The sequence below is a fragment of the Aedes albopictus genome, chromosome 2 (assembly GCF_035046485.1).
Source record: "Aedes albopictus strain Foshan chromosome 2, AalbF5, whole genome shotgun sequence".
Classification (NCBI taxonomy): Eukaryota; Metazoa; Arthropoda; class Insecta; order Diptera; family Culicidae; genus Aedes; species Aedes albopictus.
The window spans coordinates 298,659,073-298,803,251 of NC_085137.1; the positions used below are offsets into that span (position 1 = coordinate 298,659,073).

Consider the following 144,179-nt stretch of genomic DNA (forward strand, 5'->3'; position numbering starts at 1 on the left):
TTTTTTGAAAAAGTTTCTTTTAAATCATGTTCAAAGTTTCTTTGACTTATTATCTTTTGAATGAAACCTAGGGTTTTGAAATCGGACGCAAATTGGCGGAGATATGGGCCTAAAAAAATGACATGTTTTTGAGGGGGTGACCCCAAACTTTTGAACGGGAGTGTACCTATATCATTAGTACAAGAAATTCTTAAACTTCGACTTCAAAGTGTCTTACTAGTCGCTCCCCGCAGGGATATTTCGTTCAAATGCTCGTTTAAGTATGTTGAATTGATTAACGAAAAACGCAGCTGCCAAGAGCTGCCAAAATATTAGCGCCCTGTGTATAGCCAAATTGTTTAAAAAACAGCCAGTTTGTTTGGATTTCGTTCGAGGCACTCTAAGGGTGCCGTTATAGTTACGCGTGAGAGCGGGAGTGCGCGTGTGCGAAGCCGCAAAGAAGAACAACAACAACAGCAAATCCACGAAAATCCTTTGGACGCGCACTCTCACTCTCACTTTGAAGCGGCACTATGGCAGCGCCGTAAGGATTCTTTACGCTGCCACCTCCCAGAGAATCACAGTTTGTCACTGAGTCAAATAAACAAATAAACAAAAAAATTCTACTTACTTGTTTTAGGTTTGCTATTTCATTTTTTATAAATACAATATTATAAAATGTTGGGCAAGCCCAAGCAAGCTTTATCGTATACCGTTTTTTCACTAACTATGAGTACTTCGACGGCCACTCACTAGTAGAAGATATTTGCAAAAGGGTTGCCTCAGAATAGCCCATTTAACGAGCCAATTTAATATCAATGTCAGCACTGTTGTCGTTTCGTAAAACGGCGCAAACGTATGTTTTCAAGTTTTCCATCACAGGGAACTGCACGCTGCTGTTGCTTGCTAAGGTAAATTCTTCTAACAACTTTCTACCCAAGCAACACACATGGTTACAAAACAGTGACGGCAGCATATGTAAGGGTTGCACAGAAGTCACTGTGACTTACTGCGCAACCCTTGAATACGCCTCCGTCACTGTTTTGTAACCATGTGTGTTGCTAGGGTATGGGTGGTTTGATTGAGCTCAAAATGTGGGATTCGCGTGCGTAAAGTTGGCTGATTTCGGGATTGTTTCTAGAACTTTTTCCGGAATTCCTCCGGGAATTCATTCAGGGATTAATCCAAGTACCTGCTCCGGTATTCTTTCGGGATCTTCTATTCTAATTAAATCCATTCTAGATTCCTTAAGAAACTCGTTCAGGGATTCCTTTGGGAACACCTTCTGGAAAATGTCCTTTCAGAAATCCTTCAAAACCTTCTACCGATATTTTTCCAAGTACTTTTCGGGATATCTTCAGGAACTACCTCCGGGATATTCCTCCAAGGACTACTTCCTGGTTTGCTGCAAGAACTCCCTTCAGTGACTCTTTCGGGAATTTCTTCTTTTGAGATTCCTTAAAGAACACCTTTTAGGATTCCTCCAGGAACTTCTTTCAGGAACTCCCTCCGGGATCATCAAATAACTTCTTCCGGAATTTTCAAAAGAATTTCTTCGGAAATTCTCCAGGCACTTTTTATGGGAGGCTTTCGCTACCTGCTTCCGATATTTTTTCTGGCGATCCATAAAGGATTCCTCTAGAAACGCTTCTTGGATTCCTCCTGGCTTTTATGCAGATTCTTTTGGCACTTCTCCGGAAACGATCAAGATGGGAAAGGAACCAGCTGATTCAATTTAACCATCAATATATTGTGCACCTGACGTTGACCAAACGTATCCTTTCGACTTCACCCTTCCACTAGCAACACCTAAATTCCTTTGACACCTAGTCCTGAGAGATGGTAGAGCTGCCTACATCTTTCTTGGGTATCCAACTAACCATCCTTTCCCATCCCGTAGCTGTCGCAAGGACGTGACTAGGGCAACAATCAACGGTTGGAGGATTGTGTCAATCTTGTCTAAAAGTCAGAGATTAGAACCAAATCTTCTTTGGTAACGGACGGGAAGGAGGTAACCCTCTTAACAGCTGTCCAGGCTTGCACTACCAACGAATTTGCGCGACTTGCTTAACCCTCTAAAGCCGGAATTTTGCCAAGCGTTATTATAGAGTGTTTTCTACATATTTTTTGTGGTTTTGGTGCTCAACAGCAAAGAAAGGGTAGAATATGAGGAAGAATATTATTTCTGGATACCCTAGGTCATTCAAACACTGAGTTTAAATCCTAAAGTCTACGGATGTAACGGTAACTTCTTTCATTATATAAAGCTACGGTTTATATTATATCATGTCTAGTAAGTTCATGAATGTTCAGAAGAAAGTAGGTCATCCAAATTATTCTTGAGCTTAGCTCCTGAAGTCTACGCGTGTAACAGAAACTTCTTTCATTATACAAAGCTACAATTTGTAATCTATCATCACCGACGAACCGACGGGACAGTGGTGTTTCAAAACTGTCCTCCCTCAATTTAAAGGTCAGCAAGCAAAGCGAGCGAACCTTTCTGTCAAATCAGCGCAGACGCAAACCTCTTCCTATATGAATACACGGGGGCTTGTGGTAAAGCTAGTAAATCATCGCGAACCGTTATAGAGGTGGCGACAGTGTTCGGCTATTTTACATCATGGCGTCGCGGACAACAAATTTGAATTTGTTTGCTCTAGCACGTGCTCTAGCGACGTGACGGTTCGTCGGTGCAATCATGTCCAGTAAGTCATCTGAAAGCTCAGAATACCGTATTAGATCAGTCAAGATATTCTAGGTCATCCAAACAGTTCTTATATAACTGCGGTATATAATTCGTGCATGGTGGCCTCACAATTGGATCTCCAACGTGGAGCTCCATCGTCGATGTCATCAAAAGCGGATAGTGGCAGATATTCGGGAGCGAAAATGGAGGTGGGTCGGCCACACTCTACGCAGGGGCGGAAACGAAATCTGCAAACAAGCGTTACATAGACTGGAACCCAGCAGGACATCGCAGCAGAGGCAGACCAAGAGGCTCATGGCGGCGCAGCCTCAACAAAGAATTGAAGCAAGTCGACAGAATTTTGACCTGGGCACAGGCGGTAGCTGGCAATCGCCCAGTGTGGAAATTTTTAATTCGGTCCTCTGCACCACCGTGGGTGCACTGGACTGAAAGTAAGTAAGTATCCAAACTGTTCTAGACTTCAGATCCGGAAGTCTACGGATGTAACAGTAACTTCTTTCATTATACAAAGCAACGATTTTCTATCATACCCAGCAAGTATTCTGAAAGTTCAACAGACAGTATCAGAACAGTCGGAATATCCTAGGTCATTCATACTGTTAACTCAATAAGATTCTAAAGTCTACATGTAAGAGTAACTTCTTTCATTCACGATATGGTATCTTTCATGTCCAGTAAATCTTCCGAATGTTCAATGGACATCATCAGATCAGCTGGGGTCATCCAAACCTAGGAAAAATCCAAACTATTATGATGTTTAAAATCCAGTATCTACAGCAAAAGTTAGCTAAACCAGCAAGTAGGATGTCAAAAAAATGGAACGTAGAAAATAAAAACATATTTTTTATAGCTTGCGAAAACCAGAGACAGGGATTTAGTCACTGTGCATAACACACGCCACCTACGATACAGTGTGCACCACAATTATTGCGAATCTTTTCTGAAATCCGCATACTGGCTAACAACTTGTGCGCTAACAGCCCATGCGCCGGGTTGTGCGCCATACAAAATGTAAATAAACAAGTGTCAAAGTGGTTCGCGCCAAGAGCTCTATCTCTCTTAGGGTTCGGATCCATCTTTTGTCTAAAACATTAAACTTCCTAATGTCTGGAAATGATGTACAACAAAGATATTATTGACGGTAACAACGCTTTTACTTCATTGAACCACTGATTAATAGTGATTTGGCTAGTGAAAAACTTGGCGCACAGGCAATCGGCGCGCAAATTGTGCGCTGGTGTGTGGATTTGAATTAATCGTCGCAAAGTGCCCAACACACATCATACCCTGTCGCACAACCTAGAGGTCGAAGAGAAACTTGTGGAAATGCTAAAAATTCTCGAGAAGCCAATGTGAGCGCCATTTTAAATCCAGTGTAGACCTGAAGTTTTGAATTCGAAGATAGTTTGGCTGACCTGCAATATTCCCATAGTGTCTCTAAATGGCATTTGCGATTTCAAAAGCTTCACGGATCTCTGCAGATTATGCTATGCTATTATTTAAGGCGAAAACACAAAGTTTTTTTTTGCAGATTTGAAAGATTTCCTTATCCAACAGTTTGGACGACCCTGAATGTCCCAAAGGTTTATAATAAACAAGTAGACTTCAGATTGGTCCAGTAACGACGGATAAATATGCAACGTTACTCAGTATAGCAGTTATAGCTGTTGCCACGAGTGTAGACCTGAAGTTCTGAACTCCAAGGTAGTTTGGCTGACCTGGAATATCTCTATAGTGCCTCTAAATAACATTTGAGATTTCAAGATCTTGCAAGAGCTTCACGGATCGCAGCAGATTAGGCGAAAACACATAAAGTTATACTTGTAGATTTGCAGGACTTCATTATAGAACAGTTTGGACGACCCTGAATGTCCCAAAGGTTTATATTCATGTTAGGTGTAGATCCCTCCGGTTCATTCTGAAAATTAACCCAGAAGTTCTTATGATGGAACTTCTCCAGGAGTGTGTTAAGAAATTCCTCCTGGAGCCAGAAACCAAGAATTTTTGTGGCATTATTTATGACATTACTCAAGAAGGTCCTTATGTAGTTCCTACACGAGTTTCATGAGAAATTCCTCCAACAATTTCTTAAGCAATTCTTTCAGCAGCTATGTAAGGAACTCCCTCTCAAGTTTCCTTCAATAGCTCTATCTGGGACTTCATATTTTCAGGAATTTCATCTAGGGAACTGAACTTCAGAGAAATTCCTGATCGCAATTTAACAATAATCATTGAAGAATTTTTAAGTGGAATCTCCGAAGAAACTTCTGAAGGAATCCCTGAAGAATTTTCTGAAGGAATCCCTGATAGATCTACTAGAAGCATCAAGAAAATCCTTCAGGAAGAATATATGAAGAAACTTCTGACGATATGTGAATGATGAATGAAATTTAATGAAAAATGAAACAAATAGTTTCAAGAGTTCTGAATTCAAATGGAAAACCTGGAATCATATTTGAATTTCTTCAGAAGTTCTTTACAGTAAGTAAGTAAGTAAGTAAGTAAGTAAGTAAGTAAGTAAGTAAGTAAGTAAGTAAGTAAGTAAGTAAGTAAGTAAGTAAGTAAGTAAGTAAGTAAGTAAGTAAGTAAGTAAGTAAGTAAGTAAGTAAGTAAGTAAGTAAGTAAGTAAGTAAGTAAGTAAGTAAGTAAGTAAGTAAGTAAGTAAGTAAGTAAGTAAGTAAGTAAGTAAGTAAGTAAGTAAGTAAGTAAGTAAGTAAGTAAGTAAGTAAGTAAGTAAGTAAGTAAGTAAGTAAGTAAGTAAGTAAGTAAGTAAGTAAGTAAGTAAGTAAGTAAGTAAGTAAGTAAGTAAGTAAGTAAGTAAGTAAGTAAGTAAGTAAGTAAGTAAGTAAGTAAGTAAGTAAGTAAGTAAGTAAGTAAGTAAGTAAGTAAGTAAGTAAGTAAGTAAGTAAGTAAGTAAGTAAGTAAGTAAGTAAGTAAGTAAGTAAGTAAGTAAGTAAGTAAGTAAGTAAGTAAGTAAGTAAGTAAGTAAGTAAGTAAGTAAGTAAGTAAGTAAGTAAGTAAGTAAGTAAGTAAGTAAGTAAGTAAGTAAGTAAGTAAGTAAGTAAGTAAGTAAGTAAGTAAGTAAGTAAGTAAGTAAGTAAGTAAGTAAGTAAGTAAGTAAGTAAGTAAGTAAGTAAGTAAGTAAGTAAGTAAGTAAGTAAGTAAGTAAGTAAGTAAGTAAGTAAGTAAGTAAGTAAGTAAGTAAGTAAGTAAGTAAGTAAGTAAGTAAGTAAGTAAGTAAGTAAGTAAGTAAGTAAGTAAGTAAGTAAGTAAGTAAGTAAGTAAGTAAGTAAGTAAGTAAGTAAGTAAGTAAGTAAGTAAGTAAGTAAGTAAGTAAGTAAGTAAGTAAGTAAGTAAGTAAGTAAGTAAGTAAGTAAGTAAGTAAGTAAGTAAGTAAGTAAGTAAGTAAGTAAGTAAGTAAGTAAGTAAGTAAGTAAGTAAGTAAGTAAGTAAGTAAGTAAGTAAGTAAGTAAGTAAGTAAGTAAGTAAGTAAGTAAGTAAGTAAGTAAGTAAGTAAGTAAGTAAGTAAGTAAGTAAGTAAGTAAGTAAGTAAGTAAGTAAGTAAGTAAGTAAGTAAGTAAGTAAGTAAGTAAGTAAGTAAGTAAGTAAGTAAGTAAGTAAGTAAGTAAGTAAGTAAGTAAGTAAGTAAGTAAGTAAGTAAGTAAGTAAGTAAGTAAGTAAGTAAGTAAGTAAGTAAGTAAGTAAGTAAGTAAGTAAGTAAGTAAGTAAGTAAGTAAGTAAGTAAGTAAGTAAGTAAGTAAGTAAGTAAGTAAGTAAGTAAGTAAGTAAGTAAGTAAGTAAGTAAGTAAGTAAGTAAGTAAGTAAGTAAGTAAGTAAGTAAGTAAGTAAGTAAGTAAGTAAGTAAGTAAGTAAGTAAGTAAGTAAGTAAGTAAGTAAGTAAGTAAGTAAGTAAGTAAGTAAGTAAGTAAGTAAGTAAGTAAGTAAGTAAGTAAGTAAGTAAGTAAGTAAGTAAGTAAGTAAGTAAGTAAGTAAGTAAGTAAGTAAGTAAGTAAGTAAGTAAGTAAGTAAGTAAGTAAGTAAGTAAGTAAGTAAGTAAGTAAGTAAGTAAGTAAGTAAGTAAGTAAGTAAGTAAGTAAGTAAGTAAGTAAGTAAGTAAGTAAGTAAGTAAGTAAGTAAGTAAGTAAGTAAGTAAGTAAGTAAGTAAGTAAGTAAGTAAGTAAGTAAGTAAGTAAGTAAGTAAGTAAGTAAGTAAGTAAGTAAGTAAGTAAGTAAGTAAGTAAGTAAGTAAGTAAGTAAGTAAGTAAGTAAGTAAGTAAGTAAGTAAGTAAGTAAGTAAGTAAGTAAGTAAGTAAGTAAGTAAGTAAGTAAGTAAGTAAGTAAGTAAGTAAGTAAGTAAGTAAGTAAGTAAGTAAGTAAGTAAGTAAGTAAGTAAGTAAGTAAGTAAGTAAGTAAGTAAGTAAGTAAGTAAGTAAGTAAGTAAGTAAGTAAGTAAGTAAGTAAGTAAGTAAGTAAGTAAGTAAGTAAGTAAGTAAGTAAGTAAGTAAGTAAGTAAGTAAGTAAGTAAGTAAGTAAGTAAGTAAGTAAGTAAGTAAGTAAGTAAGTAAGTAAGTAAGTAAGTAAGTAAGTAAGTAAGTAAGTAAGTAAGTAAGTAAGTAAGTAAGTAAGTAAGTAAGTAAGTAAGTAAGTAAGTAAGTAAGTAAGTAAGTAAGTAAGTAAGTAAGTAAGTAAGTAAGTAAGTAAGTAAGTAAGTAAGTAAGTAAGTAAGTAAGTAAGTAAGTAAGTAAGTAAGTAAGTAAGTAAGTAAGTAAGTAAGTAAGTAAGTAAGTAAGTAAGTAAGTAAGTAAGTAAGTAAGTAAGTAAGTAAGTAAGTAAGTAAGTAAGTAAGTAAGTAAGTAAGTAAGTAAGTAAGTAAGTAAGTAAGTAAGTAAGTAAGTAAGTAAGTAAGTAAGTAAGTAAGTAAGTAAGTAAGTAAGTAAGTAAGTAAGTAAGTAAGTAAGTAAGTAAGTAAGTAAGTAAGTAAGTAAGTAAGTAAGTAAGTAAGTAAGTAAGTAAGTAAGTAAGTAAGTAAGTAAGTAAGTAAGTAAGTAAGTAAGTAAGTAAATAAGTAAGTAAGTAAGTAAGTAAGTAAGTAAGTAAGTAAGTAAGTAAGTAAGTAAGTAAGTAAGTAAGTAAGTAAGTAAATAAGTAAGTAAGTAAGTAAGTAAGTAAGTAAGTAAGTAAGTAAGTAAGTAAGTAAGTAAGTAAGTAAGTAAGTAAGTAAGTAAGTAAGTAAGTAAGTAAGTATTTGTGTGAGTGTTTTTGTACAAATAATCTCTCACAAAATAATCGGTATATTCTTATCCCTAATATAATTCTCATTTATAAATAAAAGTAACCTAAAAATATTAAATAGGGCATTTTGCTTCAGTTTCCTCTCTTTCCCATTATTCACTCACCATTCTTATCTATCTCTCGTGTATCGTTGTGCTATAAAATATTTCATAGATAAACATCGAATGCAGTTGCAAAATGTTCTAGCAGTATTGGTGGTATCAAGCACAAACGAGCGAGTAGGCGGGGCTAACGTGTGAATAGTAGATGAAAAGGAAAGCCAAGTCACACTAACACAAATGAGATTTCTTTTGCATAACACTCTGCAGGGGGTGGAAGATGCATACACCACCTCCCATCGTGTATAGCGACTATCAAGCGAATGCTCTTGATCCGTTTCATGCCTGTTCTTTCGATGATTTTCTTTCGTTGATCCACGCGGCGTTTCCCTAGGTTGATTTGTGGAGCACGATTTTCCCCTTCCGATGGGGCGCACAGACTTGGCGTTCAGCTTCGAGCGGTCCAGCAGCATCCCAGCCAGCGTGTAAGTACGCCTCTTACTTCGGTCGGACGTGATTTGTGCTGGCGAGTGTGGAGGATTTGGATTTTTTCGGAATTTTCCTTTTGTAGCTTTGAGAGATCAAAACCTTCATCTTTCATTTGAGTTGGCGCCAAAGACGGCCGGTTCCTTCCTATTCGGGTTCGGCGCGATATTTTAACGGATTGTTCGCGTCTTTAGGCGTAACTTATTGTCGGGCTGCGGTGTCATCTTCTTTTTGAAGATTTATTGGCGAAATCTGTTTAGTGAGTGGTACGTTGTGCACCGGAATCGGTTGACCGAGCAGGCAAGAAGACACGGATACCTACGGGGATACTCGCGAGTGGTGAAGAACCTTAGGCACATTTGAAGGGGGAGCGGATTAACGAAACATAATTAGGATTAGACGACGGCAGCTTAGCAAAATATACTAATCTGTAACTGTGCAAGAGTGAAGAATTGTGAATCCGTCAAATTGTGAATCCGTCAATGTATCGTCGCGGCACGAAGAACTGGGACGTTGGCCCGGAACAGTGACAGTTACATTCTGAGGATTCAGGCCAACCCCATTACGTAACCATGATTGATCAACAGCAGCAGCTTGGTTTCTGTAAGTTATTTAGTGTTTCGATCTAATAACACAAGTTTACAAAATAAAACGAAAGTCGTGAACTTTTGTGAACTACCAAAATTTTTGAAGCACAATTTAGTGCTAATTTCGAAACCGACCTTCAAAAAATTTTATGTAGAACAGTTTTTGAGTTTTAGCTCAATATCGAGTTTTACAACTTTTCAAAATATGTAATTTACTAAAATTCAAATATATTGCGTTTTGTTCAACCAATTTTAAATCTTTTTTCATCAATTGAAAGCTGAATACAATACCATTCGACCATCTGAATACAGGTTTTGCGTCAGATTGATGAAATTCAAGATATTGGCGAGCTTTAGGGACGGTCTTCTTAAATTTTAGCCAAATTCCCAATAATTTTTGAAGAGATAAAACTGATAATCTTCTTCTTCTTCTTGGCGTAACGTCCTCACTGGGACAAAGCCTGCTTCTCAGCTTAGTGTTCTATAAGCACTTCCACAGTTTTTAACTGAGAGCTTCCTCTGCCAATGACCATTTTTGCATGTGTATATCGTGTGGCAGGCACGAAGATACTCTATGCCCAAGGAAGTCAAGGAAATTTCCTTTACGAAAAGATCCTGGACCGACCGGGAATCGAACCCGTCACCCTCAGCATGGTCATGCTGAATACCCGTGCGTTTACCGCCTCGGCTTTATGGGCCCTGATAATACATATTCAAATATTGTTGAAGTTATTTCTTTTAGAAGGTTATTTGATATGAAGATACATTATGCCCTTTCAAATCGAAAAGAAAAAGTTATCCTCCATAACGATTCTTGAATGGATCGGGAACACAGAGGTCCAATTCTGAAAAAAGCTGGCAGAAACTCAATTTTTGAACATATCTTATATGGGATACAGTACATTGAGCATTCATCCATAATATCCAATATCCAATATCCAAAATCGTTCAAATTATATAAGATACGTGTTTTTATGAAAAAGTTGAGTAAACCACAATGGATTTTCAATCTCTAGGGCTCAACCGCTTTATATGGATCACATCTACTATTATGGGTGCTAAATTGAACCGATCACTAAGCCAAAAACCTGAACCTCGGTGGTTTTGTAGGGTGCATCCTTGAAAATCGTTCAAATTATATGAAATACGTGTTTTTGTGAAAAAGTTGAGTAAACTACAATGGATTTTCAATCTCTAGGGCTCAATCGTTTCATATGGATCCCATCTACCATTGTGGGTGCTAAATTGAACCGATCACTAAGCCAAAACCTGAACCCCGGTGGTTTTGTAGGGTGCACCCTTGAAAATCGTTCAAATTATATGAAATACGCGTTTTTTGTGAAAAAGTTGAGTAAACCAGGGCTCAATCGCTTCAGATGGATCCCATCTACCATTGTGGGTGCTAAATTGAACCGATCACTAAGCCAAAACCTGAACCTCGGTGGTTTTGTAGGGTGCATCCTTGAAAATCGTTCAAATTATATAAGATACGTGTTTTTATGAAAAAGTTGAGTAAACCACAATGGACTTTCAATCTCTAGGGCTCAATCGCTTCATATGGATCCCATCTACCATTGTGGGTGCTAAATTGAACCGATCACTAAGCCAAAAACGTGAACCTCGGTGGTTTTGTAGGGTGCATCCTTGAAAATCGTTCAAATTATATGAAATACGTGTTTTTGTGAAAAAGTTGAGTATACCACAATGGATTTTCAATCTCTAGGGCTCAATCGTTTCATATGGATCCCATCTACCATTGTGGGTGCTAAATTGAACCGATCACTAAGCCAAAACCTGAACCTCGGTGGTTTTGTAGGGTGCACCCTTGAAAATCGTTCAAATTATATGAAATACGCGTTTTTTGTGAAAAAGTTGAGTAAACCAGGGCTCAATCGCTTCAGATGGATCCCATCTACCATTGTGGGTGCTAAATTGAACCGATCACTAAGCCAAAACCTGAACCTCGGTGGTTTTGTAGGGTGCATCCTTGAAAATCGGTCAAATTATATAAAATACGTGTTTTTATGAAAAAGTTGAGTATACCACAATGGATTTCAATCTCTAGGGCTCAATCGCTTCATATGGATCCCATCTACCATTGTGGGTGCTAAATTGAACCGATCACTAAGCCAAAACCTGAACACCGGTGGTTTTGAAGGATACATCCTTGAAAATCGTTCAAATTATATGAAATACAGGGGATAAACAAAATGACCGGGACAGGCAAAATTTTCGTTTCTCAAAAAAATAAATCAAATAGCTGTAACTTTTTGAAAAGTGCATCAAATATTCTCAATTTTTTACTGTAAGTTGATCAACTAGTTGTGCATCAGTGAACAAAATTTGGAAAATATCGGACTATTTTGCAAGAAGTTATATAGATTCTAGAAAAAGGTGTGTTTATCCGATAGCCAACTTTGAGCTGTTATATCTCCGGATTCAATGAACCGAATGTAATAAAATTTTGACCATTTATGACTAATATAATGAGCTTTGAAAAACTTTTGACTTAACTTGAAATTCTTAACGTGGAAGAAAATTATAACGATTAGATTATTTTTCTAATAAAACACCAAATTTTCTTAAATTTTAACATCGTTTCAAAATTCAAGATGCTTGTTATAGTTCATTCAAATTCTCTCTAATTGTCTTGAATACAGAGATGTTTTGAAAGAAAGTATCAATATGGTCGGCAATTCATTGAAAAAGTAATAGGATGCATACTAAAAATAGACTAATTTACTACTCAAAAATCATAATATTAACTAAATCGCTATAACTTTTTCTCTTGTTGATAATTTCAAGTTAAGTCAAACGTTTTTAGAGCTCATTATATAAGTCATAAATGGACAAAATTTCATTGCATTCGGTTCATTGGATCCGGAGATATAACAGCTCAAAGTTGGCTATCGAATAAATATACCATTTTCTAGAATCTATATAACTTCTTGCAGAATAGTCCGATATTTTCCAAATTTTGTTCACTGATGCACAACTAGTTGATCAACTTACAGTAAAAAATTGAGAATATTTGATGCATTTTTCAAAAAGTTACAGCTATTTGAAATCTTTTTGGGAAGTGAAAATTTTGCCTGTCCCGATCATTTTGTCTATCCCCTGTACGTGTTTTTGTGAAAAAGTTGAGTATACCACAATGGATTTTCAATCTCTAGGGCTCTATCGCTTCATATGGATCCCATCTACCATTGTGGGTGCTAAATTGAACCGATCACTAAGCCAAAACCTGAGCCTCGGTGATTTTGTGCCCCTTATTCTGGGTTTAGTTAAGTGAGCCTCGAAACTTGCATGCAAGTTTATATGGTCAAGTTTGTTTTTGCTTTTTGTTTGACAATTTTATGTGAAAATTTGAAGTTATTATATGTTTTTCGCTTGGAAATAATCTTTTCTTTCTTATGCAGTGCTGTATTTTCCGATGGAACGCACCCAATCTTCAGCCTCGGTCGATTTGTAGTTAGCCTCGAAAAGTGCATCTGAAGGCGCACCTGCAAATCTGTCTCGCTCGTAAAATGGCGATTACTGGAACAAACCTACAAGTTTTTATAGGTATTCCACTTGGAAATTACGAAATCTCTCTAATACGGCGATCGGTTTTTTGATAGAAGGCACTAAAACGTCAGCCTCGATTGATTTGTAGTTAGCCTCGGAAAGTGCATCGGTGGTTTCATGCGAGTTGCTATGGGGAAATTTGTTTTTGCTCTAGAAATGGCAATTAAAGGGCAAATGCAAAAGTTTTTTTTGGAGTATTCCGCTTGGAAATCAAGCGATCTTTCCGATGCGACAACCGTTTTTTCGATAGAAGGCATCAAAACCTTAGCCTCGGTCGATTTGTAGTTAGCCTCGAAAAACCCTACAACAGCAAATTAAAAACCGAGGCTAACTACAAATCGCTGAAAATTTCACCAGAGCATCTTGGCGTCATAAAGAACGAAATAAGATGGGGGCCCATCGAACTTTTCAACATGGGGTTTTTCCATACAAGCTTGAGCCACCCTACTTGGTATTCATGGTTATGCTGTAAAAAGGACAAAAATGATATATCTACTATGTCAATCAAATGTCCAATCCTTATAATTTTATAGTGTTCTACTAGGATGTTGTAGCTTTTTTTTGGTGCTAAGAGAACCCAAATCGGTTAAAAGACGGCTAAGATATTTAATAGGATACACTTTGTCAAAAATTACAAAAAGTTTAGTTGTATAACTTTTAAGTACTCTTCGAAAGATATCTCAGTAACCAAATATTCAATCGAAACAAAATTTCAGAACGTTCTACTAGGATGTTAAAGCTTTAATTTGATGTCAAGACCCAAATCGATTGACAGACGGCTTAGATATTTACTATGATACAATTAGTCAGAAATTTCAAAAAGTTTAGTTGTACAACTCCTAAGTACCCTTCGAAAGATAACTCGCCCAAGTAACCACAAGCATTATATCATTGCAGGAATTAGACTGAATATCAACATTTGCAATGCGAAATGCAGTAATTCCACACTTGTCATGCAATAATCCTTTAGATTGGCATTATCAATGTAATGATGCATTGCATTTTTCTTTACATAAGGGTTCATTAAAAGGTGATATAAGATAATTCAATAATTCAACACTGCAAAAACTGAATAAATGCAATGTACAAACTAGCAAAGGTTGCTCTAACAATACATCTATAAAAGCATGACTCTAATGGTAAACAAATCAAATCAAGAAGATTGAACAACTTTACGGTCAACTCCATCAGTATTCAACATTTCTGGTTCGACTCCCGACCAACTTAATCCCCATTTGAGCCATCGATCGACGACAGCAAAACCTTTTTAGAGATGACCTTTTCTCTTTTCTGTAGGCTGCTATCATATGCCAATAATGATGGAAATCACAATTAGCATATGAGCAGTGTGCGAAGAGTGTTTTAATCGTCGTTTTAGTTTTCTTATATTGATTAAATATCTTCTAAAATGCATTATTTATTTATCAGAATGTAATGAATTACTGTATTCTATTACATATGACATAGTCGTTTTGCCTTCTACTGCAATGATTGAGACAGAAGATCAGTTTCCTTTTAGTTAATGAAAAATCTGTTGTTATCACTGCAGCAGAAACGGTCCAAGGCACCAGCGCGATGGATCTCATCTAGCGGTCTTCAACACTTCTGGTTCGACTCCCGACCCGGCGACAAAAAAAATAATGGTTAAAACAGTCATGTGTGGGTCGATAACAAAACGGTGCTAAAAATAGATTTTTGTTTTGGTTTTTCGTGTTGCACGTATTAAGCATGTGCAAATGCAAATATACAGCACATGCATTTATGTTACTTTAGCAATGGCTGTCAGCGTGCTGCAATATGTGGCACTTATTTGATTTTAATGGGGCCCTTTTCGACTTTAATATTGCTTTAATGAGGGGTTTAAAGCAATGCAGCATTATATTCACAATTTTAAATATAAATATATGACAAAATTGATGCACTTATATACGGCTTCGTGGTTACTTGGGCGGTAACCAAATGTCCAATCGTAATAAATCTTGATAGGGTTCTACAAGGATGCTGTAGTTTTCATTTGATGCTTAGAGAACCCAAATCGGTTGACAGACGGCTGAGATATTTAATATGATACACTTAGTTAAAAATCTCAAAAAGTTTAGTTGTATAACTCCTAAGTATTCTTCGAAAGATATCTCGGTAACCAAATGTCCAATCATAATAAAACTTAATAGGGTTCTACTAGGATGTTGTAGCTTGCATTTGATGATTAGAGAATCCAAATCGGATATCAGACGGCTGAGAAACGTGCGTGACTTTTTTTTGTAACATACGCCTGAGTTGATAAGAACATGAGGCTCGGCCCTGCGGGCCTCGGATCGAAAGTCTCCTTATGGGTGCAAGAAGGGTGAAAAAGAAAGGTTGAAAATCCTTGGTGTGTAAAAACATGAACTCATTTTCTTAAAAAAAAAAATTAAAACTAATTTCGAGAAAGTTATTTTCTTCGATGCAACGTAACGAAAATAAAATTGCAGGTATGTTATTTCTAGGTGGAGGTATGACTGCATGGGACAGAAATTTACGCGTTCCTTTCCAACTGTGTTGAATGGCTGTATACACTACTTACACCAATCGCGAAAAGGGTGCCCTAATGCCGCCTACCGTGACAGAGCAGACACCACGTGGTTTCTGTCCTTTTTGTCAGGAAGATGTGATTATCATAAAAATAACACGATTTAATCAATATGTGCATGCATAATTGTGCGTGTTTTCCCTCTGCTGCACGTTAGGTACATAGATCTTATTCCTGCCGAGCGAGTCCAGCATCAAAGAAGCAAAGTTCATCCCGTGTATCTTTGTCCCAACGATGATCCACATTCGAGGGCTGCTTCCGTCGTTTGTCACTAGGGGTGTGTATTGGAGGGTGCAGCACCGGACCTCGGCACCACCAGCAGTGAAAGCGAAATCTGATTATGATTGATTAGTTGCGCTACCGAGAGAGGTGCTGCTGAGGACGAACACGTCGCGTCGGGACTGTGACGAAAGACTTTAAATGGCAGTAATCGGATAAAGCATATCGGGAGCATATTTTCAACACGTGGATAGTGTTGGCGTTGAAGGATTAGGCATCGACTGTTTGTAAACAATTGGCGTGACAAGTGTATGAAAACAGGTTTATCGGCAAATTGTGTCCATATGACTGTTCTGACAGCCCCTATAATCGGGAAAGAACGTTTATCTCAACAACCTGCGCAATACCTTCTTGAGAAAACGCGATATCCTTGTGTAATCCTGCGACGGTCTTCTTTAACTCGATGAACTTATTCGGCTCTGACTTTGGCTTGGTTGCCATCTTCACTTTACTATTACTTTAGAGTCTGAAGTGAGATATGGTTTTTATTTTTTTTTTTGTTAACTTGAACTTGAAATAATAAACTAAATGAATTCGTTACAAAGAGCATATTCCAAATAGTGATTGTACTGCCAATTATATCACAATGCCATTACTGCCTCTTATCTCAGCCCATTATGATGCTAATTTCTAGTATTTAATTGCAAAACTAAACTATTTGCTTCGGCAGGATTCCGAACGGGACGTTTCTACTGTTGCAACCACACTAGCTGAAGTGCACGAGCCGGTTAACAGTGGAATTATAAAGGCTATGGTAGCAGGAATGCCTTGCGAATTCTTGATCGATTCAGGAGCACACGTAAACACTGTTACACAGCAGATGTTTGAAAAGTTGATCGCAAATGAGGAGTACTGCAAAGGATTACACAACATTCAACCGGGCAGTGATCGAACACTGAAAGCGTACGCTACATCGGACGGTATACAGGTGTTATGTATATTCGAGGCCTTGCTACAGATCTCGGATGACCGTCCAGTATTGTTGGAAACATTTTATGTCGTCAGAGAAATGCGTGCATTACTGAGCAGGTCCACATCAAACAGATACAGCATCCTGCTCCTCGGCTTGAAGGTTCCTCATACTGATTGTAATCTCGGATGCAATCACGGCTCTTGCTAGAAACGTTGGTCATTCAGTGTTTTATGTTCGACGCAGTAGCATCGAAAAATAACAAAAAAAAGTTTTGTGTTTCAATGAAAAAAAAAACCAAGATGGAGGTGAGTTTTTGGAGGCAAAGTGTACAGGCCGCGTTTTCATTCGGTCGTCGTCGTCGTCTATTTGACTGCTCATCTTCGTACGGGGTGATTTAGTGAGTTTTTGGTGGCACAGTGTACAGGCCGTGTTTTCATTCGGTCGTCGTCGTCGTCTATTTGACTGCTCATCTTCGTACGGGGCGGTTTATGATACGATAAATGCAACAAACAACATTTTTTGCGATTTTAGTCAACATACATTGAAATGTTCGTCACGTCAAGTGTCGGCCCAAGTTCCAAAGCCACGTTGGTTCAAATCACTTTATTTTCTCTTTCGTTAATTTTCGCACTTCGAAAACTATCTGAATGGTTCGTCATCTTTGATGTCGGCATGTGTTTTGTTTTAGTCCAAATGAAAATAAGTGGTTTGATATTAATAGGGTTGCATGAATCACTCCACTTACCAAAGTGAACTCATATCATGCGCCCTTTCCCCTCCCCACTAACAAAAAGTCCTTCCCATGACAGACGTGGAGACGCAGAGGTGATCTCGGTCTTTAGTAAGCAACGCACGTCATAATAACATTCCTTTCCTTCCTCGATGACCGTAAGGACGTGGCCGGCGCCGTTATTGACCTAATAAAGTTTGGAATTCTCGAAGATGCACATTGAGGACGGTAAGCTACTCCCAAGCTCCGTCTGTTGGTTCCTTGTGCAACTTCGATTGTTCTGGTCAATCACGGAGTAGCAACTACGAATAGTACGGTCATCTATGCTCATGCTCATGCTCACAACCTGCGCAATACCTAGAGGAATCCATGACAAAAACGATCTCTGAAGAAATCCCCAAAAGAGTGATCTTCGAAGAAATGTATTGCTTGATAAATCACAAGAGGAATTTGGGGATTTTTATTACCGTACGAGTTTGGGCCGAAGGGTCTCAAATTTTCATGAAACTTTTTCCACAAGCAGGGCTCATGGATATAAAAACAAAAAAAATCAGGACCGCCTATTTACCCGGAAAACGCAGGAGGATCTTTTTTTTTATTTTCCCCTGACACTACTTTAATTCATAACTCAAGAACGAAGCATCGTAGAAACGAAGCTTTTTTTTTTAACTGAAAGCAAACTTTCTCAGAAATAAAAAAATATATGAACTGGAAAAAGTTTTCTACAAAATTTTTCACAGTTGAGGAAAGCCGGAAAATTATGCCCGAACTCGCGGAAAATTTTTAAAACAATATTTTTGAGAAGGTAATTTTATAAGCTTTAATCGATGAAATTTTTGGAATGCACTTTTTTGCGTTTTTGAGTTATGGCCAATTTTGTTGAAAAATGTCCAAATGTGTCATATAAGTCTTTTTTTTTGAAAAATCATAACTCAAGAACAAAGCATCGTAGAAACAAGGTTTTTAATGAAAATTAAAGCAAATTTTCTCAGGAATAAAAAAAATATGAAGTGGAAATTTTTTTCCACAAAATTTTCCACCATTGAGAAAGTTTATAAAGAAAAGCCGAAAAACTATGCTCGAACTAGCGGAAAACTTTCAAATAATATTTTTGAGACGATAATTTCATAAGCTTTGATCGCTGAAGTTTTTGGAATGGCCTTTTTTTGTTCCTGAGTTATGGCGAGCTTTGTGAAAATTATAGGCTTACATGGTCATTTTTCACAAAATTAACACACGTAAGAAAAAGAAATGCATTCCAAAAATTTCAACGATCAAAGCTTATGCAATTACATTCTCAAAAATATTTTTTTGAAATTTTTTTTTTTTGGGCATAGTTTTTCCGACTTTTCTTTATAAATTTCTCAACTGTGGAAAATTTTGTAGAAAACTTTTTCCAGCTCATTTTTTTCTGAGAAAATTTGCTTTCAATTAAGTTTTTATATAGAAACTTATAATCATTTTGGGATTTTTTTATATCTTCAACATATTTATTTGGCAGTTCATGTCAGCTTGCATTATTATTGTTATTGTAAGTGTGTATGGATGTTAAGAAAGGTAACCACCACAAACTTTGTGGTATATTCTGGAACATTTATGAAGTACGTTACACGAAAACTTACCATCTTTATCTGTTTTCTTACTAACTCACAGTTCTTAGCGTAGTCCACGAAAAGAACGAATAAAGTGACTTCCTTTGTCAGATCACAATTTAACAGCAGCTTACCTAAAGTGCAATAAGATTTATAATTTACTATCACCATGTAGACATGTACTAGTGGGAGCGTTCACAAAATATGTCACAAAAACCATCTTCACAAAACCATCTTACAGTCTCTAACAGTTCGATGATTTGACTTTCTAAGAGAGACAATTACTTGCACTTTCTCCTCTCTCCTCTCCTTGGCGTAACGTCCTCACTGGGACAAAGCCTGCTTCTCAGCTTAGTGTTCTATGAGCACTTCCACAGTTATTAACTGAGAGCTTCCTCTGCCAATGACCATTTTGCATGCGTATATCGTGTGGCAGGCACGAAGATACTCTATGCCCAAGGAAGTCAAGGAAATTTCCTTTACGAAAAGATCCTGGACCGACCGGCAATCGAACCCGTCACCCTCAGCATGGTCATGCTGAATACCCGTGCGTTTACCGCCTCGGCTATATGGGCACTTACACATGCGTAAAAATAAATTTGAGTTGCCTATAGCTATGTTACATATGCTTGAAATATGACCCAAAAAACTATGAAAACCGTAATAACTATTTTATTTTTAAAATAAGCGAGATGTCAAATTCGGCGAGTTTGCGTATTTCACTGTTATATATAACTTTGCAGAACATGAAAAAAATGTAGAATCTATTATTAGAAAGTTATTGCGAAAAACCCCTTTTTCAAGGGGCTGATGATACAAAATGTAACGTATCTTGAAAAGTAACGGAGTTACAAACTTGGCGTCTTCGACAAAGTTGCTCCAAACAACATTTTCTACAACTTTTGTGAAACGCCGACCTTTCATCTTAAAAAATTCAAAAAATAAATTTTCTATCTCACTTTTAGGGTGATTGATAAATTTCCACAATAGCTCAAAATACAGACACTATATGCTAAAGATTCGAAATCTGATGATTGTTGCTGTTGATAATGATTCCGGCATCATGATGATGATGCTGCCAAGCAATGCCTTTACGGCTCAAATAACCATCATTCAGTCATCAGCAATCATCAATTATTCAGAAGCAGTTTTCTTGCTAGAAATCCAAAAACCATCAATGAAAATTATTTCACTGTTATCCAGATGCTGAGTAGAGTACAGTGATAAAGTTTCATTGAAGTTGGTTGTGATTTCAGCGAAAAAACTGCTTTCGATTTTCTGGTAAAGGATGATGGTTTGTTTCCTCTTAAAGCGCGTTTGACAGGTCTCCTGCTCGATTGGAATATCATTGACGGTAAATTTGGAATTCCAATTGGAACATTTCGTGGCTTTGCATATACATAGTGTCTTTATTCAAAAGAAGCTTCTTGTGATAGTGAAAAACTTTATCGAAGACACCATGACGCTTAACGTCATAGTTAAAAAGTTATTGCAATAATCATGATTAAGCGCGCCAAAATGACAAAATCAGCCACAGTGCGGTGGAAAATTTTGAGAAAACTTTCCACTACATTTCTTTTTAACCCACGAGCGATCGCGCTGTTGTATTTTGTACAACACGGTGAAAAAATCTCGCTTTTTGTACTCAGCATTAGCGTGGTGCTGACGCAGGTAGTCAACCGCGCGAGTTACGGAAGGTTAATTTCTGAGGAAATTTGCTTTCATTTCCAAAAAAAAAACACTTTGATTCTACGATGCTTCGTTCTTGAGTTAAGATTTATTAAAAAAAAAGGCTTAAATGGCACATTTGGACATTTTTCAACAAAATTGGCCACAACTCAAAATCGAAAAAAAGTGCATTCCAAAAATTTCAGTGTCTAAATTATAATATTTTTGAAAATTTTCCACGTATTCGGGCATAGTTTTTCCGGCTTTTCATTACGGGTTTTCTCAAATGTTCTCAACTGAAAATTCGTGGGAAACTTTTTCCTGTTCATATTTTTTTATGGGTTTCTGAGAAAATTTGCATTCATGTTCTAAAAATAAACTTTGTTACTACGATGCTTCGTTCTTGAGTTATGATTTTTCAAAGTAAGTTGTGCCAAAAATCCGGGAAAATATGCGTTTTCCGGGAAAATAGCCCAAGTAACAATTCCATTGCTGGTTGGTTTTGTTTGATTTTTATTAGGGTTTTATCACAGCAATAATTAAAACTCACAGTTTTATTACTGCTTTTATGAAAACCATTGATGAAATGTTTTATAGTATACTTGAAGATATGCATAAAGACATATTTTAAGAGTAAACAAAACCCTCAGATATGTAAACCTTCTGGCAATCATTATTACCACAATAAAACTGTTAAAACTCTCAACAGATGGCGATCCGTTCGATTAATAACGACATCTGTTGGTGGAAAAGCAGAAACTACGACACTGCTAGGTTTATTGCGGTCATCATAAAAGTAAATTTGCTTTCGTGTTATTTTCGCTGATTATGGTCGTCGCCATATTGAAGAATTAGCTAACGTGAATGGAAAATAGTTATTTTTGCTCAAATTAGCAATGAATTGATAGTTTGCCATAATTTCCATAACGTGCTTACATAAATAAACTATGGCTGCTGAGTTTCTTGTGATTCGCGATAGTTTTACTAAATTGACCAATTGATTTATTTCATTGATAATTTTCACTATTTTCGAAGCGCATTAATTTTATGGTTTTTATTTAGTTAACATCAAATTCATGATAATACTGAATCAACAATTTGCCGCCATAATACTCGATTTGCAGCTGCAGCTCTCCAACGTCGGTCACGCCCAACACTCGCCAGATCACGCTCCACCTGGTCCGCCCATCGTGCTCTCTGCGCTCCACGCCTTCTTGTACCAACCGGATGGTTAGCAAATACCAACTTTGTAGGGTTGTTGTCCGGCATTCTTGCAACATGCCCTGCCCACCGTATCCTTCCAGCTTTGGCCACTATCTAGATGCTGGGTTCGCCGTAAAGTGCAGCGAGCTCGTGGTTCATTCTTCTCCGCCACACACCGTTCTCCTGCACGCCGCCGAAGATCATTCTTAGCACGCGTCGCTCGAAAACTCCGAGTGCTTGCAGGTCCTCCTCGAGCATTGTCCATGTCTCGTGTCCGTAGAGAATCACCGGTCTTATTAACGTCTTGTACATGGTACATTTGGTGCGGGGGTGAATCTTTTTTGACCGCAGTTTCTTCTGGAGCCCATAGTAGGCACGACTTCCACTGATGATGCGCCTTCGTATTTCACGACTCACGTTATTGTCAGCCGTTAGCAAGGAACCGAGGTAGACGAATTCTTCTACCACCTCGAAAGTATCCCCGTCTATCGTAACATTGCTGCCAAGGCTTGTCCTGTCTCGCTCAGTCCCACCTACCAGCATGTACTTTGTCTTAGCCGCATTCACCACCAGTCCGACCTTTGCTGTTTCACGTTTCAGGCGGGTGTACTGTTCTGCCACCGTTCCAAATGTTCTAGCAATAATATCCATGTCATCCGCAAAACAGACAAATTGGCTGGATTTCGTGAAGGTCGTACCCCGGCTGTTGAGCCCGGCTCGTCGCATAACACCTTCCAGGGCGATGTTGAATAGTAGGCAGGAAAGTCCATCACGTTGTCGGGGACTACGAGATTCAAATGAACCGGATAGTTCACCTGAAATCCTTACGCTGTTCTGTACACCGTCCATCGTTGCTCTTATGAGTCTAGTCAGCTTCCCGGGAAAGCTGTTCTCGTCCATAATTTTCCATAGCTCTCTGCGGTCGATACTGTCGTATGCCGCTTTGAAGTCGAACAGGTGATGCGTTGGGACCTGGTATTCACGGCATTTCTGGAGGATTTACCGTATGGTGAAGATCTGGTCCGTTGTCGACCGGCCGTCGATGAAACCGGCTTGGTAACTTCCCACGAACTCATTTACTTTAGGTGAAAGACGACGGAAGATGTTCTGGGATAGCACTTTGTAGTCGGCATTCAAAATGGTGATCGCTCGAAAGTTCTCACACAATAACTTGTCGCCTTTCTTGTGGATGGGACAGGTTATCCCTTCCTTCCACTCCTCCGGTAGCTGTTCGGTTTCCCAGATCTTGACTACTAACTGGTGCAGACAGGTGGCCAACTTTTCCGGGCCCATCTTGATTAGTTCTGCTGCGATGCCGTCCTTACCAGCTGCTTTGTTGTTTTTGAGCTGGTGGATGGCATCCTTAACTTCCCTCAGCGTGGGAGTTGGTTCGTTCCCGTCCTCTGCTGCACCAACATAGTCATTTCCTCCGCTGCCTTGGTCCTCCGTGCCTACATTCTCTTCGCCATTCAGGTGCTCGTCGAAGTGCTGCTTTCACCTTTCGATCACCTCACGTTTGTCCGTCAGGAGGCTCCCGTCCTTATCCCTGCAGATTTCGGCTTGCGGCACGTAGCCTTTGCGGGATGCGATCAGCTTCTGATAGAACTTGCGTGTTTCCTGTGAACGGCACAGCAGTTCCATTTCCTCGCACTCCGCTTCTTCCAGGCGGCGCTTTTTCTCCCGGAAGAGACGGGTCTGCTGCTTCCGCTTCTGTCTGTATCGCTCCACATTCTGTCGGGTTCCATGCTGCAGCATTGCCGCCCGCGCTGCATCCTTCTCCTCCAGAACCGCTCTGCACTCCTCGTCGAACCAATCGTTTCGTCGACTCCGTTCTACGTACCCGATAGTGCTCTCGGCTGCGTCATTGATGGCTGCTTTGACTGTACTCCAGCAGTCCTCTAGAGGGGCCAAATCGAGCACACCCTCGTCCGGCAACGCTGTCTCGAGATTCTGCGCGTATGCGGTGGCGACATTCGAATGCTTCAGTCGCTCTAGATCGTACCGGGGCGGCCGCCGGTAATGTACGTTGTTAATAACGGAGAGTTTTGGGCGCAGTTTAACCATCACCAGGTAGATCAGAGTCGATATTAGCGCCACGATAGGTCCTGACGTCGATAATGTCGGAGAAGTGCCGTCCATCAATCAGAACGTGGTCGATTTGCGATTCCGTTTGTTGTGGTGATCTCCAGGTGTAACGATACGGGAGGCTGTGCTGGAAGAAGGTGCTACGAATGGCCATGTTCTTGGAGGCGGCGAAATCGATGAGGCGTAGGCCATTTTCTTTCGTCAGCTGGTGGGCGCTGAACTTTCCAATCGTCGGTCTGAATTCCTCCTCCTGGCCTACCTGAGCGTTTAGATCCCCTATGATGATCTTGACGTCGTGGTTTGGGCAGCGGTCGTACTCGCGTTCGAGCTGCGCGTAAAATGCGTCTTTGGTCATCATCAGTGCTTCCGGAGTGAGGGCTGTGTACGTTTATTATGCTAATGTTGAAGAATCGGCCCTTGATCCTCTACCTGCACATTCTTTCGTCGATCGGCCACCAACCGATCACGCGCCTCTGCATGTCGCCCATCACTATTAAAGCTGTTCCCAGCTCACGTGCGTTGCCGCAACTCTGGTAGATGGTATGATTACCTCTAAACGTTCGCACCACAGATCCTGTCCAACACACCTCCTGCAGCGCTACGATTCCGAACCCGCGGTCCTTCAGTATATCGGCGAGTATGCGGGTGCTCCCGATGAAGTTGAGAGATCTGCAGTTCCACGTACCGTCGCCATTGGTATCGGTTCGCATTCTTCTCTTGTTGATTTTCCGGTGCTAGTCTTTTTTTGTGGCTGGCTCGCAGGGTCTGACACCAACCCACTAATCCAGGGAGCTGAGCTTTCCTTCCCGGAAGCTACGGGTTCTGCATTGGCATTTCCTCCAACTACAGTGCTAAACAAATAGCTAGGCTCAAGCGCCAGTCTTCGCCGCGGGTGGTGTTTTTAATGGGCGCCCAGGAGATAATATTTTACCTGAGCTTCCACCCCCAATATTCACGGTAAAATTGAATGCGCATTAGCCTACCAACACAATAACTACTAAAATATTGCTTTAAAATAATCGCTTTCTACTTACGAATGATGTATCCTCCTGAACTTTACGTGCCATCGTAGAAGCTTCTCTGCGTCTTGAGCTGTCATAGTTTTGTTGATAAAAAAAAACAACAACAATCGAGAATGAGAAACTTCTCAACTAGGTTTTAAAACGGGTTTATTGCTACTTCTAATGCGGTTTGCAAAACCTCTCCGAGAGTGGTCCACTTTGCCGGAAGATGCTCTTAAAAAGGTTATCAAGAGGTTTTCATGTATAAATCAGTTTTATTGCAAGTTTTAAAAATTTGGTCATGAAGATCTCTTGTAGAGCCGAACAAAACTTAAAATGTTACTTGGGAGGCGACCCTGAATTTTTCTCAATTTTTCTTTGTTCATTTATCCATGAGTCCTGCCTGTGAAAAAAGTTTCATGAAAATCTGAGACCCTTCGGCCCAATTTGTACGATAATAATAAAAAGTCCTCATTTCTTGGAGAAAAACTTGAGAATCCCTAAAAGCCTGAGTTTGGCCAACCATGAACTAGGTGGCGATAGTGAGTAAACGTCAAACTCGAACAAAACCGATGCGAGTGCCATGGGTGGCTCGTCAGCCAATTATGAAATTTTTAAATGGGCCGTGTACGATTAGAATGATCAGAGTGTTACGTCTGTTTGTCTGTGCCCTCGGTTTTCCCGCATTATTTCGATTTTTATTGATAGCTTAAATAGAATTCGAAATGCTTATTATCGCATTTCATGTTTTATGACTTATTTGATTAAAGTATAAGACTAGTGAATATTCCCACCAGAACACAATTTTTGTTCCGTCAGGAATTAGCATTTAAGCGGATCACATAGTGTTGGGCAGGATAAATATCGATTGTTACGAGAGTTTGTTTTATTCCCATCGGGGTGTCAGGATTCGATTTTAGTTTCGCGTAATTTCCGTGAATTGTTTGGCTATGTTGCTGCTGAATGTCCTGAAGATGCAAATAATCTTTCCTTCCCATCTTTTAGCTGTCGCAAGGATGTGGACAGGACAGATTTTGACCATTAGAGGACTGTTAAAGTGAAGGACTGTGTTTTGGCAAGAGACGGGAAGAAAGCAATTCCATGCGCGTAAATAGTTTGACTAATCCGATTCGCCTGGCTTCATTTTTTAGTCGGTTGTACGTTTCCGCCATCGTCTCAAATTTGCAAGCTATAATATCAGTATCATCAGCGAAACCTAGCAGCTAAACGGACTTCGTGAAAATCGTATCACTCGTTTTTATCGCCGCCTTTCATATTACATCTTCAAAGGCGATGTTAAACAGCAAGCACCTTGCCGTAATCCCCTGCGAGATTCGAAGGGGCTCGACAGTGTCCCTGATACTCGAAGGTCTGTATCAAAAGCAAACTTAAGTGCCTCTGATTAATTTTGGGTCGCTTAATCCGAATCCGGGCTCCGATTTGCTCCAGCACATTACAACTTTGAACTATACCTCAATTTATTGGGCAAACTACACTATGGTGCAAATTGATCGGACAAACGCCGATTTTCAGACAAAATGGCCAAGTTTAAGATGCTTTAACTATGGTTTGCGTTGATGGATTGAGCTCAATTTTTGACACGGAACTACTAATATGCTGAATTTAACGTATACGAAATACAAAATGTTTTCGTTCATAGGTTGGGCGTGGCAAGGCGTTTAAAATGTGCAAAAGTGATCGGACAGCGGCACGTGTGTAAATCAAAGGGGTACCGCTGTCCGATAACTTTTGCACATTCTGAACGCCTTGCTACGCACAAACCTGTGAACGAAAACATTTTGTACTTCGTATGCGTAAAATTCAGCAAAAATGTGCTCAATCCATGTACGCAAACCATAGTTACAGTATTTCCAATTTGGTCATTTTGTATGAAAATCGGCGTTTGTCCGATCAATTATGCACCACAGTGTATGTGATTTTGGAGTTTTTTGACTGCAAGCCATTAAGCAAGAAAAATATATTTTAAATCAAATATTTATGCCAACTATTTCGTTTGACAATTTTAAGCATTTTATGTAAGTGACAATATTTGCCATACAAGTCAGTTACCAAAAGTTGCATGCAAGTGGAGTCCAAAATTACATATTTTACCTTATAAATTGAGGTATTGCTCACAATTGTGACGTGCTGGAGCTCATCTGAGCCCGGATTCGGCTACCCCGAATTAGTCAGAGACAGATAAGGTCGCTTCTGCGACGAGAAAAAGTTTCGTTGTGTTAGCCTCCAAGTAGGCCCAGTAACCATAGATGATAATGAAACGTTACACTCTATAGCGCAGTTTCGAGTTCGAAAGGAATCGCTCAAGAAACTCCTTGAGTGATTCCTGGCAGAAACTTTCTTCGGTGTCTGCCATTTGAACTGTGATTTCTTCGCAGCTGCGTACTGCGATCGAAGAAAAAAAAAACGGTTTCTTGAGTGATTCAGGCAAGGAATTTCCCATGCATCAAGATAGGCTGAGAAATTTCTTCTGATCTGCAAACAGCCCTTATAGCACTGTTTGCAGAAGGAATTTCTCAGCCTATCTTGATGCATGGGAAATTCCTTGGCTGAATCGCTCAAGAAACCGGGTTTTCTTCGATCGCAGTACGCAGTAGCGAAGAAATGACAGTTCAAATGGCAGTCACCGAAGAAAGTTTCTGCCAGGAATCACTCAAGAAGTTTCTTGAGCGATTCCTTTCGAACTTGAAACTGCGCTTATAGCTATGGTAAGGCTATTGTTAAAAAAAAACTTCTGAACTCCAAGTTAGTTAAAATTACTCTTGTAGATTTGAAGGGCTGCATGTCAGGACAGTTTTCTTCAGGACCTTATATAAGAGAGCGTCCATAAATTACGTCACGCAAAAATTGCCCATTTTCAACCCCCTTCCCCCTGTGTTAAACTTTTTGTATGAGACCTCTGAAATTTTTGTATGGGTTGTCACACTTTACTGCTCCCCCCTACCCCCTAAAAGCGTGCCGTAATTTATGGACGTTCCCTAAATAAAAGCCTGGTTTCAGCGAGAATTACACATTTCTTTCTATCCTATCTAAAAATGCAGTGAATTGTTTCAGTTCTGGCACGGTGGATTACAAATCACTTAATATACTTATTTAAAGTTCCGCTGTCCGCACTCTTGCATCATTTTACAAATCTAACAAATGTGCTGCAATTAACTTTCCGCCGACGCATTCACAGATCGTTCAGTGTTCATCGGTTGTGTAATTACGGTCTGCTCTGCTACTGGTTGGTTGGTTGCCGGTGGTCTGCCGCTGATGCACGAGCTAGGTCGAGTGCCGTCGGGTGGGTGACGACAACGTGGTCCTCTACCTACTGCAAAAGGCGCATGTTTGATTTGTGTTGTATCGTTGTCGTTGCTGTAGAACCCATCATCACTCCACAATCGTGCCTTCCTGTCTCTTCTAGTCCGCTGGCCATGCGTAGTCTTAACTCTTTCACGACCTAATTTATCGCCTTTGTTATGCTTTCGTTTTCGGCGGCCCTGAAATAATTAGGTACCATAAACATAAATATCGGCTTTCCTCCTTCTTCCGTGCAGGCACTTTCCAAACGGTTAGGAAGACCATCAGTCCGGGCCAGGCCCAAGCGGGTGTTTAACCTTTTCCTTCCGATTTTCGCACTCTCCTCAACCGTCGGGTGTCTGTCGCGACACCTCCTGTACATATCTATAGGCTGACTCTGCCTGTAGTATAAACTTTGAAAATAATAAAACGTTCTCCGGCGACATTGTCGGAAGTGTTAACGGAGAAGTTGTGTCGGGTGCGTATATGGTTGTTGTTGCTGTATGTTGACGGTACATAATGTGCTTAAATATTCATTCAGTATTTTACATTACGTAACCGTGCCCTAATCCTGTCAACACTTTGCCGCTTAGTTGAGAGTGATGGCGTCTCTCCTCAAAAGTGCGACACACTAATGAATGAAAGGAATTTACAAATCATATTCCGGCGACAGCGTGGCTGGAAAGTTTTGAAGAACAGATGTCTGGCTACACAAGTGCTTGTATTTAGTTGATGCTATGTATGAAAAATAGAAAGTCTTTTTTTCAAGAATAGACTGTCAGATAGACAAATTTTCCTAAACTTATTAGAAACATAAACCTTTAATCATTAGAGCGAATCATAAAAACATTTTAATTTTCAATAACTTCACAATGAATGCCGAATCAGTATGAGTTGAAATAGTAAACATGTTGAAGAACCGGAGAAATTTTTAAAAATATGACACTCGAGTAAAAAAAACTCCGTGAAAAATTGACGAAAAAGTGTCTTCTTTAATGCATATGTTAACCGAGAAGCTGAATAAATGGTCGGCTCAAACTTCCATTCCGTGGCCACCATCTTGGATTATGGTCCGCCATCTTGGTTTTCAAAATGGCGTTGGATATTTATTTTTAAATTATATACTTATCAAACCCTATCGATAGATACCCATATTGCACCGGATACTAATCCGAAGCCACGTTGTAGTTAAATAGCATACATTCTGGAGTTTTGGCAGCCATCTCGAAACCTAAACCGCCATCTTGCATTCCAATACTCATGTAAAGAACTCAACAACCTAAGGAATGTGTATGCCAAAATTGATTGAAATTGCTTGATTGAGAGTTATGCTGCAACATACATTTATTATGGACTTTTGTTTTTGGTTTGTTTGTGCATCTAGGGTGGGTAATCCAAAGTTGCACCAAATTGCGAGTTTCCGAAGTAGCGCAAATTTTGAGTGATTTTTTCTCCCACATGGAAATAATTTACTACGACAAAATCTTATGTACATGAAAGCCACGGGTATACCACGGGTATATATAAGCTTTCTGTTAAATGGTAAAAAGTTTGTATTTGCACCGAATTTCATTGAAAAATTCGATTATTCGTCAACAATGATTTTAATCTTAATTTGAACCATCGTAATCATAATTTGAACCAATTTTAATCTTAATTTGAACTACTGGCGGCAGCAGCTCGAGCATCTCCCACAACAGCCAATTTCGTGCTGAACAATAGAAAAACACATGGATCTGCTAATTCCCATAACTATTTTTCATTAGGCAGTGGAATTTCAATTAAGAATGTTCTAAACTCTTCAGGAACTTGGAAACTAAATTTGGAATTTTCCATCCCCCACGAGTAAACAAAACAACCACTAGCGCAGTCTGCAGGCCAACACTGGAAGCTCGCCCCCGTTCACTAGTTCAAATTTAGATTACAAATGGTTCAACTTAAGATAACATTCTCCAAGTAAGAATACTTAAATTTGATAATTTTGTGACAAATAATGTGGAATATTATTCGATTTTTCGATTCTACGGTAAAGGGGCCGTCCATATACCACGTGGACAGCTTGGAGGGGGGAGGGGGTTAGCGAAAAGTCCACGCTTGTCCACGGAGAGGGGGGTGGGGGTTCGTCAAATGTCCACGTGGACAACATAAACATTTAAATTAGGAAACATGAATCAACAAACGAAACAAATTATGTCGCATTATTGATGAGATTCTCTTCAACAGTTCTTTCATACATTTTATTTTATTATACAAAAAAAATATGGTACTGATTCACAGACTAATTTGTTTTAAATTATCAGAATTTCTAATTACTTAGTTTTCTCCATCGAGGAATATACTGGAGATTTAAAATGGAGTGTAGACCATGCAAATGTTGGTGTTTCAGTCAGAAACTTTTCCTTGAAGTTCTGTATAAATAAAAATCTAAGTTTTATATCAATTTTTTAAGCTACTTCAAAGTTTCAAAATACATGTAGGGATTTGTAGGCTTATCTCAAAAACTTTTTTGCAGGTTCATTTAAAATTTAAGATGTTTCTAATGGATATTGAAGTCCAAGCCTCACCAATACAATTTAGTTGCTGTAAATTTTGGTTTTTGTAAGAATCTAAGAAATATAATCTTATCTCAACAAAAATCTAAGATTTAAAATTACCTTATCTCAACAAAACAATCAGACAATCATAGATTGAATATATATTCTAAAAAACACCGTCTTCAACCAGAGGCTGTACAGACTAAACATTGAACAATCACTAACATTAGGCGATGGACATTACACGAAAAACACCCAATGAAGAATTTCCAGAGGCTGGACGAAAATTTTTCACCAACTGGAGCAAGAATCGAACCCACACTCTCACAAACATTAATCTGAATTAAAAACAATGTTGAAAACTTGTAGGTACCTATTTTGTGCTACTTCTTTGTATTCTATGTAAAGCTATAGAATATTTGTATTTTATAAAGTTTTCAATTATATTTAAGACATGATTTAGGCTGATACAAATTTTATTTTGACTTTTTGTCTCCCCCCCCCCCTCCAAATTTTTGGCTGGATTTTGCATTTTGAGGGGGCAGATAAACAAATATTTATCAAAATTCCGGGTCTTGCTCAAAATTCTTTAACAAATCCAATGAGATTTTAATATTTTTCAAATTGAATGCTTTATTATTTTTATCCCCCCCCCTCGACCAGTCAAAGAGTGGTGGGACAAAAAGTGAAATAAATTTTCGCAACGGCCTTACGAAAAAAAAATAATAAAAAAACTTCAAAATCACTTTTTCTATTTTTTTAGAAATGTGAAAAAAAATTTTTTTTCTGATGTCCACGTGGACAATGTGGGAGGGGGGTAGGGGTCAATGAAAAATCCACGCTTGTCCACGGGGAGGGGGGAGGGGGTCAAAAACCATGAATTTTCTGTCCACGTGGTATATGGACGGCCCCAAATAAGCATTCATTTGACGAATTCACATATTGCGTATGATACAATGCATGAGCTGTACGAGTGCACCGAAAATGTGCTTTCTCTGGGGGGAAATGGATGAAATCACATTGATTTTTCAATTGCCTGTTTTCCATGACAAAAACGCTTTTTTCAATGCTTTTAAAGTCCATGTTATCAGGTTATATTACGGAAAGCTGTTTAACATCTTTTTCGGGACAATATTTGCCTAAAAAGTACGTCGTTTTAATGAATTTCGAAATGGTTCAAATTAAGATTACAATTTGACTAGGTCAAAGTTTGATTTCTTACCCTATGTATATTTCCAAACTCCATCTCAATTTGATAATTATCTTTATATTAATTAGATGATAAATAATGTATTAACTTTGCTGCATTATATGGAATATTAACAAAAAAGATTTAGATAAAGAATATACTAAAAATGGTATCTCAGAACATTGACTTTTTTAGGAATTCAAACCACTTTTTTCAACCCTTTGATTTATTTGTATATTAAGCTTTTCAAATATCTTCCTTTCTCCATTGCAGTTCCCATGGAAATGAAATGTTCGATGCCGAACGGTTCAGTCGGTGATGGCCTCACAGGCCTACCGCCAGCAAATGAAAATAACAACAATTTAAACAACGTCATCAATAACAACACCGGAAACACCGGCGGACCCAATAGCGGTGCCAACAACAATAGTTGTAGTGCTGGTAAAACATCCTCACTACAAGCAACCTGTTCACCGGTGCAATCAACCGCAGCTGTGACCACACCGCCAGCCTCCGGCCAGGTCCCAGCCATGGGTGCATCACTGGCCGAGCGCCTGGTGGCAGCCGTCGGGGTGGGAGCGGCGGCCACCGTTGAAGCCTTGTCAACAACCCAATCGAGTGCGACAACAGGCTCGGGAAATGCAAACGCCACCACCCTCTGTGGTCAGTGCTGCAGCCCCATCTGCGATCGATACATAATGAAAGTTGTGGACATATCGTACCATGAACGCTGTTTGCAGTGCACTTCCTGTGCCATCCGGCTGATGCATTCCTGTTTTGTGCGTGATGGGAAGCTGTACTGTCGGTTCGACTACGAGAGGTGAGTTTAACTTGTTTGTTGAATTTGGCTTTGGTTGGGCTCATTTGCAAATCGTAACATCTATCTATATCTATATCTATATCTATATCTATATCTATATCTATATACAAAATATATATAAAAATGAGTTTGAAGTTTCTTTGAGGCAACAAAACTCAAGAACGGGTGAACCGATCAGCATGATTCTTGCACGGTTCAGTTCGTATTCGTGGTGGATGTGTTTATATGTATAAAAAGTTACTAAAATCAACTAGAAAAGTAAGAAAATTGATAAAGTACTGATTTTTCATGAGCTGGGAAGAAAATCAACACGATCGAAATGAAACCAATCTAGAGTGCGCTGACGTTATGAGCTCAACAGTTGTCAAACCACCACAGCTTGGCAAGACAACGTTTGCCGGGACAGCTAGTTACACAATAAAACTGTTCAGCCTGTTCAGTTGGTAAGATCTACTAATATGTAAGTGCATAATTTGCAGACTATATAAAAAATGTGTAACAGTTACTCATTCAAAATCTTAAAATTTGCAGTATTCTTGTACAAAAATTTTCACATTCTGAGAAAAATGCAAAAAAGTACGTTTCCCCATACTGAATTCCATACAAATTTCAATCGCAATGCGGAATACGGGGACGGAACAAATCGCTTCCAAATTTTGCACAGTTGTTTTGGCGCTAATACGGTATTGATTCCCTTATTAATGTGTCCTTTGTTGCGTTCAGTTCATTCCTGCGTGGAATGGACTAAAAGTTTCTGCTCCCTGATGGGTGGAGACGCGCGACAGTATTTCTTTTATTAGATATGTTTCGTATAGATAAGTGGTCGATTGTGCGCGAAAGTAAGTGTTTATTGACCCATTCTCAAATCATATCACCGACCATAGGTGACTCCCAGACTGACAATGCACCCTATTCTACTAACAAAAAATTCCTTCCTGAGACAAACGTGGAGATGCAGCGATTCGCGGTCTTTTTAACAACGTTTGTCTTACTAACATTCTCTCCCTTCCTCGATGACCGTAAGGACTTGGCCGGCGCCGTTATTGACCTTAATAAAGTTGAGAGCTCTCGAACTGTGTACATTTAGAATAGTAAGCTAGTCCCAAGCCCTATTCATTGGTTCCTTGTACAAATTCGATTGCTCTGGTCAATCACGGAGTAGCAACTACGAATTGTGCGGTCATCTATGCTCATGCTCATTTTGGAAGATGATTCTTTTTAATTTTCGATTTCGTAAATTTCAGTATTTGATTTTTCTAATTTTTATTTTTGAACATCCCCACACTTTTATTTTTTTCCTGGAAGCCAATTTGGGGAACGGATTTTTTGAGATGAAAACATTTAAATACTGGATATCTTCAATTCCATTTTCTCCTCCCAGAATGCCTTCGTTTCATCAGATTCACTTTGGACTTGGTATTGTATCCAATAGAGATAACGCACAGTTCTCAATCAGAGGACCTAGGTTCAATTCCCACTGAACGCTTACTTTTTTTATGATGAGTTTTTAATATTTTTCAGATTAAATGCTACATTATTTTTATCCCCCCCCCCCTCGACCAGCCAAAGAGTGGTGGGACAAAAAGTGAAAAAAAATTGTAACGGCTTTATGCATTATCGTATATTTAGACGGAGAAAATCGGCAAAATCGTAGATTTATTTCAAGAAATCGTTAATCAGGTTGCATGGAATCGCTGTAATCGGTTATATGTTTCTATATGGCCTCCACTTTAGTATTTATATACAAGTGGCTGAATTTCGGCGCACATTTTCTTCTAAGAAAAGAAATTTTCTTCCATTGCTCACCACCAAAAAAAATTTCTTTTCTTCTAAGAGAAAGTGCGCCGGAATTCGCCTACAGTTCTGTGTATCGAATACATATAGGGAATTGTGGGTAAAATGAACAGGGGTGGGGGGGGGGGTGGGGTTAAATGAACAGGGTAGTGTTTCACAGCAATTAGCGTATTTCTGCATGCTTTAACTATTGGATACTGTGTGATAGCGTAAATTATTATACTTCTACAGATTTTGAACTTTAAAATTGAATAAAACACTTGATTATAAGGTAAAGTTCCAAAACCACGTGAAAAATGTGCTCTGTGTGACTTATCTGAATTAAGGTCCATTCGTATATTTTTCGCAGATTATGACATATGTAATGCCATATTCCAATAATGTACACCCAAAAGACAATATTCAGTTGAAAAAAAATAATTAGGTTATGCTTTCAATACAATTTTAGGAACATCTTGAAAACCAGCACGACTTGGGGGTAAAATGAACAGCTGGTTCAAACTTATTCCATTTTTTATAAAATTTTGTGCAATCTTGGTTTATTGAAATCTAGAATACATATTATGACACAACTAGGTAAGAAAAAAAAAACCAGATTGATCCACCTAGTGGTGATAGTGCCTTTCTCGTCGAATATGTACTCACGATCTTTACGTCGACATTAGCCGATCTTGAAAACACTTATACGCTTAATACGATTCTTGTAAAATTTGACCTTCTTTAAAGACATAGACACGTTTAATGCTTCCAGTGAGCTATTTGCTCTTTGAAGGAAGCACGACACTAGACAACGGACTAGCATGCAACGCCCAGTGGCACAGCCGAAAACTTTTCCTGACAGCTGCGGCGGGAATCGAACCCACGCTCCTTGGCACGATGCGACTTAAGGATTGGTGACCTTAGCCGCACGACCACGAAGCCACATTATGAACCCAAATTGTGCACAGTAATTTTAGACGCAAAAGGAGATTGGAAAAAAAATAGTGTTGATGCGATCAAGTTGTAATATTCCCATAACACGTTGATCCATCCTACTTTATATTAACACCACAGGAATTTGAAATGGTGTGATTTGATTAGATTGCTTTGGTCATGATTTTGTTCTCTCGCATATATGAAGATTTTGACCAGTTGCAAATTCATGATCTGAAATACGATGTTGAATTCGGAATTACAAGAACACGAGAGGAGCTAGACCTTTGATGTCAAAGAACGAATTGTAGAACATAATAGGGGTCACAAATTTGCCTAGGAGAAAATTCAAATTTATTAAGCATTTTTCAAAGATAATTTACAAAAACAAATAAAAAACGATTCGAGATTATTTGCAGTAGTAAACTAAGTTTTTTAACTAAACCAATAGATTCAAAGATTGGGTAGAAAATTAAATAATCTTTCAAATGAGGGTTAAAATCTGTGATAAGATTGACCATTTTCTATAACTTGAAAATGGTCAATCTTATCACAGCTTTTAACCCTCATTTGAAAGATTATTAAGCATGAGCATAGATGACCGCACAATTCGTAGTTGCTATTCCGTGATTGACCAAAGCAATCGAAATTGCACAAGGAATCAATGAATAGGTTTTCAAGTTATAGCCAGTTTGAGGCATGCAAACATGTAAAGTTCAATTAGTACGCAGTGGTTGATATTTGACCATATGCGTAGAATTTTTTTTTTTCACCATTTATGATCCTGTATCACTCCTTAAGAAGTTTGCATACACGAGCTTACCACGCTGTATGGTCTGAACCTATTTGCTTGCTAACGTTCAAAAGGTTATCAAAAAAGCCGCGCTTTTCTGTGTCGCATGCATAGGTTTGGTTCAATTTTATATTTGGCCGCTTTCGGAGGGACACCCGCAACTAGCTCCGGCACTAGCGGCAGTCCCTAATGTGGTCTTAGCCTACTTCCTTGATAACCAGTCATCAAGCCGTTATTTGTTGTATCGTACAGGGTGCGGCAGGAAAACATGCGAAAAGTTCAAGACACTATTACACGCTAAATATGGGATATATATGACTATTTTTTCATGACAGTTTATCAGTCAATGTCTATATTCTAGCACTGAAAAATAAAAACGAACATATTTGATGTTTAACATGTGATAATGTAAGCCTAATAAGCGGATATCAATAAACTGCGCGCCCAATGGTCATTAAACAAAATGACTATAACAGTAACAAAAATAGCTCAAATTCGATGAACAACCAGACCACACTGATCCAGAGCCATGTAGTTTCACATACCAGATGAAATAAGTACACATATTTGATGATATTGTAGAGAAAATCAAAAATTTTGTTTTATCAGATGCGAAATTTAGCGACCTGTGCGATTTTCTGCGGTTTGAAAATTCTGGTTGTCTTCATCTTCAGGCGCCGCCCTGTAAAGTTTAGTGACCAAAATGGGAATTTTTTTAATTAACTTTTCAGAAAACTAGCCTATTATAGATCATGGAACGTTGAAACATAGATTGGTTAATGTCAAATGGACGAAAATGAGGTTTGAAGTTGAAAAACAGTTTCGCATTTTTTCCTGCCGCATACTGTATACATGAGATTGGTTCTCTTTTATATAAGGCCATTTCCGGTAGGACATCCGGTAACGGTTCAGGAACAAGACCGGATCAGATATGGTATTAGACTATTTTCTTGCTAACCATTGATCAGGTTATCGGAAAAAGCCGCTTTTTGATGTGTCGCATGCATGGGCTTGATTCACTATTATATTCGGACACTTTCGACGGTACATCCGGAACACTACCGGTTCAGATATGGTTGGAGACTAGTTTCTTGCTAACCTTTCATTGAGCTTGAGCTTGAGCTTGATTGACCGCCCGTGGATGCTACTCCAGTATCGCCAGACCAGCTACACTCACACAAGGACCAATGAGATAACTGCCGGGGACTAGCAGGCATCTTCAGTGTGTGAGCGTTGATGATCTTCTATTTTTAGGCGACAATGGCGCCTGCCACGTCAGGTTGCAGGTCAATGTGGGGAAGGGGTAAGGAAGTGATGATTGCAATCGTTTGTATCCACATCTGGCCGAATATACCTCTGCGCCAGCACAAATTCATGCGGATGTTGGAGTGTTGGTGGGAATTGGTTGGCAGAAGGTTCACACATTGGTGTGTGGATACCAGAGGAAGGTGATAGAATTGTGTGTTCTTATTATTTTGAAGATGTGCGGCACAGTTCGCTTGATTGCATAACTTGTAGGCGTTTTCTAATAGGATTGTGACACTGTGCTGTGAAAGTTTGGAAGAAGGGAAACGGCTTTTTCAACCCGTTTCTGTTCAAGCGACGTATATGAACATGTTTATATACATGAGTTGTATATGTAGAGAGCAGAGAGAAAGTATATAGAAAGATACAAAGTAGGAGGAAAGGGACGGGCCAGGGATTGAACCCAGGACCTTCTGCATGGAATTCAGAAGCGGTAGCCACTAGACCACCAAGCCCGTCTTAGTTTCTTGCTAACCTTTCATTAGGTTAAAAAAAAGCCGCGATTTAATGTGTCGTATGCATGGGTTTGGTTTACTTTTATATTTCCGTCGAGACACCCGGAACTGATTCCGGAATACAACCGGCAGTCCCCAATGTGATCTGAGCCTACTTCCTTAATAACCGGCCATCAAGTTATTGGAAAAGTCGTAATTTGATGTGTCGCATGCTTGGGTTTGGTTTACTTTTATATTTAGCCACTTCCGTCGGGGCCCTCGCCGGAACCGGATCCGGAACACTACCGGTTCAGATATGGTCTGACACTATTTTCCTGCTAACTGTTCATCAGGTTACCGAAAATGCCGCTGCTTGATGTATCGCATGAATGGGTTATGTTCAATTTTATATTTGGCCACTTCCGGCGGGACACCCAGAACCGGTTCCGGAACACTACCGCTTCAGATATGATCTGAGACTATTTTCCTGCTCACCGTTCATCAGATAAACGAAAATGCCGTGGTTTGATGGGTCGCATGCATGGGTTTGTTGCATTTTCATGTCTGACCCCTTCCAGGGGTACCGGTCCGGAACACCTAAATGGCCATAACTCCGGAACGGCTGGACCGATCCGAACCATTTTCAATAGGAAACAATGGGACCAGATTCCGCGTCGAATGAACTATCGGTCATTAAAATCGGTTGAGGTTTACTGCCAAAAAGTGATGTGAGTTTATTTGTACACACACATACACACACACATACACACATACACACACACAGACATCACCTCAATTCGTCGAGCTGAGTCGATTGGTATATGTGACTCGACCCTCCGGGCCTTTTATCAAAAAGTCATTTTTGGAGTGAACATATAGCCTTTCCAGTACACTTAGTGTACGAGAAAGGCAAAAATATTACGCTTATAAAATAAGATTTTTACCCTAAAAACCGTTTATTTTAGTTCATTTTTTACAAATAATGATTCCAGCACATTCCAAATTTTATATCAAAAGTTTTAAAAGTGGAGCATATAAAGTTTACATTGAATCAAGAAAGTATCACGTTATATGAATTGCTTAGTAAACTACAAATGATTGAAAATTGCCCAATCTCACCCCTTAGAGGGGGTGAGAATGGGTCAAAGTATTCGAAATCACCTATCTAAGAATATAAATTAATTTTATTGATCATATATAGTAAACCTACTTAAAACAACAATGTTATCATGACGAATAAAAGCTTAGGTAATTTTAAAAGATGATTAATCCACCTAAAAGGGCTAATACAACCAAAAAAATGGTTGAAATTTGATAGAATAACGTTTGTATACTGTATCATCATTTTAGCCGTCATAATCATCCTCATTAAGAGTTTCAACCTCCATGAGAGGAGGGGAGATTACAATAAGGGAGGGGCGAAGAAAGAATGAAAGATTGATTGTAAAAAAACAGGCTAGTTTTTGTATACTGCATAAGAAATGTTTAACCAAACCCTCCGTTATAAACTTTTATGTACATGATCATTGGCCTCTATATTGCTAAAGCAAATCATTCCATCTCAAGATAGAGGGTCGTTCAAATATTATGTTAAGTCTAATTTGTGAGCTTACGATATTGCAGTACACTGAAGATTAGCTGATGATTAGAGGAGCTGTCCACACGTATGGGTGTATTGTTATAAATGATTTTAGGCACTAAACGTATTAACACACTCGTTTGACGCTTCTCGACATATTTTTGAAAGAAAGCGTGCTTTAGTGAAAATACGGTAAACATGGCACCACTCTAACGTCAAATGGGGACTGGATAAGAAGTTGGATTTTTAGTTAAGGTTATGTGCACTCGATAACTTGCTTGACCCAATCTCACCCCCATTCTTAATATTTAGACATAGGGTCGAAAATATTGAATTTTTAAATAAAAAGTGCATTGACAGTCCGCTTTTTTTGTTGCATCAACCAGGTAATACCTACAGCTAACCACTTATAAGAAAATTTATGGTTAGGTAGGGTATGTGTTCCATCAGTAATCTCACGCTCCCATATTCATCCTATTCGAAAACAAGCGAATACGGCACCGATTGATTCCGTTCTTTTTGTTTTCATGGGTGCTCACTCCTAACAAAAAATACAAAAATAAGAAACAAAACAAACAACGCTTCAATCCTTTGTTTTTCGTAGGATGAAAATGGGAGCCACATGCTTAATAAGGGAACCAGTACCCTACTTGTGTGATACATTACGAATTTTTTTCAGAGTGATTTACTAGTAGTTTCATCATATAAGTTTAGCCACAAATTTAACAAAAAATGATTATTGCAAAACATCTTATTCTGCATCATGACGTGTAAAAACATCTCCCCTTTGAAATAATATAAAGTTTTCAATATAAATTAGCGATAGTTATTGAGCTATTTCAAATTTTATGTTTCTCCGTTTTGACCCAATCTCACCCTCCAGACCCATTGTCACCCCCATCGACGGTAGCAACCAAATACTCCATTGCACGGTGACGTCATCAAGAAATCGCTCTCTTTCTCTCCTACGGGAAATTAGAAAACAACAGGACCAACACCTGTCAAATTTGACAGGTACTGGTCCTGTTGTTTTCAAACTCTCTGAAAGAGTGAAAGAGATAGAATTTCGCCGTGAGGTGGTCTATTGCTGTCTGGGTAGGTACTAGAATGTTGGAAGCTTCACGTATTCATAGGCCTTCGTTGAGTTCGTTGAGGCAGTGGTTCCCTGTGGAATCCGTAGCGCTCATGTCCTTATCCTTAGCTTATAAGGTGTGTTGAGCGGATTGTGATCATGTAATTAGCGATACGGTATTGTTTAGGTAAAGCTAAAAAAAACTTCTACACTGTGGTTGCATCGTAATGGATCAAACACCCAATTTGTGGCAAAAAATAATGTTGTCTTCCAAGTTTGTCCACGTGCGTGTTTGGTGGAAACCAGAATGACAAATTGAACATGATTTATTCCGCACCGCATATTCCGGCTGTCATTAAAATGCAATTTATCTTTAATACAAACAATGCTTCTTTCATACTGATCACATTCTAGACAAGCAAAAACTAGCATTTCAAACTGCAGGGTTCGTTCTGCATTTGGCTTCGTTCGGGCTGGGAGGGAAATTTGCGCTGTTACTAACCCTCTCTGAAGGTATATCTGTTACACAGGAGAATGCTTGCACCGGAACAAGGGGAAGCGAAAGAGACATTCAAATCGATCAAATTTATGCTGATGTAACGATGAGGCGTACCGGGTGTAAAGTTACCCTTTCGTGTCCACTGTATCGTTAAAGTCACATCTTTCGCATCCCATTCAACCCATAGACGGAGGCTTGATGGTGCTGTTCCAACTTGTGATTCGATCATTAATTTAAAACTCACGTTCGTTCATCTGCCGGACGTAAGCTAAAGTGCGGTAACACTTGTTCTGCGTTTCCGAGAATTAAAGTGACTTTTCCTCGATGCCACAGGATTTAAAAATCGAGTATATTTTTACGACGAAAGCAAATATGTTTATGTCATCTTAACGACATGCTGTGGAAATAAAATAGGTCGTCAGATAAAATGGGCTCTAGTCATGAGGGGCGAATAGATTTTCACCCTCGTTAGGGTCCACTCCCCGCTCATGCTCCGTGCGTTGTGTAAATGCTGTGCCGGAATGGCCTGCTCTCGATAATAGTTCTCAAACGATTTCCGCTTGCGGTGCACTTTCTGGAGCCGGTTAATTTCATTAAAACTTTTTGTTTCCATCCTTTAAAGGTCCCGGAAAATCTTTTTGAATAAATGTCTTCGCAGAATGTAGGCAAGGATGGGAACACTCACTTGCAAAGAGTTACACTCACTTGCTATTTTCTCAGCTCAGAAGCATGCAACCAAAAAAAGATGTATGGACGAATTTTGCATTGTGGATTTGTCTAAAACTTTGCCGAATAGAGTAGGGGCCGCACACGCATACCGAAGTCGTGAGGGAGCTGCGAAGGCAACTCTCCACGAGGTGAATGTAAATTACACTCTCCTCGTGGAGAGTCACTTTTACAACTCTGTCACGACTTTGTGATTCGTGTGCGACCCCTCTTCTATTCGGCAAAGTTTTAGACAAAACCACAATGCAACAGTCGTCCATAAATCGTTTCTGGATTACACGCTTCTGAGCTGAGAAAATAGCAAGTGAGTGTAACTCTTTGAAAGTGAGTGTTCTCATCCCTGAATGTAGGTGATTCTCATGACTTTTTTTTTACCGAGATGGGCACCTTCGAATGCTCAGAAAATAAGCTTTTCAACGAAATCTCAGCAATTGTGTAGCGATATCTAGTATTCACGACATTTCGCTGACCAACGGTGCTAGCATTGACCGAACTCATCTGTATACAAACGTAGCAAAAAAATAATCTTTTTTAATTAGTTAGCACATGGCAAAACTTAACAAAAAAAATGTAAAAACATGTATTTACAAAGTTATTTGTTATGTGTTATTATAAACCTTGGTTAGGGATATTTTCCGAGAAAACGATCATAGATACCCATGTTAAATAAATGTTGTTTTGGTTTTTGACGCAACGACAACTTGTTGGGCTAACCTCTAACCTTGGACGAAGTGGAAAATGAAGCCCACGAAAAATTCTTATGTAACCGAGTTGGGGATTCAAACGTTGCGATTACCTAGGCAATCTTGAATTATTTCATTCGCAATTTCAATAATCAGATAATCATGGTTTACGCTGTTATTTAATGTGAATCACGTAAAATTTAGAGGACTCACTAAACAGCGTAAACTGATTAAACTATTTTCGTACCTTTCAATTCCGCCCTAGTTTATCCTTTGACAGATACGCGTATTTCGACTACCACTTGTAATCTTCCTCAGTGTCAGTTATCCACGTATCTGTCAAAGGATAAACAATTAGGGCGGAATTAAATAAAAGGTACGAAACTGATAACAATCATTCGAAGAGGGTATTCTGCTTAGAGGGTTCGGAAAGTCGGTACAAGACGATTAAGCTAATTAAACGTCGCAATCACCCAGGTAATCTTTGTTTATTTCATTCGCAATTTCAAGAAACATTTCAATAATCAGATGATCTTACGCAGTTGTTTAATCTGTTTAGTGAATACCCCTATTATTGTTTTTGAGTGATTTGATCAGGAGTGTAATACAAATTAACAGAATAGAAAGTTCACACAAAAACACCTTGTAATAATAAATTGCAGCCCAAAGGTTGGGAACCCATGTCGCAATCTGTATCATCTATCGGCCGTTTGAGCTCCGTCCAAATTTTTATTTGCACTCATATTTCGATTCCATGATAGCAGTATTGGGGAAACGGCTAGTACAGTTTGGATATCCTTCCAGTGTCAGGCAGGGTTCAACTGACCAACCAGAAATGGCCATAAAACGGATGACGGTTATTTGTCTTTGGATTCTTTTGCCGGACCATCCGTCGGTATTCTAAGCATTGGAGTGGAGTGATTCTTTTCCGCTTGGGTTTTGCTATACCGAAAACCATTTTTGGGGAACCAATATGCGAAAACGGCATTCATGGCTCATTTCGAAACGATTTTATGAGCTGAAATCATTTTTTTTATAAGCTGACGTCTGGGACAGCTGTAGGTGTGTTGACTTTACTTTAAGGGGCGAGGGACTTACGACCGGCGGGTAGGACTTGTGCGTTGGATTCATATTATGCCCGGCCGGCATAATAGGGCTGAAAGCTGAAATATTGCATTGACTAGTGCAAACTCGAAGGAAGTGTTAAAGATCTTTGTGGTTACCATTTACTTAGTGGGCTACAATTGGCTCCATTCAATCTAAACCGAATGAAGCATCCTTCTACACTAGACGCTTCCAGTCCCTCTGGATGCATCGTGTAATGCACACATGCACCATGAAAACAGCACGCTTGTGGTTCACAGCGTAAACGTGGTGTCATAGAGAGTTGTCGAAGACGCGATAGCTCGAGAGTTAATAATATCTCGCGTTTAGTATCATACAGGCGTATCTACAATGATCGATTTCTCTTCGTCGATTTTCTCTTCGGATTATTCCGGAAAATAGGACCAATATTCGGATGATCTCTCCGTGTATTTCGGTGAATGACGACTAGGGCTAGTACCTAAAACAACAAAAACAACCAAAAATGATTTGCAAGCAAAGTTATTAGCCGAAGAGAAAATCGATGAAGAGAAATCGATCATTGTAGATACGCCCGTATGATACTGAGCGCGATATATGGGAACCAATACACCTTACGTTCAAAAACTGCAAACGCTCATCGGTCAACTTCCTTCAACGTCCAAGTCTCGTGGGTGTATATAGAGAAACGGGAAGGATCTGTTTATCTTCGTCTGCAAAGTATGCATCTTCAAATGGTTACGGATGTCATAGAAATTCCCATTCGCAACTGCAAGGTTATTAGGCTGCGTCTTATAGCCATCACGACCATGTAAGCATCATCCCACGGATTCGTATTGGCACTCTAACACAAGCCCTCATAGCAGACCTTTTTGTTTGCCCTTACTTAGGTTTTGAGCGCGACTTTTGCAACTGTAAGCAGCAACCGTCGCTCATTCCGTTTCTCGTCAGTATGTGTTCGCTTCATTCGGCCCGGACTTCAAAAACCAACGCCGATGATAGTCTCCGCTCCATTGCGGGTAGAGATGGTTTTAGTACTGATATTAGCCAGATCAACATTGAGCATTGCCTCTAGCATGTATAAAGTGTACGTATATCGCCTCCACTTTAGCATCCTATTCAACAGCATATGCGATCATGTTTTGGCTGGGCATCGTGTTTTGCTGTATAAATGCTCAATAAATGTGCACTTCTACACAAGCGTTTACACTATAACATGTTAAGTAGCTACTTTTGTTAGTTGGATACAGTCCAGCATCTGCGAAAATTGCCTGAATGACCATCGCGAAGGCGCATATTAGCTGTATTTTATAGCTTAAGCATAATAAAAAAAAACAAATTTATCCACCTAGTGGTGATAGTGCCTTTCTCGTCGAATATGTACTCATAATCTTTCTGTCGACGCAATCAATCTTGCCTTAGAGTCAGTGATCAGCCCCAAATCTCTGTGCTTTGGTAACGGACGAGAAGGAGGAAATGCTCACAACAGCGACCTGGGACTGTAGGGGGATTAGGGGCATAATGGACACCCGGGGCGAAATGGACACCCCTGTTTTTGTCGAAACCGCTGACTTTTATGTTGAAGTTTTAATGCATAAGTGTAAAGGAACAAGTAATTGTTCTATTTTGCCAAAGGTCCATTTCTATTTCTCCAAAATAACCAAAATATCATTGAAATTGAAATAGATTTTTCATATGGTGAAATTCTTATAATTTCGAAGGAGCAGCAAATAAGGTATTACCAGTGTTTGAGTGTGCCCACCATGAAAACAAGTGAATTGTTACCTTATCTACATGTATGTGGAGAATTAGCAATGGATGAAGTATTTTATTTTTGATCAGAATTTACTTAAAATAGCAATTTTAATGTTGTATTCGATCCATACTGTTAGGCGTTTAAGAGAGTTTGAAAAAATCAATGCAATTATTTTAGTTTTAAGTTTATTTAATTAACTTTGATGTTATGTAAACTCGTCTAAGATGGAGTATTATACCTGTGGTATTGATCTCCGTGGGCAAATAACTTAACTGGTCGATTTAATCAAAGAATTAGCTTAAAATATGCAGGGGTGTCCATTATGCCCCGATGGGTGTCCATTTCGCCCCGTACCTTTCCTGCCACCCCTAAAAACACACGGTTTACAATTCATTATTTCTTCACAACAAAGACATTCTACTACCTGTAAATGATTGAAATACGTAGGAAACAAGTTAAAGTTGTAAGCCAACTGATAATATGTTAAGTTTTTCTCTGTTATACAGGTCTAACGTACTCATTTGCTTAGGGTGTCCATTATGCCCCTAATACCCCTACCACCTACGAATTTCTGAATCATGAGAATACCTTATTAAGAAAATCAAGAATTTTATCAAGGTCATCATCGAATTGGGCACTTATTCCGACGTTATGGTCAACGTATGGGCAGAGCTGAAAGTGTCAGTCCTTTCAGTTGACTGCTTGGCCACCTTCACTGGAGGCTGCTTCATACCAAAATGACAATTACTAGCCAGGATTAAACTTTTCTCACAGATCACTTCGACAAAGTTTCATCTGCACATTTTATGCTATACGTTATACGTATACTACATATAAGTTTCAGGAATGTTACATATTTTAATTTAAATGGCATTTTCATCAAAAAATTATCCCTTTGCTTTGCACCAAAACCCAAAATCTCGAATGTAAAAAAAAACATGGTATGTGCAATAACTCCGTAACGGTTGATATTTTATCACATGTGTAGAACATTTTTTTCACCACGAACCTAAAAACCTGTATAAGGTAAATAAGGCATAATCAACAACAGTACGCCACAATACTCGGTTCATGGCTGCCGACCACCATCCTCGGCCACGCCCAATAATGCTCGCCAGGTCACGCTCCACTTGGTCCGCCCATGGCGAACACCAATTTGTGCTGGGTTGTTGTCCGGTATTCTTGCAGCGTATTCTTCGGCCTAGCCCTGCCCAGCGTATTCCTCGGCTTCGGCCGCCTTCTGGATGCTGGATTCGCCGTAGAGTGTAGCGAGCTCGTTATTCATCCTTCGCCTCCACACGCTGTTCTCTTGCACACCGCCGAAGCCCACGTCCATTTTACTACTCTTGCTCTTATTAGCGTTTTACCCTTCTTACACCCATAAGAAGGGTATAAATATCGCTCGAAAAACCGACTTTCGATCCGAGGCCCGGAGGGCCGAGTCTCATATACTAATGAACTCAGCTCGACGAACTGAGCAAATGTCTGTATGTGTGTGTGTATGTGTGTGTGTGTGTGTGTGTGTGTGTGTGTGTGTGTGTATGTGTGTATGTGTGTGTGTGTGTATGTGCGTTACAAAAAAAAGTCACGCACGTTTCTCAGCCGTCTGTCAACCGATTTGAGTTCTCTTGGAAGCAAATGAAAGCTACTACATCCTAGTAGAACGCTATTGAATTTTTTTTCGATTGGACGTTTGGTTACCGAGATATCTCTCGAAGAGTACTTATGAGTCATACTTCTAAACTTTTTAAGATTTTTGACCAAGTGTATCATAATAAATATTTCAACCGTTTGTCAATCGATTTGGGTTCTCTTGGCACCAAATGAAAGCTACAGCATCCTAGTAGATCGCCCAGAAATTTTATTTCGATTGGACATTTGGTTACAGAGATATCTTTCGAAGAGTACTTAGGATTTATACAACTAAACCTTTTGAGATTTTTGACCAAAAGTATCATAATAAATATCTTAGCCGTCTGTCAACCGATTTCGGTTATCCTGACACCAAATGAAAGCTACAACATTCTAGTAGAACCCTATACAATTTCATTAGGATTGGACATTTGGTTACCGAGATATCTTTCAAAGACTACTTGGGAGTAATACAGGTTAACTTTTTAAGAGATTTTTGACCAAGGGTACCATAATAAATATCTCAGCCGTTTGTCAACCGATTTGGGTTCTCTAAGCACCAAATGAAAGCTACAATACCCTTGTATAAGGCCCTGAAATTTTATTTCGATTCGACATTTGATTACTTAGATATCTTACGAAGAGTATTTCAATAAATTCTTTTTTTTTATTATTATATTCACTTGTTATCTTGCATTTGTTTTTGACCAGTCTATGGGAAATTATTTTTCAATAAATAATGCTGACCTCATACAAAGTGTATACTAGCAGGTTATTGTTTTCAACAAAATTGTAAATAACAAATTACAAATACACAGGAGTTTTATGAAAACTTACAATATGGTAAATGAAAGCTTTGAATTTATATATTGTGGGAAAAATGCAAGAACCAGACAGCCAAAATAACTAGCTAATGCCAAAACTGATTAACTTAGTAGATATATCATTTTTGTCGTTTTTACACCATAACCATGAATACTAAGTACTTCGGAGCAAATTTATTCGATTGATTAAGAGATATTAGACAAAGTGTATCTCGCTGATTTTCTTATCCATTTGTTAATCGATTCAAGATCTTTTGGCAGTTAACAAAAGATACAATATTCCAGAATATGTAAGCTATTTTTTTAAAAATTTCACACAAGATTCTAGAAGGTGTCTGACATTTCTGGAAGTTAAGTCCATGGTCCATGATGCTATTTTGGAAACCAATCCACTAGATGCCAAATCCACAATATTTTCTAGAACTTTTGGTCAATTACACAAAGTAAATATGTTAAATACAAATAATACAACAATAATTTTAATAAGTGTAAGAAGGGTTCTGTTCACCATAGGTGGATTAAATCGGGCTTTTACATACTACATATAGTGTAGGGGTAAATCGTTTTAGTCCACAGCTTCTTCTGGAGCCCGAAGTAGGCATAACTTCCACGGATGATGCGGTCCCCGCTCTCCTTATTACACGCTCTAACGCAATATTGAACAGCAAGCACGAAAGCACCTTGCCGTAACCCTCTGCGAGTTTTGAAGGGACTCGAGCGTAGGGGCCGTTCATAAACCACGTAGACTTTTTGGGGGGGAGGGGGGGTCTGACCAAAGTCTACGCTTCATACAAATTTCAAAATTTTTGTATGGACAAAAGTTTACGAGGTGGAGGGGGGTGGGTCTGAGATGGCCAAATTTTGGTCTACGTGGTTTATGAACAGCCCCGTTGCAACGGCTGCCGAACTAGCATGCTTTCCCGGCGACTTTTTACATGTTAAACTTATAAATAGTATCCATTGAGAATAGTTGTTCAATGACATTCCACGCGTTACGTTACGTTTTGCGCGAGAATCAAACTTTTGCTTCTAATAGTGGTTGTGTTGTTAGATACAGGGGATAGACAAAATGATCGGGACAGGCAAAATTTTCACTTTTCAAAAAGTGTTCAACTAGCTGTAACTTTTCGAAAAGTGTATCAAATATTCTCAATTTTTTACTGTAAGTTCATTAACTAGATGTGTATCAGTGGTCCAAAATTAGAAAAGATCGGGCCATTCTCCACGAAGTTATAAAGATTCTTGAAAAAGGTAAAATTATCCGATAGCTAACTTTGAGCTGTTATATCTCCGGATTCAATGAACCGATTGAAATGAAATTTTGACCCTTTATGACTTATATAATGAGCTATGAAAAACCATTGACTTAACTTAATATTTTTAACACGGAAGAAAATTATAACGATTAGATTATTTTTCTAATGAAACACCAAATTTTCCAAAATATCAACATCGTTTCAAAATTCCAGATGCAAATTATGGTTTATTTAATTTCACTCTAATTGACTTATATATAAATGAGTTTTGAAGGAAAGTAACAACATAGCCACCAATAGATTGAAAAAGTTATAGAATGCATATTAAAAATGGACCAATTTACTAAAAAATCGTGAAAAAAAAATCACTATAATTTTGTCTCTTGTTAAAAATTTCATGTTAAGTCAAATGTTTTCCAGAGTTCATTATATATGTCATAAATGGTCAAAATTTCATTTCGATCGGTTCATTGAATCCGGAGATATAACAGCTCAAAGTTGGCTATCGGATAATTTTACCTTTTTCAAGAATCATTATAATTTCGTGGAGAATGGCCCGATATTTTTCAAATTTGAACCACTGATGCACAACTAGTTGATGCACTCACAGTAAAAATTTGAGAATATTTGATGCACTTTTCGAAAAGTTACAGCTAGTTGAACATTTTTTGAGAAGTGAAAATTTTGCTTGTCCCGATCATTTTGTCTATCCCCTGTACATGCCAACCAGTATATCAAACGATCATATTTGATTAGAAGATTCATTTAATGCTTTGATATTGTAAATTGGAACTTTTTACTTCAAGAAATATCAATAAATAGAGCGTACCGGGACACCATCGCAAAAAATGACAAATTTTGACTTAACGACAAGAAATTGGCTACTTTCTCGAAACATTTTTCAAAGTTTCAAGTACTACTGGAGAAATAGAAGTAATAATATTCATTTTGGTTCAAAAAGAATAAAAAATCGACAACTGTAGCACCAAAATACCGTTCAACGAAGTTCAAAAACCACGGTGTAGAAGTGCGTGGAATGTGTCCAATAGGGTATCGCGCCACTTGGGCGGTGGCTTCTATATTCGTCTGTTTTCCACTATAACTCAGTCAATTTTGAACCAATTGACTTGAAATGTTGTACACGGGTAGATACTATACCTATCTCACCGCATTCCAATTGGTTCAAATTTGGCTGAATTATAGCGGAAAACAGACGAAAATAGAAGCCACCGTCCAAGTGCCGCGATTCCCTATGTAATTTCGATCAACCCGGTTAAACACGAAGTTAAAACTACGATGTGTACGTTTTTCTTAACACTTATGTTTATGCTAAAGAAGTCAATGATCAACACACTACGAAAAGATCCTGGACCAACCAAGAAGATAATAATGGTATTGATTTCTCGTTCGTCCAATAAAAACCTACATTTACAGCTATTATCAGAAAATTACCAAATCTGTTCCACCTATTATTTGCTCATCTCATCGGTCGATTTTATTCTCGCTCTCCCTTCTCAGATTGTACGGCCGGAACAGATGTCTAGGATGTGGTGAGAAGATTGGCGCAGACGAGTTAGTAATGCGAGCGCTGGATAACGTGTTCCATCTCAAGTGCTTTATCTGCGTGGTGTGCGGCGTGCGGCTGCAGAAGGGCGATCAGTACGTCATCAAGCAGAGCCAGCTGTTCTGCCGGCCGGACTACGAGAAGGAGGTGGAAATGCTTCAAGGATACAATTACGGTGAGGTTTGGGAGAGATTCATTCTGTTCCATAAACGGTTATGTTTGTTTAACGAGAAACGGTCATTCCGCAGATGATTATTGCTGTGATGACATTTTTCAAACGAGAATCGACGGCCGACGTGGACCGAAACGACCTCGCACTATTCTGACCACCCAGCAGAGGAGAGCCTTCAAGGCGTCATTTGAAATATCACCCAAACCATGTCGGAAGATTCGGGAAGGGCTGGCCAAGGATACGGGTCTTAGCATACGGATAGTGCAGGTAAATTTGTTTGCGATGGTGTGGTTGCGACTCCTCTCAGGATGTCACTGAATAATGTCTTTCAATCAGGTGTGGTTTCAAAATCAACGTGCCAAGATGAAAAAGATGCAAAAGAAGCAGCTCAAGGATGGTAACAAGGCGAATCACAGTAACAGTAACAAAGGAAACGAGTCACAGGACGAATTATCCGAAAGCGAATCAAAACTGCCGCTCAAAATCAAGGATGAAAATTCAAGTGAGTTCATATGACACATTCTACCGTGACGTTACAACGTTTTGATGCATTCGTAGTCAGATTTTCCACTATAATTCATGAGAACGATTGTTAACCTCAAAATATTTTTCCATATTCGGATTCCTTGTAAAATTTCTGTTATATTTGACCATTGAACATTTAGTTTTCATTATAAAAACGTGTTTTCAATGCGTATTTGTAGCGTGACGTTACAACGCGCTAGAATCCGACCCTCTCTACCGCGCTTCAACATCTTAAAAAATCTGCTGGGATTTTTATGTTATTCTGAAATTTTTTTCTACCATTGAAATTTATTGATTTGTTCTTCAATTCAATGAAATAAAAAATATATATTTCGAATTTGTTTGACTTTTACATTTCGTGACGTTCAACGCCCGTTCAGTATCAAACAGGGTTCTGCTCGTGTCACGAAAATGCACATCATGTTAGAATCAGAATAATCAGCCATATTTGTGAATATATTATTGCATTATCTTCACTGCTTCAAGGGAAACTTTATTCTATTGAAAACCCGTTTTGTGATAAATGGCTCGGAGGGCCAAGTTATTGCTATCAGCTGTATGAATATTCCTTCATGAAGGTTAATGACACTGGCACCCATCTTCGGCTTAGTACCACGCATATTCTTCTCATTTTATCCCAAAGACTAGACCGCTGAGATCCATTACTTTGCACCGCCAGATATTTAGATTTTTTAGCACACGGTGTGTCTGGTAGAAGAAATTTATTACAAAAAAATAAGCATCGCTCATTTTTACGTTACGTGAAAGTTGACGCTACTAGCTTTCATTCAAGCCCAACATCGAAATATTTCATCGGGGGAACTTTTTCATACAAAAATTGGGTATGTTTATTAAGTAAAAATAAGGATTAATTTGGAACCGTTCATTTTGTATGGGGAAAACAGTATTCTGAAAAAGCTGTTCGAGATCCCTCGGTGGATTTTTTGAGGGACCGTGCAAATGAAAGCTGGAGGCCTTTATTTTTAAATAGCGAAAAATTTGGCGATGCCCATTTTTTTGTTATAAACCTTTCCCATACACACGCCGTGAGCATAGAACTCATCACGCCGCGCCGCACAGTGCTGCGAATGTATGGAACTGCAGCACAAAAATCATAACTAACGTACCATACATTTTTTCTCAATAGTGTCTTCGGTGAAGTTGACAAGCTTGATAAAAGCTACAATTTGCATAAATGTCCTATGTATATTTTATAATCGCTTAAGTGTCTTAAATGCCAATTTATTCAAATCTTGCTGTTTTTTTTTTCTAGAATGCAATTTAGGCAATTATATACACAAATAGATCATAATGAAAAGGTAATTGCAAGAATGACTTATTTACCAAATTTTATCTTCATCGAAAATTTTGTTTCTTGAAGGTCGTACGTTTGGCCATTTCTTGTCCAGTTGCTTACTTTAAAACTGGACAATTCGTAGAAGTTAACCCTCAAATTGTTCGTAGAAATCAGCAGTTTCATAAGGAAACAAGGGAACAATATAAACTGATACATTTTTCGTTTGAACGGATCAGAAAAGAACACTTGATCAATAATATCATCGATTTTGACTATAAATACATCACTCGTAAAAAAGCTCGATTACTAACAAATTAGCAAATAAAAGCAGCTGGAGTCGAATTCAGTATTCAGTGGATACTATAAAGAAAACATGGTGAAAAAATCAGAGAGGTCTTTTGAGGTCATTTTTTGTTTCATCAATTTGAATTTTGGGGTCGTTTTTCCTCAACGCCATATAGTACTTACATTATGACATTTTATTTTCACAAATATCAAAACATGTTGCCGTGCTAAACGAAAAAACCCGATTTAATCCACCTATGGTGAACAGAACCATTCTTACACTTATTGTTGTATTATTTGTATTTAACATATTTATTTTGTGTGATGGACCAAAAGTTCTAAAAAATATTGTGGATTTGGCATCTAGTGAATTGGATTCCAAAATTGCATCATGGACCATGGAAAAACTACCAGAAATGCCAGACACCTTCTAGAATCTTGTGTAAAATTCTTAAAAAATAGCTTACATATTCTGGAATATTGTATCTTTTGTTAACTGCCAAAAGATCTTGAATCGATTAACAAATGGATAAGAAAATCAGCGAGATATACTTTGTCTAATATCTCTTAATCAGTCGATTAAATTAGTTTCGAACTACTTGGTATTCATGGTTATGGTGCAAAAGGACAAAAATGATATATCTACTAAGTTAATCAGTTCTGGCATTAGCTTTTCGCTGTCCGGTTCTTGCATTTTCCCGCAATATATAAATTCAAAGCTTTCCTTTAACATATTGTTAGTTCTCATAAAATTCCTGTGTATTTGTAATTTGTTATTTATAACAAGTAAGTGAATAGATAAATAAAAAAGAATTTATTGAAATACTCTTCGTAAGATATCTCAGTAATCAAATGTCGAATCGGTATAAAATTTCAGGGCCTTATACAAGGATATTGTAGCTTTCATTTGGTGCTTAGAGAACCCAAATCGGTTGACAGACAGCTGAGATATTTATTATGGTACCCTTGGTCAAAAATCTCTCAAAAAGTTAACCTTACTCCCACGTACTCTTTGAAAGATATCTCGGTAACCAAATGTCCAATCCTAATAAAATTGTATAGGATTCTACTAGAATGTTGTAGCTTTCATTTGGTGCCAGGATAACCGAAATCGGTTGACAGACGGCCAGAATATTTATTATGATACACTTGGTCAAAAATCTCAAAAGGTTTAGTTGTATAAATCCTAAGTACTCTTCGAAAGATATCTCTGTAACCAAATGTCCAATCAAAATAAAATTTCTGGGCGATCTACTAGGATGCTGTAGCTTTCATTTGGTGCCAAGAGAACCCAAATCGATCGACAAACGGCCAAAATATTTATTATTATATACTTGGTCAAAAATCTTAAGAAGTTTAGCAGTATGACTCATAAGTACTCTTCGAGAGATATCTCGGTAACCAAACGTCCAATCGAAAAAAAATCAATAGCGTTCTACTAGGATGTAGTAGCTTTCATTTGCTTTCAAGAGAACTCAAATCGGTTGACAGACGGCTGAGAAACGTGCGTGACTTTTTTTTGTAACGCACATACACACACACATACACACACACATACAGACATTTGCTCAGTTCGTCGAGCTGAGTTCATTGGTATATGAGACTCGGCCCTCCGGGCCTCGGATCAAAAGTCGGTTTTTCGAGCAATATTTATACCCTTCTTATGGGTGTAAGAAGGGTAAAAATAGATTCTAATGATGTGTTGTAGACCTTCCATTTTGAATTTCACTGAAAACTTAAACGTTCAATAATGTTGAGCTAGGCCAAAGATGAATCTGTTTTTTTTGTATAATAAACGCGATCTTCAAGCTTATAATGGCCGAGCAACATACTTCAAGCATGTATGAACAGCATGGCATACTAGATAGAACAAAATTTTGAAGTCGATTTTTTCACTTTTGTCTATGGGACGCAGCACTGTGCGCCGTCGAGATAAACATTTCTTAAATAATCTATGCAATGTCATCAACTCAAGTAAAAACGCTTTAAGATGTGTGCGAGAATTGATTGAATTAAAGGCATACCAGAGGACTTACAGTTATAGCTGACTTTCCATTGGACGTGAGATTTCGCGATGCTAATTAAAAGTTTATAATAGAGTTTGCAAATGATTAGAATTTATCAAAAAGTATCCTACACGTTCTGGCTAGCAGTCAAAATTTGAAAATTTTTGGGCATTTTTAAAATTTCTTTCACTGTTTGTCCCACCACTCTTTGGATGGTCGAGGGGGGGGGGGGATAATAAAGCATTTAATCTGAAAAATATTAAAAATTCATCGAATTTGTTAGAGATTTTTTTTAAAAGACCCGATATTTTGATAAATATTTTTTTATCTGCCCCCTCAAAATACCAAATCCAGCCAAACATTTTTGAAGGAGTGGGGGGGGGATAGACAAAAAGACAAAATAAAATTTGTATCAGCATAAATATAATTTGCATGATTTTTCAATATTTTAACTACCACTAGGCAAATAGAACCTTAAACCAAACGTTCTGAAAAGTTAAACAGCTCTCTAAGTATTCAGGGTCCTTATATATGAGTCGGTGATTATTGTGATATCAAAGAAAGACGTATCACTGACATAATTTCCATCCCTGTATATTTCAAGATCCTTATTATTTAGACAGTTGGTGTCCTCGACAAAGTTGGCTGGTCAAGAACTTTCAATTGCTGGGCCGTACTTATGATTTCAAATCCTTCCACTAGGAGGCGCTAGAGGGCATACACATTTTTAGTATCGTTAACCTCAGGATCCTGGTAGTCCAGAACTTTCTGTTACATAGTCGTTTGGTTTTAATTTCTGCCGCACCGTGGCGCAAGTTGCAAATTTTCAAAAGCATACCAATTTTATTAATTATCTTGAAAACATTCAACAAGCCGTAATTCTCAAATTTTGACTGATAGTTTCTCAGCTTATTATCTGTAATTACTACAAATTTAGACTTGATTGGTTAGTTTTACACGAAGATGGAGCGCTTGAAGTAGAATTCATCTTTTTTGACTGTCGTTCCATTAACTCTTAAATCTTGGAACCAAGTAAAAAAAGTTCCAGCTTGTAGAATACTTTTTGAGAAATTATAATCATTTACCAGCTTTTGCAAAATGGAAACTAGCGTCTTCTAGTAGCGAAATCTCGCATCTAATGCTAAATTCACTGCAAGTCCTTGACTTACCAAACAATTTTGCCGAAGAAACCATCTTTCTAAGTTATCGGGGTCTTGAGATATATGAAACTTATCTATCCATCAACTGTAAGTCTCTGACCAACCTATGAGTAGGTCGGCTCCAGAAGCACGTTCTCCTCCATTTGGGAAATTTTGTGTCATGACCAACCTTACAACTTTGCTGACAACACCAACTCTCGAAGTTATTAATACTCTGAGATATATACCTTACCGGTCAGGTTAAGGCCGGGGTGGCCTCTGCTGTACATAGTAGCCGCCTTCATTCCACTCGGTCCATGGCTGTTTGTCTCCAGTTCCGCACTCTGCGTAGGGTCCGCAGATCGTCCTCCACTTGGTCGACCCACCTAGCTCGCTGCGCTCCACGTCTTCTTGTACCGGTCGGATGACTCTCGAGAACCATTTTAGTCGGGTTGCTATCCGACATCCTGATGACGTGACCCGCCCACCGTAGCCTCCCGATTTTCGTGGTATGGACGATGGTTGGTTCTCTTAGCAGCTAATGCAGCTCGTGGTTCATTCGCCTTCTCCAAGTCCCGTCTTCCATCTGCACTCCGCTGTAGATGGTACGCAACACCTTCCGTTCGAAAACTCCAAGGGCGCGTTGGTCCTCTGCACGTAAGGTCCATGTTTCGTGCCCATAGAGGATGACCGGTCTAATCAAGTACACGAATTCATCAACTGCCTCGATTTCATCACCGTCGATATGAATTCGGGGTGGCGGTCGCGGTGATTCCTCCCTGGAGCCTTTTGCCATCATGTACTTTGTCTTCGACACAATAATGACTAATCCGATTCGCCTGGCTTCACTCTTTAGTCGGATGTACGTTTCCGCCATCGTCTCAAATTTACGAGCAATAATATCAATATCATCGGCGAAACCAAGCAGCTGAACGGACTTCGCGGTTGAGGACGAAAACGGAAGAGTTCTTTTTGTCCGTATCGGAGATGGATTACGACGTCATTGTGCTGACAGAAACGTGGCTGAATGATCAGCATTTGTCTACGCAGTTATTTGGTAACAGTTACGCTGTGTACAGGGACGACCGCAATTCAGTCGTCACTGGACTATCTAGAGGAGGCGGAGTACTGATTGCTGTTGCTAATTACATGTCTTCGAGTCTAGTCCAGGTTCGGACCGTCGCTGAACTGGATCAAATCTGGGTCAAGACCGAGTTGAACGAGTGCAATGTGTACATCGGCGTTGTGTACTTTAGCCCAGATCAGGCCACTACCACAGCTACAATCGAGGATCATCTTGATTCAGTGAGGGCTATCTCCGAAGCCACTTGCGCCTCAGATATCAACATCCTCTTCGGAGATTATAATCAACCGAATTAAGTTTGGACCAAATCCCCTTCAGGCTTTGCCTACCCAAACCCAATTGAATCTCGCTTCACCGCTGCATGCTCAGCCCTTTTAGATGGCATGGCTGTATTGGATCTTAAACAACTGAATGTGATCAAGAACTCTCTTGGTCGTACGTTAGATGTGGTGTTCATCGGTGGGGATAAACACAAATCCTGTGAAATAGTGCCAGCTCCTGAGTCGCTTGTAAAGGCGGATTCATTTCATCCTCCGATGATTTCTCTCCTTAACTGCTCGCCTCCAGTCCGATTTGAAGAACCTGATGACACTGGAGTATTTAATTTTCGTAAGACCAACTTTCGTGCGTTGAACATAGCCTTGCAAAATATGGATTGGTCTCGACTGGATACTACTTCCGATCTAGACGCTGCAGTTGCAACTTTCAACAGAATCCTTACCGATACGTTCCGTGACTACGTTCCCGTTTTCCAATCCCGCCCTCGTCCACCTTGGTCGAATGATCAGCTTCGGCATTTGAGGCGAAAACGTGCAGCTGCTCTCCGGTGCTTCTCAAACAACAGAAATGTGCTCACAAAACAAGCGTTTTTGCTAGCTAGTAATAAGTACAAATCGCTCAATTGTAAACTTTATAACCGTTATGCCAGGCGAACTCAAGATAGTCTGAGACGAAATCCTCGACACTTTTGGTCTTTTGTCAACAGCAAGCGTAAGGAAAGTGGACTACCACGTAGTATGTTTCTGGGATCAGAAACGGCGAATTCCTTGCAGGACAGTTGTAACCTTTTCGCAAAACATTTCTCGGGTGCCTTCCATCAAAATCCAGTTAATCCGGAGTCCATTCAAAATGCACTCAACAGCGTTCCTACAGATGCAGTGGCCATAAACCTCTGCGAATTTTCCGATGAAGATATTCTCTTCGCGATCAGCAAGTTAAAGTCTTCGACTAATGCTGCACCAGATGGAATTCCACTGATTGTTCTGAAGCAATGTGCAAGTTCACTGTGCACACCATTACGTATTATTTGCAACAATCGGTAACACTGGGAAAGTTCCCTGAGAGTTGGAAACTTTCAGTTATGTTTCCTGCTTTCAAGAAGGGAGATAAACGAAACGTACAGAATTACAGAGGAGTTACTTTATTGTGCGCTGGGTCCAAGTTATTGGAGACTCTTGTGAGTCGTGTGCTGTTATCTGGAGTGAAGAACTATATCTCGACGGATCAACACGGATTCTTTCCTGGAAGGTCGATCAACACCAATCTCGTTGAATTTACATCACACGCTATAAAAGTAATGGAGGCAGGTGGCCAAGTGGATGCCATCTATACCGACCTGAAATCTGCTTTCGATCGGGTGAACCATAGTATTCTGCTAGCAAAAATGCAGTGTCTGGGTGCTACTGCTAGATTTACCTCATGGCTGTAATCATATTTGTGTTCTTTATGTCAAGATTGGAATTGCAATCTCTGATTACTTTCATGCCTATTCTGGAGTTCCTCAAGGAAGTAACCTGGGCCCATTGCTTTTCTCTATATTTTTCAACGATATCTGCCTAGTACTCCCTGATGGATGCAGACTACTCTACGCGGACGATCTTAAAATATATCTGCTGATTAAATCTAAGGAAGATTGCGAGGAGCTACAGCGACTAGCAGATCTTTTCGAAGACTGGTGCTTAAGAAACATGCTAGCTATAAGCATCTCAAAATGTTCCATAATTTCGTTTACGCGAAGGAAAACTCCCATTATTTGGAATTACAAGATGTCCGGGATCCAACTGCAACGAGTCTCTGTAGTGAAAGACCTTGGAGTGCTACTTGACACTAAGCTATCGTTTGTGGAGCATTACTCTTCTATCATCGCTAAAGCTAACAGGAACCTCGGCTTTATATTCAGGATAACAAACGAGTTTCGTGATCCATACTGCTTGCGCGCTTTGTACATGTCATTGGTACGTTCTGTACTGGAATCGGCGTCTATTGTGTGGTGTCCTTACACTGACATCTGGGATAGACGGATTGAAGCTGTCCAGAAGCGTTTTATTAGATATGCCCTCAGATTTTTACCCTGGAACAATCCCGACAATTTGCCGCCCTACGAAGAACGCTGTCGCCTTTTGGACATGGAAACGCTTACAAACAGACGAATTATTGCTAAAGCAGCATTTGTTGGAAAGCTGCTATTGAACGTAATAGACTCTCCCACTCTACTGCGACAAATAAACATCAATATTCCTCCTCGGGTATTAAGAAACAACGACTTCCTGCGGCTGGAGTTTCATCGGACAGATTATGGCCAGAATGAATCAATTAGGGCAATGTGCATCGTTTTCAACAGTGTCGTCAGTGTATTTGACTAGTGTATCTGTAGATAGTTTTATAAGAAGACTAAGACGAATGTTTATTAGAAATTAAGGTTTTCCAAATGTTCATGTAGACCTTGAAGTCAGATGGACAAAAATAATAATAAATAAATAAATAAATAAGACTTAAAAATCGTCCCACTCGTGTTTATCCCCGCTCTTCTTATTACACCCTCCAAAGCAATGTTGAACAGCAAGCACGAAATACCATCACCTTGCCGTAGCCCTCTGCGAGATTCGAAGGGACTCGAGAGTGTCCCTGATACTCGAACTACGCACATCATTCGATCCATCGTCGCCTTGATCAACCGTATCAGTTTATCCGGGAATCCATATTCGTGCATAATCTGCCATAGCTGTTCTCGATCGATTGTATCATACGCCGATTTTAAATCGATGAACAAGTGATGTGTGGGCACGTTGTATTCGCGGCATTTCTGCAACACCTGGCGGATGGTGAACATCTGGTCCGTTGTAGCGCGTTCACCCATAAATCCAGCCCGATAACTCTGAGATATATGAGATGGTAATTTTGTCAGTGTTTCGTCTGCTTGGTTCTGATATCATAGAAATTATCGGCTTGAGTGGCATTTGATTACGATTTAATTATTTATCAAGACCGCAGTACAATTACAATTTACACATTTTTTTTTGGAATTTGGATATAGCGTAGATTTTGGCCAAACATCACCTCCCCCGTCCCTCAAGAGTCTACTTAGTTTATGAACGGGTCACGCTATGTCCAAAGGGAAGTATTATGAAAATCGAATGTACCTCAAATGTTATTCCATTGGATCGTAGGTTTGGACCTCTAGTTTCAGAGTCTGTGCGGTTTAAAATATTTCATCTTGGGTTTTTCGATTTTTTTAGTTTTTTCCTATTTTCCCATACAAATAGCGAAAAAGGTCATTTAAAGGTTAATTTCATCTCATATAACCGGGAAAAAAAAACCCTCATATATGGGAAAAAAACCCAAGATGGATTATTTTGAATCGCACATATTCTGAATCTAGAGGTCCAAAAACACTGTTCTAGCGAATAAACTTTGAGGTACATTCACTTTTCATAATACTTCCCTTTGGACATAGCGTGCGGGTATTCGTTCCCTTATTAATCATGTGGCTCCCATTTTCATCCTACGAAAAACAAAGGATTGAAACGCTGTTTCTTTTGGTTCTTATTTTTGTTAGTTTTGTTAGAAGTGAGCACCCATGAAAACAAAAAGAACGGAATCAATCGGTGCCGTAATCGTTTGTTATCGAATATGATGGATATGGGAGCGTGAGATTACTGATGGCACACATACCCTAGTAAGCGTAATAAGAAATTTCTCAAAAAGTAAAAATGTTAAGAGAAAATCTACAAAATTGTGACATAAACATGAATTTAAGATACAATGAACATTTTACGAAACCGTAAATAACTCTGAATTGTCACGTAATTAGTTGAAATTTGCGACAAATACTCAATGGCTTCCACGAAATCGTTAAATGAGTGTGGTTTGCACAATTTTTCGACTATTTACTCCAATCCTATTTTTTTTAATGTTTAAATAATGAACTGCCGCTTATGCATTTGAAAATCAGTTTTTTTTTTCTTCAAATTGTTATCACTCTACGAAGTACAGGCATTCATTCGTCTGAAGCGGTTCACAAAAACTTGTCAAAAAATACCTGTTTTTGCCCGTAGCACTTCCAAATGAAGCTCTACGGTGAAACTCGACTACATTAAGTTCACCTTCCGGCATCACCGCAAATAGCTGGCAATGATCCACAGACTCCGACGACGGTAGAAAGCATGTGTGACAAAACAAAAGGTTTTCCTTTCCGCAACCCTGTGGTGGTGGCATTTCACCTTTCTCGCACTCGGCAACTAAATGTAGCCCCCTAGTGACTCTCAAAAACCAAGGGAGTTCGTTTTCCACTTGCTACGGTTGCTCCATATATGAAAAGCGTTGGTGGAGTTTTCCAGATGAGTTAGAGTGGGTTACACACTCCCTCCAGAGGCAGTCCTCAGCTGGCTGACAGAGAGTAATGGCACTTTGGGTGTCAAAAATGTGTATATCCAGAGGAACAAAAGTATGTCGAAATGTAAATGAAAAGTTCCTTCACACCTTTGGCTTTGGAAGGCCTTTGCTGCATCGTCGTCGTCGTCATGTAGAGAAACCTGTCAAGAGGTTCTGGGTGGAAGTGTTAAGCTGTTCCTTCCGGGAAGATGTGGAAGGAATGTTGGTGGTCGGAGAGATGAGTTTCTGGCAGGTATTTTTATACATCCTTGACATATTGTTTGAAGTCGAGGGAGGACTTTAAGTTCAAGATTCTCGAACAGAATTTTACTTCAGAACGACAGAAGTTTTGTTTCTCAGTCAATCACTACAATTGACATAAATTGAATTTTGTGTTTTGGAGGATACAACGAAATGGCAAATACATATTTAATCAATTTAAACTGAATATCTGTATGTGTTTGCTGATCTTTTTTCTCCGTGAACGATATCTTGAACCACGCTAGTACACAACTACTTAAGGTACTAGCCAAAACTACTGTTGAAGAAGCTCCAATGATATGCCCGGATAAAAACTAATCATAAGTTGTTAGGTGAAAACCATTCCTGTATCATAGAGTTTACTAGCTACAATAAAGTGTATTGTAATGGAATAGTTCGCTAAAAGCTTTGTACATTGTAGCTACTATACATTTACATCCGATCTTTATGTAACAATATGTTTTTCTTACGTTTGAACTGAAGTGTCTCGAGTATACCAAAGTGGTGAATCCTTGTCGTTTTGACAGGTCTCCCGCTCGATTGGAACTATGGGGATGACAGAAAATCGACTGTTCCAATTTTAACGTATCTCCTCTTTGTTTTATCCAGACTCGTTAGTTTGAACCATTCATTTTTCCGAAACATTATTTTTCCGTGCTTTTTTAAATTATTTATTCAGTTTTAGATTTTTTTTTCGTGCTTTGTCATGTTGATGTTCGTGACTTTTTTGATGCAAAAGAAAGAAAGAGAAAAAAAGTGAATGAGCTGAAACATAAAAAAAAATAAATAAAAAAAAAATAAAAATAAAAATAAAAATAAAAATAAAAATAAACCAGGTGTTGTGAGGACTGCAGATCCAAGAGATATGGCGGGCAAGGTATGTAGAGTGCGATGAGACGAATACGAATGTAGGTCAACCCGGAAAACCGCAGGTCAGATTATCGCAAATCAGTGAATGAGTTCAATACTGTTTTTTCTGTATTTGCATTCAGGGGAGTTTTCTCCCCTTCTCTCATGTGAACTTGCCTTCGAACACAACCCAAGCAACACACATGGTTACAAAACAATGACGGCAGCTATGTAAGGGTTGCACAGAAGTCACTGTGACTTATTGCGCAATCCTTACATACGCTGCCGTCACTGTTTTGAAATCATGTGTGTTTCTCAGGCCCCTGGCATCGATGAAATTTAACAGCCAACATCTAACTGCCTTATACTCATATTCGTGCAAATTGAAACGAGCGTGTAATCAACAAACGCAGCTTTTGTTTGATGTTGTGAGCCACACACGAAATCACATTCACAATGCGTGTTTGTTGGGTTGCTTTATTCAACTAATCGCATGCTCCTCTTACCGTACATTAATATTAAAGCGAATTTGAAGTGTGAAGTGATCATAAGAGGTAGAAAAAATGATTCCAAAAACTGATCAACAAACCAAAATAAACGTTAAACAAAAAATGTTGATGTTTTCGCATTTGACAGTGGGCGCTATTTACTAGCGCCCAGGACATCCTGTCTACCATGATTCCAATGCATTGATATAGGCCGTGTCAGGGGCCTGGTGTTTCTTGGGAACCGAATCAAATGCGATTGGCGAAATCTGTCTTTGACGTAGAGCCATCTTTAATACATGGACTGTACACTGAAACGACTTCTAATATAGGTTCGTCTGCGGGTTTGCTTTTTAACCTAACTTATATTTGAATTGAACTTGACAGTTTTCTCATGAGTTGTTATGAATTTCAAACTTTAGTCAAACTGATGCCTCAATATTGCAATAACGCTTAAGCACGCTGTAATGATACTTATGTACCTCGTCACCCACTTCATGCAACTACATTAGTGGTCTAATAACACTTAGCGCGCTCGGCATAGTTCCATCATGCCGCTCAAAGTGTTGCCACAAATAATGCTTAGATTGCAAAACCCGGTTATCTGGCTGGTGGGGCATGGGAGCCCAAGCTCCAACTGTTAATGCAATTAGAGACTACTCAGACATAGACGTGGGTGATCCTATATATGAAGGGTTGTCCAAGAGGTTGTAACTCGGAGCTGGACTCGAACCCTCACCCCATGGCATGGTACGGTTATACGCTTGGAAACGCTAACCACACGGTCGCAAAGCTCCACATTTTCAGGTTAGTTTGGCTAGAAAGCCTAGGATGCCATTAACAGGAGGAAAATGACAAGATAATATAACATGATATGGTATATGTCATGTAAAACAATACAACATAACAAAAGAGAACCATTCCAAAACCATTTGATTAAATGTATAGCCAGTATTGAAATTACAATTAAAACAATATATTTACGGTACCTTTTATTGTTTGAAACCATACATACACCATACAATATATGGTATATGAAGCCCCACGTGTCAGTATTTAGAACAATTCATTTACTATACAATGTATGGTTTTGCAAAAATCCTATGGAGAAAAATATTTTTTGTACTGTTACGATACCTAACAACCTGTACAATATATTGTAAAATCCTACTTACAATTCACTGCATGGTGTCCTCATTACATCATATTGTTTTGTGATTTTATTTTTACAGTGGTGTCTATAGTAAAAATATGGTTCTAAATAGTACTGTTACAATACAACGTTTGGTTTTTCTACTGTATTTTTTATTCGCGTGACCGTCATTATTGAAAAGTCTAAAGCAGTTTTTTCGTTCAAAACTTCAATGTTTACATTGAAAATGTTTTCACTACTCCGCAATATATTGTGAACACATTTTATTCTCACAGTGAACATGTTATTTTTGAGCGAGAAAACTGATTCCGAATTTTCAATGACGACAATTATGTCAATGACAACTTCTGCAACCGTAAGTGTTATAAGCTAGGTTATAAGTTTAAAACCCTTAACCACCCGAGACGATTCGTTCTGACTTCAAATGGCTCGTTCTCCAAAACTAGGGCACCAAATTACATTCGGTTTGAAGTATCATCAAGGGGAAGAGTGTATCTTGAGAATGATTTGGTGGGGATCCCCCTATGACTCTCCCCCTTTTCTGCGGGGCGGATCTAAGTGTGGCATGATCCACAATATTTCCATATCATCATAATTTCGACTGGAAAACAGCATGTTATTGTCGTTGTTAGTGACAGATTATTCTATACCGTAAAATGGGGTAACTTTGATAGTTTTTCAGCGAATTTTCTCAATATTTTTACATGGAACAGTATTTCCCCGTGTTTTATATTTTTAAAACAACTACTGGGGTATCAGTAATCAATTGAAATTAAAAGATTCGATAATCTGAAATATTTTGGATAACTTTTAGTTGTTCATATAACCGAAAATCAGATTTTCATTTTGGGGTAACTTTGGTAATGCCCTAAAAACACATCAAATCTCAAAAAATAATCACAGATTGAAATCTTAGGAGTATGAACATGATGAGAGAAGGCTTGTGGAATATATTAGATAGAATTTTTATAGCAAAACATTGATTTTTTACTAAATTCTGCATATAAAAATGAGTTTGTGGAGTATTGAGTGCAAAACACATCAAATTTAGCTATCAAAAAACATTATCTTTGTAATAATAAACGCTTAATGGTACATCAACATATGATTACATGCTATTCATGGTTAGTTTTCTTGTTTTGGGTTGTTTTTTAATGTTTTATTAACAAATTTTGAACAACACACATTTATCTACATGAAATTACAAGAGCATTGCATAATTTTAGGCGTTTATCAATGTATGGAGATTAACATCCCAATTTACAAAATTGTTTCCATTTCGTAAAAACACACTTCGTTAAGAGATTCAAGGCCAGATTTGGAATCTACTATGATGAATCTATCGAGAATAAGAGTCCATTCATTGACAAAATAGTTGTAACGAAGTCGTATAGCAGATTGTTTGAAGGGGTTGATAAATGACAAAAATATCAACAATTTTTATTTTTTGCCCAAAAAGTTGTACATAAACTAGATTTTAATGAAAATACGTCTAAGATGAACTCTCATATGTATAAAATTGATTTACGTTTACCTTTTTCTTAACTGGTTGAAGGAATCATAGTTATAAGATAAATTACACAATGCCTGCCGCACTATCAAAGTTACCCGCATTATCAAAGATACCCCATTTTACGGTACATGTAATTTCGGACCGGATTAGGCCAACCGGTCATCCGGTGGCCACGAAGCAGGTGCTGGGGACCTTGTAATCTCCGGTAGAAATGGCCATTTTTCGGCTCTAATTGAATCCCATAATGCGACGCCTCAAATTTCGCAGAATGTCGCGCGTCATCCAGTAAAACAAAGAAAAATGATTTTGATCGATTTTGGTCTCCCGATGACCTCGGAACAGCTTCTGGGGACCCTCGAATCTCCGGTAGAAATTACCATTTTTCGATTATAAAGAAATCCAATGCGACAACTCAAATTTTGCATAATGCCGCGCGTAATCCAGTAGAACAAAGAATCATTATTTTGATCGATTCTGGTCACCCCGTGACCTCAGAACAGGTTCTGGAGACCTTGGAATCTCCGGTAGAATTGGCCATTTTTCGATTCCGATTAAATCTCATCATGCGAAACTTCAAATTTCGCAGAATGCCACGCGTAATCTAATAAAACAAAGAAAAATTGTTTTTATCGAATCTGGTCACCTGGTGACCTCGGCACAGGTTCTTGGGACCTTGGAATCTCCGATAGAAATGTCCATTTTTCGATTCTAAAAGAATCCCATCTGGATGAATTTCTGGAGGAATTGATGAGGAATTTCTGAAGATGTTCATGTCCAAGATGTCCATGGAGAAATTCCTGAAGAAATTCCTGAAAAAAATCCAGGAGGAATGCCTAGAGGAATTTCTCGAGAAATTCAAAGAAAATTTCCTGGAAGACTTCCGGGATATTTTTTTTAGGAAATTCCTGGAGATATTCTTAGAGGAATCCATGAAGGAATCCCTGATGGAATTCCTCGAGGAATTCCTGGCAGAGTTCTGGAAGAAATTCCTGTAGAATTTTTGTAGGAATCCGTTGAGGAATTCCTGGAAGAATCCCTAGAGGATATTTTGGAGGCATTCAGCACTGAAGCAACATTTGGAGGAATTTATAAAGGAATTATTAGAGGAAATTCTGATTCTTTGATGAATTTCTGGAGAAATGTCTGGATGAACTTCTCGAAGAATTTTGAAGGAATTCCTGGAGGAAAATCTGGAGGATGTTTTGAGTAATTTCTTTGAGGAATTTATTGAGGAATTTCTGGATTTAGATTTGTTGACTTTGTGTGAAAAATGTGGTTATTTTCTAGTTTTTCAAGCGAAATAAAATATGAGTGTAATGAAACATCACTAGTATTGTTCAAATAAGCCCACTCAACTACTACGATATTTCAAAGTTTAAAAAAAACTATTGTCGCGCTTATCTTTTATTAGAGTCCTGCGGCGGTCGTACACTCGCAAGGCATACCGCCGCATGACTGTCGCAAGGCAAAACAAAAGAAAAAGTGTTCCCGCCAAAAACAAAAGCACGTGGGTTTCGCGAAGTGACAGATGTTTTTGAATGTATTTGTGACGAACGGAAAGAGTGGCTTAGTAGAATGAGTGCTCTTGCTGTCAAACCCCATATAATGGAATTATATACTTTTAAATCTGGTGACGCTGTTATGATTAGTGACTGTCGCGCTAATATCAGAAGCCAGAGGCAGATAATCGCCATATTCTGATTTTTCTTGAGAGGCATAATACATGTCATTGCTTTAAAATTTTATTTATATGCTTTTTTGTATAAAAATGTGGTGGTTTCGTACATTTATTGGTAAAATAAAATATTAGTGTAATGTAAACTTCAATATTTTATCAAAACCATGTCCATTACATTCTATTGGAAATTTAAGGCTAAAAACTACATGTTCTGGCTTCAAATTTTGGTTTATTGACTATTTTGTTTGATAATTTTGGCATTTTTGTAACTATTTGAATAAAATAAATTAAGAGTGTTATAAAAACGTGACTATTGTTCATCAAATATGTCCTGTACTCTTTCACGGATAATTTCAAGGCAAAAATCTACAATGCATTGTAAGCCATTTTTATTTGTTAACCACTTTGTGTGAGAAATGTGGTACTTTCGATGGTTTTTGAGTACATCAAAATTTGAGTGTAATGAAAACATCACTATTATTCCTCAAGTATGTCCCCCAAACTGCTAAGAACAATTCAAGGAAAAAAACTAAAAGTTATCGTTTTAAGTTTAGTTTTGTTGACTAGTTTCTGTAAAAAATATAGAATTTTCTTAGTTTTTCGAGTAAAACAAAATAAGAGTGAAATGAGAACATTTTCATTGTTCATCAAAGACGTGCAGTACAATCCTTCGAACAATTTAAGACCAAAAAAAACTATATGTCATCGCTTTGAATTTCGATTTATTGCTTATTTTATGTGAAAAATAGGATATTTTAGCAGTATTTTCAGTAAATTAAAATATGAGTGTACTGAAAAATCTTTTATTTTGCATAAACATGTTCACTCCGGCTGTATACGTATGATTTAGGATTGAATAAACCGTATGTCATCGCTTTAAATTTTATTTAATTGATCAAAGTGTGCAAAAAATGCGCTCTCAAAAAAAACTAGGTAGTGCCTTTTGCTTAATAACTTTGGGTAGACGCATCTATTTTGAAATCTTTAAAATGGACGCTGTTCTTAAAACCTGTCCGGTTCCATCGCAAAAAAAAGTTTTAAAATCAGTTGAAAAACGGCCGAGAAATGCCTTGTCAAAGTTAGACTTCCGACTTTTTTTGGACCCTTGGTAGTTCGCGGGAGTTTTCACCCCCTCTGTAGTTTAAGTGTTAACTAATTTCAAGACAACAATGATTGCTGCAAAGATGTTTAAAATGAAGTTTCTAAATTCTTTAATAAACCTAACTTATACCTACTTATAAATGGGGTCACGTAAACATCTCCTCTCCATCTACCCCCAAAGCAATCAAATCGTTTTATCGATCGTTTCGGGTTACCGAGTTAAATGATAGGCTTAAAAAACTCGGTTAAAGAGTGTCGTTGACATTGGTTCGGGTGTGATAAAGGGGAACTAGGTCCGTGAAATTTCATAAAAGTCACATGCTTGTGAAATATGGTGAAACAATGCCCAATTGTATGAACCGCACGACGGCACGTTGGATCCAAAGTTCCATCTCAGGCGTTGCCATGGTCTCTGTTCGGTTGCTATCATCTATGAAAAAAAAATCACTCATTTTGCCGTGGGGCTCTGTCATGAAACTTGAAATGGCAGAAATGAAAAATTGTTCGTTTCAGTAGGCGAGAGAAAAATGTACCAGACGACATCCATCCGCTTGGGATCTGCCCTATTCGCTTTTCCTTCGTCCCTATATCTTGTAATGGCAGGACGACGTGTTCGCTTCAACTCAACTGCCGCCCATGGACGGTACTAGGGCTATTAGAGCGCAGGGTCAAATATTTTCCAAGGAAATGATTGAAAGAGCAAAGAACTGCTTGAATATAATGCAAGAAGCCTGAACTACACTAGTTAACCAAATAAATCGAAAATCTAAAACTTCTGTCAACGAACATCTTTTTCATGCATAATCACAAAGCCGGATTTAAGATTCCGGGATGCTTTTCAATACTGAATGTACAAGCACTAGAATAGAATAGAATAGAATAGAATAGAATAATCACAGGGCCGGATTTAAGAGGGTGGAGGCAGAGGGGCTATAGCCCAGCCCCCACATTTCAGGGGCCCTCGCAAAACTCACGTTACAAGTATAAATGTGAAACAATAACAATAATTAGTGCAAGAAACATCGCTTCATTTGATTTTTTATTATAAAAACTGTCTACTAATAAGATGTGTGTGATTTATTGTGTCTTCATCTGAATCTTCATCTTGTTGAGATTTTTCAGGTTTGAACTGGTTAGTCTTGTGCAATAGTACACGATGTTTAACCGGAAATTATAAAGAAAATCTCTATTTGAATTCTAGAGGATCTCTAAACCTCTATGGAACAGGCTAAGGAGTCAAAAAGTTCGTACTTAATGTTCTTCTGTCGAACATTTTTTAATAACTTAATCATGTTATGGCTATATCGGTCTTTTTCTACTCATAGTGTAAGGGAGTAGAGATCGAAGTGGATAATGAAATGATAGATATGATAGTATTCGCTAGGTAGCGAACAAGTGTAAAAATTTATAGAAGGTGAAATTAGGCAAGTACCAAGACTGGCAAAAGTTGCAGGCACCCGACTGCCTATGTATTGTTCTGTTTTCATCTCAAGTTCTATCGATCGGTAGCTTTTTCGGAATTCACACTCCGTTCATAGGGGTTCTCAAGCTAGAAATTTCCTGGAGGAAACCTGGAGAAATTCTTGGAAGAATCCCAGGGAAAATTTTTGGAAAAATCCCTGGAGGAATCCCTGAAGCAATTTCAAGAGGAATCTCCCGAAGAATGCCTGAAGGAACTTCTGGACGAATTCTTGTCGGAATCTCAGGAGGAAGTCCTGGAGAAATCTATAGAGGAATTCTTGGGGAAATTCTGTGGAACTATTCCTGGAAGAATTCCTCTAGAACAATTCTGGTAGGAATCCTAGCAGAAATTTTCTGAAGAAATTCCTAGATAAATTCCAAAGGAATACCCAGAGGAATTGCTGGAGGAATCATCGGATAAATTCCTGAAGGAATTTCTGGAAGAATCCTAAGAGGAATTCTGGGTAAATTCCTGGGGAAAAATTCCTGGATAAATTCCTAAATAAATTCCTGAACGAATTTCTGAAGGAATCCCTACAGGATTTCCTGGAGGAATTGCTGTAGGAATTTCGGAAGGAATTCCTAGAGGGATTCCTGGATCAATTCCTGGAGGAAATCTTGAAGAAATTCTTGGTGTAAAAAAGACAATTACAACCTGGAATAATTTCTGGAAAAATTCCACAAGAAATTCTTGGGGTAATTTCTGGAAGAATACCTGGAGGATTTCCTGGAGGACTCCTGAAGAAATCCTTGAAGTAATACCTTGAGGAATCTCAGGTGGAATGCATCCAGAAATCCGTGGAGGAATTCTTGGATAAAATCCGAGAGGAAATCCTAGGAATTTTTTTGAAGAAATCCCTGGAGAAGTTTTCGTAGTAACTTCTGAAGGAATTCCTGAATCAATTCCGGCAGAAATTTCTGAAGGAACTCCTGGGAAATTTTGGAGGAATGCCTAGAGCAATCCCTGGAGGAATGCCTGAAGCTATTTCTTAAGGAATTTCTGGAAAAAAAATCCTAAAGCAATTCCTTGAGGATTCCATAGAGGAATTCCTGAAGCAATGCTTGGAGGAACCCGTGGAGAAATTCCTGACATGCCTGTAGGAATTTGACATGCCTGTAGGAATTTGACATGCCTGTAGGAATTCCTGACAGAATCTCTATAGAAATTCCTTGAGAAATCTCTAGACGAATACCTGAAGGAATCTCTGGAGGAATTTCTGGAGAAATCCCAGGAAGATTTCCTGAACAAATCCAAATACTGAAGAAACCACTGATATTCCTGAAGAAATCCTGATGGAATTCTAAAAAGAGTATGTCCAAGAACTCTTGGAGGAATCCCTGTAGCAGTTCTTGAAAGTATTCCTGGAGGAGTTGCTGGAAAACCCCAGGAGGAATCTCGGAAACAATCCCAAGAGGGTTCCTAAGGGATCTCTAAACAATTCCTGGAGGAGTTTCTGGAAGTATTCCAGGAGGAATTCCTGAAGGAATCTCAACAAGAGTTCTTGATGGCATATTTAAAATGATCCCGGAAGTTTTTCCTGAAAAAAATCATAGAAGGAACTCCCGGGTTAATCCCCAAAGAAGTTTTTGGAGAAGAAACCCCATGAGGAATCCCAGAGACAGTCCCCCCATGAAAAATTTCTAAATAAATCTCAGAAGAGCTTTCTTAGCAAATTCCTGGAAAAAAATCAGTAGGAATCCTTGAATATAAATCCTGAAGAAACCCATGTCTGCAGTAATTTATGGAAAAAATATTGAGGGAATAGTTGAATGGACACCTAAAGGATATTTTATACAAAATGTTCCAGCAATTCCTGGATTAATTTTTGAATAATCTCTAGTAAAATATTCTGAAAAAAAATCTGGAAGGGCAAATTTTTCGAATAGTTCCAGATGTAATTTGCTGCACTAAAAAAATCAGATGGATTGAATGCAAGACAGCTGAGAAATTGCGGTGGGCGTAAAGTGGGTGGCAGCGTCTAATAGGAGACTCGACTGTATGCTCGAAAAAATCTTTGAAATTAAATTGTTCATGAAGTTTTAAACGTTCGATTTTTAAACCATAAGTGGGCAAGAGACGAGATAAATGGAGAATCCTGTTGAAATGTTGCAAAAACTTGCCAAGTGATAACCTTCTGCCTTTTTGCTGGTTTCTACCGACACCTATGTCGTTCGATACACCACTTTGTTTCTGCACATTGTCCCTCCACAATGGAAATCCCTCTTCGGGTATGGCTCTAACTTAGCAAAGTCGGAAAAGTTGGTGACTACCCCAGAGGGGCGATTGAAATGGATCACGTGCGCACGTGTGCGTGAGTTCAATGCGAAAACTTCACCCTCTGCAGAGGGGGTTCTGGGTCGTCGGCTGACTGACGCCATTATTGATTGGACTTTTCCACTTCGTCAGACGATTAGAGAGATACATACACCCACCACATGCATACCGCCCTACTCCCGTTCAAAGCAGACAATGATGGTGGACGAAACCTACTACTTTTGGAGAGGATCCTTATCGAGTGTTTGTTTGCTTCTCCATTGCAGGATCTAACAATTATCTTCACGACAGCTGTAGCGACACCGAGGGGGGTGTCAATGATGGTGATTCCTTTGGATCCCGGATCAGTGCAGGTGCAGAGGCATTCAAACCGGTCAAAGAAGAACTCGACATGGATGAGGAATATTTCCGTCTGATGACCGCCGCTACGCGATTCGGAGGGAAAAGTTTTGAAGGTAAGAAATGTAATGTAGTGACTGACCATCAGGTATCAGTAGGTCGGCTCTAGAGGCACGTTCTCCTAGTGACTGACCATGGTTTAAATGCATATGAAGCATAAGTTTAAATAAATTATCGTAAGAAGTACATAATACAAAAGATGGTAAGACGAAATTTCTTGAACAAACTTCACAGGTTCTGTATTGCAATGGATAAAAATTTAAGTGTTATGTGGATTTCGTTGCAAAAAAAATATTTAAGCAAACTCCTGCGCTGGAAAGTATTCTTCTGAGGCAGACTTCTGCTTCATCCCTAACTGAAGCCAAACGACTTGTTAAGAATAGAACGAAAATCAATAAAGCATTTTTTATGCTTCAGCATTATTCTTGCATTCAGTCCCTAGAATACGAGCCGAGATTCTTTGGCGGGGAGAATGAGCTGAGCAAGCATACGGAAGACCGACGACATGCTGCGAATGCTTATTCTTTAGAAAATACTTTTGCATGTATACACACAGCGCACGTTCAACGTAGACCGAATCTACAGAAAAAAAGCGTCGGAGGGTGGAAGGATACGTTTGTTGTGCTAAAATGGAGGGGGTGCGGCCCTCCACGATGATGGCTACCGAAATCTTTCGAAATAGACGACGATGGGCGACGAGATAGGTTCGAAGATGTGCATGTTATTTACCGGAGGTATTAACGAAGAATTTCACGCATTTTCGCATGAGGAGGCTTGAAACGGAATTTATTCTTCGGTGCTTTGCAAGTTTACGATTAAATTTAAAGATGCAATGGTAGTCGCTTTGGGATGAAACTGTCTTCCAGACTAGTAAAACTGAATTCTGGTACTACCAGTACATGGGTTGGACGAACGACATACACTCCCGATTAAAAGTTTTGGATCACCTCCTCGGAAACATGTTAACCGTTATGTGTCCGACAAATTTTTTGCTTTTTTCTACACCGTGTATTTTAAATGGGAGCTGGGTACCCGGGTACCCTGTCGGCCACATAAGGGTTAATTTTTCAAACCTATACGTACATATATACATACATACTTACTTACAAACATACAAACATTCATACCACCAACGTGTCAATGATGGAGTTGAACAAGAAAGTCATCAAGTTGCACAAATACGTAAAAGGCCATAACAACGTGCACACCGAGATTAAGCAAAAGGGTGTCGAGCCTTAGATATGCCGTGATGGTGGCTGACCGCAAGCACACAGCGTTGCATACGAAAGTTGAGACTGCTGAAAAGGCTTTGAAGCTGGCCTTGGAGCAGGTTGTGGCGGTGAAATACAGGAGACGCCGAAGAAGATAAAGCATGTTCAAGGTAACAAGGGGTCAAGCGACGAGAGAGCCAACACAGACAAGCAGACGTAACACTCTTCAAAACAGTTTGGCACGTGCATTTAACGATCAATTCAAATTTCATTTGATTTGCGCGATTCTTCCACCATAGGCGCTAGCGTTCGATCGCTTTGACGTTTGCCAGTGTACACGTTGCTGAATGATGCAAACGAACATTTCAGGCGATTTGTGTAGTAGTGTGCGTGTTAGCAAACGTCAAATCGAAATCCATCATGGCCGACAGTGTCTCGCGCGGTTATACCAACAGATGGCAGTGTGCTCATAAAAAAGACACCGGGCAAAAGTTTTTGATGAATTTTCTTTAAGAGTTACGTCTGTTTGTCTGTGGAGCCAAGCAACGAGAGGATCGTCGTCAAAAATCGCAAGGAGAAGAAGAAAAATCAGTATAAAAAGGAGGAAACGAAAGGGAATAATCGGATCGAAAAGGCAAGAAAGTCGGCTCGAGACCAAAAGAGATCCAAAGAGAACAGGCCAGAACGCCGTCTGCCCCATCCGGACAGACACGTGGGAGACGCCCTGCTGGTCAAGGCAAACGACCAACAGTCGTACGCAGCCATCCAGAAGAAAGTCCGAGAGGATCCGAAGTTGAAGGAACTGGGTGAGAACCAGGCGCATTCAGCAAGGAGATATGCTGTTTGAGCTGATGAAGGATCCTGCGATTAAAAGCTCTGCCTACCGAGAGCAGTTCGCCAAGTCATTTGGCGACCTCGTCGGGGATGGCGAGACCGTGAAGACTTTGTGCCAGGAAGCAACGATCGAATGCCGATACCTGGATGGGTTACAACAGTAGAAGAGCTTGGTCGTGAACTGAAGGCGCAATGCCAATTGGAAGAAGAGGTTCTAACGAAACCGGCTGACAAGGGGAATCAAGGTACACAAACAGCTATGATTCGACTAATGGTGTCTGTGGCTAGCAAATTGTTGAAGGTAGATATTCTTCGGTGAGTCCACTGAGGGTCGCCGCCCGAGTAGCAAGGAGTGACAGCAAACGGATGTTGAGAAGTGCATGGGCTTCGGACACATGTCGGCCAACTGCAAAGACCCAGATAGATCTGAACAATACAACAAAACAATAGGTAGCACGGGAACGGCTGCTATTCAAGTAATGGGAAGATTTCCCATTCAGGAGGTGGATGCAAACACGTAGGTTACGTCATCGCCAAAATCAACGGTGTCTTCGTATGCAGCTGCTATGCACCCCCAAGTTATTATTATTGTCTTTATTAACGAGACTTTCAGCCCTTGGCTGGTTCGTCTCGTTGCACCCCCAAGGTGAACAGCGAAGAAATTCAATCGGATGATGGAGGAGTTAACCAACAAGCTAATTGCACGCAGGCCAGTACTGTTCGGCGGAGCACGGTGTCAAAATTTCGATTATTATCGAACATTCATGTACCTCGGATTTTTCTTCGAAAATGATTAATGATTGGGCTATATATTCATAATCGGAAAACTAGAAAATATTTCATCGGCGGAAATTTTTCCATACATTTTGTATGGGACGTTTTTTGGGCTAAAATTGTAATTATTGATTTTTAGTATGGGAAATTACTAAAAACTCATCCAACTCAAATTTTCCCCGATAGAATATTTTCAAATTTTGCATTTATAAATTATAGCCGAAATTCTAACATTCTATGAAGAAAAATCCGAGGTACATAAAAGTTCGATAATAATCAAAATTTTGACACCGTGCGGAGACCGTGGAAGGGGGTAGCAGGCTAACCAACGCAAGAGGTTACAGCCTGCTGGAAGCACTAGCGAGGTTGGAGGTACAACTGTGTAACGTTGGCACCGTTAGCACATTTACCCAAGTAACACACATGTCATAAAATAGTTACGGCAGCGCAAGTTTTGGTTGTGTAAAAGTTATTTTGACGTAATTTAGCATTATGTTCAAATTACGTCAAATTTACCTCTATACAACCAAAAGTTGCGCTGCCGTAATTATTATATGACATGTGTGTTGCTTGGGTAGGAAGGACGGACAGGAGTCGATCAAAGTAATGTTACTTTCTGCAGTGCATCGCTGACGAGCAACATGAACTAGAAAGTAAGCAAAGAGTACACCCATAGTGATCACCAGGCGATATACTGCAGCGTTAGCCAACGGAACCCTATGGCCATACAGAGAAGCAGAATATGCGAGAGAAAGTGGAAGACGAAGGCCTTCGACAAGGACCTCGTTGTGAAGGCGTCGTCACTTTTGAAGTAATGCTTTATATGATTAATTTTAAAATTTGTATTTGTGTATTGAAGATTGTATGATTGTGATAATTGTTTTAAGTCAAACCGTTAAAATGCAGCCCTCTAAGAATTGCTTCTTCCCTTTTATATTGCGCGCAAACCCCAACATTTTATTCCCACCTTTGGGTTTCCGCGCCGAAGACCCAGCGCCAGATTCGGCGACACAGAGACATGACAGCAGTTGCCGGACAGTTGGTAATCCTGATATTTGACGGCGGTCATCCGTTAGTTGTGAGAGTAAATTGTTGTCATGCAAATAGAGCATTTCGCTGAAAATGCACGTGTATTAAGTAAATATTGACAGATTTCTTGCAGTGTTAGTGTGGAACTTAGCGGTTTGCTGTATCGCGGAAGCCGTCGCTGGAAGAAAACGTCATAAAATTCAACGAAGCATCGAAAATTTTCAGTGAGAAAAGCAATACTTAATATTGTCCACCCACAACCACACTTCCACGAACATACCCCGCGCAGTACTGAATGCAGTTCCTTTCCATGATAAGCTGAATTTATGTCATGGCAATGCCCAAAGCCTTTGTGCACGCAACTCTACCAAGCTCGATGAAGTTCGAAACGTCTTGTCCGACTCTAAGGATTGCTTGTTTTACGGAATCATGGTTATCATCAAGAAACAGTGATTGCAGTATCCAAATTCCTGGCTTCTCTGTCGGCAGAAATGATAGGGTCTATAAACGTGGTGGAGGAAACGCTCTTTACTACAGGGAACACCTTATTTGGAATCGTTTTTACCAAATTGAGAACCCGAATGAAGCTATCGAATTTTTCAATGAGCATGTTAAAAGAGTACACGACTCATGCATTCCTCTTCGTGACGGCACTAGTCGTTGTCGGCATAACCCATGGTTCACTGACGTCGTGCGACAGGCATTGCTTGAGCGGGATATGGCATACAAAGACTGGTTGCAAGCTCCGCCACATGTGAGCGACGTGAAACGACAGCGATACAAGGTGCTGTGGAATCGGGCCATCATGAAAGTTGCACAAGCCAAACAGCAGTATCTGAATCAATTCTTGGACAGTAGAGTTCCGTCCAAAATTCTTTGGCAACGGGTACGGAGCCTAGGAGTCGGTAAGGATAATTCGTCAAAGCCGTGTGAATTTGATCTGGATGCGGTAAATCGTGCTTTTTTGGCTAACTACACGAGCAACACCCAGCAGGCATCGAGACCTCGTAGTTCGACACCACCTTCGCCGTATAGTTTTTCCTTTCCAACCTGTTCGGCACTGGGAAGTTGTCAATGCAATCTGGGACATTCAATCAAGTGCGGTTGGGATGGATGAACTGCCGTATAATTTTATTGAAATCATCCTACCATTGGTCGTCCATCATATAACGCATCTGTTCAACATGTTCATGCGGACTTCGACTTTTCCTGATTGCTGGAAGCATGCAAAAATTCTTCCACTTAAAAAGAAACCGCATTTGAATGACATCAACAATCTACGACCAATTAGCATACTTTGTGCATTGTCGAAGGCTTTTGAGAAGCTTGTCAAGCATCAAATGACATCGTATATTGAGAGTAACAACTTGTTGTCAGATCATCAAGCCGGTTTCCGCGGAGGTCAGAGTGTCTTCTTCTTTTTTCTGGCCAACTAGCACCGTTCGGCGCCAGTTGTGTTTTTACGTCGGCTGGGTCTAGGAGCTAAGCCTTAAATTCCGACGCCCCAGGGAGACAGCCACCACACCTGAGGACCCTACATATCGAACCCATCAACACATGGGCCGGGACCTACGGCTTTACTTCCTATCCGAGGGAAGACGTGATCACGGATTTTATGTCTCAGAAAATCCCATCGGCGTCGACGGGAATTGAACCCCGACCGACTGGGGTGAGAGGCAACCACGCTTACCACTACACCACCGACGCCGACAGGTCAGAGTGTCAAAACAGCAGTTCTTCGAGTACATGACGACCTTGGAGCCACCATTGACAGAAAGGGTGCTGGCATACTGCTGCTAGCGAGCGCGTCATATTCGATACTACGGTACGGAGTTCCAGCCTGAGGTACGGCGCTAAAACCAAGCGAAATCGGGTGAAGCTAAACAGCGCGTTTCGGTTCATGGACATGCAAGTAGCGAGCGCGTATAGAACAATATCGTCGGAGGCAGTTTGTGCGATTGCAGAGATGATCCCAACCTGCATCACCATGGAGGAGGACATCGAGTGCTACAAGTCGATGTCGATGAACAGGTGGTGGTTCTTTTCAACATATCTCATGCAGCGCTATAATGCCGCAACAGTATATCGGCATGTATGCTCCCTACGAATTGGAGAGATCTACATCTCCACGTACCGAGCTTCCAAACGGAAATTCCTCTTCGTCACTGAGGTCGTTGCCGATTGTATCGGCTCGTATTCTCATGTTGATTATTCGCTGCTTGAATTTTCCGGTCAACTCTCAGAGACTAACTTCAACTCCCTAGTTTACTGTCTGGAGGTGTCCAGTAGGTTCGCCACTGCAACCTATCCCCCCCTCCGTCCTGGTCTACCTGCCACCTACCACGTGGTTTCTGGACAACCCCCTAGGTTTTCTATAATGATCTAGTCCTAAGCTATGACACTTATCTTTTGCTCGAACGTCAGCAATGCATTGTATTGTTTCCTTCAAGCAACCCGTCCTTCCGGTTATGCGAAATATGTACAGACTAAAAAAAATGTTCACCAATAAAGGATAACGTATTGCTTGTCTGCGTCCCTTTGTTTCACCGGGGGAGGCTCAATGTTGCGACAAATCGCTCATAAATATTTATGTTTATGGCAAACATGATCTCGATTGCGGGCATACACACACGCAGCCACTATTTTTTGCTCCGACGACGTCCATGGGGGTGGTGTCCCGGTACTATTGAAGGGACAAAAAACAACGCTGGTAACAGTTTGCCGGAACGGATCCCGGTGATATGTACCTTGCTATCCTGCGTACGGTTGCTACTGCACACATGCGGTGGGTACAGGTGGCTAATCCATTACACGACTCTATAATCCGCTGATGCCGCACATATTTATGTGTCGGTTTCCCAGTTGGGTGGGACTCTTGCTGTGATATCACATGAAAGAACTTTTTTTTTTGCGAGAGACAAAGTTGTTGTTTTTTTTATGTGGTTTTATTTGTTTTCGTCCGGCTTGCTATTCCCCGGAAAGCTATCATTTGTAGTACGGAATGGTCGCTTTGTCGAATGCTTATTGGAGAAATGTTTAGGCTTTGTATTTGATATAGGGTAAATGTACCAATAATGGTGCTATTAGTAGCTCCTTGTAGTAAAATAATTAAATAAAATTGATATTACCATAAAATAAAAAGTCTAAAAACGCTAATCGGTAGTTTTTCATTTAAATTTGCTAGAAAAAATGTAAAAACCATCGTTTATTTCAGTTTTGATTTATTATCACTTGCACCAACTATTAATAATTATTTAAAACTAGCTGTCCCGGCAAACGTCGTACTGCCTGCCTACTGTGTTTTTTGACGTCCCCGTTCGAGAGACCGGAGCGATCTCACACCAAGCTAAGAACCTTCCCCGGCCCCGACAGCACCCACATACAAAATTTCACACCGATCGGTCCAGTAGTTTCCGAATCCATAGCGGTCAGACAGACAGACAGGCAGACAGAAATTCATTTTTATATATATAGATAGGTTTTTCGACATTTCCTGAACACAAAACTGAATTAATGTCATTAATTAAGTATAATGCATCTATTAAAAATGTTATTTGCGAGCTTTTTGGTCGAAAACGTACTAAATTGCCACTACCACCACTATTGGTACTACCTCCACTAAGGGAGCGTTTACCCTAGGTGTTTTCGTAGATAAAATTCTAAATTAATGCAAGCTTCTTGTGTCCATACATTGCAACATTTTAGCTCTACCTCACGGTATGTCTGAACTGGCAGATTATAAAAAAATTAATGTACATCGGGTTCCTTTTCCCAGAATAACAGAAATCATGCTAGGGTATTCGTTAGCATAGTCCCCTCGTTCGACCTATCTCAACGTTAACCAAAAACTCAAACAAGCACGCATAACTGGATATCAGAAAAGCTATGCGCCAAACAACTGTAACATTTCGTTTCAATTTTAGCACTTTGGAATTGAATGAAAATGTCACTTTGTTTAGCTTGTGTAGACGCCATGGTTCCTCGGCCTAGTGGGTACCCAAGTAACCACAAGCATTATATCATTGCACGAATTAGACTGAATATCAACCTTTCCAATGCGAAATGCAGTAATTCCACACTTGTCATGCAACACTCCTTTAGATTGGCATTATCAATGTAATGATGCATTACATGTTTCTTTACATTAGGGTACATTTAAAGGTGATATAAGATAATTCAATAATTCAACACTGCAAAAACTGAATAAATGCAATGCATAAACTAGCAAAGGTTGCTCTAACAATACAATTATAAAAGCTTGACTCTAATGGTAAACAAACGAAATCAATAAGAGTGAACAACTTTGCGGTGAACTCTAGTGGTCTTCAACATTTCTGGTTCGACTCCCGACTCCCGACTCACTTAAGGGCGGACGGGACGGTCGAGAAAATATCCGCCATTGCTCTGTTGCTACTAAGATGGTAATCTCAGATTCTACTTCATATTTTGCAACATAAACCTATCATTGTGTATGCTCACTTGCAGTGCATATGCTGATTGGTTTTCAGCATCTTCAGTGCGATAGGTCTCGAGATTACCATCTTCAAAATCGCGAGGCAAATTGTTAGAAAGAGAGGCAAGATAGGAAAAATAACACGGCGTCCCGTTTCACCTTAATCCCCGTATGAGCCACCGATCGACGACTATTTTCAACAAAACGTTTTTAAAGATGACCTTTTTCGCTTTTCTGCTGGCTGCTATCACATGCCAATAATGATGGAAACCACACTTAGCATATAAGCAGTGTGCAAAGGGTGTTTTAATATCTTTATATTGATTAAATCTATCTATATATATAAAAATGCAGTGGCAAAATGCAGTTATGTTTACACACCAAAAACTGCACACCAAAAACTGGATTGAGGTTTCAGCAAAATGGTTTGCTGAATATCAATCAGCAAACCTGGATTTTGCTGGAAGTTCAGTAGTTTGGATTTGTTAGCTGAAAATCAGCAATTTTTTGAGATAACTGAAACATCCAGCAAACCCACATCGGTCATCTGTCAAAATAAAAAAAATGTTTAACAGTTCGCGTATTTCGCAAGTCTCGCACTTTTGTCGTTTGTCTGCAGTGTTTTAATGGAGAATTGGAAGAAAAATTGCTAATTAACTGCTTGGCATGCATCAATAAGAAAGGTAGGTGTTAATATTGCAATACGATTCAAGTGTTTTTGAATCAACGTTCCCTTTTATCGTCAGGTGTAATCACAGTGAAAACCGGCTCGGCGGATCGGTCGATGAAACCGACTGGTTTCCGGATATTTTGTAGAAGCTGCTCCAATCGTTTATTAAGGCGCTACTTGGTTTAACCAGGGATGTGAAAACCCTAATTGTTGTAGTACCTATACGCGGAGTCAAGCGCAAAGTATTATTAGGAAATACAGGTTGAAAAATAAAGAAAACATGAGAAGTTTTAACTATTTCTTCCTTCAAATCATTTTCTAACCAATTGAAATGCGGTTTCCCCAATATTTTGATTCAGTTTACTGAAACTATTCAGCAAAATGCTGCCAAACTTCACGGCGGTCGAATTAACTGAAATTCCAGCAATGTGTGCTGATCATCCAGTAAACCGATGTCAACAATGATGACATTTGAATTTGCTGAAAATTTCAGCATATTTTTTTACTGAACGGATTGCTGTAATTTCAGCTCGGCAGAATTCAGCAAAACTTTGCTGATTTCCAGCGAAAAAAATTTGGTGTGTATATTTATTATTTTTTAGGCAGTTGTGAACGTTCAAGGACTGTATTGGAAATTAACTATAAACGTTCACCATTGTCTGAAAAATAATCTGTTCGAAATATACATAATTTTATTTTTGGAGATACTATATAAATCTCTTAAATAAAGAATGGCAGTTCTGATTTAAAAAAAAAATTAACTTGGACTGTTATCTCAAAGATTGCACATATGTTTTTAAAATTTTGGACACCTCCTAAAAATTTAAAATTGCGAAAACTGTGGGAAAATATTCAATTTTTTTCTCTTGTTTTTGCGCAAATATATTCTTTTCCAGAATGCTCATGATAAAGGAAAATTATTTTTATCAAGAAACATTCCCTCCGCAGTTTAGGATAATCCTTTATTATTAAAAATGAAAAAAGGCCATTTTTCGAGGAACTCTTTTTTTTATGCGTCTTCAAAGAACGATTACGCAAATAAAAAATACCTTAAGTTGAAAATTTGCATTTTTTTTGATTGGATATCTATTAAAATCTATTAAAGAAGTAGTTTTACCAGACAACGGAATTTTATAACCTCTGAAGATATTTAAAACAGAGCGTCAAAGTACGACCAAAAAGTAGGTGTTTTTTTTTGGGATAGATCATATTCTTAATGTTGGAGGCTTTTCTATCCAAAATAAGAATTTTAAAGTCGGTATTGAGTGATATGTTATGTGTACATAACTGCTAGTAATCCCAAGTAACAATTTTAATTTTATCAAAGTTTTTTAGCGATTCAAAAATCCTAAACATAAAACCATTGATGCCGACTTGAAAATGCTCTCGAGTTCTTGTATGCCTCAATAAGCTCACGTTCTGGCTAGTTGGCCCAGTCTTATTAGGGTCTACAGGACTTCGTATGCAAACCGGCTTAGGATTTCGGGTTGTATCATACACACTTCGAAAAAATCTTGTAATTTTGTGTCATATAAGTCCGACATATAAAAGCAACACATTTGACGCAAAATTGTGTGCGATCTTATTTTTACAGGAAACGGAAAATGTTTGACTCATGTAATTTTACCGCAACAGCTCAGCGCGTCGGCTGCTTGTATGTATACATGACTGAGAACTGTGCTATTTATAGCACCGAATATTGAAACAAAAAAAAATACAAAAAGTTCCATTCGGGAATCGAACTTCGATCCTCAGAGCGTCAGATTTCGATCTTACTCTCTTGGCTGACTCACCACGTTGAAGAGATGGTAGTCGAAGATGAACAACTTCTACCATAAACGAACTTGCCAGTTCGGCTGTCGCGTCGTCACTGCTGGCGTGTATGTATGTACTGAGACAGCCGTCATCGCAGTCAAGCAGACAAAGCCGCCTTCTGATTGACTGAGCGTGGCTGTTTTCGTTTACCACTGCATCGGCTGATGGCAACGGATTGTCATTTCCAAGTTTGTGGCTCAACCCGGTGTTAAATTTATGAGCGGTTTTCATGCTGTTTCACCTTCGTAATAAACAATTTTCCAATGCAGTCTGCAGTCTTCATCTGATTTTGTAAAGTGCTGTTTGACAGTTCAACATCACACACTAAAAAAATCTCAATTTTAATAGTGACACAATTGATCGAACTGCCTGAAAAAGCTTTGACATAAACATAAATGTGCCACATTTTTACACTTTTTGTGACGTACCTATTAAGTTTATATTGTTTGAGTTCTTCCAGTCATAATTTAAAATCACAGAACTGATAATTTAGTTCTCTATGCTGTAAATTTACGCGATATGTTACAGAAACATAATGTTTACTGATGTTGAACTGTCAAACAGCACTTTACAAAATCAGATGAAGACTGCAGACTGCATTGGAAAATTGTTTATTACGAAGGTGAAACAGCATGAAAACCGCTCATAAATTTAACACCGGGTTGAGCCACAAACTTGGAAATGACAATCCGTTGCCATCAGCCGATGCAGTGGTAAACGAAAACAGCCACGCTCAGTCAATCAGAAGGCGGCTTTGTCTGCTTGACTGCGATGACGGCTGTCTCAGTACATACATACACGCCAGCAGTGACGACGCGACAGCCGAACTGGCAAGTTCGTTTATGGTAGAAGTTGTTCATCTTCGACTACCATCTCTTCAACGTGGTGAGTCAGCCAAGAGAGTAAGATCGAAATCTGACGCTCTGAGGATCGAAGTTCGATTCCCGAATGGAACTTTTTGTATTTTTTTTTGTTTCAATATTCGGTGCTATAAATAGCACAGTTCTCAGTCATGTATACATACAAGCAGCCGACGCGCTGAGCTGTTGCGGTAAAATTACATGAGTCAAACATTTTCCGTTTCCTGTAAAAATAAGATCGCACACAATTTTGCGTCAAATGTGTTGCTTTTATATGTCGGACTTATATGACACAAAATTACAAGATTTTTTCGAAGTGTGCAGTAAACATTATGTTTCTGTAACATATCGCGTAAATTTACAGCATAGAGAACTAAATTATCAGTTCTGTGATTTTAAATTATGACTGGAAGAACTCAAACAATATAAACTTAATAGGTACGTCACAAAAAGTGTAAAAATGTGGCACATTTATGTTTATGTCAAAGCTTTTTCAGGCAGTTCGATCAATTGTGTCACTATTAAAATTGAGATTTTTTTAGTGTGTAGTCTTATCAATCTTCTAAATAAAACCATCTTCTGACTTGTCAAATAATTGTTTTGATTATTTTTCACTCTCAATGTTCGATCGTCAGAATAAGTTGTGCTTGGTTGTTTATCCAGCCATCCATTGGAAAGATGCAGATATGGAATTCAGATTTGTTTTCCTATTTAATACGTGTCAGGAGACATGCCACGGAAAATTTGTGGTGAATGTGACTGTGATAATGACAAAAACTAAGTGCGCCACACAAACTATGCATAATTTGGAAGTTAAATGCATTTAATTTACTCGGTGGAATTGGGTGCAAAAAAGGTTTTTTCCAACACAGAGGAGTTTAAAAGACATTATGTAATTTTTCTGGCAAAATAAAATGACGGAAACGTGTTGTATGGTTTAATTTGATCTTGAGCTGTACGTGAAATCATAAAATTGAGTTATATTTTTTCTGTATTTACATAAATTATCCCGGCTAGGCGACATATTTTTCTGATAAAACTCCGTGTTCCTGATGATTCCTCCAATAGGGCTAACCCTCCTGAGGTAGTCATAACTGAGCTCATGATAGAACTAGCGGTTTTATCACAGCATTTTTTTGGTTTATGTTATGGCCACGAAATCTTTTGTTGGTTTTATGCATTGCCTCATAGTTTTGTGTATTTGTTTACAAAAAAAATCTCTCCGACAACAACCGCAAATGCAAGTTTTATTGAAATGGTATATAATAAGTGATAAAACCAATTCATGTCTACTTGCAAGTCTTTAACTGAAGATGTTTATACACAGACAAACAGACGTAACACTCTTAAAAACGGCTTGGCACATGCATTTAACTATCGATTCAAATTTCATTTGATTTCCGCGATCCTTCCACCAGAGGCGCTAATGTTCGTTCGCTTTGACGTTTGTCAGTGTACACGTTGCTGAATGATGCAATCGAAAGTTACAGGCGATTTGTGTAGTAGTGTGCGTGTTTGACAAACATCAAATATCGAAATCCATTATGGCCGACAGTGTCGCGCGCGGTTCTACCAACAGGTGGCAGTGTGCTCATAAAAAAGACACAGGGCAAACGTTTTTGAGGAATTTCCTCTAAGTGTTACGTCTGTTTGTCTGTGGTTTATAGCAGAAGTTAAATCATAGTTTTATGGAACGCCAAAGATTCAAAGTAAAAAACTACCACATAAAACTAATTTAGAACAACTAGCTTTTTGACATGCTCGTATAAAACCAGGATAAAACATGAATAAACCTTCAAGGCATGCTGATTGTTACTTGGGATAATCATTATTTTCCAGATTTTTCCCCGTACATTTTTTTTCGCTGCAAATTAAATATTGAAACGTTAAAAAAATATAAAATGCAGTTTGTACAGATTGTTATTTTGTGTGAGTATATACTCATAGAACCATATTTTCAATAATACTAAACATTTTCCAAATTTCTTCAAGCTGTTCCAAACTTAACTATATGTATTGTGAACATTTCATAGAAGAACCGGAATAAAAAGACTGAGAGCATTTTGATTGATTATAGTTAATTTCCGTTACAGTCCTTACTGATGTTTTATGGAAAGAGACCCGATGTACATTTAGTTTTTAAGATCTGCTGGTTCAGACATAGTGTGTATCTTGCCTACACATTTTGATTCCTCCAGCCCACTGGAGTCTGCCGGCATAACATACAATGCCTTAAACTTATACTCTGCAGTCCGTCTTCGCCCGTCCTAATGTAATCTATCACATCTGCATTTGATGCAAATTGAAATTGATTTGTTTTTGATATGTAGGGGCTAAATTAAATTGATGGCATCAGATGTGTTAATTAACACGCTGGAACTATTTTTTTTTTTTTTTTTGCACATCCATATCTTAGTGGTTGTACAATGATTCCTAAACTGTACGCCGCGGCTCCCTAGTGTGGCGTGAACATTTCGCTGGTACGCCGCAGGCTCTTGAGCCAAAACCTTGGCCAAAACAAAAAGAAAAAAAAATCAATATTAGAACGTATATATTTGTTTGATGGAAATTAAGCGTGTTGCTTCAGGGCATTTTTTTCCAAATCTTATCCCAAGCTTAGAATATTTTATGGAGTTTCTGGTATCCTCCTAAAATATTTTAAGTTTAACCAACTGTTATACCCTACCTTTTCATATATGTACCTTGATCTTTACGTTGTACCAAAATCCTCCCATTATTGAGCCGTTGCGAGTTAGAGTGTAGGAGAGTACAAGTTGAAACCCGTTAGCGAACGGACGCGCGTACGAACCATGTTCGCGGTCGCGGCTAAAAAGCCACCTAATTTTCTGGCATCACTGCTTCATGTATGTATGCAAGTACTTTTCGGTCGTGTTTTTCGTGCGTTTTTCTCGTAGAATCTTGAGTGTAAATTCAGTGTTTTACTATCCCGCTCTCCTTGTGCGTAATTTGAAGTGAACTAGTCTGTTTGCATACTGGTGCGACGTGCTGTGAAATCGTATTTAAGCATTTTGCGGGTGGCTTGTTTTGTTTTGTTCTACAATTCAACAAATACTACCCCTTACGCCGATTTTTTCATCTGAAGCGACATCTGCTGGAAAACGAAGGAAGCTATTACTGCAAAGCTTTGCATCATTTGTACTTCACCTGCTTGTGAAGCGCCCTGTACCGTCCAGGGGCTGCATTAAACACTACACGGAATGTGATATCTTTCATTTCATTACAGTCCGACAAAATCTTTTAATTAACTATATTGAAGTATCACAAAACATCACTTATCTTATATTACAACGATTCACTTTTTTCTTATATCACCTTAACATTTTCTGTATTTCTTCACCGAACTACTTAAGCTTAACAATCTAGACACTTCTAGCTTCTTCTTGACCACTACTAAGTCCTACCTACAGCCTTAGGACAGTATCTAGAGGTGTCCCACATGGAAGCTCAAGACTTATCCGATGTGCTGCCTGCGTTAACGTTGTCACCGAACTCCCCGACTACTGACTGTTCTCTACGAACTGTCTTCACTGACTGTCTTTGAACTCAACAACTCCGTTCTTCAACAACTCTAACGTCGAACTCTCCTCGATTACTCTGTTCTTCAACAACTGCTCCCGACTGAAGCCAAAACCTCCGTATTTATAGCCTAAATTTCCTAAATTTCCTAAAGCAATACCCGAAGAAGTCACGAAAATTCCTAACGTTGCCCAACCCATCTTGGGCGTGTCCAAAAACCTAAAAAAATGTAAATATTAAAACGTCCCAAAACCTTCTACCTTTCCTACTTGTCCACATCGTGTTTTACATCTTTCTCTTCTTGAAAAATCTCTTTTCTCTTGGGCGTATCCCAAGCCTAGCCGTGTCTTGGGCGTATCCCAAGCCCTACCAAAAATCCTAGTTCTGATAAAAAAACCTAATTTCCTAACCACGCCTGACTTGGGCGTGTTCGCAAAAACCCCTTCTAAGAATCTTTACCCGAAGGCCTACATCGTCTAGCCCCGCCTCACTTGGGCATCTTCAATGCTTGGGCGTGTCATATCGTCATCTTCACCATCATCCTCATCGTCATCATCGTCATCATCATCATCATCATCATCATCATCATCATCATCATTATCATCATCTTCGGAATTTGGTACCAAATTCTTCAAAACAAAGCACCCGCTTTGTTATTGAAGTGTACCTTACTTGGGCACAGTGACCCCTAGCCGGGCCCGGCCACGGATGTTGGTTGAAATTATACCCCACATTCCTTTTACTCGAAGTCAAAACAAAATCGAGTACAAAACAATTCCGGCGCCCCTATGCCGCCAATACGGTTTCGATTTTCAACATTCCTTTTACGGTTCACCGGGGTTCAAAAAATCGAACCAAGTGAAAACAATCACGGCTACCTGAAACCATTCTCGGCAGATACAGTGCCTCGATTTCAAAACCAAAACAATCTAGGCTACCTGAAACCGCGCCTTGATTTCAAAACAAAAACAATTTTGGCTACCTAAAGCCATATGCGGCCAATACGGCGCCTTGATTTTCGCAACATTCTAGCGCGATCGATAGGGTATCCGTTCCATGGCATTCCTATCGACGGCCCACCGAGCGTAATCAGAGCTGCACCAAACCAACCGGACCCAACATGTACGATCATGAAAAACAAAACAAACGCATCGCTGCGCGGTCGCTGCCCCGCGAAACCAGGACACCGTACAGATGTTGTTTTAGTCAACGTCTAGTATGACATTTTAGATCAAAAACAAAACCTTTACAGGTTTACAATTGAGCCTTGGAATCGGTCGCCGCCAATCAAACCCAGCGACCATTGACCCACCAAGCATATTGTGGATTTACCGGCTCGACTCCCGTGTTTGAACACGATCGCACCCGGCCATCACCGGGTGCGATGATGGGTCATAAAAACAAAGTCAGTAACGAATGGTATGTTTCCCGTTGCTTCCAATTTACAGCGCGTGAGGTGGGTAGAACCTACCTAGAGCGTAGCTGTTGGTGAAAACTTGAAATAAAAACACACCCAGGCAGCTACTCTAACGGGAGTGTGTGGGGGGGGGGGGGAAATGCATCTTTTTCTTTCACAGTTGAATTGACTTAGAATATCGGAAGGCGTGGGAATATTTAGGCGTTGCACTTGATTCGATAGTACTGTCGGAAGTCTACGTGTAGGCGCTTCACGATGGTGAAAAACTGTGGAAAGTGTTCGGAAGCGATAACCGGCATCGACTCTGTAGTTTGTCGCGGGTACTGCCGAGCTTCTTTCCATATCAACACATGTTCGGGCGTAACAAGGGCGTTGCAAAATTATTTCACCTCACACAAGAAAAATCTCTATTGGATGTGTGATAAATGTGCTGAATTATTTGAAAATTCTCACTTTCGCACAATTTCGACACAAGCTGATGAAAATTCACCTCTCTCGTCGCTTACATCGGCAATAACTGAACTGCGCGCAGAAATAAAACAGCTACACTCGAAACCCATCACCTGTAACCCCCCGCTGGCCAGTATTGGAACAGCGCAGAGGTGCAAAGCGTCCTCGTGTCATAGAGCCAAATCCTCGCGCTCAGGATAGTTGCCGTGTTGGCAGCAAGAAACCTCATGACGATATCATGACGGTTCCTATCTGCAATCAAGTGATGGAAAAAAAGTTCTGGCTGTATCTCTCCAAAATACGCCCGGACGTCACTGTGGAAGCGGTTTGCGCAATGGCAAAAGCCAACCTTAATCTCGACGATGATCCTATCATTGTAAAACTCGTGCCGAAGGGAAAATCAATAGAAACTCTTTCCTTCGTTTCGTTCAAAATCGGACTGGATCTGTCGCTCAAGGATAAAGCTCTTGACCCCGAAACATGGCCAGAAGGTTTATTGTTCCGGGAGTTTGAGGACTATGGAGCCTCAAAATTTCGCCAGCCATTGAAGACGAACATTCAAACGACACCGTTGCTGCACACAATAACACCGACGTCTGCAAACACACCAGTGATGGACCTGAGTTAAGGGGATGCTACCGCAGACCCTCAGCTTTCATCTTATCACCGGGATGCACGCCTGTCAGCCTCATGGAAGCCCCTAATCCTCTCATCACGGTCGAGCCCCTCCTGCCAGCGACCAACAGTCATCCTGGTCCCGTGTATGAGTACGGAGAAGGGGTCTTCCAACCCGTTATAGCAGGCAAGTACGAATGCAATATGAGCAACTCACTTCCAATCAAGTTAGCCGTTTCCAGTAGCCCGTCGTCAAGCGATCCTGAATCCGGATTGTGTCGTCGTTCCCCTCGGACCCACTCTACGCCTACGATCAACCTGTCCACATCAAACAACTTACCGGGATGCACGCCTGTCAGCCTCATGGGAGCCCCTAATCCTCTCATCACGGTCGAGCCCCTCCTGCCAGCGACCAACAGTCATCCCGGTCCCGTGTATGAGAATGGAGAGGGGGTCTTCCAAGCCGTCCTAACAGGCAAGTATGATTCCAATACGAACAACTCACTGCCAATAAGGTCCGCCACTTCCAGCAGCCCGAGGTCCAGCACACCGGCATCGAATCTGACGATTTACTACCAAAACGTAAGAGGATTGCGTACCAAGATCGTTCCACTGCGTTTGATGTTATCCAGTTGCGACTACGATGTGCTGGTGCTCACGGAAACATGGTTGCATGATGACATCGTAAACGAGGAAATATCATCAGATTTCGCGATCTTCCGTTGCGATCGCAACGCAACAACCAGCCAGCATTCTCGTGGCGGAGGCGTTTTGATCGCTGTGAAACGTAACCTTTGCTGTGAGATTATTTCATTACCGAACTGTGAACGACTGGAGCAAATCGCGGTTCGAGTGAAACTACAGTTTCGGTCGCTATATATCGTTGCCCTTTACCTTCCTCCCAGCACGCAAGTGGATCTGTATTCGGTTCACACAGATGCTGTGCAGCACGTAATTGATCGGGCCGGCGAAGATGATGTTATCCTGTCATTGGGTGACTTCAACCTCGGAAATTTGCAATGGCATTTAGACGACGAGATAAACGGCTACATTCCCTCGAACATTTCTTCCGACCAGGAAAAAACTCTCATCGAAAATTTGCTCTGCATCGGGTTGAGACAGGTGAATGGCATTTTGAACGGTAACGGTAGGCTTCTAGATCTCGTGTTTGCTAACCTACCAGAATACTTGGATCTGGTAGAACCTCCCATTCCGCTGCTATCGATAGATGAACATCACCCTCCCTTAGTTTTGCTTTTGGAAGTAAGTAGCGACCACTCCACCCGGCCAGATGAAGGATTCGACAACATCAACTACGACTTCAACCGGTGTGATTTCACCGCACTGCGGGAAGCTTTTGCCGCAACTGAGTGGGATGCAGTGCTGAACAACGCAACAGTGGACGGAACTGTTTCAGCATTCTACGAAAGAATACATGCTGTTTGCAACGATCTCGTGCCTCGTAGACGGCGAGCCTCCAGTTCACTCTTCAACAAGCCGTGGTGGACTTCTGAACTTCGTCATCTCCGGAACCTACTCAGAAAAGCGCGTTGCCGCTACTTCCTCTCTAAATCTGAAAATGATAGAACTAGCCTTCGTGAGTTGGAGTCAACCTACAAAACAGTCATGCTATCAACCTACGAAAACTACTTGTTGAAGATCCAGGAAGACATCAAGCAGAATCCCTCACGTTTCTGGGATTTCGTAAAGAAGCGGAAATCGTCTGCTCGTATCCCTTCCAACATTAGCTACGACAATGTTCAAGCTGGATCAAACGAGGAAGCCGCTGACCTTTTCGCGCGGTTCTTCGAGGGTGTATACAGCAAGGTTTCGCCTGTAGCACGTCGTGACTGCTTTTCTCACATTCCTACTCACGATATCAATCTTCCTGTCATCCAATTTTCTACTGAGGAAGTTTTGGAAGCAATGAGAGACCTCGACATTAAGAAAGCATCAGGATCGGACGGCATTCCTTCACTCCTCCTAAAAGAATGCGCGGCTGAACTCGCGGCTCCGGTTTCAAATTTGTTCAACCGCTCGCTCCGTGATAGAACGTTTCCGTTGACATGGAAAGTTGCATCCATTGTTCCCATCCATAAATCTGGCAACGTTAACCGGGTAACAAATTACCGCGGTGTCTCCATACTGTGTAGCCTGAGCAAAGTCTTCGAGAAACTCATGCATAACGTGTTATACACTGTCGCATCGCCGTTAATATCTGACTGTCAGCATGGGTTTATGAGACACCGTTCGACAGCGACAAATCTCATGTGCTATGTTTCCCTGCTCTCCCGGAAAATTGAAATGAGGCGGCAAGTCGATGCAGTGTATATCGATTTTGCTAAAGCATTCGATACCGTACCTCACTTCTTAGCAGTTGAAAAACTCAAACATATCGGCTTTCCAAATTGGATTACCGAGTGGGTTTTGTCATACCTATCTGACCGTACCGCGTATGTAGTGGTTAACTCGGCCGTATCTCGCATGTTTTCCATTACATCTGGAGTCCCACAGGGTAGTGTGCTTGGACCGCTGATTTTTAACATTTTTGTTAACGATTTGTGCTTGCTGCTTTCGTCTTTCAAACTTTCGTTTGCTGACGACCTTAAATTCTTTCGTGTGGTGCGTTCACCGCTCGACTCTACCGACCTCCAAGAGGACATCAACACCGTGTTGGTTTGGTGTAGCGATAACGGAATGCGTGTAAATAGTCAAAAATGTAAAATCATATCGTTTACTCGCTCTTACAATCCCCATCACTATCGTTACAATATGAATGGAGAACAATTGGAACGCGTAAAGTCGATCTGCGACCTTGGAGTCATCGTGGACGAAAAGCTGAACTTCAATGAACATGTGGGAATTGTGACAACGAAAGCGTATTCTGTGTTAGGATTCATACGTCGGCATGGTTCGGAATTCACCGACGTGTATGTCCTAAAAACACTTTATTGTTCGTTAGTGCGGAACATACTCGAGTACGCATCACAGGTTTGGTCTCCATACTATGTGCATCATATTGCCAGCGTAGAGCGTGTGCAGAAAAAGTTTCTCCGTTTTGCACTGCGGCTACTACCGTGGAACGATCCAGTCAATCTCCCTCCTTATTCGGCAAGATGTAAACTGATAGGGTTGGAGCCACTATCGACCAGACGAGAGAACATGCAGCGTTTATTTGTCTTCGGCATAATCACGGGAGCAATCGACTGCTCCTCGCTTCTTGAGCAGATACCGCTAAATATTCCACCTCGACGGTTCCGGTACTCTTCTCTTTTGGCTGTCCCTTATCACCGAACAAACTACGGATATAATAACCCACTTGACTCTTGCATTCGCTTGTTTAATAATGTTTGTGATGTGTTCGATTTTAATATGTCAAAATCTGTTTTGAAAACCCGACTAAAGAGAATTGTTTAGATTTTAAGATAATTGAATTGTGTTAGCTTATAAGTTCAGTCTGTACGATGTATGTCGAAGACGGTGAATAAATAAATAAATAAATAAATAAATAAATTATTATATCTAAACAAGACTAAAAGTGATTAATAAAAGTGAATTGTCGATTAGCTGTTGTGTTCATCATTTATCTCGGCCGTCACAACAGTTCTGGCGACGAGAATGGCGAATCCGGAAAACGTTGCTGCTGCTGCTGCCGGTCGCCTTGCTGCTGCTGCCCGTGCTGCTACTGGTGTTCCGCCACCAAGTTTCGCGATTGACCCCTTCGATCGGCGGAAACTTAAATGGATGCGGTGAGTGGAACGATTGGAGAACGCGTTCGCCATCTTCGACATCAACGAAGAGGAGATGCGGAAAAGTTTGCTGCTCCACCATATGGGCCCCGAAAGCTACGACATAATCTGCGACAAAATCGCCCCGGAGGCGCCCGTGCAAAAACGTATCGGCAGATTGTCGACACCTTGGAGGCGTTTTTCAACCCCACCCCGCTTGAGATCAGCGAAAACTTTCAATTCAAGTGCCGTCGCCAAGGCGACAAGGATGCTGCTTCGCCGGACGAGTCGATTGACGAATATTTGGTGGCACTTCGACGGATTGCGGTAACGTGCAACTTTGGACAGTACCTGGAAACCGCCCTCCGCAACCAGTTGGTGTTTGGCATCAGGAGAAACGACATCCGAAGCCGGCTGCTGGAGAGAAGGCAGCTCACACTGCAGGACGCTCGCGAGATCGCTGTAAGTATGGAGCTGTCAAAGAAAGACGGAGCTGAAATCGAAGGTGGCCAAGGTAAGCAGGAGGTCCACAAAGTACAGCACCAACCAGGTAAGCGGAACAAGTCGAAGGTGAAAATAAACGAAGTGGAAAAGCGTTTTACTCCGAGGGGGGCTGGTGTAAGTGATGTTAGCTGCTACCGCTGCGGTGAGAAATCTCACCTTGCCAACACCTGCAAGCACAAGCACACCGAATGCAAGTTCTGTGGCCTGAAGGGACACCTGGAAAGAGTGTGCATGAAAAAATCCAACTCAAAGGCCAGTGGTGCGCGATCGTCGGGTAAACAAAGTGCCGTGCAAACGAATTTCGTGGACAATTCCGCAAATGACTATAGTGATACAAAAACCGATGTGCGTGAGGTGTGTTCAGTTAACACCATTTCGGACAATGCGAAAATTTGGATGAAAGTGCGCGTGAACGGAGTACCGATGCGTTTCGAGGTGGACACGGGTTCGCCCGTCACCATCGTGAGTGCGAACTGCTGGAAACAAATGTTTCAGGAAGCGAAACTGCGGCAATGCGATACGAATCTCGTGAGCTATTGCAATACGAACATTGACGTGCTCGGGATAATGGACGCTCGTATCGAATACGATGGACAGAACTCGCAGTTACCATTGTACGTCGTGAATTCGGAAAAACATCCGTTGATCGGGCGCGAATGGTTGAGTCGTCTGTCGGTCGATTGGAATGTGCTGCTGCGGAAGGACTACTCGGTGAACGAGATACGGGGAATTACTCCGGGAAGCAACTGCGGTGCTTCGAATAATGCTGCTGATACTGCTGCCGCCGTGAAGGAGGTTCTGCAAAAGTTTCCGAGGGTATTCGAGGATTCCATCGGAAAGATCTCCCGTGTCCAAGCCAACTTACCGCTGAAGAGTGATGCCCGTCCTGTCTTCCTGAAGGCGCGTAAAATCCCGTTCAACCTGCAGAGTGTGGTCGATGCTGAGCTAGACAAGCTAGTTGCGGAGGGAGTTCTCACCAAGGTCAACCAGAGTAATTGGGCGACACCGATTGTGCCGGTGAAGAAATCCAACAACCGGGTGCGCATCTGCGGCGATTACAAACAAACCGTCAACCCCAACCTTGTGGTGGACAGGCACCCACTTCCTACGGTGGACGAGCTTTTCACCTCGCTCGCTGGTGGGAAGAGATTCAGCAAAATCGACCTGGTGCAAGCATACCTGCAGATGGAAGTTGCTCCAGAAGATCGCGAAATCCTCACACTGAGCACCCATCGCGGTCTGTACCGACCAAACCGCCTCATGTACGGGGTGGCATCTGCGCCAGCCATTTGGCAGCGACAAATGGAGGCATTGCTGCAAGGAATCGAGGGTGTCAGCGTGTTCCTAGACGACATTAAGGTAACTGGACCTGATTACGAAACTCATTTGCGCCGATTGGAGGAAGTTTTGCGTCGTCTGGAGGAGAATGGCATCCGAGTCAACCGAGACAAGTGCGAATTTTTTGCGGAGAAGATAGAATACTGCGGATACCTCATCGACGAAGAGGGGATCCACAAGATCCAGAAGAAAGTGGACGCTATCCAGGATATGCGGAGGCCGGAGAACAAGGACGAAGTACGCTCCTTTGTAGGTCTCATCAACTACTACGGTCGATTTTTCCGGGATCTGAGTACCGTTCTCTATCCTCTCAACAACCTGCTGAAGAACAAGGTACCGTTTGAGTGGAGCAAACAGTGCGAGAAGTCTTTTCAAGCGGTGAAGAGGCAAACGCAAGCGGAAACCTACCTTGTCCACTATTCCCCCGAATTGCCTTTGGTGCTGGCCACCGACGCTTCGCCGTACGGTGTGGGAGCCGTACTGAGCCACATCTACCCAGATGGCTCGGAACGCCCGATCCAGTTTGCCTCACAAACACTGAACCGTACTCAGCAGGCGTACCTACACGTGGATAAGGAAGCGTATGCGATAATATTCGGCGTTAAGAAGTTCTTTCAATTTCTGTACGGCCGGAAATTCGTTTTGGTTACGGACAATCAAGCAGTGACCAAAATCTTCGGGGAACACAAAGGATTACCTGTCATGTCCGCTCTTAGGATGCAGCACTATGCCACCTACCTGCAATCCTTCGATTACGAAATACGGTTTCGGAAGTCGGTGAACCATGCCAATGCGGATGCGCTATCCCGTATTCCGCTGAAACTAGTGGATGCAGACAACGTCATCGAAGAGTCGGACTTAGTGGAACTGCATCAAATCGAAACCCTCCCACTTACTGCTGCGGAGTTGGCACAAGCAACTGCCGAGGATTCCTCTGTGAAGAAGCTGATACAAGGAGTCAAATACGGTGTCCTCGTCGAAGGCAAGGACCGGTTCGAAATCGACCAGAGCGAGTTTGCAATGCAAAAAGGCTGTCTGCTGCGTGGTATACGAGTGTACGTGCCGCCGTCTCTTCGGAAGCGAGTCCTTGAGGAGCTGCACTCTACGCACTTCGGAGCAACGCGAACCAAGTCACTGGCAAGAGGCTATTGCTGGTGGAATGGAATGGACAGTGCTATTGAGGAGATGATCGCCAATTGTGTTGAATGCCAGTCGGTGAGGCGTGAACCAACGAAGATGCCATTACACTGCTGGGAAGCTCCTACTGCGCCGTTCCAAAGGGTCCATGTGGACTTTGCGGGACCATTCATGGACACATACTTTTTCATTCTGGTCGATGCCTTTACCAAGTGGCCGGAGGTGCGAGTATGTAGTTCAATCACTGCTGACAGTACTATCCGGATGTGTCGTGAGATGTTCAGCACTTTTGGAGTACCGTCGGTGCTCGTCAGCGATCACGGTGTCCAATTTACGTCCGAACAATTTCAACAATTCCTGCGAATGAATGGCATCGTGCATAAGATGGGAGCGCCCTACCATCCTGCTACAAACGGGCGAGCGGAGCGGTATGTGCAGACACTGAAACAGAAGCTGAAGTCACTGAAATGTACGAAGGCACAGCTGAACGTCGAACTCTGCAACATATTGCTAACATACCGGAAGATGATACATCCTGCCACCGGTCAATCACCTGCGATGATGATGTTTGGCCGGCAGATACGATCGAGAATTGACCTGATGCTACCGAAGAACGAAGTCGTGGATGCGAAGAACCATACAGTGCGAGAGTTCAAGGATGGCGATCGTGTACGTGTTCGGGACTTTCTGTCTACGGACAAATGGAAGTTCGGGAAGATTGCGGAAAAAGTTGGAAAACTTCGGTACGCTGTCCGCCTGGATGACGGGCGATGCTGGGAGCGTCACATTGACCACATCGTCGGTGTGGGTGCTTACCTTCCGGATACATCACCTAACAGTGCCAGAAATGAAAATGAGTACCGCTACAGTCCGGAAATAGCTGCTTCTCCATCGACAGTAGCGACTCCTGAACGATCCGTGAGTTCATCAACGTCTTCATCAAGTGCTCCGGTCTGTGCTCCGGAGACGCCAGCTGGTCGACGACCGGCACTACCTGATCCTGTCCAAGAACCGGAGGAAGGACCTCCGAATCTCAGGGTCACACCAGTTGCCGCGCAAGGGGCTACACCACCCTTGAGGCGATCCACCAGGGTGATCAAGGCTCCAACAAGATTGAATTTGTAACTTTTCTTTGCAATGTAATTTTCTTTTGTAACGAGCTCGAAGAACTTGCTTTTTACGAGAGGGAGAGATGTTATACCCTACCTTTTCATATATGTACCTTGATCTTTACGTTGTACCAAAATCCTCCCATTATTGAGCCGTTGCGAGTTAGAGTGTAGGAGAGTACAAGTTGAAACCCGTTAGCGAACGGACGCGCGTACGAACCATGTTCGCGGTCGCGGCTAAAAAGCCACCTAATTATTATATCTAAACAAGACTAAAAGTGATTAATAAAAGTGAATTGTCGATTAGCTGTTGTGTTCATCATTTATCTCGGCCGTCACAACACCAACGTTAAAATTTCTGGAGTTTTGAGAATTTTTGTGTTAAGATTCTAAAATAGGGGGAGTAGGGGCATAATGGACACCCTAAGCAAATGAGTATGTTAGGCCTGTATAACAGACAAAAACTTAACATATTATCAGTTGGCTTACAACTTTAACTTATTTCCTACGTATTTCAATAATTTGCAGCAGGTAGAATGTCATTATTGTGAAGAAATAGTGAATTGTAAACCGTGTGTTTTTTTGGGCTGGCAGGAAAGGTACGGGGCGAAATGGACACCCATCGGGGCATAATGGACACCCCAGCACATGTTATGCTGTATCTTTTATAATACCGACCAGTTAGTAATTTGCCTACGGAGACCAATACCACAGACATAATACTCCATCTTAGACGAGTTTACATAACATCAAAGTTAATTAAATAAATTTTAGGCTAAAATAATCGGATTGATTTTTTCAAACTTTCGAAAACGCCTAACAGTATGCAATGCGCGTTCATCCATTCATAATTGCCAGTGTTCATTTCGCCCCGAATCGACAACAACATTAAAATTGCTATTTTGAGTAAGTTCTAATCAAAAATATAATACTTCATCCATTACTAAATCTGCGTATACATGTAGATAAGCTAACGATTCATTTGTTTTCATGGTGGACACACTCCAACACTCATAATACCTTATATGCTGCTGCTTCGAAATTATAAGAAATCCACCATATGAAAAACCTACTTCAATTTCAATGATATTTTGGTTATTTTAAAGGAATATTAATGGTACTTTTGATAAATAGAACAATGACTTGTTCCTTTACACTTATGCATTAAAAGTTTTACATAAAAGTCAACGGTTTCAGCAAAAACAGGGGTGTCCATTTCGCCCCGGGTGTCCATTATGCCCCTAATCCCCCTACATAATTGGCTTTCCAGGATGAGGCAGGATGAGTCACCTAAGAAATGGATCCCTATAACTTTCTACATATAAATCGCATTTCTCGGGTTTCTACCACGACTTTCAGATACACTAGTCAGCTATATATAATATTCGCCCCCAAAACGACGATTCGACCGCTTGGGTGTACTGTCGTCGTCGTGATGATGCTTCCCGAAAGCAATGTCAAATTCGTTCGGAGTTTCAAAACATTGGAAAGAAATTCATTATTTTTACAGTCAGATTAAGATTTACGAGTAAATGAGTGTGATCCGAAGGTATAACTGTTTATTCTGAGCATAACAGTATTTTTTACGGCAGTGAAAACTAATTAAAAGTACGATATTTCTGGGTCTGAAAATCGTTCAGGCGAAGTGGATAGCAAATCTAACCTAGAATATCCTACAATTCTAACCTCAACTCCTCACTTGCACAAGCCGGTTCTCATTTTTCACGGAAATGGTGGAACAAAATGCAAAACTAATGTACGTGCGACCGAGGGAATTGAAAGTTCTACCATTCCCACTTAAACAAATTGTCGGATGTGGGTTGTAAGTAGGAAAAATAAAATAATTCCCCCAACAGATTATGTTGATAGGTACCGTAAAATGGGGTAACTTTGATAGCTTTTCAGCGAATTTTCTCAATATTTTTACATGTAACAGTATTTCCCCGAGTTTTATATTTTTAAAACAAGTACTGGGGTATCAGTTATCAAAGGCAATTAAAAGATTCGATAATCTGAAATATTTTGGATAACTTTTAGCTTTTCATATAACCGAAAATCAGATTTTCATTTTGGGGTAACTTTGATAATGCCCTAAAAACACACCAAATCTCAAAACATATTCACAGATTGAAATCTTAGGAGTATTAACATGATGAGAGAAGGCTTGTGGAATATATTAGATAGAATTTTTGTAGCAAAATATTGATTTTTTACTAAATTCTACATATAAAAATGAGTTTATGGAGTATTGAGTGCAAAACACAATAAGTTTACCTATCAAAAATCATTAGCTTTGTAATAATAAATGCCTAACGGTACATCAACATATGATTACATGCTATTCATGGTTAGTTTTCTTTTTGTGGGTATTTTTTTAATGTTTTATCAACAAATTTTGAACAACACACATTTATCTACATGAAATTACAAGGGCATTGCATACTTTTAGGCGTTTATCAATGTATGGAGAATAATATCCCAATTTACAAAATTGCTTCCATTTCGCAAAAACACACTTCGTTAAGAGATTCAAGGCCAGCTTTGGAATCTACTATGATGAATCTATCGAGAATAAAAGTCCATTCATTGAAAAAATAGTTGTAACGAAGTCGTATAGCAGATTGTTTGAAGGGGTTGATAAATGACAAAAATATCAACAATTTTTATTTTTTGACCAAAAAGTTGTATATAAACTAGATTTCAATGAAAATTTGTCTAAGATGAACTTTCATATGTATAGAATTGATTTACGTTTACCTTTTTCTTAACTGGTTGAAGGAATCATAGTTATAAGAGTAATTACACAATGCCTGCCGCACTATCAAAGTTACCCGCATTATCAAAGATACCCCGTTTTACGGTATGTAAAAAAAGGTAAACATCATCAGTTCGGTAATTGCGCTACCGAAACAAAGATGGGTAACAGTATGTTTTGTTTTGCCCTTGAAAGCCAATAGAATGATAGAAAGGTCATAAGGTTTGACACCTGGTTCTTGACAAGCATACGCGCCAACTTGTGACGTAGTTGGGGGGGCAAGGCCTCTCAAAATCAATGAAATTCGGATAATATCGACGCAGTTCATCTAGTTTAGGCATATTCACGTGAAAACTAGTGCATTGAGCTGGAAAAAGTTGAATATTGTCCAATTTTGAAGAGCTTCGCCCCCCCAACTACGTCACAAGTTGGCGCCTATGTTGACAAGCAATTTTCAAAACATGAATTGTAAAAATTAGGTGGGACAGTGATGAAACACATTGGTAGTTGGTTCTAAGAACAAGATGATTTTTGTTCAAACAGCCATAACCAGACTTCAAAAACCTATGTTTTTTGCAAATAAATATTAAAGTACACCCGATTCTTCTTTTGCACGGGTCTGGTTTTCACTATAACTCAGTCAATTTTCAACCGATTTTCATGAAATTTTGTTCACATGTAGGAACGATTAGTACTATCAGTGTACACAATTTCATGAGAATAGGTTAAAAAATGACTGAGTCATAGCAAAAACCAGACCCGTGCAAAAAAAAAAGAATCAGGTGTACACACATTTTCAGCTCTCTAATGGCTTAAATAATGTAGGTCATGGAATAGCCTTGCAATGAAAAAAAAAAACATTTTCAAAAATTATGCAAATATGCAAGAAGGGTGACTCATCTTGCCCCGCCTACACTTTACAGGTATTTATGGGGGTATATGGGATGTATTGCATAAGGGGTAGAACGAAAAATTATTTTGTTAGTGCGAGGAACATAATAGTTTTCAAAAAAATATATCACTTTTCTGTGGATACATTGATCTGGGAAGATAATTGAAAGATTCCAAAATATGTCCACATACCATAATTCAGTTGAGTTAACCAACAGCATGTAATTAAAAGTAAATATTTCAAATATCTAATTTTCGTCAGTCTCTCGGTCTATGAGTTCTCTACTAGTTTTCGGGGCGGCATGTTTTACTGGCGTCATCATCACAGAATACCTTTGCAAATTGTCGGTTTCGAGCAAGTAAGTCAAAATTGATTATTTTTGAAATCTTGATGGACTTAAACTTAAGGCTTAGTTTGCTGAAATTTTCCACACTACATTCTTAACTAGCCATGGAACCAGAAGCTTAAGATGTACATAGAAGTTTTTAAATATGTGTTTAGTTAGTGCGGCAAACCTGAGCGTCTGTTCTCCAGGAGGAGCGGCTCTCAACAGCGTCTGATCCCCATGTTAGGGGCGGCTGATCTACGTCCGAGTGCCAGGGAAGGACTCTAAGCTCAACTGTGCACTATGGTCCTCCGGAAAGTAGGGGGCTGGTGTCAGGCCCTACGATCTAGCCGTAAAAAAAAAACATTGTTACGGAAAATCAGCAACAGAATAATACGAACCGAGACCAACGGCAACGACCCCAGCGAACAAAAAGGACTTGCGATTGGAAACTCGGTACGTGGAACTGCCGATCTCTCAACTTCATTGGGAGCACCCGCATACTCGCCGATCTGCTGAAGGACCGCGGGTTCGGCATAGTAGCGCTGGAGGAGGTGTGTTGGACAGGATCCATGGTGCGAACGTTTAGAGGTAATCATTAGCGTGGGACACAAAAAGACATTTTATTCCTGTACACTTTTTGAGTTCCATTTTCGCCCCATATCAACTGTGCAAAATTTCAGCTCGATCGGAGAAACTATATTTTAGCGCCAACCATTTTAAGTTTTCATACGATTTACTATGGGGAAAATCACTTTTTCAAAGAAAAATCGCCACAGGTTACCCCTTAACCCCTAAAAATAAATCGATGAATGATTTCTGTTGGAAATTTTACGAGGATTCATCCCTCCGAAGACCGCAAAGCGATCTAAGGCATGTGGAAAAAGTTATTGACTGAAAACCGAATGGCATGCCAACGCTGTTTAACATGTAAGGAATAACAATAAATAATAAAATCTCGTCTATTTATCGATCGGATGAGCCTTAATAACTTTTTCCACAAACGTCGCATTGGTTTGCGGTCTTCGGAGGTCTGATTCCTCGTGAAGTTTTCTACAGAAATCATTCATCGACTTATTTTTAGGAATCTAGGGGTGACTCCTAGCGATTTTTCTTTGCAGAAGTAAAATTTCCCCATAGTAAATCGTATGAAAAACTAAGAATGGCGGGCGCTAAAATATAAACCGTGTACCAGGCTAGTAATCATACCATCTGCGGCAACACACGCGAGCTAGGAACAACTTTCATCGTGATGATATGAAGTTTGATGAAAATGTGTTGTTGAAAATTATCCTCAAGGGTAATTTATGAAATTGCAAAAAACGTTGTACGCAACTCGGTGCAGAACTCGATTTTTCCAGCACTCGTCGTAATGTACGACTCGTGCTGTAAAAACCGTCATTCTGCACCTTGTTGCGTAAACTACTAGTATGAAACTCGTTGCAATACTCGATTTTTCAGCACTCTTCGTTGGATAAATGTACGACTCGTGCTGAAAAATCAACTTTTTGCAACTCGTCACATAAATAACTATTACAGATACTATCTATGTATATATGTATTTTATACTAACGCTGAAAATTGAATTGGCATCTCGACTTGCCGGTCTACGTTTATAATAGAACCCTGTTTCCGTTTATTTGCAGATCCCTCGAACATTGTGAAAAGTGAAAATATTCCACTCAACACAATGATCGGCATGGAGTACCCTTCGCTGCAACAACTGACAACATCGATGACCCCTACCCACGCCCAGCTGTTGAATCCGATTGATCGGCTTTACTCGATGCAAAACTCATACTTCTGTGGTCCGGACAACGGTGCCACCCCGCCGTGCAGCAACGGATCCGACCACCATTCCCATCATCCGGGCTCGAGTGCTCTCCATCACCATCAGGGGTCGCCTCCGAACGGCGGAACGCCAACTGGACCTGGACTACATCATCCTCATCCACCAGGGCCGCCAACGCTGCTACATCCTGGCCATCCGCTACATCCACTTCAACAGCAGCACCAGCACCATCTCCACCACCATCAGCAGCAACAGCAACCGTAAATCAATCAAACTGGCTTTGAACATGTGATTTTCGGAATATAAAACATGGAAACACACGTTAAGGGTATGCGACACACTGATGATTTCTTCGTTGATGTTTCGAAACAAGAATTATATTTTTGTGTTGTTGATAGTGCCCATTTGATTCACTACTTGACTATCGTATAGGTTTGGCAAGTGCTGTATATATGGCATCAAAACAAACGGAGTCTTCAGAGCATTTATGCTACAAAGATCGAAGTAATAACGCATTGAAGGCACCAATTCGATTTGATACGATTCAGAACTTTTATTCACGTTTCCGCTTTTATGAAGACTGATACCGCAGTGCAGTAGTGAACGAAACACACAATATAAGCGATGACTACTTTATCATAATCACTACCAGAACTGTTGCAAATCGAGAGACGCTGTTTGTAGCGCACCCCATGAACAAAGGCTGAACTATTCATGAGAGCGTGTAGCTCAATGCACTGCTCTCGGCAGCTTTCAACGTTTGTATGAAAAGAGTAACAAGCTGAAAGTTTTTTTTTAACAAAATGGTTTTCGCTATTGTGTTTTGTACAGATTGTTGTCCTCCACTTGCTACATAGTTCTGTTATTTTATCACTTGCCTGTTCAGTTGTTCAATTTCCTATCGATTTATTAAATAAAAATCGAATATCACATACCCTTAGCATTCCGCAGCTCCTGTAAGCAGGCAATCGCTGTCTGCGGTCCCGGCCATAAAAAAGAGCAACAAAATGTTAATCGATTTATTGTTACATATTATGAACAGGAGCAGCAATTATGCTAATCAATACACTCCATGGCCGAGATGGAAGCGTATAGCATGGCGGAAACGGAAACGGACACTGTTCAAATTTCCAGATATTCCGACGAGCGAGAAGGGGATATTTGCTTCCTAATTGATTTGAATCGAACGACGACAGGCCACGGCACGCCACGCCGAGATTGATTGGTGATTGAGATTGACGAGCGGTTGATTTACAGGCGATATGTGGGGGTGAATAAATCTAATGAATCTGTCTAATACTCATTTTGCGCTAGGTTTATATGGCAGGTGGGAACGATAAAGCGTGGTTGCAAATTATGGTGAAGTTCATGGTTGTGCCATCGACGATAAGTCCTAGATGTGTTTAACGAGTGAAGAAACGTATAACATTAATTAGGATAAATATTATCAAAATGTTGTTGGAAGTATGCTTGAAACCGTGTAGCCTAAAAGTATCGTCAGAATAAAAAAATGTACTTTGTAACTTACAAGAAATAAATTTTGTAGAAATCATATGTGTGCGAGTTTATTATTGAAGAATCGACCAAACTACTACGACATGTTATGCCAACTACTCCATTTGGTTCCAGAACTTATCGCAGACACTGGCTCAAGGTTTCATGGCTTGTGATGTTAAACTAAACAGAAGAAGATATCGTCGGTTTCCTGCAATAGGGGCACAACTCAAAAAATGTGAATTTTCAGAATGAGCGTTTGAAAATTGGCAACCTTGAAGCATCTCCTACAAGTTCACTTATTTCTCCCATTATTCGGCAAAAGTAAACAAATTTTGATTGTTGTATCATGGAGAGGGACTGAAGGACTATCTGTTTCATGAATTTTGGATTACTATTTTTCATTGACTATTGAAAAAGTTGACTGATTTCGAGTTGTGTCCTTATTGCGGAAAATCGGTAAAATTGCAAAAATCTCGCATTTTTCAACGAATTTCGGAACGGGTCTTTGTGAGATGAAAGTTTGCATAGTTTTTCATCATTTTCTATCAAAATCTCAAAAATGACAAATTTTGAGTTGTGCCCCTATTGCAGAAAACCGACGATATGGCCAATCCTTCCAGATTCATTGTAGGTAAGTAAGTAGTGAACAAATTTGAAAGCTTTGTTAACGTAAAATTAGTTCACCTATTGTTGTGTAATCCCATTTGTATTTGTTTGACAATTTATATTGATATATTCGCTAGAGAACTCAGTCCTCTTCAGTCATTTTCAGTCGTCTCTTTTAAAATTAATCGAATCAGTAGGTAGATAAATTGCATGATTCTGAATTGATAGTTTAGTTTAGTCACGTTTAGTCTTGATTTCGACCTCGCGTGCAACAGACGTATCAAATCTAACTCGCTGCATAGTGTGATTTCGTTACCGCCAATAAAATAGAAAGTAGGTATGTTGTTTTTTTTTCCTGAAAAAAACCCTGTGGGGATCCTAAAATATTTATTCATTTATTTATTTCGTCAATCATTACGTAGACTACTTATATACTTAAGGCTGTATCTATACCCTGTTGTACAGATCAGGCTAGTCCAGATGCAGTACAAGAGGTGGTCCAGGGGTTCGGAGTCGGCTTCGTAGGTCATACTGGTGCCCTGCGGTCGAGATCGACCCTTACAGCGATTAAGTGGCCGCGGAGAGGAAGTCCCGGTAGCGGTGCTGTCGTGGCGTCGGTCTACTGGGTTGGATCCAAGCCCGCGGTTGGAAAGGGGTCCCCGCCAAGGGTCGGGGCAGGTGGAGACCCTGCCGTCAGCAACCTACGGATGCATCTGATAGGGCCTGAAGGGTAGTGATACCCTTCCTTTGCGGGCAGGTCAGATCGGGTTGCATGTGGGCATCAGTTCTTGATGTCCGCTCAGCAGTAGGGCGCGGGCGGGGTAGACTCTGCCTGCCTTCCGAGGACAAAGGGAGTGGCGAGGACCACTCGGGAAACTGGCTAAGCGCCAGCATGCTACCGTGATGGACTCTCCAAAGCGAGTCATCGATGTTCGTTGCTGCAGGCTACGCAGCTAACCTTGTGGGTGCGATGTGCACTAACCCCTCTCTGAAGCAATACCTTCTTGGTGGTTCCGGAGAGACGTAGGGTTTGGCGACCATAGAAATGGTTTAGTGGGTACGAGGAGAGAGTAGTCCCGGATTTTACTTTTGTTGTAGAAGACGGCCTGTCAGACCTACACTACCCTAACCTTCTGTTAGGGTGTCTGTTGAGCAGATTATCCCCCTATGGTTTAGAAGGAAAAAAATACCCTGTTGTATCTTATTGTATCGTATTATTATTGTATACTATTATTATAACAGGGGGATTCACTTAACATCGTAAACCGCTTATTGAAGTTTGTTCTGATTGAACGTCGTGACCATCAAGGCAATCTTCGAATATTACAATCGCAATTTCATAAAACATTTCAAATAACAGAAAATCATGGCTTACGCAGCACTTTAAACTGTTGAGTGAGTCCCCTTGACATTTTGTTTTGCATAGATTTGTCTTAATAATACTCCATTTGGTGAACTTCATTCGCCTTATACCGAAGACCACATTATCAAGAAGACTTGCCACACTGCTGAAAATCGGGAGTCACTGCCAGCAGCGCCATCCCGGATGAAGGCGGCACTATTCATGATAGTGTGTGTAAATTTTCATACTCGCACCAATTCACTCTTACATTTTACACAAAGGTACCACCTTAGCTCACCAGGCGGCGGTGCCGTTGATGACGCTTGCCGTTAGTATGGGAAAATAACAGAGTTGCATGTCTTCTTGATAAAGTAGTCTTCGCTTATACCCCAGACAGACGTGTGATACGAGTGTGATTCCTGTACAACGATACGCAGTGTCATGAAAATTCTAACAAGACTGACTTGAACTGAGAGAATTTTCAGTATGGCACTCATTTCAAGCGCAATTGTACAGTGATTCTTGTATCACATGTGTGTCATAAGTATTAGAAAATCTTAGGGAATGTAACGCAAATGTGGGAATTATTCTGACAGTGATTGTTTTGTTTCTGTTTCTTAGTATGTGGTGAACTGTGTGGTTAATGAGTTTTCACACATGGTGGTTAAACTATCTATTGCACTGTAGCAATCGGTTGTTTAGGTGTCGCTAGTGAAAATTTATATAGAAAATTTGAATGAATTTGTTTGAGCTTGAACGTTTGTCTGCGGTGAAACCAAGCAGCTTAACAGACCTCGTGAAAGTCGTTCCACTCGTGTTTATACCCGCTCTCCTTATTACACCTTCCAAAATAATGTTAAACAGCATGCACGAAAGACAATCACCTTGCCGTAACCCTTTGCAAGATTCGATGGGACTCGAAAGTATCCCTGATACTCGAACTACGCACATCACTCGATCCATCGTCGCCTTGATGTGCAGGCACGTAGTATTCGCGGCATTTCTACAACACCTGGTCGATGGCGGACATCTGGTCCGTTGTAGCGCGTTCACCCATGAATTCAGCCTGATATTGCCCCACGAACTCTCTTGCAATCGGTGATAGACGGCAGCATAAGATTTGAGAGAGTATCTTGTAGGAAGCGCTCAGTAGAGTGATCGCGCGATATTTCCCGCAATTCTACTTGTGCCTTTTCCATCTATTCCTCCGATAGTACATCCTCCTCCCAAATCTTTTTTTTTTTTTTTTTTTTATAGAATGAGGAAACCTGTTGGTTAGCAACACCGTAGGAAAACCACATTCTGCACTACCTGACCTTGCTCCGCGGCACGCCCGTTAGGGATTACTTCGTAGAGGAGGGGGGGGACTGTGCTTTCGCACTCTCGCTCATCTGTCAGCCATCACACTCGGCATATCTCTAGGGGGCCAACTCGACTAACTGTTGGTCGGCCCGCCATTTCCTTTGGAGGTGGAGCACGATTGTGGATACCGTGTTCGACACGACATTCCACTCGTCCACCCCCGTACACATCCTCTCAATAATGTTATCGGGAGTAGTATCCCTGCCGCATACCTCTAACATGCTCGACCTCTGCTCCGCAAAACGCGGGCACTCGAAGAGTACATGTTCCGCCGTCTCCGCCCTGTTTGCACACTCCGGGCATGAGGGTGAGTTTGCATGCCCGAACCTGTGCAGGTACCACCTAAAGCACCCATGGCCCGACAGGAATTGTGTCAGGTGAAAGTTCACTTCGCCATGGGGTCTACACGTCCACCGGGACACGCTCGGTATGAGCCTGTGTGTCCACCTACCCTTTGTTGAAGAGTCCCAGACTCTTTGCCATTTCACCATAGACGAAGTTCTGGCGTTTCGTCGCGCACCTCTCGTACCTCTTTCATCGTAGCACTCAACATCCTCGGCCAACACCAGTGCTATCGGCATCATGCCCGCTAGCACGCATACCGCGTCTTTCGAGACAGTCCGGTATGCACTGGCCACCCTGAGGCACATCAGCCTATGTACACTCTCTAGTCGGTCAACATTCCTCTGCAGCTTGAGCGCGTTCGACCATGCGGCGGCGCCATACCGTAGTATGGACACCGCGACTGACGCGAGCAGCTTCCGCTTACTCGAGACAACTGCCGAACTGTTTGACATCATCCTAGACAATGCCATAACCGCTACACTCGCCCTCTTACAAGCATACTCGACATGACTACTGAAGCTCAACTTGTCGTCGACCATGACTCCAAGGAGCTTCAGTGAGCGACAGGACTCGATCGAGCACCCGCCCGTGGTGACCACTGCCTGCTGTGCAGACTGGCGGTTGTTCACCACCACCACCTCTGTCTTGTGGTGTGCGAGTGTCAGTTGCCTCGACCTCATCCAGCCCTCCACTATGTCAATCGCATGCGCTGCCGTCAATTCCACCTCTTCGAGCGACTCACCGTATACCACCAGGGTAATGTCGTCGGCGAAGCCAACCAACTTTACTCCCGGTGGTAGTGCTAGCCTCAGTACTCCATCATATGCCGCGTTCCACAGTACCGGACCCAAGATGGATCCTTGCGGTACACCTGCAGTGACATTGTACTGTTTTTGGCCTTCCTCGGTGTCGTAAATCAGCACCCTGTTCTGGAAGTAACTACCCAGAATACGCCTTAGGCCAGCCGGGACACCTAAGCGAGATATGGCGCTCTCTATGGCGGCCCAGCTTACACTACTGAAGGCGTTTCTAACGTCTAGCGTTACGATCGCGCAGTACCGTATGCCTCTCCTCTTTTTCTGCAGCGCAATTTCGGCCAATCCAGTCACCGACCTAATGGCATCCACTGTCGATCTACCTTTGCGAAACCCGTACTGGCTGTCTGATAGCCCCGCGTTGTCCGACCTCTCGGTATAGACCAATAACCTTGACAGAATGATCCGCTCTAGGAGTTTCCCGGCCGTGTCTAGGAGGCAGATTGGTCTATAAGCCGACGGGTCGCCTGGTGGCTTCCCGTGCTTGGGCAGTAGAACCAATTTTTGCCTTTTCCACCTCTCCGGAAACTCGCCGCTATCCAAGCATCTCTGCATAGCCGATCTGACCATGTCAGGGCTAGCCCCGATGGCCGCTTTAATAGCCACCGTCGGAATGCCATCCGGGCCCGGGGCCTTGTTCAGCTTAAGTGATTTCGCAATTGCGGCTAACTCCTCATTCGTCACTGGGGGAACCTCACTCGGACCAGGATGGTCTTGTGGTGTGGGTGCCCATGGTCTTACCTCGTGGTGCGGGAACAACGTTTCCACAATCCTCTGCAGCATCGCAGGAGAGCGTTCCGGTGGTGCAGATGTGCCTTTCGTTTTGCACATGACTACGCGGTATGCATCTCCCCAGGGGGTTGTGTTGGCCGTCTGACAGAGATCGTTGAAGCACGCCCGCTTACGCGCCTTGATCTCTTTGTTCAGTGACAACTTTGCCGCCCTGTATGCTGCCTCTCGTTCCGCTCTCGACTCGTCGGTCCGGGCTCTCTGCATCCTTCTCCTTGCCCTGTGGCAAGATGCACGGAGCTCCGCGATTTCTTGACACCACCAGTACACCGGTCTTCGTCCATTCCTGGGTATGGATCGCCTCGGCATTGCCGCGTCACACGCTCGTTTCAAGGTACCAACTAGACCGTCGCTAGACAAGTAGTCTGTATTCTGCTCCATGAGCATCCGCTCCACAAATGCCGGCTTATCGAAACTCGAGGTTAGCCATCCTCGGTGAGTGTCGCTTATCCTCGACTGCTGCCGTCTACCGCCCTGTTCGATACTGTATCGAATCGCCAGGTGATCACTATGCGTGTACCCGTTATCAACTCTCCAGTCTGTGCTAGGGTTAAGCCCTGGGCTCCAGAAGGTCACATCAATGATGGACTCCGCACCGTTTCTGCTAAAAGTGCTTACACTGCCGACATTCGCGATCTCAACGTTCAATCCCGCCATAGCTTCGAGTAGAGCCCAACCTCTCTCGTTCGTAGAGCGACTGCCCCACTCGACCGCCCACGCGTTAAAGTCCCCACCGATGACCAAGGGGCTCAGTCCAGCTAGAGCGCTTGACAGCGAATCTAGCATGGACGAGAACTGACCTATCGGCCACCTAGGTGGGGCATAGCAGCTGCAGTAGTAGACTCCGCCGATCTTCGCGATCGCGAAGCCCTCGCACGTCGTGGAGATTATCTCCTGGACCGGGTACCGACCGGTCGTACAGATCGCCGCTTTCTTGGCCTTATCCGCAACCCAGTTCCCGTTATTGGGGGGGATGCGATATGGGTCCGAAAGAAGCGCGATGTCTATACTCGACTCCGAGGCGGATTGCCACAACAGCTGCTGCGCGGCTTCACAGTGATTCAGGTTCAACTGTGTGACTTGCGTCATTTTCGGCCGTTACGTCCACTTATACTTGGGCACTTAGGCCCACCCGTCACATGGCCCTTGTTCGTCGTGCATATCAGACACTTTGGCGCCGATTTACACTCCCTGACGAAGTGGCCTTCTACTCCGCATCTTCTGCAGAGCTTGCTCCTATCCGGGCCTTTGCATGCCCACGACTTGTGGCCTCGTCCGAAACACCTGAAGCACACTTCCGGCGGCTCACATACACTGAGCGGGCACTCCGACCATCCGACTTCGACCATGCCCTTAGCAGTCGCTTTCTTCGCTTCCCCGACTGGAAGTTTGATCGTCGCGATCTGCATACCTGCTGGGCCTCGCCTCATGCGGATCGATGCGCATGGCGCGTCCACATTACACTGCTGTTTAAGAACAGCAGAGAGCTCCTCCGCGGTGGTGATCTCATCCAAGTTCTTACACTGGATGGTCATCTCCGGCGTCAGAGCCCTCACCCGCACTTTTTCACCAAGCACTTCTTGTGCTAGAGCCGTGTAGGAAGAGCCCTTGTTAACGGCATTCTTCTTCAGCTCTAGCATCATCTCTCCAGTCCTAGTGCGCCGGATGCTTTTAACATCCGCACCTAGTCCCGAGAGACGATCCTCGCTCCGCATAGCCCGCAGCACATCTGCGTAGCTATTGCCCTCTGCTTTGAGCACCAGTGCGTCGCCTTTCGTACGCTTACGCGCCGGCTTCGCCTTGGTTTTGCTCAAAACCTTCTCTCTTTCTACGGCCCCTCTCTTGCCAACCGTGATCCAAGGGTTCACCTTCCCTTAGACCGGTTGGTCACTGCTACCGCTCTTAGCAGTCTCGCCTCGGGGTTTCGGCTCTTTGCCCCGAGCCCGTTTCGCGACCGGCTTGGCGTTACTCGCACTACGCGGGCGTTTGCCACTCACCGGCCGCTCCACATCCATCGATCTCGGCCGTTTGGTTTGGGCCGAGATTTTTCCACTCTCTGCAGCCCCACCTGGCTGCGCCTTGCACGCACTCTCTGTGGAGGAGCGGTCCGTTTGCGTGGACCTCTCCTCTCTACCCGCACTACGATCAAACAGGAGATCGTACTCCCTCCGGGCCTGGGCGACCGAATCGCGGAGCCTCAGCAGACCTTTTTTAAGGTCTTTGCTGATGTTGTTCCGCCCACTGGTGTATCCGATCAGCTCGTCGAGCTGTTCGGAGACCACCAGCAGCTTCGGAAGTCCATCCCTATTGCGAGTCAGCGCACGCGTGAGCTCTGCTCCACTCATCTGCGTGTCCTCTATTGCCGACCCGACCCTCGGAGTGCCGTACTCCGAAACTTGCGGGGATTCTACCCTCGACGCCTGCGTTGGTGATCTGACCAGTCCGCTTTTCGCGAACGGATTGATCACCTCACCCTCCACGTTCTCAGATTCCCTAATCAAATACGTTTCCATCTCAGCTGTAAGGGTCCCCCTTAGAGCCGCTATCCCTCACTGCCGCTGAAGTAGTCGCCCAAGGATCCCGGTGGTTATCTATGCAAGCAGGGAGGCCACCCACGGGTTGGCACAGGCCCTTATGGGACCTGAGCTCAGAGCCAGGATCAGCGCAAATCAGGATACTTCAACTGAACCTACCTCCACCCAGTTAGTTTCCTAAGCTGGATACAGTTCGGGAACGTACTCTAAGGCCTTGCCAAGGTTTTATGGGACGGAAGGCGGCTCCGACATTAGCCCATCCGTCGTTTCAGGTCAGTGTCACCCGGCCCTACTAAGAGGATAGAATGCCGTCACCACCAGCACTCCTCTACTCCGCGGTCCTCTTAGAGTGTACCATCTCATTGACCAGTAACGTCGCGCGCCAGTATATCGTAATCAGGAGCTTACTGACATCGCTCCTGATGTGCCCGAGGCACCCCTGACTAGGCTATGGCACTTTGGAAGCGGTGCCGGTTCGCTTGAACAGAGTTGATGCTTCCGGATGTGTGGTATTTCTGAAGAGGCCCAGCAGAGCCCACTGCTGAACCCCCGCCACGCCTAGGCAAACCCCGCTTGAACAGTTCGTGTGCAGCGCACATGATGCTCGGTCACCTTGCGATGCCAAAGGTGGTGAGTCCTCACTGATGTTAGAACATGCTTCGCCTAAGAAACGCCATCTTAAGCTCCCACCGACGGAATCCTCCCAAATCTTAGTAATGACCCAGTGTAGTGCTCTTATCAGTGCTTCTCCACTGCATTTTAGAAGCTCGCTTGGTAGTTGACCTACTCTAGCAGCTATGTTGTTTTTCAACCGGCCAACCTCCTCCTCAATCTATTGGTGGGTGGGGGTTGGAAATCTTTCGTCCTGCGCACGTACTCCACGATCTGTTACCACGCCAACTTCGGTGCTTGCAACATCGTCGTTGAGGTGCTCATCGTAATGCTGGCGCCACCTCTCGACCACCTCATGCTCGCTCGTGAGAAGATTTCTGACACATGTCGGCTTGTGGCACAAAGCATCTGTGCGAACGGTTCAGCTTCTCGTAGAACTTCCGTTTGTCCTAGAAGCGTGGTACAGCTTTTCCATCGCTTCGCGATCTCGTTCTTCCTTCTGGTGCTTCTTCTTCCGGAAGACTGAGTTCTGCCTGTTCCGCGCCTGTCTCTAACGTGCCTTATTCGCCCTCGTACGGTGTTGCAACATTCTCGCCCATGTTGCATTATTCTGTGATTCGGAGTCGCGTAACCTAGTACTGCAGCCGAGGTGCTACCTATGGGGGATCGAATGTCCCTCCAGTCATTTTCAAGTGTAGCTCCGCCAAGCTGCTCTTCCGTTGGTAAGGGCCACTGCTAACTGCTACGCGTAGTGTTGAGCAGCGTTCGATTTCGACGCGTGGTAATAACCGTTGAAAGTTTTGGGCACATGTATATTCGCACTGCGGTATGTGCGGTCATTAATTATATCCGAGAAGAAATTACCGTCGATTAGAGCGTGGTCGATTTGGTTTTCTGTTTGATGGCCGGGTGTTCTCCAGGTGGCTTTGTGGATATCTTTGCAGGGGGCTGCAAAGTCCGCATCGCTGACTGTTATTATTCGATACGGCGTGCAGTCTGTTTCATCCGATTAGGGTGCCTGTACCAGTTATCGCACTAAATAAGGAAAACTACTTCTACAAAAATAAGAAGAAGACCGACGAATGTCATCGATACGTCAAACGATAGATTTGTTCTCATACTTTACAGGAAAAATATAAAATCTGAGCCAAACCCACTTTTACTATTTATTACGGCGTGTGCCAATGATAGGAACCCTGTACCAGTTATGGACATATTTGTTAATTTCGGTTCCACTTCGCACTATTTACATGCATTCCTTATGGGATTTGCCATAACTGGTACACTATGGCGAAATAGGGTGCAAAGAAGCCGAAATTTTAAGGAAAATTATTTTTTCTATCATAATTTGAGCAAAATGGGAAGTTTGGACCAACATCGAACAACTGTTGGGTCTATATTGGGTTTGCCGGCCAAAATGAAAACAGGTCAATGATAGGTTGATGTCGGGTTTGACGTCATCAATGATGGTAAACACAATCAAATTCCATTTAGAATGGAGGGACCTAAATAGATTTTACCTAAATGGAGGTTTGAGTGTACCGGTCTGTACATTTCCTCCCTATCTACCTGCGCGTTCATGTCACCGACAACGATTTTCACGTCACGTGGCGGGCAACCATCATATGTTTGCTCTAACTGCACCTTGAGCGCTTCTTTCTCGTCCTCAGGTCTCCCTTCGTGTGGGCAGTGCGCGGAGATGATGCTGTAGTTGAAGAAATGGCCCATCAGATCACACGTTGTCGCATCTTGCCCAACTCTATAAATCCTGTTCCCAGCTCATTGGTGGTGCCACAGCTTTGGTAAAAGGTAGCCGCTCGGTACCCATTTTTCCACACTTTCTGTCCAGTCCAACAAAGTTCCTGCAACGCCACGATATCGAATTTGCGGGGTAGTTCGTTGTAAATTATGCTGTCACATCTGCGAAACCTAGTGTTTTGCAATTCCATGTTTCAAGTTTCCAATCATGATCCTTATTTCGTCGCGTGGGTCTTTGCCGATTGTATCGAGTCGTATTTTCTTCTATGTTATTCGCAATGGGGATTTTAACGGATTTTTATTGGGCCTACGCCAACACTCCTGTCTCACCGGTGTTCCCAACCAACACTGGAACGACCACGCTGATGGGCTACCACCTTGGATCTAGATGGGCGTGGTGCAGCGTTTCTTACTCAGCAACTGGATACCAGAACAGATGCTGTTTGAGCCGCACCTCCTTGGTGAACAGACGCTCGAGACGTACCTCCTCAATCTAGCTGAAGTCAGAAGGACAACAGTGCCCAGACTGCACTACCAGCTAAGCACACAACTCTTAGCTGGCGGTCTTTGTCATCGCTTGACCCGTGGAAGCATGAGGTAGGAACTTGTGAGGATCAGAGCTATGTTGGACGCTCTCCTTTTCGACTTACCGTTTTGCAGCCCCCTTACTGAATATCTCTCTCTCTTCTTGGCGTAACGTCCTCACTGGGACAAAGCCTGCTTCTCAGCTTAGTGTTCTATGAGCACTTCCACAGTTATTAACTGAGAGCTTCCTCTGCCAATGACCATTTTGCATGCGTATATCGTGTGGCAGGCACGAAGATACTCTATGCCCAAGGAAGTCCAGGAAATTTCCTTTACGAAAAGATCCTGGACCGACCGGGAATCGAACCCGTCACCCTCAGCATGGTCATGCTGAATACTCGTGCGTTTACCGCCTCGGCTATATGGGCCCTTACTGAATATATCTATATTGAATAGTTCCAGACCCTGAAATGTCATAAAGCTGCAAAATTTTGAAGCGTCATCTTGGATTTTCAGGTCATCAAATTTGGACTTCGGATATCTTTCCCTACTAGCATAAACTCTAAAAAACAAGCGCTATCTTAACCCTAGGACACTCAATTCTGTTTTTACACGACTTGTTTATGCGGTTTTATTATGCACGGCTTTTTACGTGATTTTCTGGAAGTTACGCGATTTTTTAAATGCAATGCAGCACATTTTCGGAGGGCAAATAGCGTAAAAAATATCCTTTGGATTTTTGCAATGCAGCACATTTTCGGAGGGCAAATAGCGTAAAAAATATCCTTTGGATTTTTTCGCTATTTCTTGAAGTTACGCGAACTTTTTTTACACGAACTATTTTTGTGCGGACGCATCCATCGTATAAAAACAGAATTGAATGTAGAATGTTGGGGTCAATATGGCCCAGCCAAGGTCGCCAAGGTCAGGTACACATTTTTGAACTCCGGACATATTTCTCATGCTGAATATTCCCATATTGATTAGTTTAATAGGGTTTTCTGGTTACCAGTTTTGGATGGTGTCCGGCACTCTTTCCCATATAAATTATAGTCATATTGCATGGTTTAAGAGTCCTCGTAAAACAGGGGACATTCTGATTAGAAATTTTTCATTCTGGACATGTTTTCCATGCAAAATATGTCCATATTGCAAGGTTTCAAAATCCTTTTAAATAGGCGCTAACCATCATCTTAGATTCTCTTATTACCATTTTTGGATTCCGAGTAATTTCCCGAAATTGAACCTGAAAAGTTGAAAAGTTGAACCTGAAAAGCCACCATATTGATTTTTTATTCGCCATATTAGATTTAAGAACGCCACATTGGTTTCTCTGTTCACCATTTTTGGACTAAATTTTCGCATATCAAATGTACCTTGCACAGTTTCATATATATCTTCCCCATACAAAATACATCCCACATTGCATAGTTTTAGAGTTAAAAACTCCTTAAAACAGCCGCAATCTTGATTTTTTTCTACCATCTTGGATTCTAAACCGCCAGCTTAGTTTTTCTGATCACCATATTTGAACTTCGAACATCTTCTCCATACCAAATATACAGTGATAGACATTCGTTTAGCCGAAACCAAAAAAAAATCAAAAAAAGTGTCAGGAAACTCATACAAAAGATTTTATGATAAAACTTTTTTATCGTGGTGATAGTATATCTAGTACTGTTTCATGAAAATGTGATACATCACACTTACATATACACTGAAACAAAAACGAGGGTAAAAATCTTAAATGTCATTTTTTGCCTAGACATTCGTTTAGCCGAGGTAAATGATAAATTGGTTTTCAATAGATTTTTTGCAATTTCGTGAGTATATTTCGAGGATGTACCCCAAGGCATTTAGTTTATGACGTGTTAGCAAGATAATTGACCTTAATAGTTTATTTATTTGTGAAATTCAGAGAAATATTATAAAAAAAGTCCCGATAAGGAGAAGCGATGATAAACAAATTTATTTAAGAAAAACTATTTCTGTAAATACTCAAACGTAAGCTAGATTAGCAGTTTTGAAAATATGGCACAGAATTATTGTTATAAATGTTCACATTATTGCATAAAATGTCATGAAAATAATTAGTATATTGGTTTTTGGTTGGTTAAACCTTAAATAGGATTGATAAAAGCTAAAATAAATAGTTCTGCGTTGAAATAAATACGCGCCCTAATACCTGTGGAGTATACCTGTTTGATACTAGCATTACTAAATGAGTTAGAAGACTGGTAAGTGAAAGAACAAGAAGTGTCAGAATTTTTGTAGTCTGTTTATTTTAAAGCAGACGCTCATACAAAAATGCAAGATATGGCCAAACAATTTGCTTATTTCATTCAATCTGAAAAAGTATATTATAAATGAGTATTAGTTGTGAACCACATTCATTTTTAACATGTTTTATTTGAAAAGACCGTCTAAATCATGAAACAAGTAGTTCATTAGCATTAGCATTAGCATTAGCATTAAGCGAGTCGCACAAATTCGTAGGTGGTACAGTCCTAGACCGCTGTTATGAGGGTTGCCTCCTTCCCGTCCGAACCAAAGCACAAAGATTTGGGACTAATCTCTGACTCTTAGACAAGACTGACGCAATCCTCCAATGGTCGAGCACTGTCCTGGCCACGTCCTTGCGACTGCTGAGGGATGGGGAAGGATGGTTAGTTTTGGACACCTATGAAAAATGTAGACAACTCTACGATCTCTCAGGCCTAGGTGTCACGGGACTTTGGGTGTTGTTAGTGGAAGGGTAAACTCCAAAGAATACGCTTGGTCAACGTTCAGGCACACCACGGTAAGTCTTCTTCGAATCAGTTGTCTGCCCGATTCATCATGGCTTCCTCGTCGTCTTGATGGCATTTGGTTGAATTACTAGATTCTTCGGTTGATAATCTGAAATATAAAATAATATTAACAACGTACGTCAAATAAGCTACATATTAGTGATACGCTCGCCACAGTTACATATTTTTACAATATTATTTATATCATGCGATAAATTTTCCTCAAACCTGCTGAAATAAAATGTTGATTAGCAGTACATTTAAACAAAATTAACTACAAAACACAAAAAAGCATCAAACTTTGATCTTGGAATATTTATAAATACGGTAAATGTCAAGATCAAAATTTGATTTGGTAGATCTTACACCGCAACGCACCATTCTAAGGTGATCTACCCACGTTACGGGTTAAATCATGAAACAAGTAGTTCATGCTAGAAATTTGAATACTTTCGGTGCCATTTCTAGAAATTTGAGCCGTCCAATGTATATTATTTCAACCAGAATACAATCTAGAAGATATTGAAAGCTATTAGAAGACGTAATAGTAGTAAACGCTGTGACTTATGCAAGTGAAACCATCATATTTTATCAAAACAATACTTAAATACGTGATTTTTTGATGGTTTGAGTTATTTTTTCTGTTAAAAACATTGTATTTCGTAAATTTTCAACCTGTACTCGTCATGAAACTTTCATTGGATTCTTTTGAAACACTTCCGATAAAAATAACTACATCAAATCTCAATTTGGAAACATTCACAATATTATGACATATTAATATGAGATGCATGCAAAATTAATATGGCAACACTTCCAAAAACGATCTGATTCATGATTTACAAGTCGATCTATAATGCAGGTTACCATACAAAATGATTTTGTTGAATATTTTTTTCGAAATTTGTCAGTTTTTTATTATGGAATTCTAAAAATTGAACGATTCGGCTAAACGAATGTCTAGGCAAAAAATGACATTTGAAGGGTTTTTACCCTCGTTTTTGTTTCAGTGTATATGTAAGTGTGATGTATCACATTTTTATGAAACAGTATTAGATATACTATCACTACGATAAAAAAGTTTTATCATAAAATCTTTTGTATGTGTTTCCTGACACTTTTTTGAAAATTTTATGGCCTCGGCTAAACGAATGTCTATCACTGTACTCAAACTGCATAGTTTAAGAGCTAAATACTCCATAAAACAGCCACAACCTTGATGTTTTTTCCTCCATCTTCGATTATTAAGGCTTGTTCACAAATGTCATAACGCTGGAGGAGTTGGGTGGGTGTCCTTCATGGTGTTACAACCCGAACAAATAAAAAATTTCACCATACAAACTGTGTTATGAAGGGGTGAGATGGTGTCAAAAAATGCTATTTTTGGCGTTATGAAATTTGTAAATGAACCCTTGACCGCCATTTTAGTTTCTATGGTCACCATTTTGGAACTCCGAACATCTTCCCCATATCAAATATACCCATATTGCATAGTTTTAGAGCTCAAAGATCCACAAAACAACCGTCATGGCGCGCCATCTTGAATTTGTGTCCGCCATCTTGGGTTTTGGACCGCTATCTTGGATATTCTGGTCACCATTTTTGGACTCCAAACGTCTTCTGCATACCAAATACACCCATATTGCTTAGCTAGAGCTCAAAACTCCATAAAACAGTAGCCATCTAGAAGTGTAGAATTAGCTTTAAGTTAAAACAAAATACCGTGAGGTGCCCATATTTCGTGCACTTAAGAATGCTCAAAGTTTGATAAACGACTGAAATTTTACCATAAAGTATATCAAATTAATTTCTTCGATAATATTTAGTGCTGGCACTGTAGCTCCCAAGAAAAATATAAATTAGGCAACTTCACATTATACAAGATAGTTACAGCATTAGTTTTGATTTGTTTGAAAGTGCCAAATTTCGTGCACGGGTTCCAAATTTCGTTCAAAATGGGTCCAAATTTCGCTCACTCTAAAAGACGTAGAATTTGCCTAAATATGTTAATTTTCAAAACGTAGCATACTCGTACAATACCAATGAAACCATAACGTGTAGATAAAATCGATGTCTGTGACGAAATATGAGTGAATATTTGCTGTTTTCCATGTTCGTCCCGGATGTTTACATTAGGATTTCAAAAAATCCTTCTGTAGTTTTAAGGGTTATTATTTTTGACGTTTGTTTTGCTCCTTTATTGAAATCTTAATAAAACAATATATTGTTTGCTATTTGAATCAAATGCTCATTAACTTTACTGATGGTCAGTAAGGCCGTTACAAATATTTATTTCACTTTTTGTCCTACCACTCTTTGGTTGGTCGAGGGGGGGGGATAAAAATAATAAAGTATTTATTTTGAAAAATAATAAAACTCCTCGGATTTGTTAAAGAATTTTTGCCAAGACCCGATATTTTGATAAATATTTTTTATCTGCCCCCTCAAAATGCAAAATCCAGCCAAAAATTTTTGAAGGGGGGGGGGGAGACAAAAAGTGAAAATAAAATTTGTATCAGCCTAATGTGAATTAAATATTTTTTTAATTGTAGCTTTTACCTTTCTATTATGTGCCATTAATAGGCACATTCCTCGGGAGGTTAGTTCTAGTAAAGTCTCGTCTTCCAAATCTGTGTTCTGGCAAAAAGGCTTACGGCAATAATTTGCTTGAATGAAACTAGCGGCTGTAAGCTGCTACTCCCAATGTTTGGGTAAATAAAATCATCCCGAGCTTACTTAGTATTCCCACATTTATAAATTTGTTTATTTTTTTCTACGTAGTTTATGAGCAGTCCCTAGCTAATTTTAAACCAATTAAAATAGTTATTAGTACTATTATTTACAACCGAATCATGCGATGCCTTTGTAGCCATTTGTGTACACATGAACTTCTAAAACAGAGTTATGAAAAAGAGTGCACGAAATTAGGGACCCATACAAATTGTGGGTTCCTAATTTCGCCAACAACAAAAATGTTGTAACAAAATAAGAAAATAACATTTTTAAGTAATTTCATAACGTATTATAATAAAACATATTGAATTGAAATAATCAAACATAAACTGGAATATTTACCTTTGATAAAGATCGAAAATTTCGATTCGAAATACTTGTTGACTTCCATGAGTGTTGATTTTCCCGTACCGTAAAACGGGGTATCTTTGATAATGCGGGTAACTTTGATAGTGCGGCAGGCATTGTGTAATTTATCTTATAACTATGATTTCTTCAACCAGTTAAGAAAAAGGTAAACGTAAATCAATTCTATACAAATGAAAGTTCATCTTTGACGTATTTTCATCAAAATCAAGTTTATATACAACTTTTTGGAAAAAAAATAGAAATTGTGGATATTTTTGTCATTTATCAACCCCTTCAAACAATCTGCTATACGACTTCGTTAAAACTTTTTTTTCAATGAATGGACTCTTATTCTCGATAGATTCATTATAGTAGATTCCAAATCTGGCCTTGAATCTCTTAACGTAGTGTGTTTTTACGAAATGGAAGCAATTTTGTAAATTGGGATATTATTCTCCATACATTGATAAACGCCTAAAAGTATGCAATGCCCTTGTAATTTCATGTAGATAAATATGTGTTGTTCAAAATTTGTTAAATAAACATTAAAAAACTACCAAAAAGAAAGAAAACTAACCATGAACAGCATGTAATGATATGTTGATGTACCGTTAAGCATTTATTATTACAAAGATAATGATTTTTGATAGCTAAATTTATTGTGCTTTGCACTCAGTAATCCACCAACACATTTTTATATGTAGAATTTAGTAAAAAATCAATGTTTTGATATAAAAATTCTATCTAATATATTCCACAAGCCTTCTCTCATCATGTTCGTACTCCTAAGATTTCAATCTGTGATTATTTTTTGAGATTTCATGTGTTTTTAGGATATTATCAAAGTTACCCCAAAATGAAAATCTGATTTTCGGTTATATGAAAAACTAAAAGTTATCCAAAATATTTCAAATTATCGAATCTTTTAACTGCAATTGATAACTGATACCCCAGTACTTGTTTTAAAAATATAAAACTCGGGGAAATGCTGTTACATGTAAAAATATTGAGAAAATTCGCTAAAAAACTATCAAAGTTACCCCATTTTACGGTATCTCTGAATATGGCATCTGCTATTTGCATACATTTGCAATTTATTTTTCAATCTTGGACATAAATCAAATTTTTCATTTCTTTTTGTGTGAATTGTATTGAGATCAAATGCAGTTTTGAGGTTATAGCTAATTTTGGATGACTTCGCTGTTAAGGTGAATCGGGAGCTGTGTTATTTTTCCTATCTTCCCTCTCTTTCTAACAATTTGCCTCGCGATTTTGAAGATGGTAATCTCGATTTCTATCGCACAGATGAAGCTGAAAAGCAATCAGCATATGCACTGCAAGTGAGCATACACAATGATAGATTTTTGTTCCATTATATGAAGTAGAATCTGAGATTACCATCTTAGTATTTAGAAACAGAGCAATGGCGGATATTCCCTCGACCGTCCCGTCCGCCCTTAATTAGATAATAATGCTCTCAGATGTCAGAAGTTAACGAAGTTTGGGCCCGCACGAAATTAGGGCACCCCACGGTACACATTAATAAAAACAAAAAAAAAACAGTAGCCATCTTAATTTTTATCCGCCATCTTGGATTTCGAACCGCCATCTGCCCCGCCTCCCCCTACACCACAATCCTATGCAGGCGCTACACATGCGATGCGTAGGTACTGCTCCAAAGTTCTCGCCATGAACCGATCAGATGGTCTAGTCTATATGTTTCCTAACAGCAGCAGCTCCCAGATCCCCACCTAAATACACGTAATGCACTATCATCATCGGCCCATCCGGCACGACGGAATCCGCTTCCGAAGCAGGGGGTGAAATATCCGGACTAATACCACCTAGTGCGCCGACAGAATGCGCGCCAGCAGTCTTGTCGGGGATTAGAAGCTAATACCTGCGATGTGGTGCTCACAGTGAGCTAGACAATAAAACATCGTGATGTTCCCTTTCGGTCGTCTGCTCGCTGAGCCGAGTATCTCTATGGCAGCCAGCGAATTGAGGGGATGATGTGTTGATATCGCGTATCGGTAGTTCACCTACTATAGTATATAGTATATAGTGTATACACCATGTGTAGGAATATTCAAAGCCGAAAAAATGAGGAAAAAGCACCCCCGTGATACCACTTGAAATTGAATGTTCATTCCTTGTTTTGGCACATGTCGAACGATTGTCCATGCTAGAAAAAAGCTATCTTCCGAAAAGCGAACGGCATAAGGTCAAACCAGCTTGGAGCTGGAGAATTATACGGGATAATCCGTATCATCGGCAGTCGTCGACAGTATGGTACAATACTTGGAACGTTTTTCCTAGTACCGTAATCCGGGGTAACATTGATCAGAATTTTCGGTCTTTCTTGAATAATTCTCTTGTCAAAGCAAATGTTACATGTTTTATATTTTTAAAAGAAGTACTGGCCCTCTGAGTTTGTGTTAAGCTACTCGAAAAAGTATTGTAAAACTTTAAAACATGTTTAAAAGGGCTTTTAAATCTAATTTTTGATTGTGTTGATTTGGGGTAACATTGATCATGTCAGTGATCAATGTTCATTTGTGTTGAAAATACCCTTACTTACTAAATTCGGGGTCGCTGATTTCGAATATGTTGTCTAAATTCTTACAAATAATGTACTTTTTAAGTTATTTTAGGATTAAAATCCTCTAAACAACGAATAACGCCTAAAGGTAGGCAATGGCTTAAGGAATTGATAGTCGACTTCTTATAAATCGTAAATTTTACTGAAAAATAGCATTTTCATAAAAGTTTCGTTTATTAAATCCAACTCTAGGATATCATATTGAAGTAATACAGTGATTTCGAACCTCATATTATATCTAGTATTCACGCCAAGCATGAATGTTTGACAGTGTATCTCATTGCGTTACGAAACACAGTTTTGGAAAAATCGATTTAATTCAATGTTTATGAAATTCAATTTTCATAAATTGCATGTCATTTTATAGCTAAATGATAGCAGATTACGATATACCATTCCATAGTAGAAATTGATTCAATGTAAAATGCTTGTTTGAACATTCCATGAGGTGGGTCAAGCCGATCAATGTTACCCCGCTGATCAATGATACCCCGGATTACGGTATTTACATAAAGTCGATTTGAAAATAGGCGCGTGGCGTGTGGCATGGCAAGTATTGCTCTTTGACATTTAACGCAGTACAACACACAAAAAGTATACATATTTTTATCTATATTAACGAGATTTTTAGCCCTAGGCTAGTTCATCTCGGGACCCACGTTCTTCCCTTCCGAAGGAAGAACTCATATTTTATGAGTTTGTTGGGAGTGTGATTCGATCCCATGTGCTCGGCGTGATAGTCACGTGGATACATATTATGATTCCTCAATTTGATGCTATTTGAGCAGAATTTTGGGTAACTGTATGTTGTTTTTTTTTTTTCTATTTCTTGCTTCTTCAACAACACAGTAACCAACTACACATACCAAGAACACATACCTACTAGACTGGGTCAACAAAGTTGATTTTTAGAACAAAGTTTTTTCGACTCCTTTTTGGTGTTCAAAACAACTGTGCAAAATTTGGAAACGATTGTTTACATCCCCGTATTCCGCATTGCGATTGAAATTTGTATGGAATTTAGTATGGAAAAACATACTTCTTTGCATTTTACTCATAAATTGATTTTTTTTTGTCTGAAACCAGGTTTCTAATGACGTTAAAGTAAAGTCTAAGATATACCGAAAAAAACTTTACCGAAAGTGATCCGACGCTTGTGGAAAAAGTTAATGGGCTGTTTTCTCAAAAAATTCTTCAAAATCAAATAATTTATTTGACAATGATTTTACATACGTCTGTTGAACATACGATTATATTGGGTGATACAACTGCATAATACTCATCTGCATCAGTTCGCTAAAGACAGATGTTTAGGTGATTTCTGGAGATGTTTGAGAAGCTGGGGAAGTTTATGAAACCCAATGTCGAAACGCATATCGAAACAGTGGTTGTTGTTTACATATTTTGAGCTTTACCAAAGTTTTTGAGTTTTATTACTACCTCCATGAGTGCTATCTTTGTTCAATCTGAATCTTGAAATGTAAGTCATTGCTCCATGTTTTATTATTCTAGGTTTCAACGCAAAGGTCTAAAAGTTGCATAAATTATATAAACTTAGATTAAGTTTCAAAACATATGTACTGCCTCCTGAACAAAACCCATTTACGCTAAAATGCTGGAGATTTTTTTTAGCATTTTAGCCAAAATATCACAATAAATATATTGCATAAGTTACACATTTTAGGGCATTACAAATTTGATGTTTCAGCAGAGTAGAATGAGTAGGCGTTGCCGCGCGCAGACGTGTTTTGATCTGCTCGCCGCATTTCGTTCGCGTTTGAAAGCTTTTTTTATCCTCGCGATTCTGCTGACGGTTTGGTCGGTGCTACGCCATCCGGATGGCTCTCCCGCGTGTGAGAAAGGATTGTGTTCATATTGGATCCGTGTTACTGGAGCAGCTGGCAGCGCTACAACATCCGGAAGAGTTTTAGTGTCTTGTACGTGATTGAATGCCGCTGCCAGCAGAGGATTCACGCCAGAGGGGCCGATTTTTTCGCGTTTTTGGCTGATATATCACGCCATCAGATTTGCGAATCAGATTCGCGAGTGGTTCCAGAATCAAACAGTGTGGCCCCATATTGGTAATTATGTGAGAGGCCAAGTGACGTGTGCTCTAATGATGACTGAATACGTGCGCGATGGTGGTGAGACGAGGAGCGTGCCGAACAAGCCTATCTGCGCTGTTACGACGTTCCCATGGTGATGGCAGCGCTACCTTGGATGGATTCCGGTGAGAAAGTTCTGATTATCGTTACTATAACAAATTGAACTAAATACGCGCCAGTTTCGAAGGTTACCTTTGAAGCAGGAAGTGTGTTTGCATTTTCGTTATCCATTTGATAACGGTAATGCACACATGCGGGGCTTGTTGTAAGTGAAAGTGACCTCGGAATGGACGTGAGTAACCAGACATTCTGAAACGGGTCACTGGATCCCAACAGAGCTATCACCTTTCAACTCCCGGGCTAAAGATGATTTCATTCGTGAGTATGAAACTCAGTAAAAAAAAACATACAGACAACTGCAGACATCTTTCTTCCATAATACCACTGCCGGACAGTGGGAGTTGAATTGTATACACACACACACATTACAAATTTGATGTTTCAGCCCGAATATTCCAAATAACATAAAAAACAAATGATTGAACAAAACAATTGGGTGATGTAATTTTTCTTACTAACTCACCAAAAAATAGTAAAAAAATTTAAAAAAATACGAATAGGGGGATTAGGGGCATAATGGACACCCGGGGCGAAATGGACACCCCTGTTTTTGCCGGAAACGTTGACTTTTATGTTAAACTTTTAATGCATAAGTGTAAAGGAACAAGTCATGGTTATATTTTTCACAAATACCATTTACATTGCTCCAAAATAACCAAAATATCTTTGAAATTGAAATTTGTTCTTCATATGGTGAAATTCTTATAATTTCGAAGCAGCAGCAAATAAGATATTACGAGTGTTGGAGTGTGTCCACCATAAAAACAAATGAATTGTTGAATTATCTACATGTATACGGAGATTTAGCAATGGATGAAGTATTTTATTTTTGATCAGAATTTACTTAAAATAGCAATTTTAATGTTGTAGTCGATTCGGGGCGAAATGAACACCGGCAATTACAAATGGATGTACGCGCATTGCATACTGTTAGGCGTTTTAGGTAGTTTGGAAAAATCAATCCGATTATTTTAGCCTAAAGTTTACTTAATTAACTTTGATATTATGTAAACTCGTCTAAGATAGAGTATTACATCTGTGGTATTGATCTGCGTAGGCAGATTACTTAACTAATCGATGTAATCAAAGAATTAGCATAAAATATGCAGGGGTGTCCATTATGCCCCGATGGGTGTTCATTTCGCCCCGTACCTTTCCTGCCAGCCCTAAAAAACACACGATTTAAAATTCGTTAATTCTTCACGATAAAGACATTCTACCAGCTGTAAATGATTGAAATACGGAGGAAACAAGTTAAAGTTGTAAGTCAACTAATAATATGTTGAGTTTTTCTTCGTTATACAGGTCTAACGTACTCATTTGCTAGGGTGTCCATTATGCCCCTAATCCCCCTACATACAAAAAAAAGTCTGAGAATAAAATTCGAAAAAATGAGGTTTTTTTTTAAATTTTGGTTTTGGGGCCCACTTTACAGGGTTTGCCCCGGGTCCCCCGAAGTCTAAATCCGGCACTGGACATATTCTAAACAAGACGACACATATGAATCGCGTCATAAGTATGATATAATTCCAGACTTCCATTACTCGCTTTTATGTTTTTGACACCAATGTTTCAATAGCGTATAACTGTGTTTGGAATGGTTTGGTTCGGTTTTTAGTGTTTTTTTTTTGTTACTTACCTTACCAGTCAGATTAAGACCTGAGTGTCTTCTGCTGTACAGATTTAGGAGTAGTCCCTATTCTACTCGGTCCATGGCTATGTTACTCCAGTTCCGCCTTCTGTGAAGGGTCCGCAGATCGTCCTCCACTTGACCGACCCACCAAGTCTTCTTGTAGCGGTCGAAAGACTCTCAAGAACCATTTTGGTCGTGTTGCTATTCGACATCCTGATAACGTGACACACCTACCGTAGCCTCCAAATTTTCGCGGGACGATGGTTGGTTCTCTCAGCAGCTGATGCAGCTCGTGGTTTATTCGACTTCTCCAAGTCCCGTCTTCCATCTGCACTCCGCCGTAGATGGCACGCAACACCTTCCGTTCGAAAACTCCAAGGGCGCGTTGGTCCTCTGCACGTAGGGTCCATATTTCGTGCCCATAGAGGACTACCGGTCTAATCAGCGTTTTGTAGATAGTTAACTTCGTGTGACGGCGAACTTAGTCCGATCATAGATTTCAGCGGAGTCTAAAATAAGCTCCTTTTCCTGCCACAATGCGTCTCTGAATTTCTCTGCTGCTGTCGCTGTCGGCGGTCACCAGTGAGCCCAAGCACACAAATTATTCGGCCACCTTGATTTCATCACCGTCGATATAAATTAGCGGGCGGGGTGATTCCTCTAAGCAAGGATGGGAATACTCATTTTCAAAGAGTTACACTCACTTGCAGTTTTCTCTGCTCAGAAGCGTGCAATCAAGAAACGATGTATGGACGACTTTTGCCTTGCGGTTTTGTCTGAAAGTTTGTCGAATGGAGTAGGGGTCGCACACCCATACCGAAGTCGTAAGAGAGCTGCGAAGGCAAGTCTCCACGAGGTGAATGTAAATTACACTCACCTCGTGGAGAGTCGCTTTCACAGCTCTGTCACGGCTTTGGTATTCGTGTGCGACCCCTACTCTATTTGGCAAAGTTTTAGACAAAACCACAAGGTAAAAGTCGTCCATATATCGTTTCTTGATTGCACGCTTCTAAGCTGAGAAAATAGCAAGTGAGTGTAACTCTTTGCAAGTGAGTGTTCCCATCCCTGCCTCTAAGGAGGCCTTTGCCATCATGTACTTTGTCTGTGACACATTAATGACCTATCCGATTCGCCTGGCTTCATTCTTCAGTGCTTTCCGCCATAGTCTAAAATTTGCGAGCTATAATATCAATATCATCAGCGAAACCAAGCAGCTGAACGGACTTCGTGAAAATCGTTCCACTCGTGTTTATCCCCGCTCTCCATATAACACCATCTAAAGCAATGTTAAACAGCAAGCACGAAAGATAATCACCTTTCCGTAACCCTCTGTGAGATTCGAAGGAACTCGAGAGTGACCCTGATACTCGAGCTACTCACGTCACTCGATCCATCGTCGCCTTGAACAATCGTATCAGTTTATCCGGGAATCCGTATTTGTGCATAATCTGTCATAGCTGGTCTCGATCGATTGTATCAAACGCCGATTTAAAATCGAGGAACAAGTGATGCGTGGGCACGTTGTACTCGCGGCATTTCTACAACACCTGGCGGATGGCGAACATCTGGTCCGTTGTAGCTCGTTCACCCATGAATCCAGCCTGATGTTGCCCCACGAACTCTCTTGCAATCGGTGATACATGGCGGCATAAAATTTGAGAGAGTGTCTTGTAGGCAGTAATCAATAGTATGACCGCGCGATAGTTTCCGCAATCCAACTTGTCACCCTCTTTGTAGATGGGACAAACGATACCTTCCATCCATTGCTCCGGTAATACATCCTGCGCCCAAATTTAATTTTGGTAATGTGTAGTACTCTCACCAATGCTTCTCCGCCGTATTTTAGAACCTCGCTTGGTAGTTGATCTGCTCCAGCGGCTTTGTTGTTCTTCAACCGGCCAACCTCCTTCTCAATCTCTTGGAGGTTAAGGGCTGCAAATTTTTCGTCCTGCGCACATACCTAATTGTATTCTGGTTAATAAATGCATTCGAAAAAATGTTTCATTTTTATCACGCTCCAATGTATCACTCGTTTTTCCTTCGTGATGTAATCTAAAAAGCACTAGAGGTTCAACGAAAATGTAAAGTCTTTGTAATACCATGAAATTCTAGTGCTTGAGGATTTTAGGAGAGTTTGGAAAATATAACTAGTTAAACCATGGACAACGGTTTTCCCACAATTACTGACCTGAGAACCGTGATACCAATTAAACACTACAAGCTATCTCACATTACCTCTTGAACTGTGTCCACCACATGTGATTACCAGTACAAGTTAAAAAGCATATAGGCCACTGCACTGTTTTGATTTTGTATGGGACTTTGACGTTTCGTGGCCTTGTTGTTTACAAAATTTCTGTAAGAGTGAAAGAGAAGGAGAGATTTTCATGCAGTGCCCTATACAATACAGCATTAAATATCTCCAAGAGGCTCGTCAAGATTTTTCGCTGTTTAATTGAATGAAATATATACCAGTCAATGAATTTATAACTCCGAAAGAGGCACATGGTTGCCAACACACCGCGATTCCCCAAGCCACGTTCCAAGATCACGTGTCAATAAGCCTCTCAGGATTCATCGGCACGTGACCCGTTGTTACGCCTGCATTGTCTTTATTTGTTTTCCCCTGGAAAACCATGACGATTCACCGGTTTTAAAAAGCAATTTTCTAACCATTTTATTATCTCTAATCTTCCTCCGCTGCGGCAGGCGGCAGCAGCAGCAACAGCCAACGTGTGGCGGCGCTTGTACACGATTCACAGGTTCCCCGGCAATGATTCCATATTTTACCGATCTTTTGATATACGACGTGGCGTTGTTGATCTCTTTGTTAGATGTTAGCATTGTATTCTCGCCCCATCTCGGATGGTTACCATTGGAAGAAAGGCTCTTGTACCGTTCAGTACGGCTTCCTGGTTAGGGTTACCATATTAATCATGATTGTATTGAGAATGTAGGAAATGCAGTTCATTTCTTACTGTTTAATTGTCACTAGTTTACTAACTTTTGCGTTTTGCGTCAACTCGATGATGCGTGAAGCACCCTCTCGGATATTAATAACGACACATTTATTTGCAATACATCACAATCAGAATTCTTCATTACACCAACAAAGCTAGCCACGAAAATGTTTGACACATCTCAGGTTATTTTGACAGACCACACACATCCACGAAAAGATGGATCATATATTTTACTTTATCGATCTTGTTGCTGTCCTTTACAAGCTCATGTTACATCTGTCAAAATGACCTGAGATCTGTCAATCATTTTGAGGTTAGGTTCGTTGGTGTAAGGCCGTTACAAATATGTATGTCACTTTTTGTCCCACAACTCTTTGGCTGGTCGAGGGGGGGGGGGGGGATAAAAATAATAAAGCTTTTAATCTGAAAAACTCTCTCTCTCTTCTTGGCGTAACGTCCTCATTGGGACAAAGCCTGCTTCTCAGCTTAGTGTTAACTGAGAGCTTCCTCTGCCAATGACCACTTTGCATGCGTATATCATGTGGCAGGCACGAAGATACTCTATGTCCAAGGAAGTCAAGGAAATTTCCTTTAGAAAAGATCCTGGACCGACCGGGAATCGAACCCGTCACCCTCAGCATGGTCATGCTGAATACCCGTGCGTTTACCGCCTCGGCTATATGAACCCTAGCCCTAATCTGAAAAACATTAAAAGCTTATCGCATTTGTTAAAGAATTTCAGCAAGGCCCGATATTTTGATAAATATTTTTTCATCTGCCCCCTCAAAAATCCGTCCAAATATTTTTAAAGGGGGAGGGGGTGGTGGTAGACAAAAAGTCAAAATTTAATTTGTATCAGCCTAATAAAGAATAAACACATAATCAACAAACGTATGACCCAAGACTAGGTCAAAAATTGAGCCCAATCCATCAATGCAAACCATAGTTGCAGCAGCCCAAAATCAGAGTTGCGCAATATTACACGAAAAGAAAATTCCTTAATAAATTTATTAGAAAATGTTATACATTTTTGCCATTTCGTTTGCCCAATGAAAATTATGCGAAACCTTTTTAAATCCTATTAGACAGACGTCATGAAAAGTATAAGTTTGCCTTATACCTTTTGTGAACTTTTCCTAATAATTTTCATTAGGCGCATTATACAAGGTATATGAAAAAAATAATAAAATATATTACGTGTTGTTTTGATAAATGGCTTGGGGCAAGACACTGTGCTGGAGAGTACATTTTTCTTCACAGAGTTGCTCAGAATTCCTCCGGATTGCTCCCGTTTCTGCTTGGGTGTTGCCTGATTCATCGCAAAATCAAAACAATATTGCCCGATATCTCGCCTTTCTTGCAGTTTTAGGGGTGTTTTTCAACAGATTTCGTCGATCATTGGTGAAAAGAGTTACTCAGAATTTCTCAGAGTTACTCTCGTTTGCACAGTGTCTTGCCCCTAGATAAATGGTTAGGCATTAAAATTCAAATTTAAGGTACAAAAAATACTATAAGAACTATTTTTAATTATGTACAATCATACTTCAACGTTTATTTTCAAATACCGCATAAAATAACGAACATCCCAACGGGCACTAGCCAATACCGATCATTTACTGGCAAACTTAGACTGCAGCTCTGCACCGACGGGTCGTTGACCGGAATGCCGAAGTTGTTCGAGTTCATCTGCTCAGGGGACACTTCCGGCTTGCTGCAGCTTGATTGCGATGAATACGAAAACCAGCTATCTTGTTGCCCAAGGACTTCGTCTCGGGTTTGGTGGTAACGATGGCCTCTTTCTCGACGATGTGGCTTAATTATGTAGAAATGCATCGTCAACCGGGAGTGAAGTGCAAGTTCCATCGGTATCTTACCTGAAATCGCATTAAATGCATTAAATACAAAATAATGCATTAAATACAAAATAATGTAACCATACAATTAATTTTTTACCTTACCCAAAGATATCTCCACGAGGAACACTGAACTTTCCTTTGTTTTGTGGCTTCTTCTGAACCGAGTGCCATGTTGGAAATTTTCAATCTAAAACATTATCATAAGTATAAGTTTTGCCTAATATATATTCGCCATTAGGCAAAACTTATACTTTTCATCAGGATGCGTTATACGCTTTATTAGGTTTTGTTTAACGTTTATAAAGTGGCGAAATGAAGTTTATATGTTAGAGTGGAATAAAATTAATAACTTAAATCTAATAATTAAAATCATTACTTTTCTTTTCGTGTAGTCTTGTCAGGTGACTACTGATATTGCACAATCGTCACTATCACTTCAGGCCGTTCAATATCAAAACGATAATGACAGGTAACGACCTGTAACGACCTGATATTGACCCGCACTCTAGATCACAATCATTGCAACTGTTGTGATATTTTAGTGATTTTCGCCAAAACTAAAACATTTTTGTGATTAACATGCAAAACTTGTTATTTTGTACCACGTATCAAAACATCATCTTGGTACATCTTCATTTGGATTTTTAAACGAATTTTAAAGATGGCCTATCAGTGATTCCCACACACCATCACATTCAGTCCAGTTCTGATGGAACAAGGAAAGTGACGGTGACTCAATAGAGCGCACACTAACTTGGATCGCAGTCGGCCTATCAAAATCAGCGATTTGCTTACCATTGTCAGTGACAGAGTGCAACTCTGCCCAAAATCGGCGTTTGTCCGATCAATGGTCCACTGCACGAATATAATCTGGCCTGCTTACTCTCACAGAAAATTTGACGTTTGGGCGGAGTCGGCACCGCTCAAACGTCAAATTCCGTGTGAGAGTAAGCAGGCCAGAATAAATTCGTGCAGTAATCCATTGTGTACCACAGTGTATTTTTGTATCGTATATTTAACTACGATGCCGATCCCGCGGCCCTTCAGTAGATTTGCGTGTATGCGGATTGCGGATGCTCCCGGTAAAGTTGACAGATCGGCAATCCCACGCATCGAGTTTCTAATCGCAAGTCTTGTTTCGTCGTTGGAGTCTGTTACTGGTAAATAGGGTAGCACACGTGCTACCAGGAAAAGGACCTCGGCAAGCTTGGCCGGGTTATTCAACAACCTCTTTTCCAGGCTAGCGCGGTCTGGAGCACCTCTCTGGTCTCAAGGTCGGCTGGAGTGGATCTACTTCGCAAATCAGGGTTAAAACGAATTGAGGGTTAAAACCAACGGATCCTATATTTTAGTGCCAGCCATTTTAAGTTTTCATACGATTTACTATGGGGAAAATCACCTTTTCAAAGAAATATCGCCACAGATTGCCCCTTAACATCTAAACATAAATCGATGAATGATTTCTGTTGGAAATATTACGAGGAATCAACCCTCCGAAAGCGATCTAAGGCATGTGGAAAAAGTTATTGACTAAAATACGAATAGCATGGAAACGCTGCTTAGCATGTAAGGAATATGTAACAATAAATAATAAAATCTCACCATTTTATCGATCAGGTAATGCTTAATAACTTTATCCACGAGCGTCGCATCACTTTGCGGACTTCGGAGGTCTGACTCCTCGTTAATTCTTCTACAGAAATCATTCATCGACTTATTTTTAGGGATCAAGGGATGACCGCAAGCTTTATTTCTTTGAAAAAGTATATTTTCTCCATTATAAATCGTATGAAAAACTGCGAATGGCGGGCGCTGAAATATAGTTTTCTCGATCGATCTGAAATTTTGCACAGTTGATGTAGGACCAAAATGTAACCTAAAAAGTATACCGGAGCTAAAGTTTTAGTATTTTTTTTTATTTTCCCATATAAACCGTGTCCCAGTCCCAGTATGGTAAGGTGATAACTGATATTTTATCAAAACATTGTACACAATTAAAAACTCAGTAAAGTGTCCACCTGGTAGCCCTATTTCTACATTGATACAGTTATAAAAATATGCTACACATCAAAAGTGAAAGGGAAATCGAGCGCACCGGAGCAGGAACGAAGTGCGCGTGTGGTGAAAAGGGGCGGACGAATCGGTTCCTATTATGACCCGTTTGAGATTTTCCCGGGACGATACGAGCGGGATGTTTGTAAATTTTGCTCAACCGTTAAACTGTTTGTAGTTTAATATATTAATTCTACTGTTTACAGCGAAGGGTGGCTAGTCAGTCACGTGTCAGCGGAGGTAGTTGGCAAATTGTTGATTCTTGCACCGTCGATGTCAGGTTCGCTTTTATTGATTCTCCGGGCAGCAGTTTTGATCCGACGTGTCCTGCAGGCATGGGACCGGGTGGATATATAAGCCCTCTTGGCCATTAAAGGGGGAAAGGTGCAACCATATCTATCAGTTGATCGTTTGAGAACGCTAATAGCCGGCAGCCGACTAGGCGACGTATCCATTTCCATGGGCATGGGCTCACAGCGGGAAAGCAATGCAGGGACTCTAGGGGAAGATGAATATTAAATAATGAAGTCATGAATGTGTGAAATGAAAAAAATGAGGAGCGTGCCAATGTTTACGATTTATATCGTTCGGTTGGGTATGTTTCCTGCAGTTTTATCAGTAATCGCAAATGTAACAAAGAGAAATTGCAAAGAGGTGTTCACTCGTGAGATGTGCTCCAGCACCGCTACTTGAAAAAGGAGTGATTTTCTCACGGGATGGCCATTTAAATTGTATTGTACGATTTAAAAGTATATTTATCTTCCTTATTCATAAAAGAGTTACACTACAAGATTTAGCTAATTTTTAATGCTTATTCAACTTGATATCCCTATGGGTTCCAAATCAAACACGAAAATTTAAACAAATTCCAACTTCTTTCATTCAACCTTGGGACCGGAAGGATCATATATGGCGCCAAATTAAAAATGATTGTACAAAATCACTCACTCGATAACAGCGAACTTTGTCTTTGGCAAAGTTATTACAAACTACTCCTCTATTCTAGAAAAATATGAGTAATTGGGTATGAGACATCATTGATGCTGTAGGACATCCTGAACGCCAAACGCTTCTGAAAATAATATAGTTAATACACAAGTAGCGTTAACCTTCCAGGGCGCGCGCCTGTTTACGCTTAATACTGCACCGCACTCGCACTGTTTACGACAAGCGAGGTTGTTGGTGTTGTTGTACTATTTACAACGGTGCGCGTCCTGAAGCGTTATGGCGAAACATCAGAGAATACAAATATGGCTGCCACAATGGCCGAATTGTACTCCTACTCACGTTTTCAAGAGCACCAATTTTAATTTTTTTTATACAAATGCGCTCGATTTGAAAAAAACTGCTTCTATTTGCAAGTCAGCAAAGGCAGATTAAACAAGTGCGGCTTGGTTTGATGTTTCGTTCGTCAGATTTGTGCCTCTAAAGCAGGGCTGCCCAAACTTTTTCGCTTGTTTCATACATCTTTCGTCCGTACGAGTGTAAAAATGGTCAGATATTAAATCTTTTAGCATCAAATGGAAGCCTGGTGTTAGGGCTAATGGATGCGTGTGTTGAAATTCAAATTTAACTTATCCACTTAGCTACCGTGGCAATTCAGTCAAAAAATCCATCCGGCCCGCGGGCCGGACTGATTTTTGACTTCAAATGCACCGGTAGCTAAAAATTGACAACAAATTCTAACTTTTTCACTTGGATGAGTTAGGTGTAACACTAAGCTTTCATTTGATGCTAAAATATTCCATGTTTGACTTGTTTCGCGAAAGTACCGATTGAAAATATCGGAAACATGTGAAAAGGATTGGGCAGCCCTGCTCTAAAGTTTGTATGCAAAATTGTAATGGGATTTCTTGAAGTTTCACCTTGATTACTGATTTTGGATATTTTGGATTTATATAAATATATTCGTACGGATTTGAATAGCCTTGTTTATGAACAGTTTCGCATATCTTGCGATGTTCCCAACTGTTCTGAAATTCAATCTTTGGAATCTACAGAAGCAGTTTTGCTCATTTTCGCAACAAACTGTAACCACAGACAAACAGACGTATCACTTGCAACAAAATGCGATAAAAATCATCGTCACGCAAGCACAATCGTCCAATGCTAATTATGCTGTGGTACGCAAACCCACTGAGTAGATGGCGGTAGTGGGCTAACGTCAAACAGGAGCTAAAGCGATGCGAGCGCCATTAGCGAGCGATTTGCGAACTACAGAATATTTGAATAATCCATGAAAAAGGGAAACGATGGGAAGTAAGTAGAGTGAGACGTCTGTTTGTTTGTGCTGTAACATTGCACAATGGTTCGAATCCACGTTTTAGCAGGAAAAAAAATCCGTATCTCTGTTTTCGTTAATTTTAGGCGTTTGGTGTCTTCAGAGAAGTTGTTTTCATTTGTTTGCTGCATCTTTTCCAAAAAAATCTGATTAGTCCTTGTCCTTGTCTTAACTCAATTCTGAAATAGAACTTTTTAATTTTAAGTCATACACGATCGAGTTCTTCAGCAAAGTTGTAGGCAATGCTATTTCGAGCAACTTTGCCGAATACACCGTTTATCTAGCTCTTAATTTGAACATAGTAAGTTAATTTCAAGTTTTGACTTAGGGTGGGCCCCTCACGAACGGTTTTTTCGCAATTACTTTTTTATTTGTTACATTACATAGTACATCCAATAGGTTATCGTTATGAATTTGATTTTTTTTTCGAAGATGCGAGCTTCGGAGCATTTGAAGAGCAAGTAATGCATATATCTCATGGTGTTGGTAAAATAAAAAAGCTCTTTAAGTGGCATTTGGAAGGTCACATATAAAGTCAAACTTGGAGCAAAAATTACGAGAACGTTATTTTTTTAAATTGGAATAAATCGACTCCAAAAATCCCCTTAAAAAATCGAAAAACTACATATCACTCATACAATTTTAAAAATAGAGTTTAACTGTCTTCGGAAAAAAATGTAGGTTTTTACCTTGCCTACAAGTTTTCCATACACGAGTTTTTTGTAAAATGTGAAACAAAAGCGTGAAAATGATAATTTGATTATTAGGGGTACATGATATGTTTTTTCTAGAAAATCAAAACGATTCTATTCTTTAAAAACAAATTATCAATTTCAAGATTTTGTTTCACGTTTAACAAAAAAGTCGTGTATGGAAAACTTTTATGTATGGTAAAAACCCACATTTTTTCCGAAGACAGTTTGACTCTATCTTTAAAATTGTATGAGTTATATGTAGTTTTTCGATTTTTTGAGGGGATTTTCTGAGTCGATTTATTCCAATTTAAAAAATAACGTTCTCGTAATTTTTGCTCCAAGTTTGTCTTCATATGTGACCTTCCAAATGCTGCTAAATGAACTTTTTTATTTTACCAACTCCATGAGATAGAAGCATTTCAAGACATCGTTGTTTTTAAGTCAAAATTGCCCATAACATTTGAATGACAAGACATAACAACATGCAATGTTCAGAATAAATATGCGTCATTACTTGTTCTTCAAATGCTCCGAAGCTCACATCTTCGAAAAAAATCAAATAAAAAAGTAACAGCGAAAAAACCGTTTTTGGGGGGCTCACCCTAAGTCAAAACTTAAAATTGACCTATCTACTGTGTTCAAACTAAGAGCTAGATAAAAGGAGTATTCGACAAAGTTGCTCGAAATAGCATTGCCTACAACTTTGCTGAAGAACTCGATCGCGTATGATATGAAATTAAAAAGTTCTATTCCAGATTTGAGTTAAGACGAGGACCACCCCAATAAACAATGTTGCTATACAACAGTGGAACAAAGTACTCTTAGGCAAACTTTAGCTTAAGAAACTGTTTTTCAGCTATCTCTGTTACTTGGGACCCTAATCAAAAGTTTTTGGAAAAGATGCAGCAAACAAATGCGAACAACTTCTCTGAAGACACCAAACGCATAAAACTTACGAAAACAGAGATACGGATTTTTTTTCCTGCTAAAACGTGCATTCGGACCATTGTGCAATGCATTATTTTCTGTAATCCGTGAATCTCTTGGAAACTCGGAAGCCACTCATGATAACATTCCCATATTTACCATCATTAACTTCGAATTTGTGGACCCGACAGAACGTGAAATGTTACAAATAGAAGCGGAGTGCGAAGAAATGGAACTGCTGTACCGTTCCTACACACTAAGATCAGCTCGGTATTTTCTCCATCTTTTTACTGAGTTCTCAACAGCAGATTTAACTCGGTACGCTCGGTTATTTATTTTGCGGATATTCTGTAAATGAGTTACCGAGCTCAGCTCATAAACTGTAAAAAGTTACTGAAGCATGGTAAATATCGTTACTGGTGAACGGTAATTACGATTACCGAGTATACCGAGATAAATCTGCTGTTGAAAACTCAGTAAAAAGATGGAAAAAATACTGAACTCAGTGAAAAAACTACTGAGCTGGAACATCTGAATCTTAGTGTGTAAGAAACACGGAAGTTCTACCAGAAGCTGAACGCATCCCAGAACGGCTTCGTGCCACGAGCCGAAATATGCAGGATAAGGGCAGAGGCCTCTTAAGCCCTAGGCTAGTTCATTTTGGGACCCACGCATTATTTCCCTTCCGAAGGAAAAACTCACATTTTGTGAGTTTGTTGTAAGTGGGATCCGATCCCAAGTCTTCGGCGTGGCGAATGTAGGCACGGGACCACGGACGACATGGACATTATCGGCAAAACATTTGGAACGGTGGCAGAGCTGTACACCGGCCTAAAACGCGAAGCAGCCAAGGTCGGACTGGTGGAGAATGCCTCAAAAACAAAGCTCATGCTGGTAGGCGATACCGAACACGACTGGTTCCGTCTATGTAATAATGTTACGATAGACGGGGATACCTTCGGAGTGGTGGAGGAATTTGTCTACCTCAGATCCTTACTGACGGCTGACAACAACGTGAGTCGTGAAATTCCAAGGCGCAACATCAGCGGAAGTCGGGCCTACTATGGGCTTCAAAAGAAGCTGCGGCCGAAAAAAATTCACGAAATGTAAACAACGCTAATAAGACCGGTGGTCCTCTACGGACACGAGACCTGGACCATGTTTGTGGAGGATCTGCAAGCACTCGGAGTTTTCGAGCGACTCGTGCTGAGGACGATCTTCGGCGGTGTGCAGGATAACGGTATGTGGCGAAGAAGGATGAACCACGAACTCGCTGCACTATACGGTGTACCTAGAATTCAGAAGGTGGCCGAAGCCGGAAGGACACTGTAGGGTTCATACTAGCATTCATTTGTTCGATTTGTGTTAAGTAGGTAACTCAGTGGGTAAGGAGTGTCAATTGAGTTGTTAGGCATTAACGTGTGACAGAAGGGGAGTGTGTGTTTGGGGAGAGGATTGAGTCGGAACCGAAAACGGTGCGTGTAGTCGGTGGGCTGGGAATCGAGTAAGTTCTGCCGCTGCGGATGTCCTTCCCAACTGGGACCCTACAGATACGATGGGCAAGGCATGTAGCAATAATGCCGGATAACAACCCTGCAAAGTTGATCCGGTTGGCACAAGAAGGCGTGGAGCGCAGAGAGCACGATGGGTGGACCAGGTGGAGCGTGACCTGGCGAGCATTGGGCGCGTCCGAGGATGGAGAGCGGACGCCACAAAGCGAGTCCGCTGAGCACGCGAGCGACTACGTTTTTTTTTAAATTGTCACGTATTTTGTTTGCTCCACGTTGTTTTGAATATGGCCTGCCGATGCCGAATTGAAAAACAGCGGATCCGATTTTTTTTCCTAGGAACATATGTTCAACATATTTCTCTAACCTAACGACTTAGCGGATCACGTAATCGTGAGTAGGATAATTCGCGATTGTTGTGTGAGCTTGTCTCCCATCGGTACTGGAATTCATTTATATTTTCGCGTGATTTCCGTGTAATTTTTGTAAATATTGCTGACGCATATCCGGGAAACGCAAAAGGATGTCAACAATTTCGTTTCGAGAGTACTAGAATTTGTATAATTTGGTGAGTTCATATATATTGGTGCCTAAACGTCCCCTACTACTCTATCATAGCAGTTCAACTGCTAAACTGTCCTAAATTACAAACGGAACTGCTACAGAAAATATGACAACTGTCACGTAGCATTTTAAATGCATGATCTTTTGAGTTTTCAAGCAAAAAATACTGTCCAGCACATCCGAAATTACATAAACTACCACTAATTAAAAGCGCAGATTGAAAAAAAAAAATAGAAAAAGGAAAGAGAGAGAAGAGACAGAGGGAGAAGAAGTGTGAAATTCTAAACAAATTTTTGTAGTGTAGTTTATTATCCCTCTGGTGGTTCATTATCTTGAAGTTATAATTTATTGTCGAAATTATATTGTATACACTAACTTTTTTTTACCGAACTCAGCTATATTTTTGACGAGATTATAACAGCTGAGCGCTCGGTGATCAGTTCGGTAATTTAAACAACTACTGAGCGCTCAGTAGTCGCGGCACTTCACCGAACTGACAAAAATAACTGAAGTGATTGCTATGAGTATGACGACAGCTCAGCATTTTTTTGAAGGCCGTTCGGTAAAACCATAGGCATTTTTTTCAGGAAGATAGCTGGCCAGCCCAGTACTTTTTTGACGAAGTTCGGTTACAATGAGACTGTTTTTGCTCTACAAATGACGAGCTTCCAGCAATCATAGCATATTTTGATGCGTTTAATACTTAATTCAGCGTTTTATTTATAATTCAATACAATCACGCTACAGAAATATATTATTCATGATTCTTGTAAATCCCCAGCGGTCGTCATCTTGTTGCAGAATCTTGCAGAGTCCGGATGGTGATGTCCTAAGCCCCGTCGTTAGCAAAAAAATCATTCGATTCGGTGGGCAAAAAACCGGTGGGATTTTCTGTAAAGAAAATAAAAAAACATGAAAATTGAAGTACTTACACAGTACATATATCATTTGCGCTTACATCACACTGTTTGCTTGCACAGCCGTGAACTTCCGAACACTTTCCAAAATGTTGAATTTCTTTGGTTACTGAGCATGGAAATGAAAAAGATGGCGTACGATTTGAGAGCACTGCTCGCGAAACTAACAGTTCATTCAGCACTTTTGAACAGTCGTACGGTAATCAAATGACGACTATCCAGTAAAATGTTCAAAATTGCTGATTAATCAGTAACAATTTTTACTGAACTTTTTTAATGCAGGGGAAATGTCAGGTGTGCTGAACATATCAGCAAAAATATTTGCCATACACAGCATATAATTTAAAAAAAATGCTGTCTTCAGTAGTGTTTATTACAGTGTTCAGTAAAGACTTGAAAAAAATACAGAGTGTTCAGTAATTTCGCTCTTTTGACGAATGTATCCGCTAAAAAAAGTACCGAACATCGAGTGTGGGATTAAGTGTGGATTAAGGATTAAGGATTAAGTGTATATATACTTATTCTTAAGCCGAAGCTCTATAGTAGAGCTCTGTTTTGTCAACCGACCGTTAACTAATATTCTACCCAGGTAACCACTAAGCATTTGGATAAACCGTAGAGCAGACCATATTAAGCATTTGAACTGCTTGCTGCCCTACAAGCATAAGCTGTGCTGCTCAAAAGCTTTTGGCTGTTAATTAGCACTTCAACTGCTTGAGATGTTTTCGCCTGGAAGCATTCAGAATGCTTTTTAACTGCTCTTCAAATGCCAAGAGCAAAGAGTATGGAAGATATGTTACGTGTTTGATAACGCATGTTGTCTCTTTCTTACATAGTATATGCCTCTGTTGACATATTTGTACATCTGAGTTCCTTATTCATTTTTCCCTTGGTTTTTCCCGTCAAAAAGCTCCGCAGCAACATTGCTGCAGCTGCTTCAGATTAGGAACATGCCCATCAAACAATTACCACCCAGTTAACCACATATCGCATAAGATAGTATATGCAAAATCGCTTATTCTAATGAATTGCATATAAATAATCACTGCGATTCATTAACGATTTTCTGTTTCGGGAGCTAATCAAACCGTAAATAATGCCACTCATAATCAAGAAAGTGGCATCATACTGACAGATCATATATTATATTACAGATATGTCGAACAAAATCGCACTGCCTTAGTGAAAATTATCACTTATATTTTGTACTCTGGAAAATGAGCCTAATATTAGCTAATATTAGCTAACTCTGCTATCTTCGAATAATGCGTAACTTTTGTTCTTCATGTAGAATTTAAGCCACATTCTTGTCTCAATGAGATTGAATAACCCATCGGCAATGGGAATATTTCAGTATAATTATGGAACGGTCGCCGCCGTCGCCGCGAATCACAATCACTTTTTCCCCCAGCGCGGGCCACCGCCTGATTCTTGAGAGTGTTTTGCACAAGCTCATGATAGTACTTACTCTTTATCCACTGTAGGTAATGCATTATTTGAACCAATGCAGTTTGATTAGCTACCAATCGACAAGACGGCTGGCACTCTTGCACCAAAATGATTTCTCAGCCCCGGAACATTATCACGATCACAACCGTATGGAAAATGCGCGGCTAGAAAGAAGTCCACCAGCAGCAGCAGCCGAACTCCTAGGAGCGTATTTCTGTAACATTCGGTAGTTTATCTGCAGCCGGTGCACATGTTAAACTTAACACAAGTGATATTCACTAGGTTTCACTAGAGGTTTTCTCTGGACCGCGATTCGTGGGGTATTAATTTACAAATTTTTCCTCCGCGGCGGCGGCGGCGGCGACGACGACGACGACGACGAATGTAAACAAGACTAGCCGTAATTGGAGTCTTTCAAAGTCA

The 144,179-nt window shown here is 40.3% G+C and overlaps 1 protein-coding gene across 1 annotated transcript; it reads left to right on the plus strand.

Moving 5' to 3' along the window:
• Positions 1-8,968: 8,968 nt before the first annotated feature.
• LOC115270260 (LIM homeobox transcription factor 1-alpha) lies at positions 8,969-104,809 on the plus strand. The gene is made up of 7 exons (XM_029879525.2): positions 8,969-9,105; positions 31,993-32,539; positions 50,406-50,626; positions 50,700-50,890; positions 50,960-51,125; positions 72,652-72,840; positions 103,884-104,809. The coding sequence occupies exons 1-7, from the start codon at positions 9,075-9,077 to the stop codon at positions 104,291-104,293; spliced, it is 1,755 nt and encodes a 584-aa protein (XP_029735385.1). The 5' UTR covers positions 8,969-9,074; the 3' UTR covers positions 104,294-104,809.
• Positions 104,810-144,179: the final 39,370 nt, after the last annotated feature.

Excerpts from the sequence above, each read along its gene's own strand:
- LOC115270260 (XM_029879525.2), top strand. The coding sequence starts at position 9,075 with ATGATTGATCAACAGCAGCAGCTTGGTTTCT. Across the intron at positions 9,106-31,992 it reads ACAGCAGCAGCTTGGTTTCT|TTCCCATGGAAATGAAATGT; the intron begins GTAAGTTATTTA and ends TCTCCATTGCAG. Across the intron at positions 50,891-50,959 it reads TTAGCATACGGATAGTGCAG|GTGTGGTTTCAAAATCAACG; the intron begins GTAAATTTGTTT and ends TCTTTCAATCAG.